Consider the following 139,940-nt stretch of genomic DNA (forward strand, 5'->3'; position numbering starts at 1 on the left):
ATATTGCTTAATACAAATGGCTAACTTTTTCTTAGTCAACAAAATATCCATTGCAAAACTGAATACATACTAACAGTGCTTTCAAAGACCAACTAAATCGAAGTTGCAGTGTTACTGAGAGCAAACCATGCTTTGTCTTCTCCTGCCTGGTCTGCTTTTTATGACATCATCAAAAACGGCACTCTTAAATGTAGTACATAAATTCCGCCACTAGATGGCAACAACTAAGCACTTCTGTAGTATAAATCTGTGAAATGTCAAAAACTGGCATGCAACAGCACACTCCCACTTAGGGTTGGTAATCAAAGGAACCATTAAAGACAGCACAGACTCTGGATCCTTCACTGTCATTCATATGGCAATGGGGCACAGCATTGTAGCAATTATTGTCACCGTGCTCATTAGAAGAACATCCCCTTTTGTAAACAGTCCTTCCTGCATCTCCAAATGGCTACCATTACAGGAAAGCTACTTTTACAATCTGAGGTGTATATCTGCAATTTTACAGCTTTGCCATGGTCAGCAGTTACTTCCTTTACTGAAATGTTTTATATATAATCAACTGCATCCATTTCTCTCTGAGATAAATTTAATTGTAGAATTACCCAATGCTTCTTCCAATACCCTTTAAAAAACCCAGTTTTTATTGTTCTAAAATCTTTCAATCAGCCCTAAACTTTGAAGGATGGTATGAACAATAATTCTTCACATCTATTTTCAACATTGATCAACAATTTTAATAGTATTGTTCACAAAATGTGTTCACGTATCACTATAAAATCTATAAAGAATAATTTTACAATCATAAGTGTCAGGATTAATTACTGAAAATATTTGATCTATTTTGAAAATGCTTCAACAATCACAGACATAATTTTTTTTTTTACCTTGATAGTTATTTAACTCAATAAAATCTACATGTAAACTTTGAAATTGCTTGCAGTTCAGGGAATTGTCCTCTTTTTTTTTTTGCTTCTTTGTAGCAGAATATATTTGTTTTTTTGTCATTTATCAACATCATCTTTGTGAGTGGATCCTTCAGAGATCCAGAAATCTTCTTCTGCATGGGAAGCAAAGGTCTACGTCTTTCAGGGTTATTCATTGATGACTATTACAAATATCTACTTTACTTTGTATTACTTCATTTGGTGTGCAGAACAGATCCCTAAGCATTTTGGAAAATATATTGCATCAAGAGGTTTTAGGAGTAAATTTACATTTTGCACTAGTAAACACAGATATCTACAAATACAGATCCCTGCAAACTTTTTTTTTGCGCATTAAGTTGTATTTCAGTCTTTATCAAATGCAGCGCAGTCAAAACGTGTCCACTGGACTGCATAGATAGATAGATAGATAGCATTTATTGTCATTGAACAGAATTCAACAAAATTTCCATTGCAGCTTCCGTGCAAAAGGTCAAATATATACAGTATAAATAAGCAAACACACAATAATAATAATAACAATATATACAACTAAATTAACTAAAGGCACTCAACCACACCAAAGAAGTAGCAGCAGGTCCAATTATGGCAAAGTACAGATAATGTGACAGTGCAAAGTGCAGAACAATATGGCTGTGTGGGGGTGGGGGATATGTATGTGTGACTGCGAGGTTATGATATGTGTGGGAGGGGGGGGCGGCAGGGAGTAATGGCTCTGACGGCTGTGGGGAAGAAACTGTTTCTCAGTCTATTTGTTGTAGTCCGTATATTCCTGTACCGCTTGCCTGATGGCAGCGGCACAAACAGTCTGTGGCCCGGGTGGCTGGAATCCATCGCTATGGATCCAGCTCTCTTCTTGACCCGGTCTGTGTAAATGGAGTCCAGGTCTGGGAGGGGGCATCCCACAATGCCTTGTGCTGTTCTCACCACCCGTGTCAGTTGTTTCCTCTCCAATGCTGTGCAGCTACCATACCACACAGTCATGTTGAGGCAGAGGATGCTCTCGATCATCGCCCTGTAAAAGTTCACGAGCAGCCGTGAGGAAAGTCCAGCCCGTCTCAGTTTCCTGAGGAAGAAGAGCCTTTGTTGTGCTTTCTTCACCAGGTGGGAGGTGTTTGTGTTCCAGGAGAGGTCAGAAGTGATGTGGAGGCCCAGGAACTTGATGTTGTCCACACGTTCCACCACTTCTCCATCTATGAGAAGGGGAGTGTGATCCGTCTTCCTGGACCTTCTGTAGTCACTACTCTGGTATTCAAACCTGGATTGGGGGTTCATCCGGGATGGGAGACCCATCCAGAGTAATCCGTAATCTAACTTGTGATGCTGTATGGTTTGTATACAGTTAAATTTTTATATTGGCATGATGGAAATTATGTTTGCTGGGGATGCATTTTGGTCTTTTCTATGGCAATGCATGATGGTTTCAGGCTAAAGGTTTTTACGGCTAGTTCCTTGTGCTGTTGAGTTTGCATCTTTTACATACTACTACAAACACACAAACATTAAGTGACCTTTTTTAACAACTGCTGCAAGATGTTTCAGTTATTTATTTTTGTCATAAACAACAGAGTTATTATTTTATATGCTTTTAAAAGCTATAACCAGCTATGACCTCCTTGGTCTTCCCTGTGTTCAGCACCAAGTTGTTGGCTGAACACCACTGAGTGAGCTGCAGAATCTCCTCTCTGTAGTGGGTCTCGTTGTTGTCTGAAATGAGACCCACTACTGTTGTGTCGTCCGCATACTTCACGACTGTGTTGGTGGGGTAGATGGCCACGCAGTCGTGTGTAAACAGGGTGAAGAGAGCTGGGCTGAGCACACAGCCCTGCGGCGTGCCTGTGTTGAGGACCAGTGGGGACGATGTTGAGCCACTTATTCTCACCACCTGAGGCCTGTTGGTGAGGAAGTCTCTGATCCAGTGGCACAGTGAAGCGGGCAGCCCCACCTCGAGTAGCTTCAGCACCAGCTTGTCTGGGATGACGGTATTAAATGCTGAGCTGAAGTCTACAAATAGCATCCTGACGTAGGTGTTGGGATGCTGCAGATGGGTCAGGGCTGTGTGCAGAGTGATGGAGACAGCATCCTCTGTTGACCGGTTCGCTCTGTAGGCGAACTGAAGGCTGTCCAGGTTTGCGGGGATGAAGTCTCTGATGTACCTCAGAAGAATCCTCTCAAAGCACTTCATGATCACCGGGGTCAGAGCGACGGGCCGGTAATCGTTCAGGCTGGTGATGGACCTCTTCTTCGGTACAGGGATGATGGTGGAAGACTTGAGACACTCAGGAACCGTGGCGAGCTGCAGGGACAGATTGAAAATGTCCAGAAACACTCCTGCCAGCTGGTCGGCGCAGGTTTTCAGCGTCTGGCCTGACACCTTGTCCGGTCCTGGAGCTTTGTGGGTGTTGATCCTCCTCAGGGTGGACGTCACCTGATGCTTCTGTAAGACGAGGGGCTGGTGCTGCTCTTCCAGTTGGGGTAGATGTACGGCTTCTCTGCTGCCCGCCGTGTCAAAGCGGGCAAAGAAACTGTTTAAGGTGTCAGGCAGGGTGGGGTCGCGGCTGGTCAGCTGAGTGCTGTGTTTGTAGTCCGTCATGGTTCTAATGCCTCTCCACATGCTTCGGGGGTTGTTGTTGATGAAATGTTCCTCAATCTGCTGTTTGTACTGGAGCTTGGCCTGCTTAATACCTTTTTTCAGTTCCGACCGGGCCCTGCTATAAGCCAACTTGTCTCCAGACCTGTAGGCAGCATCCCGGGCTTTCAGCAGGGCCCGTACTGTGCTGTCCAGCCATGGTTTCTGGTTTGGAAACACTTTTATGGTCTTAACAGGGAGGACAGCGTCGGTGCAGAACTGAACATAGGACAGAACGGACGATGAGTATTCCTCCAAGTCTGCGCCGTCCCTGAACACACTCCAGTCTGTATGCTCAAAGCAGTCCTGAAGTGCAGAGGAAGCCTCCTCAGTCCAGACCTGAACTATTCTGGTGGTCGGCTTAGTTCTGCAGGCCAGAGGCTTGTAGACAGGAATCAGCTCCACTGAGATGTGGTCAGACATGCCCAGATGTGGAGCTGCTACAGCCTTGTAGGCTCCGGGGATATTGCAGTAGACCTGGTCCAAAATGTTATTGTCTCTGGTGGGAAAATTTATGGATTTGTGGAATTTGGGAAACACAGCCTTCAGTTCCACGTGATTAAAGTCCCCCGCCACAATCACGGCCGCCTCCGGGTTGGAGTTCATCTGCACGCTGATCAGGCAGTACAGCTCCTCTAATGCTAGCTTAGCATTAGCCCTCGGTGGTATGTAGACGGCCACGATCACAATGGACGAGAGTTCTCTCACCAACTTGAAGGGTCTGCATTTCACCGCCAGATATTCCAAGTCAGGAGAGCAGAATGTTCCGACAGAGTGTGTGGCTGTACACCAGGCATTGTGTACATACAATGCCAAACCTCCGCCTCTGCCCTTACCCGAAGCTGCAGTCCGATCCGCCCGGAACAGAGCGCGCCCTGTTATCTCCACCGCTGCATCCGGGATGTTATCCTCCAGCCAGGTCTCTGTGACAACAGTCACACAGCTGTCCATCCGGCGAGAAGTAATCCGGAGTCGCATCTCGTCGATTTTGTTGACGAGGGACCTGGCATTGGCGAGGAAGAGGCTGGGGAGGGCCGGTTTATGAGGACTAGCTTGTAGCCTAGCCCGCACGCCGGCTCTCTTACCCCTCTTTTGTTTGCGCTGCCTCCTCCGTCGCCTTGGCAGCATGGGGGGAATGATCATAGTCCCAGGTGTTCGTAGCAGCTCTGGAGGAATAAAGTCCAGCTTGGTGGGTGTGTGAAGTCCAAACTGTGTTCCTATGTCCCACAGTTCTAATCTGCTGTAAGTTGTAACGGCTTCCAGTAGTGTGTTGAGCGAAGACATCAATAAAAACAAGCTAAAAAAACGAAAACACGGGAGCTCCGAGCCGCAGCGTCTACACGCGCCGCCATCTGTCGCATAGGTCAGTGTGCACCAGAAATGATAGGATATGCACTTTATATCCTATCATTTAATACATTATTATTACACCACAGACATACACAGCCTCAATCCCACACAGTGATGTCAGTTACACTTTTGACACTTTTGGTGTGGTCGGACCACTTTTTTCAGTAACCAGTAATCTAACGCGTTGCTATTTCAAATCCAGTAGTCAGACTACAGTTACTTATTTAAATCACTTTGCGTTACTATTTTCTTTTGTTATTTAATCGTATTTTCTCTACGCATCTTGTCGAGTGACCGACGTCTCTATGCGACAGAAATGTAAACAATGGAGGGAGATGCGCATTTTGTTGGTGGAAAAACTGGAACTATTTTGAGTTTCTGTGACCAAGTCCGATTAATATAAGCGGCTTTGGGATTATTTTTTTAAGTCGCTTGCAAATTTAATGAGTGGCGGGTTGCGCCTTTTTAGGCTCGTTTTTAGGCTCGTTTTTGAACGTGAAGTTGCTCATTTGGGTTTGGAAATAAGCAGAGACTCATAATAAATCCCAGAATTTGTCCGTCATTAAGGTAGTTTTAGTCAGGCTCTCCCGGTCCATCTTTTCCCGGATGATCCGTCCCGCTGTGTCTTTGTTAATGTCAAGTTAATATATTACCTCTGAATAACGTCGAGCTTCGCGTTGCGCTCCAGAAAACTGCAAACTGCAATTGAGACTAATTTGAACAGCGCAATAAACGTGAAAACAGCCACGAATAAACGTGTCCGTAGTTGCCAATAATTATAATGGCAACTTAACGCCATTATAATTATTAATATTAAGATAAGTGTCACAAATCTGTGCAGCCATCTGAGTCGTGGAGTTGCAGGAGGAGCTCTGTTCGCTGCGCTTTGACACCAAACGCAGGGCCGTAACGCACAACCTGGAGGCTGGGGGGATATATGGGAGCTTTAAAATCCTTCTTAGAGTTTTTTCAGACAACCAGGGCCGTGCAGAGAGCTTTGGAGGGGCAGGGGCTCAAAGTTGAAAAAGGACACATTGAACAATATCTTAAAACACCCTACAACATAGCAACAACCCATATTAATCAAGAATTGAATTGGATCCTACTATATCATTGCCATCATGTGGGGACAATGCAAAGCAAATATAGTCCATATTTTCCCCAACAGGTATAAAGTTCTGTTTCTGCTGCTGACAGTCCTGGAGGGGTGAGTTGATCTGAGACTGTAGCTGATAAACAGAGGAGAGAAGATCTCTGGTTATGAAGTTATGAAATAAACATTTTACTAATTAAGCCCTAATAATATCTACTTATCCTCTACAACAACTTGGCTGCAGTCTGCTTTATAGATCAAAAAAGCTCAAAGGGGTTAACTCTATATAATTTTTTGATGTTAAACCTCTAAGACCTAGAATTATAAGACTTATCATCTTATCAAGGCAAAGAAAACTCAGTAGCTACTGGTAGGGGCCTCCAGACATTCAGGGGCCCCTAGAAATGGTTTAATTGTACCACAGACCATAGATCTAAACCTGAAGCATCATTTATAGAGAATGACAATGTTATTACATTTTATTTAATGCATTCAACCGAGAAAAAACAAACTGTACATTTAGGATTTAATTAGAAAGTTTGCTTTGTAAAAGTTTAGAGAATCATCTTCATAGTTTGATTGTTGTGTTACCATGGCTACAATATGGTGTAATTTTTGTGTTTGAATTGGGTTTGTTCACAAATACATCACAGCAAACAACCAATAATCAGTGATTGATTTTAAACTCATGACAAAGGGTTTAAGGGGGGCGGGATGTTCTGTCTAAGGCCCCATATTACCTTGGGCCAGCTCTGCATGAACAGCCGCTGCGATGAGCATCTCTGGAATCTACCTGGAGAGCAGAGTCCTAACCCTAATCTACCTGGAATTTATCTGGAATCCCTATTAAATTGTGGCATGTTTGCTTTTTGCTGCGGTTCTAATTATTGCTACAGTATTTTCTGAACTCTAAATGGGCCGAATCGTCCCTTAACACTTGAAGTTCTGCAATAACTTCTATTTACAGCCGCGAACCTCCAGCCCAGATCCTGTCAGCATCGGCTTTAACCCGCCTGGTAGAAATGTTAAATAGAAGCAGAGCGAACAGTTAGCAGGTGGTACCAGGTGGTGTCGTGGCTTTGATCTGCGTTGCGACTCGTGGTGACAGTCGCAGTACCGTGTCTTATATCAGGATGTCTGATATAAAGACAGATATTCTTTATATCTGTCGGTGAGACCGATTCAGACTGCATGTAGTGAACCGGGCATTTAGCAGCCTGATTAAGTTAAAGTCAGACATTTTCTCTGCAGCCGAAGCCTTTCTGTGTTTAGAGGCGAGGCGGGTTTTGTCCCGCTATTGCAGGACAATTATGAAAATATAAATAGCAACAATTTTTCCAATCTCAACATCAGACCTACATTTTTATTCACAAACCAGTGAAAAATATTCTTGCCCATAATTTGATAGTTAGAGGACACAGATCCGCCTTCTCCTCACCATGGACCCGGAGTCTGAACAACATGGAGGCTCTGAGAGTCATTATTAGACTGAGGGCAGCCAGACTAGTTTATTTTTACTAAATTATTATATTTAGCTAAATGTTATTGCTGAGGGGCACAAACAGGCCTTCTGACATACAGATAAAAAAATTTAAAATAAAAAATTGAAAAAAAAAAAAAACTCCAAAAGGGCACTAGGGGCATCAAGGATAAAAGGGGCAGGGACTCAAGCCCCCTTCCCACCCCTTCCTCCCTCTGCACGTGCCTGCAGACAACAGTGGAAAACACAAATTAATCACGTTTTTTATTTGTACTGTTGTAACCATTAAACAATCTCCTATTCAGTTCAACCTTATAAGTGGAGACACATTGTTGATGTTGATGTTACCATTATAAAATACAGTAGCTTACAATTAAGTATTGGCAAAGATCATTGTAATTTTCACAACGTTGTTGTTAGCAGCTGCTGAAAGTAACTAAAAAAGTTACTTTTAATGTAACTTAGTTACTTTAAAAATCAAGTAGTCACTTGATCTACTTGATTGTAGTTACTTTTTCAAGGAGTAATCAGTAATCCGATTAAAGTTACTTTTTCAAAGTAACTATGCCATCACTGTTCCCACATAATATTGCTACTAACATACTTTATTTAGCACAGATTAATAAAAAGAGTGTTATTAAACTGAAATATTTTGAAGTATAGGGACTGTGGTTGGGAAATTATTATAAATTAACATCTGCTGATCATGTTATATTAAATACTTGTGAACTCTCACCAAAAGAACCTGAAAGGCTATGGGGGAATTTTTCTGCCATAATCCAAGCACACATGTTCGGTCTGAAAGCAGGACTTCATGTCTTTCTTCTCAAAATGTGTAATGATTGCACTCAAAACTTCTCCTCGTGCTCACACTTAATTTCTGCTCGGAGCTGTGTGGTCTTGTTTCAACCATTTTACAATACAAACTGGATTCATTGGAAAGAATGAAAGAAAATAAAAACATAATTTTTACGAGCAGAATTACTTGACTTTGCAGGCAGAGAAATATTTCCTATTTAGCTAAGTTGGCCTGAAATAACCACTGATTGTTATTTTCTTAGCCTAACATTTTCAAACTGTGTTTTCTAATGAGAGAGAGAGCTGAGGAGAAACCGCTGTTAGAGGGGAAGTTCATTAAAGACCAGGGGATTTTGTGAGGAAAGGTCAGTCAGGATCAGAAATGGAGCTGCTGTTCTTCAGTCTCTGTTTGCCCCGTCCATTCATCCATCTATCCATTTTCTTATATCCTTGTTCCTAGTGGGGTCAGGAGGTGCTGGTGCCTATCTCCAGCTAACGTTCCAGGTGAGAGGCGGGGTACACCATGACAGGTTGCCAGTCTGTCGCAGGGCAACACAGAAACAGACAGGACACACAACCATACACAAACACACTCACACCTAGAGAGAATTTAGAAAGACCAATTAAGACAGTCATGTTTTTGGACTGTGGGAGGAAGCCGGGCTACCTGGAGATAACCCACCATGCACAGAGAGAACATGCAAACTCAGTGCAGAAAGACCCCGGGCTGGGAATCGAACCCAGGACCTTCTTGCTGCAAGGAAACAGTGCTACCAACTGCCCCACTGTGCAACCCTAGGTTTTTAGGTTTTAGAACTGCAATTAAAAGCTTATTCAATTCACACTTTTTACGTATTTCTGTAACATTTTCTTTTAGGCCACATCTTGCCCAGCTTGCAGAAGAAGCTTGCATAAGAAGGAGCAACTGTGAACAAAGCAATACATGGTTTGGCCAATAGAACAGAAATATAAAATGATGAAACAGTTTTCTTGAACATTCATCAGAAGTCCCTTTGGGTCAACACTAAGTCATTGAAAAACATCTCATCCAAATTAAGAAGTTTTACTGAGTGTTGCTTCCTGTAACAAGAAATCAGACAGTGAAACATTAGAGGTATGAGTGGCATAAAGAATGTATATTTTCCTTTACTGTAGTACATGTTGGGTCTGATTAGCTGGGCAATCAGACCCAAAAAAGAAACATTTGTGATAAATGAGCATAATCAGTGACATGCAACATTAATAGAATAAATACATTCAGTCACAAAAGTCAAAGAAAACAATTCAAAATGAATTCTTACTGTCTCTAAATAGTGGATCAAAGGTGCTTCCCTGTGTAGCAAAACTTTATCTCTTAGTCTGATAATTAAATTAAATTAAATTAAATTTGATTAATTTTATTTGAAATGGAAAACTTTTCACCTGTATGAAAATGTAAGAACACATTGCCTTTAATCATCGCACTACACTGAGCACAACTATAACGAGAAATTACCACAAGGTATTTGAGACAAAAAGTGAGGAGAAGGGGTATAACAGTCTGGTCTAACTACAAAGTCCCCCAAATTCTTGGCCCACTTATTAGCAAAACACCTCTTAAAGCTGTGGCCTGTGGTATGGTCACTAGACAAAACGGGCCAAAGATAAACCTTAGAGGGAGGTTTAGGTACTAAAACTACATCTCTGTTCAGACTTTTAACTTCCTCATTACATTTTTTCATATCTGGCCCCCATAACCTCTATCCCAAAATCTGTCACATAGCTCTTTAGCTTGTATGTTAAAAGCTTCCTTTGTATTACAAAACCCTCTGACTCCCAGAAGCTGACTGAAAGGAAGACATTTCTTAAGACTAGATAAATAACTACTGTAATGTAAACATATAGACAACAGTCTTAAGTATATCTGATTTATTAAGAAGTGCATCTAGAAAGGAAACTGATTCTGTGCTGCAATGTAATAAAAATTTAAGGGTAGGCTCTGAAGATGGAATTTTTGTATCAAAAACAGTTCTTGTTCAACACTAATTTGGTCAAATTTAACAGGAAGCCTGTGGAGGGTATAGAGGTTTCTTTCTTGTTCAGATAATATACCAGCGCTTCTTAGTCCTCTTTTTGGGGGATGTTTGTGTATAAGTTGACAATATCCATAATGCAGAGTGCATCAGTTTCAGAAAGTTTGACGATAGATGAAATTTGTGTGAAATATGAACTGTATCTTTAACATAAAAACGAAGCTGCTGTACAATATGGGAGTTGATGTATATAGTAAAAAGTTTTGTTAGAGACTGATTACCTGCAACTATAGGACAACCAGGAACAGGTTCTACCTTAGATTTGTGCATTTTAGGCATTGTGTCAAAAACAGGCCTCACAGGGTGTTGTTGCTAAAGAAAATCATATTATCGTTTTGTGACATGGCTATCCTCAGTAGCTTTATCTAGGAAACTCTTTATTTCCTTATCCAAAAGCCAATGTAGGGTTATAACTCAATGGTCTATAGCTATCTCAAAATCTCCACTCTATGAGCATCTTTGTTTTGAATTACAGTGGCACCAACTTTGTCAGCTCTATTGTCATAAAGGTAGTTCTCATTTTGCATGGTAGCACACTACTTTCATCCTCTTGTACAAAAGCTGGACCCTGTTTTGCAAGTGTTCCAAAACAATCAGCAAACCTTGTTTTCTGATCACATTTTACCAAATTTTGTTTTACTATTTTTGTACTACTTAATATTGTGAAAGACCATTTCTGTCACTTAAAAAAATTATGTCATAATTACGAGACTCACAGTCATATGAGAGTAAAAGTACCTTGAGTCTTATTTTACAGAAAATCTCAGCAATCATATTTCACAATTGTGATTTAGAACGAAAGAAAGAAAGAAAGAAAGAAAGAAAGAGAGGAAAAACGAAAGAAAGAGGGACTCTTTATGAACTCAATGTACCACCATGCTTTGCGTGCATCCGGCCCCTCCTCTCTGGTTTAGCTGAAGTGGTGACAGTTACTGTTTTTACGCTCCAGGCTGCAGAAAACGCCTGGTTTGTACCGTGACAGAACCCAGAACTGAACCAAGTGGACCTGCTGCCGCACCGCGGTATGTAAGAGCCTGCTTATTTCATCAGCCAGGTTTTTATGAGATCAGAGTCCGTTTAATAATCTTAGAACATGTCGAGAGTAAAGGTCGAGTTTCTAGCTGATTTATTATTTGCATTTGAAGAACTGACAGCAGGATTTGTTGAACTTCCTCTGTTCCGAAGGTAAGTTCCGTCATTGATTATTCCAGCTGCAGGATCAAGTTGAACTCTTGCCAGAAATCCATTTATTTAAATCAACTAATTATTCATAGCAACTGAAAAACTCCCAACGCGACGTTGTGCGGTTCTGTTTACTGTATTTGTTCCTTTGTTCGGAAGTTATAGAAGCAACCAGAAACCAAGAGTACTGATGTTCAGACAGCGCTACTTAGAAAACAACCGCACAACCCAATAGAGGAAATCAGACTAAATGTTTTTTTTTTTTTTTACCACTTTTCTAGGCGCGTTTAATATTAAATCTATATTAAAATCCACAATTCTTCAGCAGTATTCCACCTGTATTTGAACCAATCTAAATCACTTATGAACCTGTATGTAATGAGTATTTAAATGTGTCCTTCTAAAGTCATTACAACTACTAATGTAGAAGTTCTAGCTGGAAGCCCATCAACTCCCTGTGTCTGTATGACCTGATCAAAGTCTGAGAGCTGCTGACTCAGTCTGCTGAGTTGGAGCTGGGCCTGTGCTATATTTCACTCTCCATGATAACACTGTCAGAATTATCATGTCTGGATATCACTGTGATAACATCACAACACACTTACATCATCCAAAGCGGCCATTTTTCCTTCAGTTGGTTCAGTAATGGATCTTTCATCTGCTTTTAAAACTTACCAGCAGGATAAGAGACTCATGCATGTTGACCCACATGGTAGCACACTCAGTGAACAGCTGAGTTTATTATTTCAAGCACCACAGATCTCCTGCTTGATTTCAGCAACATGTCCAGCTCCAGTGAAGGAAGGCCTTGAAAGTGGACATGTTGTCGGACATTCTCATTATTCAGAATGGAGCGGCATGTGTTTTCGGACTCCGTCAGAAAACACACAGATGGGTTCCAGCCTTGTAAACTGTGGATGTGTTTGCCTTTAGAGTCTTAGATGTGTTTAGTTTTCAATTTTAATGTATTTCATGACAGAGCTTTAAAATTTACTATGGCCCAAAGTTATGTAAAACCAGGGCTGTGCAGAGATCTTTGGAGGGGCAGGGGCTCAAAGTTAAAAAAGGGCACATTGAACAAGATCTTAAAACTCCGTACAACAACATAGCAACAACCCATATTAATTAATAATCTACTTGGATCCTACTATATCATTGCCATCATGCGGGGACAATACAAAGCAAATGTAGTCTATTTTCCCCAACAGGTATAAAGTTCTGTTTCTGCTGCTAACAGTCCTGGAGATTTGAGCTGATCTGAGATTGTAGCTGTTATACAGAGGAGAGAAGATCTCTGGTTATGAAGTTATGAAATATGCAAATTTGCTGCTATTTTACTAATTAAGCCCTAATAATATCTATTTAACCTCTACAACAACTTGGCTACAGACTGCTTTATAGATCAAAAAACCTCAAAGGGGTTAACTCTCATCTCAGAGGTTTAACATCAGTTAAACCTCTGAGATCTAGAATTATAAGACTGAGATATCAAGGCAAAGAAAACTCAGTAGCTGCTGGCAGGGGCCTCCAGACATTCAGGGGCCCTAGAAATTGTTTAATTGTAACACAGACCACAGATCCAGACCTGTAGCATTCATCTATAGAAAATGACTATGTTGTTAAATTTTATTTAATGCATCAAGCTTAGATTTTTTTTTTTATACATTTAGGATTTAATTAGGAAGTTTACAAAATCATCTTGATAGTTTGATTGTTGTGTTACCATAACTACAATATGGTGTAATCTTTGTGATTGAGTTGGATTTTTTCACAAATAATCAGTGATTGATTTTAAACTTGGCCAATAAATCTGGTCTCCCTCTCACAGACTTCACCTTATCTATATTTAAACATGTTAGTGATGCTGAGGTTCTTAGTAGGACGGGTTCCAGAGGGAGGGGGTTCTGTCTAAGGCCCCATATTACCTTGGCCTGGCCCTGGAGGAACAGCCACTGCGATCCGCATCTCTGGAATCTACCTGGAATCTACCTGGAATCCCCCGGTGGCCCATATGCCAGTCCGCTGATGCTTTGGGGACATTTTGATTCATTTCATTTTGGCATGTTTGGCTTTATGCTGCGGTTCTAATTATTGCTACAGTATTTTCGCTGATATTTATTTTGTGAACTCCAGTTGCTATGGGCCAAATCTTCCTTTAACACTTTAGGTTCTGCAATAACTTCTATTTACAGCTGCTCCCCTCCAGCCCAGATCCCGTCAACAGCAGCTTTAATGCGCCTGGTAGAAACGTTAAGGAGAAGCAGAGAACAGTCAGCAGGTGGTACCAGGGCTTTGAGGTGCATCGCGACTCGTGGTGACAGTCGCAGTATCGTGTCTTATATCAGGATGTCTGATATAAAGACAGATATTCTTTATATTTGTCGGTGAGACCGACTCAGACTGCGTGTAGTGAACCGGGATTTTAGCAGCCTGATTAAGTTAAAGTCAGACATTTTCTCTGCAGCTGAAGCATTTCTGAGTTTAGGGGCGAGGCGGGTTTTGTCCCGCTATTGCGAGGACAATTATGAAAATATAAATAGAAACAGTTTTTCTAACGTCAACATCAGACCTACGTTTTTATTTACAAACCAGTGTATGAAAAAAATATTCTTGCCCATAATTTGGTAGTTAGAGGGTCCAGATCCTCCCCCCTCCTCCTTACCATGGACCCGGAGTCTGAACAACATGGAGTCATTTTTAGACTGAGGGCAGCCAGACTAATATATTTTGCTAAATTTTTATATTTAGCTAAATATTATTGCTTAGGGGCACAAGCAGGCCTTCTGACATACAGATGAAAAAAAATAAAAAATTGGGCACTATTGGCATCAAGGAAAAATGGGGCAGGGGCTCTAGCCCCCATTGCACCCCTCCCCTCTGCACGTGCCTGTGTAAAACTATAGCTTCACTTAGCAAAAGCTATTTGAGTTACTTATATTTATTGGTAACTGGAGTAATAGTTATTGTAAAATGTTGGAGATGATCATACCTTATGAGTACAAATACTGATCAACAGGCCGAGGTCTGGGACGTGTCTGCAAGATGCATATTATGAGCCCTTCTGTTGTAATGCAGGGCTAAATTGTAAAGTTAACACTGATTAAATAAAAATGATTAAAGTAAACATTTCCAATGGAAATATCAGCAACTACATTTGCAATGCAAATGAGCACAATATTTCAACTTTTTTTTTTTTTTTCTATTGTCAAAAACACTACTTTACAATTGCGGTGTTTCCATTAAATAAGAAATACAATTAAAATCCCACGTAAATAAGTTTGTTTACATGATAAGTCATTAAAAATCATTGTGGTGACTGAAGTAAACGCTTGCATGAGATTTATTCATATTCCAGCCATGGCTCTAGAACTTCTCATCACCCATCAGAGGAGAGGTCAGCATCTTATTAAGGCTTTGTGCATTGTAGGCCAGGGCTTACAAGCTCTTTGCTGCTATATATAAACTGGAATCATCCACTCAAATTATGACATACCATGTTTTTGCAAAATGCACCAATTCCGACACTGCTAAAAAACCCACCTCTTTCTAGCATTAAAATTTTTTGTCCAAAATGTGAGTTGTTTTCAAGAGTGATGTTTCCATTAAATACATTTATTTTCACAATATATATAGTGTTGTTGTGATCTTGGGGAAGACATTTCACCCACACTGCCTGCTGGTGCTCAGTGAAATTTTTTCAATTGGTTATAATTTGACGCTGATGTGTTAAAAGATTAAATGCCAAATCTTTATAAGATGGTCAGCCTTCTTTATTTTATTTTTATCACAATTTCCTTGGAGGAATCATCATAAAATGTTGACTTTTTTTTCCTCCTAACATGCGTTTTTCTTGTGTCATTAGGTCTGTATTCTGGTAATATATCCAGGGGTGGAAATTAAAATTTTTCTCCATCCACAGTGGCTGGTAGAGAATTTTTTTATCAGCCACTCAGACATTTCACCAGCCACTGTTTGTTTTTTTCTGATACAAACCCCACCAGTACAAGCAAATTTTTAAATGGTATCAGTAGCTGTTTTCTAATTCGTCTATTTGTTTTCCCTTACTTATTACATTTTCTATTGAAATTCAAAGTTATTCTTATTACTAAAACATCTCATGTTCATTATTAATTCATCGGGCCATCATCATTCCTGTGTTATCCCAGTGTTTTTCTGACTGCCTGCTAGCTTAGTGTTGGATTCCCCCTCCTGGACTCAGACACACACTTGGCCTCCTCCCTGCATGAAACGTTCTTCCTTCATGAACATTTCCACTCCTTCTTACAGGGCAGCAGCAGCTAACCTGAACTCTTCCTCAAGCTGTCCCTGGTCACGTCTCTCATCATAATCCTCTGACGATAATGAATCCTGCAGTCATTAATTACCTCTGCCCCTTGCTCTCTGCTAGGGTGCAGCTAGCAGATCCTGTTGTGAGTGCATAGCCGGTTAGCATAGCCACCAATGGCGGCAGATAAATGATTTTCCTGTAACGATAAGTTATTTCTCTGCCTTTTGCACATTGAGCAGCATTGATTGACAGCATTAAGCGCCTCCTTCTGGCTCTGATTGGTTGTTTTTGGTCGGGAGCAGTGCATTTCTTCAGAAGGCAATAGTAGCATAGGGAGAAGGTGGAGGAAATCGATCTTTTCGCAGATTATCTTTCTCATAACATGGTGTCACCACATAGTGACAGTTTTAACAAATAAGTAAAAAAATCATTCTTTATAAAAGTTACATAGTGCAGCTTTAAACATGTGGTCCCCAACCAGCACTAGAAGTATGTTTTGTGAGTATGAATCTATGTTTTCCAACAAACTCAAGAAGAAATGCCTTTTTTTGTTGTTTTTACATTAAATTTTTAAAAACCTCAGGCAATCCGTGTATTCATGCAAAAAGTATTGGAATTTCTTTGCCTGTGCACTCACTGCATGTCACCTGATTCAACAGAGGCGCAGACTGAGAGCCGCTAGCAGCAATCACACTTTTAACAGAAGGCAATGTGACAGGAGCCAGAAGACGAATTCTGTTTGGGAAAAAAAACTTTGAAAAGTAAAATGTTTTGAACTGCAGATTTTCCAGGAGTGCGGCAAGTTACGGAATCACAGGGCTTGAAAATACCCAGAGTGGTTTTCATGGCTGTTCTACTAGAGCAACTAGCGTGCTGTTAATGGAAATAATAATGGACACCACCATCTATGGATTGATTTTAAAGTTCACTCAGTAATAGGAGCCGACAGTATCCTCACACGATCATAAAAAAACAAAAGGAGAACAGAGTTGAAAAACAATTGTATTTTATATTTGCCAAGCACCGTTCCTTTAATTTCACACCAATGGAAAGCAGCATTGGGAAACATCTTTATGTTTTCTTCTCAAAATTGAGTCAATATGTTCACACAAACAGACTATTAAAACACAGATGATTCTTCTAATGATATTCCACATATTTTTATTGTTACTGTCACCAGTTGATCTGGGTTTGTTTCCTGAAGCACCAACAGCTGTCTTTGGCTGAGGGGGAACTACAGTTAGGGAGAGCAGACTGCAGATGTCGACGGTGGTCCAATATGTGTTGTGGAGCAAGTAAATCGTGACATGCATGCAGGCCTTGGACTGAAGCCTGGTTTCAGCTCATTCTGAAGAAAAAAAAAATAATTATATATATATATATATATATATATATATATATAAACACACATGATTCCCAGATATTCAAAAGAGGTCAAATGACCTTAAACGAGTTCATTAGATAAATCTTAAATATGGAGGCCACACCCCCTCCTTCCTCTTTAATGTTTTCTATTCTGATTCAGTCAGTACAGGCGATTCAGTATTGTCATCCAGCCATGTTTTTGTCAGGAACATAACATCAATAATATGCTCAGTGATGAAGTCATTTACTAATTAACCTTTTGCTGATAATGATATTTTATTTAGCAGAGCCAGTATAAGCTTTAGACAGAGGATGAGTGTGAGGTTTGATTTCAGACTGTTGGATTGTGTATTTCGCTTATTTGTAAATTTTCTTTTAATGATCCAGACAGGTTCTGTCCTGTTTTGTAGTCCTGGGGGACCAGACGCATTCTGGGGGAAGACGGGTGTAAAGCTACTTTCTGGAACCCAGTCTCAGACCTCTGAAATGCAGAGTGGTGGATTCTCTGGGGAGGCAGAGCCAAGATGGCTTAGATCAGGGGTGTCGAACTCAATTTCACCAAGGGCCACTTCAGCATATTGGCCAACCTTAACGGGCCACATTGACGGTATAAATCAGGAATGCCCAAGTTGCAGTGCAGACTGCAACTTTTAGATGCGTCCCTGCTAAAACATACCCCAGACAAAAAGTTGACTTCCCTCATTAGCAGCAACTCAGTTCTGTAGAGGCCTATGATTGAGTCAATGATGCAGGTGTGTTAGAGAAAGAACGCATGTAAAGTTGCAGAGTGTCTGGAAAACTAGACTTGGGCAACCCTAGCATAAATGTATGAAAATGCAATGTTAAAAATAAATTAAACAACACCTCATATTGTTAAATAACTGATTTTATGTATTCAAGTTTTAAATATTACATTTGAGTTTGCATGGATGTAAAATTACTGCTCAGTTTAAAAATATGCTCAGTATTTTTAATCTGCTCAGCTAAACTTCGCTCTTTAGCTTGTTAGCTTGCCGATGTTTCAGTTTGATTCGCTGGGAAAATTAATCTTTGTCTGTTTTAAAGATAAGCAGACAAAGAATAAAAACAAGTTTTGATATTAACTCTCAACTTCATTCACAAAACTTGTTCGTTATTTATTACACAACGAACATGTATTTCACATAAGAACAAAACAATGAGGTGATGCTGCCTGTCCTTGAACACAAAGCTGATCCCTCTTCAGCCTGTCACCAACTCACACACATCCTCATTGTGTTGTGTTGTGTAAATAAACAAAACACAAGCAAAATCAATAAACTATATACATATTCCAGTATACTGAGTTTTGGTTTTACATTCATTCTGTTTTAATTTAGTTTGTTCGTGCTTACCAATGTTTTCTGGCCGGATGTCTGGCACCGTTTTCCCCTGGTCAGTTCGTCCATGTCTGGTTTTAGTTCTTGCGCTGAGGAAATCTGCAAAACGGCGTGTAGGTTTTCGTCAGTAATGCGCGATCTGTGCTTGGTCTTGTTTAAATTCATTTTTGAAAACATCTGTTCGCACAGATAGGTGCTTCCAAACATGGACAAAACACGAGCTGCATGGAGTCGAAGCTGTGGCATCAACTCAGGGGGCAGGAGACGGTAAAAGTCCTCGATTGAAACATCACGGGACTTCGCTCTTTAGCTTGTCGATGTTTCAGTTTTATTCGCTGGGAAAATTAATAATCAGCTTGAGGTGACTCTGCTGCACTCTAGTGGCGTAATGTTAGCTGGTAAGAATCGGAAGGCATTATGGGAGATGTAGTTTGTAGTCAATTCGTGCTCAAAACCTATTTTAAGTCATTCAATGGGGCTGTAAAACGGTGGTGGGGGTAGAGGGCCACATAAAATGACGTAGCGGGCCACATGTGGCCCGCGGGCCTTGAGTTTGACACATGTGGCTTAGATGAAGTAAAGTCTGCTTTGTGAGCACTAAGAAGAGAAGTACAGAGGACAACTTGTTCATTCCATCTGTAAATTTAACTCTGTCACACTGTTGCATATCAGTCTTTTGTTTTATGGTTGTTGGGAAACATGGTCCTGTAGGAAAATCACACTCCCATGTTAACTTTCTACTACTATAACTGCTGGCCAAATATTGCTCAGGGTAGCTTGATGACCTGAGCAATCCTCTTCTACAAAAAGCAAGTTATGTTACGAGTTAGCATAGCGACTAAGCAAATCTCATTGCCTTTCACTTTTATCTTTTATTCTGGGGAAGAGTTCAGTGAATCGAGGACAGACCCATTCAATAAACTAGATTATTATATTAATTTCAGGAACACACAGATGGCTGTTAGAAAACCTTTACTCTGCTAATGATTTTTGACATATAGTTAATAAAAACATGACATTTAAAATTAGAATATTAGATCAGATCAATAAACTATTTTTAAAAACAGAAATGTGGGCTTAATGAAAAGCATGTTTACTACCTGCTTAAAGGTTATTTTCAAAAGGTTCTTTTAATCTGAAAAATTTGGTACTGTAGTTGTCTTGCAATCCAAACGTTGTGGGTTTGATTCTAGCCTCCTCCTGCCACTGGTCCATGTCCCCCTAAGGCCAGGCACTTGACCCCAAGTTGCCCACTGATCTGCGTATTGGTGTAAGAATGCGCACACTTTCATGAGTGCAGCTTGGTGAATATAGCTCTTTTGTAAAGTGCTTTGAGTAGGCAGTGTGACAAGATAAGTAAAATTCAAAATCAGTCTATTCTGGGTTTTACATCCAGATTCACCGAAATTGATTTATATAGTGCTTAACAGCAAAGACTAACCAAACATTTTAATGGATTGCTTTGTGAGATCATCTGAAAAACAGTGAACAGGTAAGGCCAGGTAATGAACATCTACAGTATGTAACAAATAAGAAGCACTTAGATAAAACTGAATATAATTGTAACAAAATATCAGACATAAGAAATCAAATCAATACCTTATTATGCTTATTTTTAATATGTTTTTTTTTCTTCTTTTTTTTTTCTACAGACTCATCATGAATTTCTTTCTGGAATCAATCCAGGTCCTCTTTCTCTCTTTATGGTACAACATAGAATCTCTCATTCACCTCTTGGTTCCGAGGAAGAAAAAGAACATAGCTGGGGAGGTTGTTCTGATCACAGGCGCCGGCAGTGGAATCGGTCGCCTGATGGCTCAGGAGTTTGCGGCTCATGGTACCGTGCTGGTTCTGTGGGACATTAACCAGGAGGGCATAAAAGAAACCGCAAGATTGGCCAAAAATGGTGGAGCTAGCAGAGTCCACTGCTTCGTCTGTGATTGCAGCAACAAGAATGAAGTTTACAGAGTGGCTGATCAGGTACGTCGTAGTTTTTACACGTTTAACTGAGTAGTGTTTACATATGGACTGACCTTGGGGTAAAATGGCCTCAATTGCATCAAGAAAAAGCTGCTTTGTTAGATGTTTGTAATTAGGGAAAATTCTTTCTCACAGTAAAGTAGAATAGTGGAGCTTAGACTGTTTGGAGGCAGTAACAGTTACTGATCATCGCTGATTTCTTTCCATGATGGCATTGTGTTAAAACGCTTGCATGCCAACTGGCAAAACTCCCGTTTTATTGAAATGTTCACACCTCCTGATAGTCAACCAATCAATTCCTTGATTAGTAAACCCTAAACACTATTTGAATCTGCAATGCTGTTAATTCTTTATTTGATAAAAACTTTTAATTTTGTAGAATATGTTGTGGGATTGTGTATACTTGGAATTGAATTAAATAAGTTTTAATTTTGAAAAGATCAGGTGGTAAAACCCTACAATAGAAATGGAGTGTATCTGCTGTATGCCTGTAAGTGGCTTGGATGTGTGCTAAATTCCAGCCTGCTTGGCCCAGTCATTCTTTAGGTTCTGGGGCCAATAAGTTTGTACAAGTAAGTGTATTTTTTCTTGAAATACTTCTTTTCTCCTTGCAGGTTAAGAGAGAAGTGGGTGATGTCAGCATCTTGGTGAACAATGCCGGAATTGTGACAGGGAAGAAATTCATGGATGCTCCAGACTCTCTGATTGAAAAGACCATGGAGGTCAACGCTATGGCTCACTTCTGGGTTAGTCAAAATACTGATTTTTCAGCATTATTAAAGGGATCCATGATTAGTTGAAACAATAAACTTTATTTGAGAAATATTTATTTCACATGTAAAACAATACAGAGAAAGTGTTGTAGGCTGTTTTATAAATTTAAATAAAATGTCACTCTGCAATGCATTCTGGGTAAATTACGTTTGCTAGGTCCAACTACGCAAGCTCTGTCCAGCCACAAAGGCATTGAATAACGGCGTTAGGCCTTTTCAGTTTGAACTGGTCTGCGCTGAAATTGATGGGAATGTAGAAATCACAAGAGATAATGAAGATGAGGAGGACCAAATGGAGGAAGAGAAAGAGTTGGCAGAAGAAGCTGGGGTTTGCTGCTGCTGCCACCTTCACCACCTTGTACCGCTGGTTGGATGGTGTGATCCGGTAAATAGCTGACATTTATTGGGTAATAAAAAGTGGCAAACTGATGGAGTGAAAAATAAAATCATACGGGACTCGAATCTTCTGTACTCCGATCAGTGCAGCTGGGGGGAAATTTATTTAGTCTGCATACACATTACTAATTCAACAGCTGCAACAGACCTCCGAAGAGCTCACAAAATATCCCAAATCTCCCCAAATCACCCACTTTCAATGGTTGCTGACCCTTTTAAAGGATTTCTTATCTATTGGTGTGTATTTGGACGTGTCAATCAACGGATATCTTTCCTTCGACATAGGCAGTTTACGTGGCTCATTTCTTAGAAGAAGAAGAAGAAGAATTACTTTATTCATCCCAGCAGGGAAATTATTTTGCAGTTACAGCAATAATTTTTTTATACACAGATTAACACACACACTGCACAAACTAGAGATGTGCCCATCGATTGGCCACCAATCATAATCGGCCGATATCCATGAAAAAGTATGTGATCGGGCGTGCTGTGGTGGCCTAGGGGATAGCGCGACCCACGTTTGGAGGCCTTGAGTTCTCGAAGCAGCCGCCGCAGGTTTGATTCACGGACCCGGCGATATTTGCCGCATATCTTCCCCTTTTGCCTTCCCCCTTTCCTGTCAGCCTACTTTCATATAAGGGACACTAGAGCCCACAAAAGAGCCCCTGGAGGGGAGAAAAAAAAAGTATATGATCGCCAATCACTGGCTCTTGTTGCCAATCACCAAAAATGATCACATGTATCTCACTTTGTGTGCAGCTGATCTCCACTTTCCTTCACACTGCGCAAGCATGACGCAACAAATCCTAAGCAAATAGTGTGGACATTCAACTCTGAGCGCGAATGGGAAAGTTTACATATTACAATGGAAAAATACCTCTGGGGTGAAGCACTTCAAAATGCATGAACAGAATGAATCTAATGGCACTTAAAAAACAAGTACTTGAGGGAATATGGTTATATCAGAAAAAATAAAAACACATCCGGAGCAGCCAGACAGCAGGTAGAGCAGTGCACAACTACTAACATTCACTCGTATTAGCATCACGGTCAGAAAGCTAAGCAAATAACCTGAAAAATAATTTCAGTCTTTGAGCTGGATGACCATCGCTAATCGAAACTGGTAGTAATATTTCAGAGATGTAGCGCCGCTCAACCTCCACCTGGCAGTGAACTCTCACACCGAACGTCTGCTTAAGCTGCAGTATGTAACTAAAGCAAACAAAAACAGATTGTACATGTGTATTAAAACTTTCATAAGACAGTTAATCTCTGGGGAAAATAATTTCCTCCCTATGTTCTGCAGTATTACTCAGCTCAGTCAGAAACAGAAGTATTTGATGCAACCTGCATTTGACTTTGAATGAATGTTTCCTCTTTTTCTTGACACTATTTGTTATAGGCAGTGTTATTTGACTCATGAATAATTTAGGGTACTGAGAATCTTACTGTTAAATATTATTCTACTGATTGCAGGTTTTTCAGTTGACTTTTGACTAAATAGCTGCTCTATTGTGCCTGCAAGTATTTTGCATGTTTTATGTCTAAATTAAGTGAATTTATTGCCAGATCATTTTTCCATTTTGGTAGATCACATAGTATAATTTATACCTAAAGCGAAAAATTAACATCCAATCCAGGTGATTGGCAGTGATCGGCCCTCATGGGTGATTGGAATCAGAATCAGCAGTGAAAAACCTGATCGGGCATCCCTAGCACAAACAACATAATTATTCACCCACACATGCTCTGTGTCTGTTCCAGTCTTCGGTCCGGTAACTCCTGTTTTGGGTCTGGTCTCGGGTCCGTGGTTTCACATTTAGTACCGGCACCAGTAGCAATATCTCCATTATCATTTAAAAAAGCTTCCAGCGCTGCCTGTCTCTGATGTTTCTCCCAGCATCTTTTGATCTCTAGTTGGCGGCAGGGCTTAGGTGTGTTATGGATGAAAACTGTCGTCACGGCATTTGGTTATTGCCTGCAGGGTAACGACCTGTTAGATCCTTCATCAGTTTTGCTTGTGCAAATGACTCAAATGAAGTTATGTTCTTCCAAAAGGTTTTTCCCATTGCTCTCTTCTTTATTTTCTTCATTTGGGAGGTGATGAAGACTCACCTCACTGTTTCTGTTTTTATTTTTTGTTTTTTATTTGAAATTACAACCAACAGTGATGCCATTATCTAAATTTACACTAGTCAAATGCAATAAGATAAAAACAACTCTTGTAAAGTTAGCCTCCCTGTGTTTACTTCCAGACCAAAGACCAGACGCTAAACAGGTGTTGCCGGACCAAACGGCATTATTAACCCAGCATACATTGCACAAGTGTCAAAATGGCAACATCCAAGAGTGAAAAATATAATGAAAGATATGAAATTTTGAAATAATTGAGTTATTAAATATCACAAACAGAAATTTTAAGTTGATAGGAAAATTACATTTCTGTCTGTCTGTCTGTCTGAATGTTATAAAAGATAATTGTTATTCTTAGGATTAGTCTGATCATCTAACACTAAATCTTTTGTGAAATGTGGTAGATAATTTTTTACTTTGTAGTTTGTACATTTCCATTTTTCATGTATTATTTTTTTACTAATAACAGTTGTGCATTTTATTTTTATTTTTTCTTATTTGTTTTCCTTCTCTCAGACCTACAAGGCCTTTCTACCTGCCATGATCGCCAATAACCATGGCCATCTGGTCAGCATTGCCAGCTCTGCTGGACTCATTGGCGTAAATGGATTAGCAGGTGTGTCCTCTTTCGGTCATACAATTGACGTGATAAAGCGGGGCTGGTCCTAGGATCCGACATGTGCTTGCGCACCATGAAGCATGCGAGACTTGCTCTTTGTCACAACTGTAGGCCTGCCATGTCAGAAAGGCCCAACTTGCTCAAATATCATCTGTTCCAACACTGATTCTAGCATATCCACCCTCCATATTCCCTGGTGTGTATTCCCTTGTTAATGAGATAGCACAGCAGGGATCTGACTTCTTATTTCCTCAAACTTGAGTTTGACTTGAAGAGAATAAATCAAAGGTGAAATATTGTAAACTGAGAATCTGAGTCCAAAGTATTAAAAGACAACATTGTGTTGATGCTGTAGGTGTTGATTGTGGTGGTGGGGTAGAGGTAGAGGAGCACTTGACCAGCAAGTACAAAGTACCTTTGTTCCTCCAAGGACAGTAGTTGTCATTGGGCAACGCCTTCTCTGAAATACTTGGGCTAAAATTGTCCATAGAGTTCTTTTTTTGATAAAATGTACGACCAAAAATCTATGAATTGGGTGAATCTTGATTTAATAAAACACTACATTCACATACAGTATATACCCACTTTGCTTATTTTAAAAAGATGATAGTCAGACAAATCAATAAAAAAGCCTATTTAATAAAAATCAGTGAAAGTCAAAGATTATAGTGAGCAATAATGAAATAATTAATGATTATGAGTGATTCACCTCATACTTAACCTCTTATCTGAGTAAAGTACAATCTTGTTTTAGAATAATTCATGCCAGATTAGTAGAGCGGCTACAACTTGCCAACGAACACAATGACTGGCCTAAACAAAAATTGTGTAATATTTTGTGGACTAAAGTCCTGAAAAGACTGAATTCAAGCCACAGTACACTGTGAAGATGGTGAAGCAAGGTGGTTCAAGCATCATGATATGGGAATGATCCTTATACTACAGTGTCCTATTTTTCACATATCAGGGATCATGGATAGGTTTGAAAACACAAGAATACTGGAGGAAGTCATTTTGCCCTGGAAGGACATGCCCTTCAAATGGGTGTTTCAACAAGACATTGACCCCAAACACACCAGTAAGCGAACAAAATCAAGGTTCCAGAAAAACAAAATTCAAGTAATGTGGTCAGCACAATCATTGGACCTTAATCCCATACAAAACGCTGACATAAACATGCTATTCATGAGCAAAACCAAAAAATGCTGAATAATTGTGGAATATATTATAATTGTCCTGGGCTTCAATACCTGTTGACCGGTGCCAGAAGTTGGTTGACTACATGTACTGATGTGAAGCAGTTATCAGAATCTGTGATTATGCAACAAAACATTAGCTTATAATTCTCAGGAAAGTTAATTCTTTAAGTATTTCTTAGTTTATACATTTTTAAGTTTGTGAAGAAAGATGTCAATGATTCTGTTTTTTTAACATATTTCTTGACTTTCTGTGAAATGTTATCGTATCCAATTACATTTTCCGATTTTCTTTCTTTGAAATAGAATGTGCAGTGTCGCCAATGCATTTGTGTTCACTAAAATACAATTTATTTGAGGTTTACTTACCTTTTTAAACACACTATTACTGTGAACATAACTGTAACTACAAAACACTTTTATCGGTTATTATAAATAATGATTCAATGGTGATATTTATGGGTCTCCTCAGGGTCTGATTCTGCACCAGCTGCAGCGCTACAGATATTCCAAGGAGCATATCAAAATAAACCCACCAATTGATTCAAGTCACGGACTTTACAGCAATCCCTCATACCAAGCTTTCATGTAGCAACAGTGGAGAGAAAAACTCCCCTTTAACACGAAGAAACTTCCAGCAGAGCCAGAAGCTGACTGGGGGCAGACAGAATATACAGTCTACTTCTATTTTATTTACCTGGGCATCCAACTGAATGTAAACCTAATCTCGTTGCTAACCTAATCTAAAACTAACTAGATTAAACCCCTAAAATCAAAATTTGTTGAACTGGTATCCATTGGTATCCACAATACATTTCAAACCAGTATGCTTTATAAAGACATTTTATTTTTCTAACTATATGGCATATTATGTGCTTAATAATTTCCTGATTTTGGTAAATTAGAATGAAGAGAAATCTAAATGCTAGAACAATGTGTGATAGTGTTTGCTAAACTTTCTCATCAACTTCTTTAAATTAAGAAGTTTAAATACCCTAAAGTAACTGTCTTCAAATAATTTGAGAATATCCAGCCAACATACCATTCACCAATCAGATCCATTCTGTGTCCCATAGATAAATGTAGTAGTTTTGTTGTGAAATGTTGATGTCAATCCCAAAACAAATGCAAAAACCCTTGTGAAAACAATAACTGAACAAGCTAATAAAAGGCTATTGAAAGGTGTTGATCTGTATCTTTTCACATAACTGTATTCAGACTTTGCTCTGAATACAGTGATAAAAGAAATCATTCATTTATATTTATCATAAACATTACCACTATCTGTTTTTGAGTCATTGATACAATGAATAGCATGTCCTTAAATATTTGATGAAACTAGACTGTACTTTTGTTGACTTTTTGTGTGTGTTGATTCTTCTCTCTACAGACTATTGTGCCAGTAAGTTTGCAGCTGTAGGTTTTGCTGAGTCGGTAGGCCTGGAGCTTCTAGCAACAGGAAAAGATGGGATCAAAACCACCATTGTGTGCCCCTACTTTATCAACACTGGGATGTTTGATGGATGTCACACCAAGTAGGTCCTTCTGATTTAAAATCAGTTTGAATTAAAATCTTTAATTGTTGGTGTTTTATATGTGAACAGGGTATCGTTTGGGGCTTGGGACAAAATCCTCTGAGCACACACACTTAAAAGTTCAATTTTCCAGATATTAAATCTTTCAAGGACCTGCTCATGGCATTTAACAGAAATAATGCATAATAACACATATTTCTATATAAAATGTGCTGTCTTGCAGAAAACTGCAAAACAACTCAAATGCAGAGTACCTTTAAATATAGACTGAAAACCCACCTGCTTAGAGATGCTTTTGAAACCAGTGACGTGCGGTCAGGGGAGGCAAGTGAGGCAGAGCTTCACCTGTCATAATGGAAAAATATAATGATAAAATAATTTATATCGCTATTTTCACCCTGTGGTTTGTACTGTAAAGTATTTATTTTTCATTTAGCTTAACCAATTTTGATTATTTTTTTCTTCAAAATCGCTGTATTTTTGAATTTTCCCATTCAAATCCTTGGAAGCGCAGCTGGTGAGGCAGCAGTGAGCTGAGCCTCACTTGGGATTGCGCAACCTCTCGCTAACTGCCATTCTATGAGAGCATGTTCCTCCTGTCTGTATAATAAAATGGTTAAACATTTAATATATGAACTGATTTTCCATAATTTAGCTTATGTATATAATGTACAGTGTTATTTTCTTGTCACCAACTGTGTGTGTAACGTGTTTCCTGTGCTGAGGAGCGATCAGAAACGGCAGAGAACAGATTCGAGGTGAGGCAGGCAGTTCTCTTGCCTCATGGCAGGGGGCGCTCATAATCATAGACATTGTGACTCCACATCTGCAGAGTAAAATACAGTAACATCGAGCTAGCCATATAGTAAAAGTGCAGCGATATATTTATAGTTTTCTCCTTGTACCACAGCAATCACTTATTAAAAATTGCAAAATAAACATTCAACCTAAAACCATACTACTGCAACAGACTAAATGTTCTGCTCTTTGTGTGGAAAATATTTCAGTGTTTTTTTTTTTTAGGGGCGTTGTTGTCAGTTGCTATAGCAACGAGTCTGTGTGTAGCCTGGCCAATGCAGAGAGCGAGAAAAATGTGGTTTTGAGTTGCACTTTTTGTGCTTTGCTGTGGAGCATAGCACGAAGTTAGTAGTGCCTAATTTTCCATGTTTCATTGAGTTAACAGAATTATTCTACCGTGGCAGCGTGGCTATGGATGGTATGTAAAAGAATTGTCTTTTTGCCCTCCAGCATTGTCCACATTTGTGAAATTTCCTCATGTAAACAACAACATGCAGGTGGTCTATATTTGTATATCTGATTATGATTAAGTCAGTGCCTCACCATCTTTGCACCTCACTGCACGTCCCTGTTTGAAACATAATCAACAATCTGACACTTGACAAAATGTAATCTTTCAATTGTTGCCTATGTGTTCCATGACTTTGTATTTTTATGACTTACAGCACTTTGAAATAGGGCTGTTGTAAAAGAATACTGTAGTAATCGAGTACTAGTATTTATTATTGTTAAGATTAATCGAGTAATTAGAAGAACCCTGCAGTGTTCTATTTATCCACTCACCTGGATAAATACACCAGAAGCGCTATTCCCAGCATTTCCTTTGAAACGGTTACCACGCAGTTCCGGGAGGAGAAAAGCTGTTTGCTAATCAATTCAAGAATGCTTATTTGTCCACAAAAAATGATAAAAACACATTGTTATGTTATGTTCCAGGTTTTAGATTTATGTGGGTTATCCAACTCTTCTCTGGACAAAAACAGCTTGTTTTCTGTTATAAAAGACGTATTAAACCAAAAGTAGAACGGAACATCTTCATATCCTTTAGGAAGACACGCACTTGATTTAAACATAATCTTTACCTCGCCTTCAACCATAGGCCCATTCTGCAGGCTGATTAGTGCAGCATTGCTGCCTGCATCAGGCAACAATGCTGCAGTAATCTAGCAGCAAAATTTGACATTTTGCTGCTAGTACAGCAACAACTCATAGGTGGAACTGAGAGTGCAGCTCTCAGTTCAAATGATGATGCGGCTGGAACACAGTGCACTAAATTATAAAACATAATTTAACAAAGCTTCGAGGCAGATACATTTGTAAATCATTTGAAGAGTCGTTACATCCCTACTTTGAAATGCCTTGTTGTTGAAATGTTCTCCAAAATAAAATTTGATTTGATATTCCTCAAGCATTACTCATTGCTTCAAACTTAACTTGTTACAAACTTAGTAACTATGACTTGGACAAGCAGGCTCTGTAAACTACTGTGATTTGTAACAAAGAGTGGTTTAATTTAGGACTGAATCCTAATCCTAATGACCAAAAGATTTGTGGTGTTTTTCAGGAGCAGACTTTGGGTATTTCATGCAAAACGAGCCAAACATTTTCCCTCAAGGGAAGCTAATGGTTGCTGCGTGTGTGTATGCTCACCTTGCTCTAAATTTGATTATAAGGCCTTTAATATGATAATTTAAAATATTGAATTAAATTGTAACATTTTAGGTCAACACTCATGCCTAACTATCAAAAATGAGTAGATTAAACCAAGTTTCTGTGAACTGTGATTTTGTTGTTGATTGGTGATATTAGGCAGAGATGTGCTAAGGAAGCCTTTTAAATTTTCTATGTTAAGTAGACAAAATTGGACATGTCTTTAATTTACATGGTTCATGATTTTGTCAGCTAATGCTGACAAAAGAATCAAGATTTTATTTTAGAGGAAAATTTGTTTTAACTGCCTTATGACCAAAATTTAAACATGAGCCAAAAGGGTTTATTTTGTTTCTATGACTGTAGAAAGCTTGAAAAATGTGCAGTGAATCAGGCAGCTATTCATCCATACTGTTTGTTTTTTTATGTGCTGTAACAGGTTAAAAGGCAAAACAAATGGCAAACAACTTACAGGACAGTATTAAGAATTTATTAAAAAGTGAATGCTGTTACAAACATAATCTAAATGGACCAAAGCTTTCAGACATATTTTCCAAGCAAATGACAAACATTACAATACATATCTTGTAAATGAAATCCTTGAACTCAATGACACAACCTGTCTCATTAAATGTGAATTAGAAAAAAAAAGAATGAGTGCAGCTTTTTTAAAACAGTTTATGTGAGCAAGAGACAGCAGAAGAAAAATAAATTAGGGTAGGTTAAAATACTGGGTGACATAATCAATATGCTCATTGACAAAAGATGTCAGGACCTTCATGAAATTGTTGTGTTTTCTTAATTTCTAGTTGTAGAGCACTGTGTTTTTCAATTTATATCATAGATCAGTATTGCAAAGTATATACTATAAATTTTTACCCATGTTCGTTGAAAGATACAAAGCATTGGTGTCATAATCCAGTCTTCAAGGAGTGTTTTAAATGCCCCCTGTGTCATCTCAGCTGTTGATTAATTATGTTGCCTCTGCAGAACTTGATGACATACTGATGAAGAAATTAAATCTTTTGATCCAACTGTGTTGGATGAAGGATATGTTTAAACATTCAGGACACCCTAAAGACTTTATCTTCTTGAAAAGACCCAGATAGCAAAATATGAGTGAAGCAACATTGAAACAACATTAGGCAGAAACATTGAATCCATGTTGAAGCTTGACATTGAAATAATATTGAAAGTGGTCGGTGAATCAACGTTCGGATTTTCCAGGGGTCTCAAACTCCAGTCCTCGAGGGCCGCAGACCTACAGTTTTTAGATGTGCCACAGGTACAAAACGCTGGAATGAAATGGCTTAATTACCTCCTCCTTGTGTAGATCAGTTCTCCAGAGCCTTAATGACCTAATTATTCTATTCAGGTGTGGTGCAGCAGAGGCACATCTAAAAGTTGCAGGACTGCGGCCCTCGAGGACTGAAGTTTGAGACCCTTGATTTTAACCATAACTGACAATATATCAAAAATGATTCAACCATCATCTGAATGTGGAACTATATGTATGTTTATGTTGATTTTACATTGAATCAAAGTTAAGGAATCAATATTGATTCATGTACATTTTTTGGTCTGATAGTTCTACATCATAACATACCATTAAAAGTTTCTTCACTGGTGTTAAACACACAGTTTTGTTGGCAGATGATGGGTATTATGTTGTTCAAAATTGTCTTACTTGCATATTTGGAAAAACAAACTTAAAAATGACAGCAAGCATTAATATTAGATTTTATCTAGGACAACAGATATAAATCTGTAAACATTTTTGACTCCTTTTTGACTGTCAGAACAACAGTCTATTGTCCATGGAAGAACAGAGTCCATGAGGTTAAGCCTTGTACTGTATGAACCAGGGAAACAGTATGTGTTGGGGTAACCCACGTTTGACTCTGGTTGGTGTGACTTTGGTTCCTTGATGCCTTCCTCCCCCTCTGAAGCGTAATGAAGCCACTTCTTGAAAGTTTCACTGCAGTTCTTGTCAGTCAGCTTTGAGTCAAACTGCTGAGCAGCAGCTGAAAAACATCAAAACAAAAGTGAGGAAGGCGCCAGTTAGAAAGATGATAAACAACATTTGAAATTAAATAATTAAATAGGGTGCTGGTTATAGATGTGAGAACAAACAGAAACTGTATGGCTCCACTTGTACACTCCCAGCTAAATTAATAAGGACACGCTAATGAATATTCATGAATTATTTATCCTAATATTAGTTGGCATACACAATCACATTTACCTATCAAGCTGCAGCATAGGCACAAAACAATGTAGTTATTTTTCAATAAACACAGTTAAGATAAATGTAATATCACCAAACACAATCTTGCAGTGATTCTAATATTTGTGTAGATTCTTAGGCGTATGTATGTAGGGGTGTATGTGCTTGCGTCCATGTAAGATAAGATAAGATTTATTTGTCATTGTCATCAACAGATTACAACGAGATGTATGTATGTGTATGTAAATTATTCTTTTTACCTATATGATAACCTTAATTTTGACAGCACTAAAAAAATTAAACTAAGACATCCAAGTCTTTCTCAAAATCTCTCACTGATTCTAATATTTGTATAGATTCTTAGGCTATATATATATATATATATATATATATAGTATATACTGTATATATATATATATATAAATAAATTCCCTTCTCACCCACCGCGGGTGGTTCTTATCCTCTGAGCTCGGGTCCTCTACCAGAGGCCTGGGAGCTTGAGGATTCTGCGCAGTATCTTGGCTGTGCCAAGGACTGCACATTTCTGGACTGAGATGTCTGATGTTGTTCCTGGGATCTGTTGTAGCCATTGGTCCAGTTTGGGGGTGACTGCCCCGAGGGCCCCGATGACCACAGGCACCACTGTGGTCTTCACCTTCCAGGCCCTCTCCAGTTCCTCCCTGAGGCCCTGGTATTTCTCTAGTTTCTCGTGCTCCTTTTTCCTGATGTTGCAGTCGCTTGGTATTGCTACATCTACCACAACGGCTTTCCTCTGTTGTTTATCCACTACGACAATGTCTGGTTGGTTCGCCATTACCATTTTGTCTGTCTGGATCTGGAAGTCCCACAGGATCTTAGCTCTGGCGTTCTCCGCCACCTTTGGGGGTGTTTCCCACTTTGATCTCGGGGTTTCCAGTCCATATTCTGCACAGATGTTTCTGTACACTATGCCTGCAACTTGGTTATGTCGTTCCATGTACGCTTTCCCTGCCAGTATCTTGCACCCTGCTGTTATGTGCTGGACTGTCTCAGGGGCCTCCTTGCACAACCTACACCTTGGGTCTTGTCTGGTGTGGTAGATCTGGGCCTCTATTGCTCTGGTGTTTAGGGCCTGTTCCTGGGCGGCCAGGATGAGGGCCTCTGTGCTGTCCTTGAGTCCAGCTTTTTCCAGCCATTGGTAGGATTTACTGATATCAGCCACTTGGGTTATTTGCTGGTGGTACATCCCATGTAGGGGCTTGTCCTCCCATGATGGTATCTCTGGCACCTCAACCTCCGTTCCCTGTTGTCTGAGATATTCACTGAGCACATTGTCTGTTGAGGCTTTGTCCCTGATGTATTTATGGATCTTAGTTGTTTCGTCCTGGACTGTGGTTCTCACACTCACTAGTCCTCTGCCTCCTTCCTTGCGGCTCGTGTACAGTCTCAGGGTGCTGGATTTGGGATGGAACCCTCCATGCATTAGTAGTTGTCTAGTCTTAATATATATATATATGTATGTATATATATAGAGAGAGAGAGAGAGGGAGGGAGAGGGAGAGAGCGAGAGAGAGAGAGAGAGAGAGAGAGACTTATTCTTTTCACCTATATAATAACCTTAATTAAGTAGGTTTCAAGACCAAATTAGTTAAAAATTTTATATATCAATTGGGGGAAATTACTATAATCTACAGTATTCAATGCTTGACATTCATCACATATTAGAGCTAATTTTATTGACTTGTGATCCCAGCTTGGATTGGCTGAGGATGATTCTGAGGCTGTCTTGGAAGCTGTGTTTAGCTGTTAGTTGCTGTAATGGTGCTGATGGTGAATGGAGAGAGGTATCATTGAGTAGAACATGATGTGCATTTTGGCTTCAGCAGTCAGCTAAATTTCTCACTTGAGTAGTACTTGTTCTAACTGAATAAGTACTACTTGTTCAAAATATTGAATAAGTAGTTCAAAACATTGCTTGTTGTTTTAAACTACTTGTTTAATACATTGCAAAACATTTATGCAACATTTTGTAATGTTTCATAACAAAACTAAAGTTCAGTCTACCACTGCTTTAATTTGAGAAAGTGTTACATAAAATGTTACATAGTAGCAATATTTTTTGCTTGAATTAGACTGTGGTTGTCATCTCATTTTTCTCTTACTTTTTTTGTCGTCAACAGGTGGCCAAGACTCCTGCCAATCCTAAATGCAGAGAAGGTAGCCAAGAAGATTATTCATGCTGTCCTCACAGACCAAGTCTACCTTCTACTGCCTAAAAGCATGTATTTCATCACTGCTCTGAAGAAGTGAGTTTATGCTGTTTCCTCTTACACTAGAAGCAAACATTCTGCTCTAATTAGTCCTAGAAAGTCTAAGAAAAAACAGATCTAGAAAAATAAAGCTACAAGCAGCATCTCCCTTGCAGTTTAGTGCCACTCCGGCCTAGCAGAGATCACGGGAGCTACCGCACCTCTACCCTGTAAGCATTGTTGACACTCTCGCGCCATTCCGGCACCTATCCACTAGATGGTACACACCAATGTGTTCAGCAGTACTCCCTGATGATGCACAAAAAATCTCATGCAGATCGAATGATGTATTAGGGAGATATAGCTTCTGGAATAATCTAGGCGGCACAGTGAAGTCAGTTTCTTATTTAATCCTATATATCTGTCTGGCAAAGAGCAGCCATGTCAAATTTGATGCAAATCAGATGATGCATGTGTTAGAACCAACCATATGCAAAAGGCGAGGGATTGAAATTTGCCATTTAGCCACGCCCACATTGTTCAGCCAGCAGCGAACCAAGTGAGAGAAGGATTTACCATCATTTTGTTCTGTCATTAAACACAGGTTTAAATTGTTCTGAATTGTAGACCAAAAGCAAGAGAACCAGCAGGAAAACAGGTGACGTCTTGTTGAAAGGGGCTGGGGCTAATGTGATGTCACCAGTTGACCATGTCAATGTGATCAGTGCTGGTTGGTTATGACAGATAAAGTCTCGGGCAGCTCTGAGCTGATGTGTGGAAGTTATTTCAACTTGACATTTTATGGCAAATGCTCAGATTTGAGGTTTGGCCATGCCCACATGCTTTAATGTAGGAAAACAATTTTGATAATATTGACCTTCAGTGCCTCAGCACTGTGCTTAGTGATTTTGGAGTCAGTATGTCAAAAGCTGTGGGAGAAGTTCACTCAGGTACAAAGCAGTTAAAGACAAAATGGCAACTTTGATCCAAAATGGCCGACTTCTTGTTGGTTTTGGAGTATGGATCAGAGAGACTTTTTTTAAAAGTCCTGTCAAGATACATATGTGTAATGAATTTTAAGATTGCTGGACAAAGTATTGCTTTGGGGCTGTTTAATTTTTTCTTTAAAAATTTCTAGGGGGCGCTGTGGAGGAATTAGACCATGCCCCCCAAATATTGGAATACATTCCTGTTGGGGTTTGGACTAGGATCAATCATAGTGATTTTGGTGCGGCTCGAGTGAAATATGTGGAATTTAAAGCCAAATGTATGTCAACGGCATTATCTCTGACTTTGACATGGCCACGCCCCCCAGCAAAAACTCTTTGCACTTCAAAAGAAGTCAGACCAGTGGTCATCTTAGAAGTGTGTTTGGGTTCGTTATCATGCTGGAACACTGTCCTGTGATCCAGTTTCCAGAGGGAGGGGATTATGCTCTGCTTCAGTAGTTCACGGTACATATTGGAGTTCATGAAATGTTACTCCCCAACACCTGCTGCACTTCTGCAGTCCCAGACCATGGCATTCCCACCACCATGCTTGACTGTAGGCATCACACACTTATCTTTGTACTCCTCACCTGACGGCCGCCACACATGCTTGAGACCATTTGAACCAAACTAATTAATCTTGGTCTCATCAGACCACAGGACATGATCCCAGTAATCCATGTCCTTTGTTGACATGTCTTCAGGAAACTGTTTGCGGGATTTCTTGTGTGCAGACTTCAGAAGAGGCTTCCTTCGGGGGTGACAGCCATGCAGACCTGTCTGATGTAATGTGCAGCGTATGGTCTGAGCACTGACATGCTGACCTTCCATCTCTTCAATCTCTACAGCAATGCTAACAGAACCCCTGCACCTGTCTTTCAAAGACAGCATTTGGATGTGATGCTGAATACATGCTGTAGGCATCACACATGTTAGTCATTCTTTGGATGACTAACAGAGGTTTGTTCTGAGTGGATCCAGTTAAAAATGCTGGATAATCTTGGCCACAGTGCTGCGGCTCAGTTCTAGGGTCACCAGTCCATCGTTGGGCAATGCAGAGACAAACAGGACAAACAACGAGTCTAATATGACATTTAAAAAACAAACACTTGACAGAGAATGGCTATATCGAGGTTCACTGCAGGGAAAAAAAATGCATCTGGAGCAGCCAGACAGCAGATGGAACAACGCACAGCTACCAAAGCTTAGCTTTCTAACCGTCAGAAAGCTAAGTAAATAAACTGAAAAATAATTTAAGTCTTCGGGCTAGTGGTGGGAAAAATGCTGGTTCTACTCTCGCTGTTGGACCGCTGCTACGCGCGACCAGTAGTAATATTTCACAGACGTAGCACCATTCGACTTCCACCCATCAGTGAGCTCTCACACCAAACTTCTGCTTAATTAAAGCTGCAGCATGTAACTAAAACAAACAAAAAATATTTTACATATGTATTAAAACTTTTGCTGTCCTAACATAAGACAATAAGACAGATAATCTCTGAAAAATAATCAATCTTCTCTGCCTCCTCCTGGCATTCTGCAGAATTACTCAGCTCAGTCAGAACAACCAATCAGAGCCAGCACAAAACCGCCATGCTCTCATGAAGTTTTGATTCAGTAACTCATGATTGCTTATTTTTATGCAACCGGCATTTGACTTTGAATGCATGTTTGCTTTTTTACTTAACATTATTTGATATAGGCAGTGTTATTAGATTTATTTGACTAATATATAATTTAGACTGTCAAGAGCTTTACTGTTAAATATTATTTAACTGATTGCAGGTTTTTCAGTTGTCCTTTTGACTGAGTAGCTGTTGTATATTGCCTGCAAGTATTTTGCATGTTTTATGTCTAAATTAGGTGAATATATTGCCAGATCATTTTTCCATTTTGCCAGATAACACAGTAGGATTTATACCTAAAGCAAAAATTTAACAGTCAATCCAGGTGATCGCAGTGATCAGCCCTCATGGGTGATTGAAATCGGATTCAGCAGCAAAAAACCTGATTGGAGCATCCCTAATTGAAGTAAAAGTAATTGTAATTACTTCAATTAGTAATTGGAGATATCCACAGTTAATATTGTTGATTTTACTAGCTTATATAAGTACCAAGAAATCCGTTTGTGAGCTATTCATGTCCCTAAGAGGTACCTTGTGTGCATATAGCTCCCTCTCAAGCTGGATTCATGGCTGACACATTAAACTGCACAGGAACCATTACACTGCTTGCCCGGTTTTCGCAAAGAATGCCGATGACAAAATCTGGACGAGAACACGGTTCCACTCTCGGTTACCAACACACGTTGAGTCAGATACACTGGCATGTGGGTAAACACACTCCTTCCAGCAGACAGAGCACACAGACAAATGGTTGCAAAACCCTACAAACCAGGCAAAGGTATCTGTGTATTTTAAACATGCAGACTTTTATTTGGACGGCAGTACTTGCTCCCCTGCTAGTAGAAGTAGTAGAAGTAACAATGGTGTCCAGCCACTGAAGTTTGGGTCTTTTTTCTCATTATTTATCCACTCACATGTAAACCGTTTGGGTCGTTAAGACTTACGCAATTCACTAATGTCAATTTTCTAACAACGTCGCTGGCTTTGCAGATTAGTCTGTTCAGTCTGTTGGCATCCCCAACAGGGATGAGACAAAAGGGGTGACTTTGGCCCTCCCTGTGTACAGCATTGGTGTTTTTGACCAAGTCCAGTTTATTGTCAATGTGGAGTCCCAGTTATTTATAGTTCTCCACAATGTCCACACTGACCCCCTGGATAGTAACAGGGGTCACCAGCATCCTGGTCCTCCTCCTCAGATCCACCACCTGTTCTTTGGTCTTTGTCACATTGAGCTGCAGGTGGTTCAGCCCACACCATGTACAAAGTTGTCCACAGCAGCCCAGTATGCAACCTCATCGCCCTCACTGATGCAACCAACCACAGCTGAGTCATCTGAGAATTTCTGGAGATGACAGGTCTTAGTGCAATAGCTGAAGTCAGTTGTATAGAGGGTGAAGAGGAAGGGAGAGAGGACAGTCCCTTGTGGAGCTCCTGTGTTGCTGAAAACACTGTCTGATACATAGTGTCACAGGTGCACAAACTATGGTCTGCCATTTAGATAGTCCACAATCCAGGGAACAAGGGGAGATCCAACTGCATTGCCATCAGTTTCTCACCTAGTAGAGACGGATGGATGGTGTTGAATGCACTCGAGAAGTCAAAGAACATAATTCTCACAGTGCTTGCTGACTGGTGCAGATGACTGTATACATGGTTAAGCAGGAAGATGATGGTGTCCTCAAGTCCAAGTCTGGGCTGTTAGGCAAACTGTAAGGGATCGAAGTGTGGTTGGACCAAAAGCCAGAGATGCTAAAGGATGAGTCTCTCCAGGGTCTTCATCAAAACAAATCAAATTTTATTTGTATAGCACATTTCAGCAGCAAGGCATTTCAAAGTGCTTTACATCATATCAAACACAGAAACACAATGCAACATAAATCATAACATGACATTAAGTAAAGTTCCATCATTAAATTTGTAATTGATTACGTTTCAGATACAATCCTAAACAGGTGGGTTTTTAGTTGAGATTTAAAGGAAGTCAGTGTTTCAGCTGTTTTACAGTTTTCTGGAAGTTTGTTCCAAATTTGTGGTGCATAGATGCTGAAAGCTGCTTCTCCTCGTTTGGTTCTGGTTCTGGGGATGCAGACCAGAACTGGAAGACCTGAGAGATCTGGAAGGTTGATACAACAGCAGCAGATCTTTAATGTATTGTGGTGCGAAGCCGTTCAGTGATTTATAAACTAACAACAGGATTTTAAAGTCTGTTCTTTGAGCTACAGGGAGCCAGTGGAGGGACTTTAAAACTGGTGTTATGTGCTCTATCTTCCTGGTTTTAGTGAGAACACCAGCAGCAGCATTCTGGATCAGCTGCAGCTGTTTGATTGATTTGTTGGACAGACCTGTGAAGACGCTGTTGCAATAATCAATACGACTGAAGATAAACGCATGGATGAGTTTCTCTAGATCTGGCTGAGTCATTAGTCCTTTAATCCTGGAAATGGTTGACTTTGTAACTGTCTTTATGTGGCTCTGGAGGTTCAGGACAGAGTCCATCACTACTCCCAGGTTTCAGGCCTGATTGCTGGTTTTTAGTTGTAATAACTGAAGTTGTTAGTTTAGTCTTCTCCTTGTATGTATGGGTTTCTACATATTGTCAATCTGTTTCCTCAACTTACATGTCCTTAGGTTGTGGTAGATTCAAAATTATTCATCTGTGTTTGTGTGTAATAATCCTATATCTGTCTTTGGCAGTAGGACTAACAGGCAACCTCTCTAAGTTACCCTTCTTCTGTTTTTTACTAGTGGTTAGAAGCACCAACATACTTGTCAAAGTACTTTGGTAAAGTCAAGTAAAAGTCTAAGATTTTCCCAGCTTCACACAAATAAAATTTCTGGCTAATATTATTAAAGATAAAGATGGCTGCCAGACTGTCCATGTCCAAACAAACAAAAACAGTGAAGAGGCTCTGCCAAATGCTGGTTATGAAATTTCTCGGTTAGAAAGTTGACTTCCCCACTCATGGTAATGTTACCGGGATAGCACTTCAAAGCCACAGGCAGCTTCCCTCTTGTTTCCTCATTTCTATGAAGAGTGACTATTTCTTATTGTAAAGATTTGTGTCTCTTGAAAACACTTTGCCTGTCATATTTTTTCTTTTACATGGAAGCTATTGTATTTAGGCTTCTAACAATGTTTTGTATTCTCTTGCCTTTGTTTTCTCCCTCTTTGAATACAGTCATTGTTGTTGAGGTTTGTTAGTCATTCTAAAGCTGCTAACAAGCATTGATTTGGGAAGGAACAAACATAATTCTGACACAACAAATAATTGACGACAAATATTATTTGTAGAACCTTTTTCACATAAAAATAGCTTGTGTAAATCCTGACAAACTGCCAATTGGTTTTCGCCCTGTAACATCACATTGGACATGTGGCGTGTCTGTCTGTGTATGTACAAAAAGATAAGATTTATTTGTCATTGTCATCAACAGATTACAACGAGATTGAGATTTGCTTGACTCGAGTTAAAATGCAGGTTATGTGTATATACATAATACACAATATACATATACATACATACACAAAAAAGATAAAGAAATAAATAGTACAAAATGAGAAATAAATAGACCTCAGAAGATGGTTGCAGCGCCTGGAGGTGTCGCAACAGAATTTACATTTTTTAACAAAGTGGTGTCGAGAGCAGAAGTTCTTATGCCTTTAAATTTAATGCCATGATTGCCATCAGGTAAAAACAGTTTTTTAGGCGATTTGTCCTGGTTTTTGTTGCTCTGTATCTCTTGCCTGATGGCAGCAGCTGGAAGAGACCATGGCCAGGGTGTACACCCTAATCATAACCTAGTACAAACTATGTTTTCACATTAGCCACTAAAAAAACTAGAGTTAATGGTTCAATTTCCCTGTAGTTTGGGACATTCAAATCTGTTTTCATTTTTACAACATGCCTGTTTTTGATATCAGAAGGTTTACAGTTTTTTTTTTGTTTTTTTTTTTTGAATAACTGCTGCTCTCTGATGTGGTTACATACATATTAACCTCAGGTTAATCTGGAGCTACTTGCTGCAATCCTTTTATGGAGGATATATAAATGTGTTTATAAAGATCCTTCTTCTGGTTTATTTAGTAACTTGTTTGTCTATGTACATGCACATCTTCTAAAGAATGTCACTTTTGTTTAGTCAATACACAAAATACTTTCCTAAATGGCTTGAGGGTCATTAAAATATTTATTGGTAATTGTGAGACTGGTCTTTGTGTTTTTTTGGAGGGCGGTCACCATTGGTTTTGCAACTTTCCCATACATAATATTTTTGCCAATCTTTTTCCCATTGTCAAAGCAAGCATATCATATATCTATGAAGTAGTGAGGCCTGCAGAGTTGTTGATGCTATCTTGGGTTATGTAGGATGCATTTACTCTAAATAAAGTGTTTAGTCCACTTTAATCAAACTCCACTTTGTTTTCCTTAGACGTCCGGTTCATTTGGGGAGGTGTGAATGTGCATTCAAAATCTGATGTGAGATCTTTATTCCTTAAAGACCATGAGAAATCCTTCTACCGCTAAAATATCATGCCACTTCACTTTTTTCATGAACAAGGTAGTTGCACTCAATGTTTTCTTCAGTGGTTCTTTGTATGTGGATGTGCCATAACTTTCTCCTACTGAACTAAACTGAAGTCATCTTTGCACCTAAAGAGGAACAATCTCGACATGACTCAGCTTTAGATATTCCAGCTGGAAAAAAGAGATCAGGCCTGTAATCTGGGTGTAGGGATGAACTCTGACCTGAACCTTCAGAATCACATATAGACAGTTATAAAGTCGGCCTTCTATCAGTTGAAGAACATTTCCAGGATTAGAGGACTAATGTCCTAGTAGGATCTAGAGAAACTCATCCATGTGTTTATCTTTAGTTGCATTGATCACTGCAACAGTGTCTTCACTGCCAGGTATTCTTAACAAATCAATTAGACAGCTGCAGTTGATCCAGAACGCTGCTGCTGGGGTTCTGACTAAAACCAGGAAGATAGAGCATGTCACACCAGTGAGCACATCACACTGGTGATAGAGCACCAGTGTGATAGACTGAGGCTCTATCACCAGTCCCTCCACTGGCTCCTTGTAGCTCAAAGAATAGACTTTAAAATACTGTTGTTAGTTTATAAATCACTGAATGGCTTAGCACCACAATACATTAAAGATCTGTGGCCTCATGTTTAAAACTGTACGCAGCTTTCAGACAAAAAATTGGTGTACGGACAAATTTAGAATAGTGCGGTGCACAAAACAATTAAATGTACGAAGCCGTGTGTACGCACATACCTGTGCACTTTTTCTTTATAAGTCCCAATTTGCAGGAAACGGAGCAGAGCTGCTGGTCCGCCCTGTCACCATCCATAACTAGATATGTAAATTAGTATAAATACCCGGAAGGCTGCCACCGTGTCCCAGTAACCATGGAAACAGCTCTTGATTGCAGCATTATTAGTATTTATGATAATAACTACATATTATATTTAAAAGGTGCTTTCAGGGTACATAAGGTCACCTCACCAAAAATAAAAGTTATACATTTCAAAGACAAAATTCCAAACAGACAAAAAAGAAAATAAAGAGATCCAAGTGGAAATGCCTGTTTCTACAGCAGAGCGTTTAAAGAAAGACAGCATCCCAGAGAGTGAGGAGTGTGGACGTTTATTCTAAATAAAGAAATTTCATGCCATGTTCATTTTTATACATTCTGACTTGTGCGTAAAATATGCCGTTTACATTTTTTGTCCATATGTACGGTTATATATGAGGCCCCTGCTGTTGTTGTATCAACCTGCATCCCCAGAACCAGAACCAAACGTGGAGAAGCAGCATTCAGTCTCTATAAAGCCTCAAATCTGGAACAAACTTCCAGAAAATTGCAAAACAGGTGTTTTGTTGTGTTTGAATGCCTTTAATCTAGACAAAAAGCCCACCTGTTTAGAGTTGCTTTTGAAACATTATCAATGAAACATTAAACATTCTGATCTGTAACGATGGTACTTGACAAATTGTAATGTCATAATTGTTATACTTTGTATTTTTGTGTTTTTAGGATATAAAGCACTTTGGACTGCATTGTCTCTGAAATGTGCTACTCGAATGATTTGGTTTATTTAACGCAGTGGAGCAAGAATGCAAACCGCACAAGCAGAAAATGTAACAAATGTTGCAATTTTGGTCCCCAGTTGAACTGAGTCTACCAGACTATCAGCTGTGAAAACACACTTAGTTATCTCCTGGATGAGTCCTCAATCAGGGACTGGGAGGTCAGTTCACTGGATAGGTTCTCGTACTAATTGCTTTCATTGACTTAATTTCTTAGGTTTTTAACATTTCTGTTGGTGGGATGTTCGGATTTTTAAGATTTTGTAGGCATCTTTGATTTGATTTGCAGGTTTTGTTTAACAAATTCCTGGTTCTACAAATTTGCTATTAATTGGAGTTCAGTATGACTTTTGACTTTAAATCAAAAATGTAATTAATCACTAATGTATTCACAATGTAATTAACAGTGGCAGTTATATTTTCACAGAGCACCAAGCTGGTTTGGATAGCTTTTTTCATCTAAAACAAAAAAAAGCAATCATCAACTGAAAATGATCTTTCAATTTACTCAGGATATATTTCTGATATTGAAATTTATTTGGCCATCTGAAGCATTTGTAACCAAAAGGTAAAATTTGAAGAACTCTGTAAGGGATAAAGTACTTTTTCTTGACTGTGTATTGGGGGAAATGAATCCAGTGCTTTAACATTCACAATCTTTCAGCACTCTAATCATTTCTTTGTATTTCTTTTAACAGCATCCTGCCCATGAAGCAGGGCATTCTGCTGGGTCAGTACCTGGGAGCCTTCAATCTTATGGACACATTTAGGGGACGCTCCAAAAAGCAAGAGTGAGAGAGCTGTCAATTAGAAGAGGATTTACATGAAGGAGATATTAAAGCATTGAAGATATTAAAACATTGAAACTATGTGAAGTTTCTTCATAATTAATCTGAAAACATTTAATTGTTTAATTGTACATAGAAAATGAAAACCACTTGTGTAAAGGACTGCCTTTTAAATAAATTAATGTCCATTATTTAGCTTAACGTTTTGAGTTCCCTGAACAAAATGTCTGTTGTTACTAAAGTTATATTTCTGATTTGTTTCTGATTTAAGCACAATATTTTATATAATAATCTTGTTCTTACTGACAGTATATTATGGTTAATTTAGTTCCTTATTCTACATCTTAATATTTTTATCTTTGTGTGAACCTGCATACCCTGATCTCTTGTCACTTTGCTGCCTTTACACCTGACAAAACCTGTTGCTTCTCTGCAAGTGGAAATGCAGAGAATGGATTTATTTCTTGGAAAAGGTTGTTTGTGATGAGTGCAAACAACCTTTTTGCACTCATCAAAAAGGTTGTTTGCACAACCTTTTTGTGCAAACAACCTTTTGCACAACAAAAGATTGTTTGCATTCATCACAAAACCCAACTACCAAAGTTTTGCTGCTGTTGACAAAAAGAGAGATCAAAAAGATCTGATTTTGCATTTTAATGAGAGAAATATCAATGTATTTCAGTCCTAGTTGATAGGGAAACTGACATATGTGTTGTCATGTGGTCATTGAATGACATGCCAATAGACAAACATCAAACGACAATAATCTTAATGATCTATTATGATCTAATTTTAGGAGTGCAGAAGATGAAACTCTGAAGTGTGTAAGTGCCGATTGCAGAACGTTAATGTTAATAAAAGTGAGAAGAGATAGTCCCTCAGGATTATATATGCCATATGAAGACATGCAAATGACAGAAAATCTTTTAAAACACAAGGAAAAAGAGACACTATATGTTTTGATTTAGGGTGGAAGTAATGTACCTAAACTTTTCCATCATCTTAAAGGTCGCAATGCTAAAGATTCACTCTGACTCAGAAAAGGTGAACATGACGTTTATTCTATTAATGTGAAGAACGAGTGGTTGGGAGTCAGAGAGTTTATGCTGTGGAATAATCTCTGAACATAACCTCCTAGCCAGGGCCGTGCAGAGACGTTTGGGGGGCCAGGGGCTCAAAGTTAAAAAAGGGCACATTGAACAAGATCTTAAAACACCATACAACAACATAGCAACAACCTGTATTAATCAACAATCTAATTGGATCCTACTATATCATTGCCATCATGTGGGGACAATACAAAGCAAATGTAGTCTATTTTCCCCAACAGGTATAAAGTTCTGTTTCTGCTGCTGACAGTCCTGGGGGGCTGAGTTGATCTGAGATTGTAGCTGTTATACAGAGGAGAGAAGATCTCTGGTTATGAAGTTATGAAATAAGCAAATTTGCTGCCATTTTACTAATTAAGCCCTAATAATATCTATTTAACCTCTAGAACAACTTGGCTACAGACTGCTTTATAGATCAAAAAACCTCAAAGGGGTTAACTCTATATAACTGTTTGATGTTAACACCTCTGAGATCTAGAATTATAAGACTGAGATATCAAGGCAAAGAAAACTCAGTAGCTGCTGGCAGGGGCCTCCAGACATTCAGGGGCCCTAGAAATTGTTTAATTTTTTTTAATTTTTAACACAGACCACAGATCTAAACCTGTAGCATTCATTTATAGAGAATGACAATGTTATTACATAATTATTTAATTTTATTTAATGTATTCAGCTGAGAAAAAATTTACATTTAGGATTTAATTAGGAAGTTTGCTTTGTAAAAGTTTAAAGAATTATCTTGATAGTTTGATTGTTGTGTTACCATGGCTACAATGTAGTGTAATCTTTGTGTTTGAGTTGGGTTTGTTCACAAATACATCACAGCAAATAACCAATAATCAGTGATTGATTTTAAACTTGGCCAATAAATCTGGTCTCCCTCTCACAGATTCACCTTATCTATATTTAAACATGTTAGCAGTGTTGTATAGTAACGAAGTAAAAATACTTCACTACTTTACTTACGTATATTTTGGAGTACTTCATACTTTCCTGGAGTATGAAAATTTTTGATGACTTTCACTTTTACTTCACTATATTGCCGAACTTAATTGCGTACTTTTACTCCGATACATTTTCAATGTGTGGTTTAGTTACTCGTTACAAAAAAGCGAGAGAGAGAAACAAGTGTTTTGATCCCACCTACTGATTAGCAAGTAGCAAGTAGGCTACCGATCAAAGTCCGTAGCCTGCTTGCCTGGGCTTGTTCATCACCTCCAATAGGATACACCTTCTTCTTCTTCTTTTCTATTATGGCGGATCACAAGCAACTTTAAGGTGCATACCGCCACCTACTGTACATGAGTGTGTAGAAGCATTACTTCATATCTATTAAATTCTATTTTTTAATTTTGTATTCTTAAGATAAATAAACAATGCTTTCCTTAATTTGTGAATATCTGTTATGTTTCCTTCATTTCCTAATATACCTTTAAGATTCCATTCATGCCCCATATTTCTAACTATTCTCTTTAATTCTTCCCTTTCGAGTTCATTTGACTTACAGTTCATCAATATGTGTTCTACATTTTCTTTCTCTCCACATCTCTCACATTTATCATTATTTTTCCTCCCTATTGTATAAAGCATGTCATTTAAGTAGGTATGACCTACTCTTAATCTACTAATTATTATTTCTTCTCTTCTGTTTCTTTCATTAATGCTTTGAATTTGAACTGACTTTTGTACTTCATATAATCTTCTTCCTTTCTTATCTTCATTCCACATTTTTTGCCATTTCTTGATTTCTTTACTTTTAATTAGGATACACCTGTTTCGCTTCTCCCATTAAACACAAAGCAAGTCTCGCAATCAGTAGCAGTCACATGGAAATTCTATCTTACAAAAACTCCCCGTCCAACTTGAAGAAACACGTCGAGGTAACGTCTTATGAAATGGTTATAATCCTCCTGTTTCAGTAACTATAGCTTGGTCACTAGACACTACTGTATTGTGAAACGTTGACCATAAATGAACTTTGTTTGGCATTGTTTCAGTTCCACACGTGGTGTATTTAGCTTAGGCCTAATGTTGACTGTAGCAGGCTACCTAGACTCCTCTGTTCAAGGGGGACAGAAACCATAGCGATAGCAATTTAGACTAAATTTAACGAATATAGAAAAGGCATGCAAGTTCAAAACCAGGTTTACAGATGCCAATAAGCTGCATTTCCCTCCCAATTCTTTTTTTCTTTTGCATAATGACCAGTTGTGTGCACCACCTACTGACTGTAGCATTGACTGATTCACTGATTTGTGAAGTAGAGTAATCGTAACAGATCTTTTTCTTCATGTTGGCCGCATTTTCTGTACTATTTATTTTTCTCATTTTCAGCACTGACCTTACTTGAAGGGAAAACTTAAGGCTTACAAAAACTTTGTATTTTCTGTCCTGGAGGGTTTACTAAGAAGCTGGTTCAGTTGTAAAGCAGGTTAAGTTAACCTTGTGCTATAGGTAAAGCACCTCATTTTCTTAACTAAATGATGCCTGCAGGTATATCTATTAGCAGGTTTAATTTTGCCTGCACTTGGTTGGGTACATTATTTTAAGTGTATTTGACAAGTTTACCAAAATATAAAAAATGTCATTCAAACTGCATTTGCTTTGTTTTACTTTTTACTTGTACTTTTCATTACATTACTTGAGTACATCCATTTTTACAGTAGTTTCCATACTTAAGTACAAGAAGTTTCAGATACTTTAAGACTTTAACTCAAGTAACATTTCAGTCAGTGACTTGGACTTTCACCAAAGTCATATTTTGGAGAGGTACTTATACTTTTACTTGACTCTGAGATTTCAGTACTTTATACAACACTGCATGTTAGTGATGCTGAGGTTCTTAGTAGGACGGGTTCCGGAGGGAGGGGGTTCTGTCTAAGGCCCCATATTACCTTGGCCCGGCCCTGGAGGAACAGCTGCTGCGATCCGCATCTCTGGAATCTACCTGGAATCCCCCGGTGGCCCATATGCCAGTCCGCTGATGCTTTGGGGACATTTTGATTCATTTCATTTTGGCATGTCATGTTATATGAATGATTGTGAACTCTCACCAAAAGAACTATTTGGGTTACATGTAGAAGGTTGGAAGTTGTTTTCTACAGCTGCATCAGAACCAGACTGTCTCGCCCCTTGTTGTTAATTCTTTATCTTTGGTATAAAACTCATGTGTGTCTCTGCCTGACAGAGCTTTTCATCCAGACCTGCTTCATTACTGATTGTCCTACAAGCTCTCTGTATTGTGCACAATATATAAATAAACCTGATTGAGTGATTTCACCTGAACAGTGCTTGGAAATATTTTTTTTTCTACGACTGGGGCGAGGCGGGTTTTGTCCCGCTATTGCGAGGACAATTATGAAAATATAAATAGAAACAGTTTTTCTAACGTCAGCATCAGACCTACATTTTAAGAAAAAATATTCATGCCCATAATTTGATAGTTAGAGGGTCCAGATCTACCCCCCTCCTCCTTACCATGGACCCGGTGTCTGAACAACATGGAGGCAGAAACTGAGAGTTCTTATTAGACTGAGGGCAGCAGACTAGTTTATTTTTGCTAAATTATTATATTTAGCTAAATGGAGCCTAGGCGAAAATTCAAGCTGGGAGAAAACACACAGCTGATCCACATCATCCACTCACCACGCCCCCGCCGCAGCCAATCAGGACAGGTGCGCCTCGCCGCTCCAACCCTTCAAAAGGACATGCTACGTTGGGTCTACCTGCTCATCAGCCGCGCTTCGATCCGCCTCCTCCCCATCTCCACCTTCATCCCGACGGACACCTTCCTGGCTCCCTCTGCGCTCCTTCATCTCAAGGCTCCGCTCCACCACCAGTATTCGGACCCGGGGGAAGACTACGCTGAGCTTCGCCCGAACCGATCACCTGCCCTTGGTGATCCTCAGCTCACAAGTCTTCTGCCGGGTTCAAGCGCCAAAGAACTTTGTACTATTAAATCTTCTAACTGCTATTTTTCTCTGAGTCTATCCAGATTGAAATATTATTGCTGACGGGCACAAGCAGACCTTCTGACTTACAGATTAAAAAATAAAAAAAAGAAAATCTTTTGAAAAAGAAGAAAAAACTCAAAAAGGGCACTAATGGCATCAAGGATAAAAGGGGCAGGGGCTCAAGTCCCCGCCCCCTCTGCACGTGCCTGCTCCTACCTCAAAGACATTGCCCTTTACCAAGAACAAAATAAAGCAACAGGTTCACAAGTACATAAAATTCAACACATTCTCACTCCCGCTCTAATATGCTAATATGTGATGAATGTCAAGCATTGCCTACTGTAGATCATAGTAATTTCCCCCAATTGATATATTAAATTTTTAACTAATTTGGTCTTGAAACCTACTTAATTAAGGTTATTATATGATATATATATATATATATATATATATATATATATATATATATATATATGATAGCCTAAGAATCTATACAAATATTAGAATCAGTGAGATATTTTGAGAAAGACTTGGATGTCTTAGTTTAATTTTTTTAGTGCTGTCAAAATTAACGCGTTAATCATGCACTAATTCACATTCTTTAATCGTTTTTAGTGATTAATTGAACAGATTTCCAAACTTTTTCTACATCATCAGTTTGTAATTTCTGTCCCTGGTTCAGCTGTTTCTACAGGGGCCAATCTCCTTTTTCTTACAAAGTTTTTCTCGCTCCTGTCCATCTTCTCTCTTCCTACTCTGTGCTTCTCTGGCGCTGCAGCACAGCAAGCACTCAGACCCCAGGAAGAATCTCAAAATCATTTTACTGTTGTTGACAACACAGCATAGAGAAGCATTATTTTACATATAACTTCATGACTGAAGCAACACTCAGCTGCTGTAAACAAATAATAACATGAGCACTGATAAACACAAAAGCATCAAAGACATTAAAAACGTCACCATGTTCTGCCTTGTACTGTTGAATCCTATTTTAATGACAGCCCAAATAAAAACATTTTAAACTCATTTATTAACTAATTTCATTTCTATTCATGACTAATTCACAGCAATCCTGTGATTAATCAGATGAAAATCTTTAATTGTTGGACAACCTTTTTTTGTTGTTCCTCCATTTTTTTTACTATTGTTGTTATTTGTATTGTTTTGTTACAAGCCTTTTCTAAGCCTTGCTTTATGGGCTGTGGCCCAGAGCTCCACCCCAGACAGGATAGGTCACTTTTTAACCTGTAAAGAAAAGAAAAGAAATGGGGATGTCAGCACAATAACGCGCCTTCAGCTTTGCTCCACAGAGCCTACGGACAACAATTGAGCCCACTAAGTTCTACTGACAAATACACAATGCCCCCTGGTTTCAAACCAACAGTCAGGAAAAATAATTTCTGATACGCTCTAGGGGCATCATTTATAAAAGAGTGCGCAGTTTTCACACTAAAACTTGGCATACGGACAAATTTAAATGCTGATGTCCACCCTGAAGCCACCACGTGAAGCAGCAACCATGGCAACGTCCTTGTTTGTAGCAGTAAGAGTATTTATAATAATAATGATTATTATTATTATTATTATTATTATTATTATTATTATTATTATATATTTTATGTAAAATGTGCACAGGGCACATAAGGTCACCTCACAAAAACAAAAATAATACATTTTAAAGAAAAAAATCCAAATAAATAAATAAAGTGACTGTGCAGCAAAGCGTTCAGCCAGGATTTACAGACAGACAGAGAGTCAGAGAGTCCTTTGAGTGGGAATGTGGATGTTTATTCTAAATAATAGAATCATGTGCAGAAGTTGTATATTTACAGAATAGAGATGTTTTCTGTCCTTAAAGGTTCATTCACACAGCGGGCGGCTCGACTGAAAGATGACTGAAGTTCCACCGGTACCGGTACCACACGGCTCTTTCCTCAGAGCTCCAGGATGATCAGTTTGGGAAATCTAAACATCAATAAACCATCATCAACATTTCCCAACAGATCAATATGATCTCTGAACATACGCTCCCTCTGAATCCTTCTATTGGCGTGTCTTGATCACCTTAAAAATAATCAAACCTGTTTGGAGTTAATCTACTGATTAATCTGCTGATTAACACCAAACAGCTAATCAGCAGATCAGGAGATTTCAAAAAAGAAAACTATGTTTTCTTTTTTGGAGAGAATTAAATTACCCCATAGACCAATGTGTTACATTCTTATGAGACAAAAACTGAGGAAATGTACTATTTACATTCAAGTGAAGTTTTTACATCCTTTTATTTTTATTTTCTTTATTTTGTGCGCCTCATTTTCATCGTTTGAAGTTTGATATTGTTCACAGAAACAGTTTGATTGGCTGCAGAACATTTTCACGCCAGCGAAAAAGTGTGCGTAAATTTACACAAACTTTGACACAAAGTTAAATTTTATACATGCCCAGTTGTGCGTAAAATGTGGTGCCGCACATTTTTTGTGCGCACGCACGCTTTATACGTGAAGACAAAAATTTGTCTAGTCTGTCCACAAACAAACTTTCTTGGAAATTGGTTTGAGTTTGAGATCTACCAATTTCATGTTATTTGGAGGTCATTTAAAAATATTATTTTAGATGCTTAATTTAGGATGGCTGATATGTGATTCATTGCCTCATTGCTGATTTAATTTCCCTGTTCTTGAAGCGCAGCAAAAAATAGACATCCTACAAAAACATTGTTTGAATGAACACATTTATTTTTCTGTCATTCTGTAACAGAATCAAAAGTCATTATGAGCAACATTTACTTATTTACATAAACTAACTCACTGGCATCTTGTAGTCGTTTAAAAAGCAGATGGAAAAACAGTGGAATGATAAGAGTACAACAACAGAATTCAAGCAGTGAGGATAGTTCAAGGTTTTCAGTGCCTGGTTTTCTATTTGCCCTCAGGTGTCCTACTGTGCAAAGAATAACTCGTACAAACACAAACTGAGGAACAGAGTTTGTTCCCATGGTGGCTAATGTTCAGGAAAGACAAAAATAAGTTATCTTAGAGATTCTCACAAACCTCTTATGTGTGCTGAAGAAGAGTTTTAATTTTTCCATGTGTTTGATTCTCAAGTCAATAGCTTATAGGTCATCTAACCCTGGAGGACAAATCATTTTAGTTTTAGCAACCTAATTTTTACCATCTCTAAAATTAATCTAGGTACATTTTATGAATCTGGAGTTTATCTTTTGTGTATTACCATGCTACATTAAATTTTTCATCACTAAGAGACAAAAATAATCCAAGCTAAACCTTTTAACAAACTGAGCCCAAGTGAACATGTTCTCCAAAAAAAGAGGCAAACTACAAAATGAAATTGTGAACATGGACCTCAGCTATGGTGGGCACTTTTTAGTTGACTGAATTATGTTGACAACAGAGCAGTAAAAGAATAAACAATGTTATTTGAGAAATTCTGTGAGAATACAAGTATGAAGTTAGAACTAATAAAAGGCAGTCCTAACAAATCCTAAATTATATTTTTCACCTTCTCATAAATTCATTTATGAAAAGGCACCGATTATTCTAAACATACTTCACAGAGTATAATGTTGATTTTATAAAATTCAAACAAATTATTTTGAACAAAAAATGTAACTTACATATATGAAGTGAATTTACATTTTAACTTCTGACTGGTCCATTAATCTTAAACTGAATTACTAGAAGTGAAAAAACAGAATAAATTAGAATAGTTATTGTTTCTGCTTCTGTGGCTCCCACCACTTTGTGTACCGAAGAAAGCCTGTAGAGGGCACTGTTTTAACAAACCTCTAAATAGAAAAGTTTAAGTCGTGTTATTTTTCAAATGATTCAGAATATTTTTCTAGGAATTTTCTCTGAAACTGGTGGTTATTTATTTCTATTTGATCTTTTTTTGGAATCCAGGTTTTCAAATAACCATGATCACATGCAACACTTTTGAAGCATAGTGCAGTTGTAACAGATCCTAAAAGTCAAATAAACCTAAAAAACCAGGCACATACAAACCCCCTCATAAGGACTAAAAGAAACAACCCAAAAGGCGTATGTTTGGACCGTGTGTGAAAGCAGGACTACCCACTGGAAACTTGTGCATGCACCGAAGAGACATGCAGAAAGACGCCAGACGGGATTTAAAACCACAATCTTCTTGCTGCAAGAGAAAAGTTCCAACAACAGCATCACCATACAGCCCATTGCAAGACCAGAAGATTTGAAAACAATTCCATCAAAACCACTTTATATTGAAATACCAGGAAACAATTGATTATTGTACATTACAAGTTTGACAACTGCAGCTACAATATGCAAGAAAGATTCCACTTGAAGGTGGGGAGTGAAGCCAGTCTGCTTCGCCTTCTCGCCCAGTTAGAGAGCACAGTAAAAAGGGATGTTCGGTCTCTATGAAATGCTTATAAAAATGGGCATACTGACAGCATTTGTATGTTTCATTTACACAAGGTCACTCAGCCCTGTATTATAAGGACGTTTTGCAGAGAGTGAGAGACCATGTCATAATCATTTCATGCTTCTGTAAGAGTGAAAATTGGAGTAATGAAAATGTAAAATGTTTTGGAAATGTTTTATTTTGAAGGGTGAGGTTTTACTGTGAAAGGTCCCTCCCGTGATAAGAGTTCATTGCTGTTCCATATAATAGTATGATTCTGGTTTATGAAAATGGCTGTTTTCTTGTTGTACTAAATCAGCCCATTTTGTTTGCTATGTTTGAAGCGGGGATGCTTCTTTTGTTGTAAGGGGGGAAATAGTGTAAGAATGAAAACTGAAGTAATGAAAATGTTAAATGTTTTGGAAATGTTTTACTTTGAAGCGTAATGTTTTACTGTGAAATGTTCCCCCAGATGGGTAAAAAGGATTGAGAAGAAGTTTTGGGGGGTTCAATGAAGCTTTAAGGAAATTAAATGTTCAACATTGAGAAAGAGTTCAATTGTGTCTGTGGATTATTCTACAAAGGAGAATCACAGTATCTGGACACCCTCAAGTCTTACACTTCATAATCTTTAGTTACAGGTGAAAAAGATCCAAGTAAGAACTTTTTGGGTATGACAGCGACTCAGAGAAGAGTTTTGTCAAAAAATAAATAATTTAAGTTGTTTTAAAGGAAGTAGAGGATGTCTATAATGAAACCACAGATAAGAACAGCTGAAGGTGGAATGCAGTATCAAAAAGACACACAGAAGCCTGTGAACCTCTGCAGAAGAGGTTCACAGGCTTCTGTGAACCTCTTCTGCAGGCAGAGGGAGGAATTTCTTTCATCCTACCTCCTTGTGTGGCAGCAGTAGGAAAAAAACTGGAACAGTAAAGGTTTAGTTCCACTGGTTGGACTGTTTCTTAAGATGCATGTCCGAATCTGAAGTTGGATGTGCATTCTGGGATTTTATTACAGACACGAATGAAATAACTAAAAGACAAGAGCCAAGGTTGATTACACAATCCATAAAACAATGACAGTATAAATCTTTCTCAATACAGTCATATTCAATAAATAAGAATTGTATTTACTTTAGTAACTCAGTTCACCATGTGAAACACATTACACACTGTTTTCAAGCCTTTATTTATATTAATCATGATGATTTTCTGCTTACATGTAATGAAAACATGACATTTAAAATTAGAATATTACATTAGATCAATAAAAAACAATACAGAATTTGGGCTTAATGAAAAGTATGTTTAATATCTGCTTAAAGGTTGTTATTTTCAAAAGATTATTTTAATCTGACAAATGAGCCGCATTGTAACACATATTCTGATTTATTGAAAATGACTGTAGATTTGTTGCACTTTTAATGTCCAGGGTTGCTTATTATTGATGTTGCCTGTCAGAAATATGATGCTGGATATTCCGTTTTCAAAAGTGTGCATACAGTGATGAATACAGGAGTGATTACAGCTCCTTTTGCTTATTTTATCATAAAGACTCAGTTCTCTGTCAGTACAGGATTATACAAAAAGAGAACGATAGAAAAAGTTACAAAAATTTAAATATTCATAAAACAGAACAAAGTCATCAACCCCACATGTAGTGTATTGCTCAGATGCTTACGTCTTTAATTCACTCACCAACAGATGGGAAGACCAACTGTAGAGTTTATTACGTGATGAATGATTTTCTACATTTGTTGAATTTATGTGTTAACGTTGCATTGACAAATTCAAAAGCTAAAATGCCATCCTGCTTTTATTGTTACCTGTTATCCATTCTAAGCAAAAACTGCAGAGTAGAAAACAAGAGTGAAATTCCACTCTCTTTTTCCAAACAGACAAAATTGCATTCAAACAAAAAAAATCATGACACTCACAAATATTTTCATTTACTCAAGGCGTTGTTTTGCTTTCTTCTGAGTCTTACAAAATTAGCAGTTCATCATTGGTTGTTCTCAGTCATGTCATTGTACAGGTTTGTCTTCAAGCAATTAGAACACAAACAAAATCGGTGCTCATTAAAATTGACAGAACAGAAGTTATTTTTCTTTCTTTAAATAACATCTATGTTTGTGCTTCCACAATTTGTGCGTTCAGTGTCCTTTTGAACATGGAGGAGGTCTCAATCAGGTAACCATCCATCACTCTTAACAAAGTCATGACCATGCATTCCACAAGCTTTTGTTTCTTTTTATTTATGTGTTTTTTCTATCTCTGCTTTCAATCTATCCTTATCATTGAGCTCACATACTTGTTTCACAGGGTGGTGTCAAACTTCCATCCAAAGCAATGTGATTTTCTTGTTTTTCCCCACCCTGTCCTTGTCCTTTACCCTCCGTGTCTCCTCCTCCATCTGCCTCTCTCATAGTCACTAGCTCATTTGTGCAGTTGAGTGGGCTTGCTTTAGCTGAGCTAGAGCCAGTAGCAGCCCTTTCCATGTGATTCTTCCCCTGCTGGCTTAAGCTTGTGTGCTGCCCTTCACCTTCTAAGCTCCTGATTATGGAACTCTCCCCAACAGGGCAGGCAGACTCCTGTGACAAGGATGGAGACTGTGGTATTGTTAGCACAGACACTGTGTCAGGTGTAGCAGAACTGGGAGAAGTAGAGAACATAGAAAACACATCTTCAGAAAGTAGTTGATCAACCTTGGGTGAGCTAGTGGAGTCTTTGGTTGCTAATGGTGTCATAATTGCTGTAAGAACATCACCTTCCGATCCAATGAAGTCCACATTTAAAGTTGTAATTGTTGGAGGACTGCTATAATCATTCACTCTCTGTGGTAACAATGGCTTTTCTTCAGTTGTTGATCTTTGGGGAGTGGACACAAATTCATACAAACCCTCTTTGATTATCGTCATTGGTTGGTCACTGTCCAGGCGTTGACATGCTTCCATTGTGCTGATTTGACTTAAATCTAAGGGAGGGGGGATAGAGTGCCTCAGACTACATTGACCTTCCACAACACTTGGTAACAAAGAGCTTTTTTTGTCTTTTTCACCTGAAGAATCAACCAAACCAACAAGTTTCTCCCTATTGCCGACTTTAGGTGAAGCCGGTTGGGTTTGACTAGAGGTCAAAATATCCATGTTTATTGGCTCTTCTACACATTTGTCTTGCTGCTCCTGGGTGATTCCTGTCTTGTTGTAAGAACTGTCATGTTGCTTTGCAGTAAGGTGTCGAGGAGAAGTTTTATTCAACAGTGGTTTTCCTGCTCCAGGCGAAGCCCACTGCGTGACCTCTTGGTACGGCTGGGACTTTGCTGGGCTACTGACATCTGTATTGGAGTAATGTTTGTGGTAGCTCCAACGACTAGGGGACAGGTGGTTATCTACTGGACATTTGCTTTCCTCTTTTTTTTCTACCAGCACGTCTGTGAGTTCCATACTACGGGCAAACGCATCTTTCAAATTAATCGAAACAATGCTTCCACTTCTTTTGGCTCTTTCAAGGGCTTCTCTTCTCTTAATAGCCTTTTCTTGCCTCTTCTGTTCTCTGTAGAACTCTGAGAAGTTGTTGACAATTATGGGGATGGGAAGAGCAATGACTAGCACACCTGCTATACAGCAAAGCCCTCCTACAATTTTGCCAAGCAGGGTTTGTGGATAGATGTCGCCGTATCCAACAGTTGTCATTGTAATAGTGGCCCACCAAAAGGAGGCAGGGATGCTTGTGAATTTAGTTGCATCCTCATCCTTTTCAGCAAAGAATACTAAGCTAGAGAAGATCATAATGCCCATAGCCAAGAAAAGAATCAGCAAACCCAGCTCATTATAGCTTCTTCGCAATGTGAAACCCAAGGACTGGAGTCCTGTTGAATGCCTAGCAAGTTTAAGGATCCTCAAGATCCTCATAATACGGAAAATCTGGACAACACGGCGCACATTCTGGAACTGCAGGACACTCTTGTTAGACTCAGTTAGGCAGAGGGTCACATAATAAGGCAATATAGCCAGCAAATCTATGATATTCAGTGGTGCTTTGATGAAGTTCCATTTATTAGGTGCTGACAGCAGCCGAAGCAGGTACTCCATAGTGAACCAGGCAATGCACACTGCTTCTACATGGGCTAGATTGGGGTTATCATTGAACTGGCCGAACTCATCAACAACCTGAAGCTCTGGCAGAGTGTTGAGAGATAATGAGATGGTGGAGATGATAATAAACAGGATGGAGACCATGGCCAGGACCTGTAAGAGAAACACAGCAATGAAGAATGTTAGATGGCTTTTTAACATACATCATTTTATAGTTACCTTTATACAAAGCTGCAGATCTTTTTTATGTTTGAGCAAACCTGATATTGTAATAATAGATGTGGCATTCCTTTTTGTGAACTAACTGCGATGGATGTCTATTGCCTTTCTTTCCTTAGTTGACTTCTAATGAAATACTATTATGTAATAAAACTTTTCAAGTATTTGAGTTCTGTTTTTTTAGTGTCAGTTTTCCTAGCATTCCAGTTTATGTACCTTATGAAACATCAAATTCATTTCAAGTTATATAATGTCATGGTTTTGGAAATATTTTTGACCCACACCAACAAATCAGTTTAAAATATTTATTACAAAATATGAAATGTTCAATGTTGAAGTTCTTGGGTGATTGGACGAGGAACCAGGTAACCAGGACAGACAGCGCACTGTGAGGGCGGACAATCAGAGGTAGTTTGGAGAATCAGAGATGAACCAGATACTGCAGATGAAGAGCATAATATCCGCCAGGAAGAGGTGAGTGGGATCGAGCGAGTGGTTAAAGATTAATCCTAATGTGATCATTGTATCTCTGAGGGCTGGATGATATCTTGACAGATGATTTGCTTGATTTGATGGTCGGGAGCGCAGAGGAAGACAGAACAGGTTTGAACTCGGTTCTGCACGAACAAGGCGATTAGAAATTCAAGGCTGCCAGCTTGATTAGATTTGTCCAGGGAACTGCTGGAGATCTGTGGGTCTGACTCCAGTAAGGCGAGTGATCTGAGATGGAGTCCGAACGTTCATCTGAGAAACCACGATAGTTAACAGTCTGGCATTGGAGTGCTGGTAGATGTCTCCTCTTATGCCATGTAATAAGAGCAATAATGAGGGCACATTCCTATCCTGATCTATGGTCTGGGCAGTGACAGTACAAGATCACAGATACAAGCAGTCAAAATGAGCTTTCTCCACAGGGTGTCTAGGCTCTCCCTTAGTAATAAGGTGAGAAGCTCGGTCACCCAGTGAGGACTCAGAGTAGAGCCACTGCTGCTCCATGTCGAGAGGAGCCAGTTGAGGTGGCTCAGGCATTTGGTTAGGACGCCTCCCGGACGCCTCCCTGGTGAGGTGATCCAGGCACGTCCCACTGAGAGGAGACTCAGGAGAAGACACAGGACATGTTAGCCTGGCATTTTCCCTCCTACTCAATTTGTTCAGACTGACATTAAAATATAGCAGACGTATGCCAAATGAAATCATAATCTGTATTTCAGACACAGAATAATTCAAATTCAGATATCCTACCAACAGAATTAATATTGATGGGATGCATAAGTTTGACTGGTTGTGATCCAAATTGCACCCAATGCATTGTACCAAAATAATGCTTTCTTTAAACTGAAAGTCAAGAACAATAATTTCTCACCAGAATATTAATTTGTGACTGTACTCATGCTGTCACTAAGAGATGTTATTTGCACCTTAGAAACAGTAGATGTTTCCTGTATCAAGTTTTTTTTTTCTAAACAAGCATCATTGTTGTTTTTCTTTGGTGTTACTCATCATTTTCTATGTTAAATATACATGCCACCATCTAACTAGAAGCATGACTGTCCATGATGATGTGCATTCTGGTCTCCATGAGAACATCAACAAAGACCCTAAGTACACCCTAGTGGTTCTATGACAACTATAATGAAAGTTGTGCTACACAGACTTCACAGCCAGTAGACAGTAGATCAGACTTTCAGGTATGAATTAGATCTCAAAGGCAGTTGAATTAATACACAAATAATGATCACAAATCAGATACTATGAATAACGTCAAACAGATTTAGTGTTTTGCTCTTATAAAGTAACTACAATTATTTTGATGACATTTCCATGATTTACTGCAGTCAAGATTCTATTTATTCAGAAATATTTGAGCCAAGACAAACAGATTCGGACTCACTGTCATGATCAATCGTGTTTTATGAGACTCAACTGTTCCAACCAACTAATGGTCAAAGAATGTAATATAAAATTTTTATATTCACAATTTACAACAGTTGGGCATTTGTTCGACTAAGTATCTCCATAATAACATGAAAATACTTACAATGAAAAATTATCGGATACACATTGATTGAAGCACATGGGTACAGAATGTTTTGCTTACAGGATAAAAATAGCAAGGTGCAGATATTAAACTGAGGTTTCATTAAAGAACAGGTTCATGCATTAAACATTTACGGCAGGGCTGTCCAGATGTTTTGTCACATGGGCCAAAATCTTCAAAAAGACTTGAGGGCCAAAAAAATATTGTTTTGCCTACTCAACAATAAACTCAACAAAAAGTGTGGTTATTTAAAGACAAATAACTGATGTGGTTGCCAATATTTTCTATTGTAAAAAGATTTTTAAAACATTCTGTGATAATTTTATCCAAATAAAAATTGAATGTCTTCATCTACATTATCTACATTAATACAGGAAAGGGAGAGAGGTTCTTGCTAAAATGGTCCAACAAAATGTAGTAATAAAATAAGATTATTTATCAATGCACATTACACCTAACATGTGCACACTGTACTGTACACACTGTACTGCACTGCGTCTTGTCTAGGCTCTAAAAATAGAAGTCTTTAATGATGTAACAGTGATTTGACCATGATTTCTAAAATAAACTGCTTTAAACTGAAGGTTTTCTTAGCAAAGTAAATTGCATTTTGTCGCTGGAGGTATTGCAGAAAGCACAAACTGCGGAGAGACTGGCTGAATGGAATCACAGATAGCATTTCATTTTTTTTACCTTTTCCTAGTTGGTAAACACCACTGTTCATGTTCTTAAAAAGTAGCTTAACATAAAATTATTTTTTTTATGGTTCAACTATTAGAATAGTGTTCAAAGATGATCTACAATTATTTTATATACAACCTATGTCATGTGTTAGTCAAGTGAGCTCCAAGTCTTTCCCCTACAGCCTTTGAGAGGACACTTCAAGATAATTGTAATAGGATTTAGCGGCTAACTATAGAAAAGATAGAGAGAGGTCAGAAGTGGTTTTCGCCCAGGACAGAAAGAATCAAGCTGTAAATGACCACACTAAGAAAAGGTAGGCATCAAATGAAGCTGCAGGTCTATCCCTATCTAGAGTAATGGACACTGCTGTCTTACAGTACCATGAAAAAGCAAAACTGGGGGTTAACCTAGGGTAACCCTAACCCTAACCCTAAACTACATACATATGTAATATAAATAATATCTGATTTGTGAATTGGTGTGTTTTAAAGTGTATGACATATCAGATTTCCTAGAGGCCAGATTATTGGATGGTTATTGGAAGACTAAGAAGAAAAAGTTTTGAGTTGTTACACATTTGAACATAATCCATGTGTGATATCATGCTGGGAAAACAAATGTAGGGAAATATAGCTCTCTACAGGATGCCAGGCTGTGTGACAGAGAGACAGCTGAACATCACCAGCACTGTGTGGGGAAATCACAGGCCTTCAGGTGCCTGTGGAGCTGAATCAACATCTGGCCTGCTCAGTATCCTGCACAACCCACTGCAGCAGGATACCATTCATTGTAATTTCCAGATATTTTCTTTCCACATTAATTTTGCACATCTAATAACAAACGGAGAAAGAATTCAGTAGGGAAAGGATTCATGTTTTATGAGAAACATCTTCACATAGTAATTGCTGGCTCAGGACTCCTGTGAGCCATGCTAACGGACATGTTTGATACTAACTGGGATGCACTAAGATATATAAGTGGCAGCTCCAGGTGCTAAGGGAGGACTAGGCGTTTTATTGAGAGTGTTACGATGGATAATTTGTTCTAACTGTTCTCAACACAAACAGAGGTGCACTGAGAGCCCAGACATCTGCAATAGTCACCAATAAAATGGCTAGAGAATATGTGACATTTTGATATTAATTAAAGCATATATTGGGGTCGACAATATGACTGAAATCAAGATATATGCATTTCATATCAATCGATATTGATTATAATTTGCTGGGTTTTTAAAAAAATAAGTTGTGTTTTGCTAGGATAATATCACAACAACCACATATTAAATTAGATGAAAAAGAAAATAATAATCTGATATTTTGTTGGGGAGTAATGACTCCTTCAGGGGGAGCTAAACCACCCTCTAGCACTGCCACTGAGATTCATACATTGAACACAGCAATAATGACCAAATGTCTGTAATTTCTGAGTATGAAACCAATGAGGAAATATTTAGTTGTAGTACATTTATTCAGCATTTACTTTACTTAGAGTCATGAAGTCATGTGACTGATTGTATCAGCCAAACATGTTCAAAGATTGCCTGGGCTTACAGGGTCATTCCAGGAAACACTTTGCTTTACAGTTCACACAGCAGAATGGACCACATTTAGGGGATTTTCAATAACTGTATCAAAGGGAACACATAGTCAAAAACAACAGCCAAGAAAAGGAGAGAAGAAAGATGTAGAAAAGAGAGATAAAGCAAAAACAAGTAAAGAGCAGGCGTATCCAAGCTTGGCTACCTTGCAGCATCTTAATGGCTTAATGGCTGCCAAATGCTGTGACCTTGGCACCCAGGGCAGATTCTAAGAATTACTTGGAACATACAAGCTGCTTTAGAAGCTAGTCGGAGGAGGAAGAATTAAGGCGAAAGAACTCAAGCCTTAGATTTGGGATTCAGTATCCCTTCTCTGATGTCACCAAAAATGAAAAGATAGATAGAGTTAATCCCATTGGTTGACTTATTAGAAGTCATGTATGATCCATAATAAGGAAACAAACAGTCGGAAAATGAGGTAGATAAAGTGGCTGGACAGAGAACCCAAGTCCTAATCAATACCTAGAAGTATTTCTGGAAGAACAAGGATCCATAGGAAAGCTGCTGTTTCTGCAGATCTTGTTTCTATTTATATACCTCGTTCTGATCCATTGTTACAGGGAGGTAATTCAGACATGAATCAATCCAATGACCTCCAAATGTTCAGCAACTGTTACACTGCGTGTTCACAGTTCTATTTAAACAATGCACAGTACCCCAAGTATCACTGGACACTGTAATATTTCACAATAGTTTTAATAAATGGGGAGGAAGTGGATATGATGGGAAATAAAATTGGAAGATGGCGAAAGGTGCACAGGTCCTGATTTTAAAGAGTCCTGACTGATATGTGGTTAGAGAACTTGAGAGACTTCTCTGTCCCTGTTTCCCCTATAAACAGCTAGGTTCAATAAGATTCACAGTGCTGGCAGGCTTGGACTGAATATAATCTTTTACTTTGACCAAAGTATTTCGTCTGACTGGAAGTATTATGAATGTTTTTCCACTGAGCCACAGGTGCACTACGCTAGGGCTTGAGCAATTGTCTAGCAAATAGAAAATTGTGGGTTTGATTTCTGTTTCTTCCCCTTGGGTGAATAACTTAACCCCAAGCTTCGTGTTTGTGGCGGGGAGGGTCTGGTTTGAGTGTGAAAGTGGTTAGTATGACTAGAGAAAGATTCATTTTACATAGAAAGTACTCCTGGATCAGTGCTGCTATGTATATCTGTCGGTTGTGACAGATGGCAGCTCACATTGATTCAGGCTCAGCTTCTGCTAGAGATTTCTTCCTGTTAAAGGTGAACATTCCTTTCTGCTGTCACTAGATACATTATCAGTATGAGGAATTGCTGCAGTCTGCTGTTTTTAAATCTGACCATTAAGACTCAAAGATCAAGAGGTATTAATATAGAATTAATTATTATTTAAAATAATAATTAATTAATTTATCTTATTTATTTATGTTGTTTTTGAATCTGAATTGAATTTGATGTTTAAGATCAAGAAATTAAGAATTGCATTTTTTAATTGCTGAAATAGTACCAGCGATAATTATTTACTGTTTTTATTTTAACTCTCTAACATGGTTTGGGTTCTAAGCATCAAAGATTAGCTAAAATTAAAAATAAATAAATAACGAGTTAAACAGTTAAGCAAAAAAGGTAGCATGCATTCTGGAAACTCCTAAAGGTCTTAGAAGCTGCAGACAGAGCTGCCCTGTTTTCTTCACCTTGTGTATGATACATTTTCATGTTGATTGTTCTATAAACTACAGAACAATCTCCCTTAGTTACAGAAGCTTGCCACTAGTCAGGGTACTCATCACTATAACACAACAACCACAACTGAAAATATAGAAATCAAATAATGTGGATTACAATTTGGTGTTAGTTAAGATAAAGTTGAATACCGAAGATAAATAGCTCTTTGTAAACCTTTCACAGAATATTCTACGTATGTCTGGGACTTGGTTAAAAGTATGTTAAGGTGTTTGTATTTGAATTCCAGGGAAGGCAACATTATTATCCTCAGCTACTTAAAAAATAAGTTCACACTTGTCTTTTCCACTGCATGAAAGCTCTTGCTATCATAATCTGGATGCCTTTAGTCCTACGATATTAACTGGGAACTGTGTTAACAAGCTGTCACAACTGTTGTGTTCCATTCATTGCCACTATGACAGATACCTCCAAAGGACGGAAATAAGAATAGAAAATGACAGTGAACTGCTCTACATCTACAAGCCTCAAAATGACTATAACCAGGAGAGGAAAAGTGCTGTACCTGAATGATTAATATTCAAATTCAAAAATACTTTTGTAACCCCAAATGTTGTTGTAACTCATGAATTCAGATTCTTCAAAGAGTTATTGTAGATCTTGATGGCTGTTGGCAGGAAAGATCTCCTGTAGCAGTTTGTATTACAGCAAATCTGAAGAAACCTCTGACTGGAGATTCTCTGTTTTCTCAAGCCAGTCTCCTGAAGAGGATGGTCAGGGTTGTCCATAATTTTATTGATTTTATGAAGAATCCTTCTTTGAATCATCATCTCCAGAGGTTCCACAGTCGTCCCCAGAACAGAACCAGAACTGAACCAGAACAGAACCAGCATTCTTTATCAGCCTGTTGAGCCTTTTTGAATCCCTGGTTTCTCATGCTGCTGCCCCAACAGATGATGGCTGAAGAGATGACGCTCTCAACAACAGATAGGTATGATAGGGCCATCTCTTGTCTACAAAGCAAATGTTTTCAACCTGGAGGGTGTCCCCTGTTCCAATCTCCATTACACTAACACACTATACCTACAACCACAAACTATTCCAGCTCCTCAAAAAGCATAAGAAAGATTTCAGCAAGTTCTAACTAGTTCTAACGTCCATGTTAATAGTCAATAGGGAGAAAGGTTTAACACATGCTTTCTCAATTTGTTCAGGATCAACTCAATCTTCTTCTGAAAGCAGTACTGAAATGTGCTGACTGCCCTAAAAAATGTGAACTTACCTAAAATGAAGCCATACTGAGGAGGTATTGACAAATTGTTGTTTATTAATTTTGTTTTGTGCTTAACACAGTTCAGCATTCGGCTGTTCTCCAGTAATAATATTCAGTACATGTGTTCCAGTTGCAAAGACTCTGCCAGCTCCTTTGCTGTGTAGCCTGTACACTGTTGACCTTGTTGTCAGAAGGACAAACCATCATCTCAAGTTTTCTGGTGATATATACATATTTATTCAGAGTATAATACATAACCAAACAATAACACAATATTCACGATGTTGACCATAGAATGAAAAATCATGGATTGTTGTTTATAGTATTGATATTTACAGTTGGAGTCCTTGATTTGTGGGAGTTTCTAATGAAAAATCTATTTCTGCATCTCTAACTGGTGAAGTCCTCTCTTGTCTTACCTTAAAACTTCACCATTGAACAGATCAAACTAACATTTACTCTTCAAAAAACTGTTCATGCAAATGTTTGAGATGCTCTAGTATGGTTCTTGTAAAACCTTTATCACTCCACACTCTTGCACATACATGTTGTCCTAGGACAGAGCAGAAAAAAAGTACTTAAACATATCTATAAGTTGTCTTGCTTTACCTTCTCCTTGTTTTGGTTTTCCAGCCCTTTAAGTTTTAGCTACTGTTCTTTAGCAATAGCTGAGTCATTAAAGTTTTTTTTGTTACTGGCCTACTAGAAGATAACAAAGAATAAGGCAATTTGTGTACATAAAAGAAGTATTTACCTTGAATTGTGTGGGTGTGTGTCTGTGTCTTTGCATGTTTGTTGTAAACATTCAGTGAAGTGATCAGAGGTGGTTAGAGTAGCCAGAAAGTATACTTAGGAAAGAGTAGTGCTACTTCAAAACAACATTACTCAAGTAAAAGAAAAACACTTAAATATTTTGTCTGAAGGACCACATAACTGTGTTGTGTTGGACAGCAACATGAACAATACATGTGGGATAGTTTCATCCTAGTCAAACAGCCGTGTTAGTAATGGTGTCAACTGTATTTCCACGGCAATTTCTGTTCCTGCTGACCTTTACTCTTTGGATTGACTTATACCAACTTCTTGTAGGAAGTAGGTACATGTGAGAGACACTGAATTTATTAGTTTATTTATTTATTGTACTGTTCATGTGTATTATAGTTCAGAGGTACCCCACCCAATTTGTTTTGTTTATTATAATATGTTCATTCATTTTTCATTGTAGCTTGATAACTTAGTAACTGATATTTCCTTTATGTCATTGAATGCGACTGTTTTTGATGTGTGTTCCTGGAACGTTGGGGTGCAGTGCTCGGTTTCTGTTCTTCTGGGGAGAGTTAGGCACCGAGTATGTCAAGCTGTATTTTTGTATAAAGGTAAATAAAACCTTTTTTTTTATTCGCAAAGACAACTCAGGATGTCATCTGTGCCTGAGCCGAGCAACATACAGATGATGGACAATCATCTGTGCAAACATAACTTAGATTGGACAGGTTTTGATGCCTCACACACTATTCCATAACAGCCTTTTAGTGTTGCTCTGTAAGACATTTGAACTGCATTTAATTGTGTCTACTATCTTCTACTTTTTAGGTCAAATAAATTTAGCGAGATCTAGATTTTGAACCTAAATGTGCGAGTTTATGAAAGACAAATTTAGAGCAGTAAGTTGTTTTAACTTTTTATTAATTTTGTTAAACCTTCAAGAGTTGGATAAACTAGAGTTTTTAGGTTAGTACTTAAAAAAACTGAAAGAAGAAAAAGACAGAAATGGGAAATATTTCCCAGTGTGCTTAGCAGCGTGTTTTTGTCTCCTGTGTGGCACCGTGAATGAGATGGAAGTGTGTTACATTGATCTAACTCTTGTGTGTCATTAAAGCAAATGTTGGTTTTATTGCTACTAACAGATTGTAAAGCTTGAGAATTCACACTAAATGTTTTGGAGCAGAATTCATTGTGATGTTTAATAAAATTTATTTATCAGATCAGAAATTTTGTTCATGTAACTTGAAACAAGAATTTATATTATTCTAAAGAAAAAGGCATAGTAATTTTAACTGGATATTGTGAGTAAAACTAATAGAGCACAAATAGAGAACTGTGTGCTCTTTACAGGAGGGAATTTTTTTTCTTGCATATTATGAAAAATTTATTTCGTTTAAATTGCAACATTAAGTTAAAACTCACAAATCAAATTTAATGAACTTAACAAAACATGTTTAGACAACTTGTCCCTTGTTGTTAAATCAACTTCATGAATTTTAATTTCTGAGTTAAAACCAAAGCAATTTTCTTGTTGACTTTTTCAAGGCAGCAGGTAGACTTTCATTTTCAAGGTAAACCACCTTCAAATGTTTTATAGTGTGGAAAACACTATCCCTTAATAAAACAATGCTCCCACATCGTCTTACTAACACTGTAGAATGCAAACACTCTATAAATGAATAGCTGACAGATTTTTGGACATGATAAATAAGATTTATCAAGTCTAGAGGACCACAAAGCACTTCACACTACACATTCACACAGTGGTGGTGGTGAGCAACTGGACAGTAGCCACAGGGGCAATCTGACAGAAGCAAGGCTGCCATACACCAGCGCCACTGGTGCTGAAAAGTTCTGCTTTACAAAGACTTGAGAATAGCTGGATCAACACCACTGCAAGTTAAATGTCACATCAGTGAGCCACAAACAGTACATTACCTAAAACAGACACCAAGGGGAGATGAACTCTAAAACTGAAAGTGAAACTTTACACATAATTGTTTCCTGTTAGATTAATTTGTCTAATAATTATCAAATCTTCTATGGGGACTGATGGTCAGTCCTTTAATATGAAGAAATTGATAAAATGAGATGCTTATGTCAATGTAGTAACACAACAGCACACTTTGACTTTCACCACATTCATCTCCAGTGTAAACAGAAGTGCAACAGAAATACTTCAAAGGCATCACATGACTTGATTTTCCACCAAATGATCTTCATTTCTTTATGTTCAGAGCCAAAAAAACAGGTGCTTTTTAAACACCAGTCTATATGATAAGACAGAAAACTGTGACAGCAGCTTCAAGTATTGCTTAACTCTTAAGTTTAGAATGAGGAACTACATTTGATCAACAATGGCTCCTCGCAAAGGTATTTTACAGAACTGTCATCCATGTATGTGCAGGCTGGTTGCATGGTGAACCCATCATGCCACAACCTGAATCATCCTAAGTCTCTGGAGAGACAAGGTAATGGTGACTTCACAATCTGTTTACAAGTAAAGAAAATGCTGTTCAGTGTCACCAGAATTAGGTGTGTTTACTTCATTTTCATCCATAAAAATGGGAACTTCACCAATATTTAACAATTATAGTGCACAGCTTATCTGAATGGATTTTAGAGATCACTCAGAGTGGCTAAAAAATCCCAGCCACAGTTTTACAGCAACTTGAGCTGAACAATGGATTTGGCCTGCCAGTCACAGCATACAGTCTAATATGTTGCTTCTTAACAGGCAGGTGCATCGCTCTGCTGTGGAAGAGAGCAATGCACAGCATATGCATTTCCACTTCTGTGAAAGTATATATATATACTTTAATTGTAAAAGGGTACAATTAAAGTATTTATTCAGTTTACAGTGTGGACATGCAGGTTTTAACAAACCCTTACAGAAGAAAGCACTGACATCTTGTCAAACAATCTAGTTTTATTGAGTAAATTTTCACTTGCTTGTAAGAGTAGAAATGTTAAATAGAACAAGAGAAAACAAAACAAAAGGAAACATCCAATCTGACTAGATAATAAGTAGTATATCCAGTTCATACAATCAAGTAGACAATTGTATTAATACAAAACAATACTTCCAAGGAAAATAAATAAACAAGATTGTTTGTTTTCTGTTTCCATCTCCTATCTGTATGAAAATGCAATAGTTTATCACCAGGAACCCTGACACAAATATCTAAACGGCCCGAAATTATTTTTTTTCCCATTTGGAAAAGCTGTTATAAACTATATTATTTTCATTATCAATTTGACAAAACAACTATGAACTGCACAGTGGCACTGTTTTCTTGCAGCAGGGAGGTTCTGGGTTTGATTCCCGGCCCGGGGTCTTTCTGCATGGAGTTTGGATGCTCTTCCTGTGCATTCGCAGGTTCTCTCCAGGGACTCTGGCTTCTTCCCACAGTCCAGAAACATGACTGTCAGGTTGATTGTTCTCTAAATTTGTGCATTATTGTCTGTCCTGTCTGTCTCTGTGCTGCCCTGTGATGGACTGGTGAAAAACCAGCCCTTTGTTCTACAGTTTGCTTTACACAGAGAGCTTTGGCAGAGGGCTCTTGGCTATTAAAAATTGATTGCTTCCTGGAGTCTTGGAGTCTGTTGAAGTTCTAAATTATACTGAGTCGCTAACGTTTGGCAGTAAAGTATGTAATGCACCAGGTTGACACTATGAAGCTGACCCGAAATTGCCTGCCTGCCAGAAACAACCGTCCTCCACTGTGAAAAGAGGACCAGATGGCTTTTATTGTTAATTGAAAATTTAGAAGCATGGCCAACATGGACTGAACAGCTTCCTTCACTTCCTCCGCTGTCATTGCTAAAACTACAGGCAGGCTACAATTCTATAACAGCGCAGAAGATCAACATCATCATTCAAACTTCTCCTTCAGTTTGTTGATTGACCCGGTTGAAAATTCTAACAGAGAAAAACAAGTAAATGGGAGAAAGCCCGGACTGCCTGTGAGGAGAGATTTGAATCGGCCGGAAGAGTGTAAAAAGGCAACAGGCAGGCTAGCATCAGACTAACTGTGCTTGAATATGACGTTGAACTTTACTCTTAGTCTATTGTCAACTGCATGAGTTAAAGAAACGTGTGGTAGGTAACCCTCCAATGGGCCTAAATCTGGGCCTCTGATATGAGATGTAAGATAAAGACTTCGTAAAGACAGTTATGTATTATCAGTCAGAATGGGACCAGTTATAACAAAACTGAGCTGGAGAGAACATGGTCGACTGTTATGAAAATAACTGATCTCAGTAAACTACAGCTGTGAGCTGTAAACACTATCCACATGCCAAAGCATCAGACAAACATCCTGGTGAAGAGATGAAATAATTATAGCTGATCATTTCAGTTTTCTTCACCAGCAGGGGGATTGCGTGTGTGTGCGCATGTGGGGGTGGGCGTGTGTGTGTGTGGGGGGGGGGGTGCGGGCGTGTGCAGGCATGTGAGGGGAGGGGGGAGGGGGGGGGGGCGTGTGCAGGAGTGTGTGTGTGTGTGTACTGTTACCTTTGCAGCAACAGAGGAACTGGGTTTCTCCAGGAGATCCCAAAGCTTTTGTCTTTGGTCGGGACAACAGCCCTGCTCCTCAACGTCTCCATCCTTGTCTCTCAGCGTCTCAGCCTCCCTTCTTAGCTCTTCATTCATCTGCTCCTTCTTCTGGTGATACCGCGCCTGGCAACAGGACTCTAGGTAGATCTCATCAATTCCCCAGTAGTCTAGCTCCTGACCAAAGGACAAAGCGCACATCTCCTCCATCATGTGCAGCTTCCCTGTTCTGTAGAAGTTGAGGATGGAGGAGAAAGCCATTGGATGTCTGTCAAAGAAATATTCATTCTCATGGAGACTGTAGTCATCACAAATCTCCAGCAGTGACTCATGGGTGTTGCAGTCTCTTAATCGACCCAGACGGGTTCGAGGCAGGCGATCCAGTGTTCTCCACAGCACTTCATGACTGAGACCACCTACATTGAGGTGGACTCGCCGAGAGCGAGCTTTGGTGCGAATGATATCAATTGGCTCAGGTGGGAGCACAGGAGGCGCGGCCGGCCGGGGGGTGACTTTGGGAGCGTTGAAACTCACTCTGTCTGTCATGCTGAGACGGCTGGTTCTGTTCCTTCCTGTGAATCTGAGTCAACTCTATTGGAGCTTGTTTTGAGGCCTCACTGTTTCCAAGGGATGAGAGTGTTGGCTGGTTAGATAAGACCAACAGAGCTCACTTCTCCGTGTTCAGGCCGTTCCTCTCCTGATGAGATCCATTTCTGGAGAACAAAACAGCCCATGTGACAGAAGCTGGACGAGACATTTTAAACTCATCTCAGTTAATAAAGAGACTGTTCTCTGTTGAATCTAAAGAAAAACATGAAAGGGATCAAACATTGCTTTTGATATCACCCAGTACATTTCAGTATAGAGATACTGTGAACTCCAGCTGGTTGTTATTTTATTGTTTTTATTGTAACATATCTAAAAATATCATGAAATAATATCTACAAGGCAAGATATGTTACTAACTTTCAGCACTGTTCCATGTTTCCTTCATAGATATTTGATTCTGGCTTTGGAACCCGATAGATGTCAATGACTTATTTTATCATCTGTTCTTTTTTTTCAATCAGGGCATGATATGTTACTTATTATGAAGAGTTCAAAGGGACAAAATTAAATGAATAAACACATCATTAAATTATTTATTAAATGAACCTTGAAAAAATAAATATCTAATTTAATGTTAAGTAATTTATTTAAAAGAAATAATGTTTTAAATATGTCATTAAAACATGGAAAATTATTCAAGTCAATGCAGGTAATCCATTAAATGTGCATTTGTTCATATAATGGTTCCTGTTCCTGCAGTGTCACCATGAAATAATTTTATCTGTCAAACTCGCCCATCAAAATGAAGGGGCGGGGCTAGGGGTGGGGCTTGTACCGGATCTATTGAACTGCACTAGCTTCTGCATTCAAACTGCCCGTGGTCTAGATGACCATCCTCTGCTTTTGGACTGTGTGGTCTGTATAATCTTTCCAATGAGCTCACAGGACAGCTCATGAAAATCCTCCATGACATGGGCCGCCACTATTTTCAAAAATGATCCTGTTCAGCTATCGACATGCTCTATTATATTGCTGCCTTAATGCTGCAAGCCTGGCATTGATCAGGTCTGGATGAAGCTTGTAAAACAAAATTATTATTTTTTTTATAATACAATTACAAATACATATGAATATGGATTCAGCTTGGTTTGGGTAGGTTTTCCCTTAATATCATGATTTGAAAACTGAAGTTTATATTTATTCATACCATCTTTTTTGGCATTAACCTTTGTTTGACAACCTGAAACATTTGGTCAAAATTCTAAATCATACGAATTCTAAGTGGTATGGTATGCACGATTTTATAGTGAGCATCAATATAACCCTCCGCAACCCTCTGGGAGAACCTGATTGTGTAACATGCCACTAATCCACGGAGAAACTTAGGCTGCAACTCCCATGGCTCAGGTCTGTCTTTGTTATTTATAGCCAGTCTATCTTCTCCTGGGACACTTTGCTACGTCATAAACTAAACTGCTACGTCACCATAAAAAAATCAGTTCCGACTTCTCCTATTCACAGACAAACTACTCCTGGAAAGAAACCTGATATTTGTCTTCTTTTGTAGTAAACAAAAACGCAAGAAACGGACATTCATTAAAGGTTGATAAAATAAAATGCTGTTTATTTTCCCTTTAAATAAATAAATAAATAAATAAATAAATATAAAGAAAGAAAGACGAAAAATAAATCAGTGAAAAATGAGAAACCATGAGTTAATAGCTGAAAGCAGCAAGACGGACCAGAGACATCCACGACGTTCTTCTAATCCCTAAAACATTTCACACTTTAAGACCAACCTCGGAGTGTGTGTTCAGCCTACCTCTGCTGAGTCTTCTGACAAGCCGAACTTTTTATTTCCCAGGACAGCCCAGCTTCCAGCCGCTCCGCTCCCCTCCGGCAGCTGACCTGGGATCTTTACGTCGGGCGCTGAAAATCCACATTTCGGTGCAACGAAGAGCAGAAAACAGGGTGAAAATATGCACAGCATACAAAGGAACCGCCTGGCCCGCAACTATCGTTCCTAAGAGGACAGGATGAAGGGACACCATGAGGGCGGGGAGGGGAGGGAGCTAATTGGATTTAGCGGTTCAGCACCGAGAACAGCTCCAGATCAACAGCTTGTTTCAGCTGAACTCCAGCTCGCCTACTTACTTTACTTTCCTCTGCAAGCACTAACACCACGGAAACACAATACAAGAAGTTCGAAGTCATCCTTTAATAAAGCTACTTTTACATAAATACTTTAGTGTATTTCAAATATACTTACATTTGTGTAAGCTACTTTTACACAAAGACTTTTACACAAACCCAAATATAATTCTCAATAAATTAGAAAAAAACATCCATTTAACTTTTAGTCAGTAATTTGGTTCGAAAAGTGAAACAAACATGCCACAGATTGATCTGTATGTTTATAATTTCATCTGTTTTATTTTTATGAATTCTGCTCTGTCTTAAGCTCAGAACAAGCCAGGTTCTAGTTCTGCTTCTTCCTGTTAAAACTGAGTTTTTCCTCTTTATCGTCACGCATGCTCAGTATGAGGGGAAGCTGTAAAGTCCACAACACAACGCAAACGATTGTCTGCTGTCACTTCTGTGTTCGTCCAGGAGGAGTGAATTCTGCAAATCAATGACTCGATGCAATCTATCTAGATAGAAACATTTTAAAATACTTTCAGTAATAAACTTTGCGCTTAATGTACTGAAAGTGCCTTGAGATGACGTTTGTTGTGAAATAAACGAAATTGAAGTGATTAATTTCTCTCAGGGCTGCACAGTGGAGCAGTTGCTTTGAAACAAGAAGGTTCTGGGTTTGAACCCCAGTCAGGTCTCTTTGCATGGAGACACATGACGTTTGCATGCAGCAGTCATTGGGAGTCATCCGTGTCTATCTGCACTGATGCTGCAGATAGACACCAGCTTCATCAAGTCAGCACAACTGAATGTGGCAAATGCCTGAAAACTCATTTCTTTCTGAGGCTTCCTTCAAGTTTCATGGAAATCCTCCTTTATTCTCCCGTAGGACCTGGTACCGGCCCACACGCCAACTGCTTTAATGAGCATGGTGTCAGTGATGCACTAGTCAGAAAACTGGCCCTCAGAGAGCAGGCCGATGGGCAGAACATGAAAAATGATCAAGTCAAAATCAACAAAGACATGAGAAATGATCCCATGTTCAGCTTATTACATCTGCCCTGCTTCATTAATGATTTGAAGGTTCGCAGTGCTTTCTGTGGTTCTGTCCTTGACAAAACCACTGATGAAAGAAAACTTTTGAACCACTTTGAATAATAAACAAAACATGACTACATCATCTGTTATCGGAGATCAAATTGAAATTTTTGCTTTTACAGCAAGAAGTTGTAAAAGCCTCTTTGAAGGCATCAAATGCTTTTATGTTTTTTAGGCTGGTAGCCCTAATGAAAAAAATACTTTAGTATATTTCAAATATACTTACATTTGTGTAAGTACATTTTAAGTGTACTAAATATATACAAAGTATACTAAAAGTATGATTGTACCTGTTTTGGCATTATAACTTTAAACACTCTTAAATATAATTGTACCAAAATACACTTTTAAGAAATATATGAAATAAAAGTAAGCTTTTATTTCATATGAAAGTATATATTTTCAAAATATGTGTACACTTGCTCAAGTGTATATTTAAAAGATATTTAAAATATCTTTAAAATATCTGTCAAAGATATTTTGTGCATATTTTAAAATATATGCTCAAAACAGAATTTTTTAACATTCACTTAACGTTTACTTTAAAATTTGAAAATCGCCATAAAAAGAAGAAAAATCATGAATTCGCCATTTTTACTCGCATAATATTGCTTTAAAAGTAGAGAGGGCCTTGATAATAGTTAGTAGTTTTGGTAAATTGAAGCTGGTGACGTCCTAGTCCAAGTTAGACAGTAACACAACAGGACAAGAACCGGATGGAAATGAAATGTGGGTCACGAAAGGAACCGAAGAGACGAAGGCTGCTAACATGTTGCTAGCTGGTGGTAAGTTTGCTTAAAAATGCTAATTATCTTTGTTTAATTATAAACAGTGCAGTACATATTTAAACAAACTAACGTTGGTTTCAGAAATAGTTATTTTATCAATTTTATTGTGACTTTTATTATTACTTTAACAATCATTCAGCTTCATGTTATAACTGCATGGAGGTTCTGTTTGTTGCGACTTAATATAGTTTTCTTCCTAAAATGGTTTTAATTAAGCTCAGTATCCCAAAGAGACTTTGATATTGTGAGGCTGTTGTTATAACTCGTTCATCGTTGTTTTTATCTTCAACATATTTTTGCTGTCTAAGCAAATTAAGATGAAAGAGGAAACCAGGGATCAGGAATTAGAAAATCTAAAGACATCGTCTTCATGGTGGAAGGATTTTTATTTTTTTTACACTGAGCAGCTGGCCACATTTCTATCAACAGTAAAAACTGGTGTGTTTCCAACACTAACTGCTTAATAAACATGATTTCATTTAAAAATAATTGGACAGAATTTATTCCCCTTGTTAATCTACCATTTGTCTCTCATACATTTTATTCATTGTTAGCTTTCAGGGCTCTGTGATGGACTGGTGACCTGTCCAGGGTGAACTCTGCCTCTCATCTGATGACTGCTGGAGATGGGCTTTTAAGGTAGCTTTTAAGGTAGTTTTTCTCCCTTAAGTTCACACTTAAACCAACTTCATAGTTAATGCCAGCATCAACTGATTCTATGATATTACTGACTATTTTTTCTACTTCTAACATAAACAGGCAAATAAATCACTCAGAAATGTTTTTTCACTCCGGTCCCAATCATCATCAGTTCTGATGATGTCACATACATAGCGAGTCCACAACATCCTGAAATTGTAAGTTTGACTTTTTCCTTTGCCATTTTTCTGTACTCTGATTAATTTCTCTATTGTTTTATCCTTTTTTGTAGGTTTCTGTAAAGTGCAGTGAATGTGAATGTTCTGTTGTTGATCCTCACTGTTCATAGGAAGGAGAAATGTCAGTTTGTCTGCAGTAACACTGGAATACTGTGACGTTGTATTAAAACAATATTCTGTCCTTGGTGAAACATTTTTCACATTTCCTCTAAAGTGTATCTGTTGTTTTATTGTACTAATTTTCATAAGCATATTGTCTGTAAACTTTGAGTACATTGACAATTTGTACAATTCTGTGATAGTATATTGGCGAAGTACTCTTGATAAATGTGGGTAACACTTTATTTGACGGGGTGTGCATAGGACTAATATGATACTGTCATAATAAACATGACATAACACCTGTTAGGAAGATAGTAACAGGTGTTATGAAGTGTCATTCAGTAAATAATGACACTTTTAATGAGAAGTTGCTTTAAAAGTTGGATTAGAAGTCCATCAAAAGTGCCAATTTCGCATTATTTTGTAAATAATGGTCATAGACATTCATAAAGACTCTTTCAAGTTTATGACAGTGTCATGTCAGTCTTATGCACACCCCATCAAATAAAGTGTTACCAAAAAGATAATATATTAAAAACACAATGTTATTAGTATCACCTGGAAAGTGTGTTGTAATTGATCATTCTGTGTTCTGGTACCCTGAATGGGAAACAAACACTTTCTAACCAAAACACACCAGAGACAAAGTGAGACATTTTTTTGGTACACAAGCTTTGTTGTTCTGCTTAACTCTTTGGAGATTAAGATGCAGTAAGCACATAAGCATATCATAATGTAGCTGAAAGTACATTATGCTGTTCTAACATACATACACACAAATATATCAGGTGCTTGCTGCAAGTATTGATTTTATGAATTTTAAGTCAAATTAAAGTGTTATTTATATATTTTCCTTTCATTTTAGTCTTTAAAGTTCCAGAATTTGCACATAAAATTGTTTCTCCATCAGATGACTTTATCAGTAATGTTTTTAGATGACTATGTTTTACTTGAATAAAAATATATTAAAGTAGTGCTACTCTTACTTGAGAACCATTTCTGGATACTCTACGCACCACTGGTAAGGACAATGTTTAAAGGATGAATTTGCAGTTTTTTCACCACAATGTTTAATGGCATAATGGTCATAAAGCAGTATACAGTGCAGAGTATGTGTCAGATTCATGTGTGATTAACCACTAAAATATTTTATCTTCATAATAAATATCAAATTGCATGTCTTAGCCCTGGAGTGTTTAGTTCCTCTTCTTTTGGTTTTTCAGTCTGGGGTCGCCACAGCAGATCACCTTCCTCTGGCTCATCCTGTCCTTTGCTTTTCCAGCTTAAGATCCTGCTTCAGCATTCGGTTTCCAATGTACCGGTACCCACTATTTTTTTTTCAGAACATGTCCAAACTATCGCCACACAGCCCTGCCCTCCAGGACTAACAGCATGAGAGACAACAATGTACCCATTAGGTAAAATAAAGGTTAATTTTGCTTTGCATTGTCTGTACCTGATGACAATGTTATAACCTGATCCAATTCTGTATTGAATGAATATGGGTTTTCATTATTGAGCCTATTATTGCTGTAAGGTGTTTTGAAATCTCCTATGGGGCCCAAAGGTCTCTGCACGGCTCTGCATAGACAACATTTTAATTTCCCGTTGGGATAACATTCTTCTGAACTGAACTAAAAAACCAAAGAGACACTGACTAAAGTGGTCAACAAAAACAATAGTTAACTGAATATTAGAAATTGAAACAAATGAAAGAATTAGAAAATACAGACAAAAAAATAAATTAATTTATACAAGGTCAAAAGCCAAAGAGGTAGTAGATTCATTATTCCTGAGTTTAGCTTCGCTATGAGACCAGTAGGAGATTAGTCATATCTAATTTACTGAGGACTAACGATAAAATACAAAGAAAACAAATTACAATTTTGTAAAAACCATTAACAGAAATGTTAAAGAGCTGCTTTCTTCACCTTCTAACATCTACCTTCTGTGTATTTTTGAGTCAGTACATCAACAACAGAGAACCAACAGATGCAGAAGTACAAGTTTGTGATTAAGCCGAATGCTAACATTAACAGTGTAACATGACATAAACTAGCAGGAACAGGGGAGCCTGTTAAAAGAATTTATTAAATAAGGACAGTCCAGTTTAGTAATCAGCGTTTATTGGTTTTTAAAAGGAAGCATGGGATGAGTTTGATAATAAAGCAAAACAGAAAGAGTAACAGGAGAAGCTGACGAAGCTTAAATCACACCGGATTTAGAAAAATAGGTTTCTTTGTGCTGCTGTGATTCAACGTGGTGGTGTCAGGCCGTCTGGCTTTATTTGAGCAGCTTTGCGGTTGCCATGGAAGTCATAGAGGTCATGGTTGTAGTGATGGTGGGCACAGTAATGTCTTTGAATATGGGCTGTGTGGTACCAGAGTAGGACACTTTGTTCTCACTGAGGGTCCCAATGATCATCTGCCTCATTTCTCTGCTGGCGTCCCCGCGGACAGCCAGCAGTGCCTGGATGTGATCCTCCCTGCAGACACAAAATGGTTATATTCAGATGGTTCTTACCAGGACTGGTCTAGAGCTGGTCACTAACAGATGTAGACTGAAATGATTCCACTAGAAATGAAGGACTGGTTCCATTTTGTTCCACTCAACTGAAACAGCACTTCTTAATCTAGAATGATATTTTGATGCAGCCTGGCACAGGTAAACGTTCTACTGCTCATGTTGGACCTCACGTCAGCTTTTGACACAGTTGACCATGCTTTGCCCATGCCCAACTCCTCAGCCTATCCTGCTGGTGTTTCACGCTCTACTTTAAAATGGTAGTCCTCTTACTTGTCTGTTGGATCAACCTTCTTATACAGGCTCCATTCCTGTCCTATTGATTTTGGCATCCCACAGGCCTGTGTTCTGGAGCCATTGTCATTTCTGCTCTATTTGCTCCCTCTTAGTCAAACACTTTAATCATTTAAGGACATTTTCTATCATTGTTATGCTGATGATATCCAGTTGTAAATGTCTTTTCTTCCAAATGGAGACCATGTGATTCCCTAGTAGGTGTATGGTTCAGTAAATGGAAACCAAGGTTTGAAGCGATCACTGTTTCCCAGCTGCTGAACTGATTAGTTCCATACTTGCTAAAAAATAATGTTTTATTTATTTACAGTGTTTTAGATAGAAAAATTCAAAGATCAATAAACTGAACCTTGGATAGATGTGTGGTTGACCTATAACCTCTGTAACGGTGCTAAAATCTATCAAAACATAGATCGATGCCACAGAGATCCTTATTTTACCTGTAGTAGACGGGGCATCAGCTTGGTTTGGTGGCAGCAGTGGCAACTGTAGTTTTCTGTTTTAAGCAGCAGTAACTATACGCTATGTGTATAGTGCAGCTCTAAGCATTGCAGATGGGAAACAGGAAGAATGTGCATGTGCTGTGCCCACCTGATATCAGGGTATTTGGAGACCAGAGTGGTGACTTCCAGGAAGAGCAGAGTGGGGTCAGTCAGCTTGAAGACTTCAGCGATGGCAGTGATGGAGCCACAGAGCCGGTCTGTGTCCTCACCCTGCAGGTAGAGAGCCTGTTTAATGCTTCCTGCAGAGAACCCTCCTCAGCCACGGTTAGTGTGTGAACAGCCTGGTAATCTGCTTTATTGAAAAAGTGTTTCTGGACACACACACACCCAATCAATAATCAAAGGTAATCTTAAAATTGCATCGAGGTTTACAAAAACCCAAGGCTCACTCACTGCACGTGAAACAATAATGGGAGACAGGAAGGTCATTTTCATATCAGGACATGAAAATGGAAAGCTATCATGAAATCCAAGGGGAAACATCGCAAACTTCACAAGTCATCTCGTTGGAGGCAGTTGGAGGTTATATGTTTTGGACTAGTCCTTCAATAATAATTCTTATTGAAAAGAGGTGTCCAATGTTTAAGGAGCATTTTTTCAAACCGACGTTCCAATCCCACATTTTGCTCTTCTGGGACAAAGTAACGCATGAGGAACAATACTCGTTTCAGATGCTTCCATCCTTAGAACAGCTGTCAGGAAAGCCATTACCTATTCTATTATAGTAGATATACAGTACTCTATCAATATTCAGTATGGTTTTTTATTTATTTTTATTTTTCACTGTTGAATTTGTTTTTTTAATTTTACTTTATTGTATTTTACATTTCAAATGCTGTAATCTTTCTCAGGGAAGGAACATTTTTAACGGTTGTTTCACTTATGCACAGTACCACTTTGTTTCTGAACAGGTCACCAGCCCGTCACAGGGCAACACAGAGACAGACTGGACAAATATTCATGCACACACACACTCACACAATAAGGAGAATTTAGAGAGGCCAATCAACCTGACGGTCATGTTTCTTTGACCGGAGTCTTTCTCCATGCAGAAAGATCCCGGACCTTTTTGCTGCAAGACAACGGTGCACATTAGGTTTAATGTGTCAAAGGAAATACAAAATAGATAAATAGAAATGTAAACTAATTCGGCTTACATTAAGCAGTCTGAAATCAACTACCAAATGGAAAAAAAAATACATAAACACAAATTAAACTGTTGTGGTTCAACAGAACATTAGTTTTATAAGATGTTAAGATGTGCATTCTTAAACAAAAACATTAGAGGTAAACAAACATTATGTGCAAAACTAAGAATCTTGTTTTAATATAAAAGGAAATCTTCCTTTTAAAAATGCTCAACACCAAAATGTATGTCACATAAAATCCCTGCAAACAATAAAATCTTGTACACGCTTCCTAATGACTTGGAACTTTGTCCTAAGCTTCCAGTTAACAGGTGAGAGGTGAGCTGACACAGAGCTGAGCTCCGAGTATGGGAGCTGCAGCGGCCAAAACAACTACACTTCTGCATATTCTTACCTTATCACAGATGGATGAGAAATTCAGTTCAGTCCAGACTATAAACCAGTCTTTTTCTTTGTTTTTATGGCAGTTGGTAAACAACTATAGGAAGCATCATCACATGTCTCCAGCCATGTTTGCCTTCACCTTTACAACTTAAGTATCGCTGCATCCGTGATGATATTTATGTCATGAAATTAGCATATCACCATAAAGTTTATCTTCCTGGGCAAGTTTTTTGTACCGGTATTATTGGGAATGATATGATATGGTCCAGTCTTAAATGTAAAATTGCCTTCTTTGAGAATCAAATAAAATTGAAAAAAAGTCATTATGAGAAAATGGCTTGAGTAAAAAATAACCGCAATAAAGGTTGAAATAGTCCATGATATCTTCAAAAGAGCGAGAATTACTTTCTACATCAGAATGCAAAAGTATATATGTTTGGAAAGATTGAAAGGAAGGACTGAGGACAGAAAACACAAGAACAGATTGGGTCTAAAAGAGTTGCACTTTAATTCAAAGTGCTCTTACTGGAGGCACACTCCAGTGTTCATTTGTCTTTTTCTTTCATTTTTGCCCACCCCTTGTTTTTCTCAGTTTTGTATATGTATATAAAAACATTCTTAATGTAAAGAATTAAAACAGATCCTGGAGCAGTGAACTCACCGCTGCCAGTTTCTTGAAGAGGAACTTAAACTGCTCAGCTTCTTTGATCATCCTCTCTGCTCCCTCTTTCCTCTCATCAGCATTTTTAAAGGTGATTCGTTTCTGCATCACTGCTTTCAGGTACTCCACCACCACCCTGCGCAGGGCCTCATTGGTCATGCCCTGCACACAGCACATCCAGCAGGTCGAAGGTCATAGTACTCACAGAGCTTCTTAACAGGGACCTTACCTGGTTGGGTTATATCTGACTCATCCAATGCAAACATTTAATTTAGTACTACAGAAGACCTTCCGTGTGCAGCCTCGCCATACCTGATTGAAAGGTTTCTTGACCTTGTTGAAGTCATTGAAGTAGTCCTCCACCGTCACACAGATGGTATCCACAGCATGAGACCCTGCCAGCCACTTCCGGGTCAACAGCTCATTCAGGTGACTCTGGTTAACACAAAACCATAGTCAAAGAAGTCACATAAACTGGAAGCATCGGGATGGGAGCAGAACAAAGAAGTCAGAGAGTGTGCCACAGCAGCAGTTGTGTGAGGGAAAGGGATAGTTGGGTGAGGTGACAAAGAAACTGAGTTGTTTCTCTGCATGAAGCTTCATTAGATCCCTCTACCTCTTAATGAATAGCTTAGTCGTACAGTCAGACTAGTTCAGTTTGATGCCAGTAAGTCTTACTTCAAGGTCTAAGAAGACTTCATCCAGCAGAAACTGACAGCCTTCCTTCACAACCTCACCGAGGGTCCTCTCGATTGCAGCGTCACTATCAAAGGGATCCAAAGCTTGAGAGTACTTCCTCTTCAGACTGTTGATGGACTCCCTGAGGAACCCAGATGAAAACAATCACTGACTCTGAAAAGCCACAAGTATTCATAACCATTAAGAGTGGAGTGGGACCATAAGATCATCTCTAAACTGTGCCGATAGTATTCATTTTCACTGAATACTATCTGAGGAAGCTGTAGCCAGTGTGAAATGTGGAAATGCTCAACATAGGAAATGCAAGACTTATTTTTAAGTCTTGTAAAATCAAGAACTCTTGATTATAGCAAAGTTTCTTTGACTTTCACTTCAAGATGGAAACTGTGACTACTAAACTGTACATGAATACATGAATAACTGTACATGTGATCTTACTGGTGGAGTTTGTTATCAAGGACATATTACACAAAAAATAGGAAAACAGTGTGTGGTGAAAAGCTTGACTGGCCAGTAAAAAAATTTCTCCACCAGCCACAGTAGCTGGTGGAGAACAAAAGATTTATTTAAACCTCTGATTGTGGGGGAAAAAAACAAAACAAAACAGCAACAACAACAAAAAAACAAAACGTTTACCTCTGACCATGTCTGGATTTGTCTTTGCTTGGAATCAATCATGGTAATCTACAATAAGACTCAAAACACAGGACTGCCAAACAGGGAGAGGCCTGAACTGCTGGACTAACTTTACATAATGTAAGAGTAACTAAAAGTTACGTTTTGATGTTTAAACTGAAGTCTTACTTAAATGTCTGACAGTTGTTGACGATGGCGATCATATACTGTATGTAACACTGAGGCAGCTGTCTGTCCCGCAGGTGTTCCTCTTTATAGGCTACCACCTCCTCCCGATACCTGTATGGAACGCACATTAGCGCAATATAAATACTGCAGAAATATTTTCATACGAAGTTCAATTACGGTGTTTGAGTATTTGAAGGGAATACCTCATAAGGAAAGAATTCATCTGTTTCAGACAGAGTTTCAGAACCTGCTCCTTGAAGTCCCCATCTATCTGGGCAGCAACTTGCAGATTCTGCTCAAACATCTGGTGAAGATTTAAAGAAAGACATATAACCACCAAAAATGTGACTACTTTACTTTTTCTAAATGCCCCTTGGGTGTGTGAGTGTGTGTATGCATGGTTGCTTGTCCTGTGTTTAATTCTATGTTGCCCTGTAGAGAACTGGCGACTAGTCCAGATGTACTCTGCCCAATGACTGCTGGAGACAAAAACCTCTAAACAACTGTCGTGCCATGTTGGCCCCAATTATCTAACCCTTATCACGCTGAGGTGCCATGCCAGAAGGCTGGGCCTTGTTAGATCATTCACAATAACACCGGCAAAGAAATAGATAAAAACTTGTCTGGGAAAATAAACTTTATTGTGATATCCCAATTTTATGGTGGAACAATGTCACCCCATCATCCATGCAGATAAATTCAAGCTATAAAAGTGAAGGCAGACATGGCTGAACTGCCATAAGAAGAAGGGAGAAGGTGGTCAACTGGTTAACAGTCTGGAGTGGACTGAATTTCTCAGAATTATATCAGAATTATACCTGCGATAAGGTAAGACTATGGACCTCTTGCACCGTGATGTCACACGTGCAAGATCCCGCCCCCATCGCACTGCTGGAGGGCAAAAACGTAGACAATAGCCTCTGTAGTGTTTTGGCCACTGCAGCTCCCATACCTGCCGTTATCTTGTAACAAGGAGCCCAGCTCTGCGTTGGCTCACTTCTCCTCTCAACACAGAAAAAAAAAATTAAAATGACCCATTCAGATACGGTGAAAAACTTTCTGAAACACAAACGTCTTCCCAAAAAATAAATAAATAACTTGAAGCTTAGTGCAAGATTCAGGGCCACCGAGATGTATGAAACAGGACAAATATTTCCTGACTGTTTTGTCTGGAGGAACAAAGATATGAGGCTACTCAGAAACATTGAGAACAAGCTAGCTCTCTACAGCTAGTCAGGTCTGCTAAAACATTTGAATAACTCAATAGAAGCTGGAGTTGAAGGTGCTCATCGCTCTGTGTCCCAAACTAGCTATTGGTTTAGGAAAAATATGAAACAGCACACTCATTGCTGTTAAAGCAATGAAAACAGTGCTGCGGCAAGGATGCAAGGAGGGGCGAGTATGAAAGCTAAAAATCAAAGCACTGACAGTCATTACTTCATTGGAGAGGTCAGTGGCAGATGGACAAAATGAAAATGAACAAAGCTCCTGATCATTAGGAAGTGTGTGCAAGCTTTTGTTTGCAGGGTTTTTATGTGACATAAAATTGGTAGTTGAGCAGTTTTAAAAGTAAAAAATAAACATTATTCTTAGTTTTGCACATACTGTTTATGTTCTTTAAAAATACACCATCAGGGGGAAACACTTTTTAACATCCTGTAAAACTAATGTTCTGTTGAACCACAACTGTGTACAGTAATTGGTGTATTTAAATATTTTTATTTCCATTTAGTAACTGATTTCAGACTGGGTTTTTTAAGCCAAATTAGTTTACATTTCTAGTCATCTGTTTTATATTTTTGTTGATGCATTAAAAACATATTGTAATATTTAGTATTTATATACAAACACTTTTTTAAAGTAGTGACTTTAAAAAGGAAAGCAGAAAATGTGGAATATCGTCTGCAATATAATTTTTTTTCAACAAGACCCAACTCTACCATGACAGACGTTGGAAGTGAGGAACGGGAGTACTCAACAGTACTCTGGATTGCCTCCAGAGTATTTTTTGCCAGTACTTGGCTTCTACTTGTTCAAGTCAAGCTAGTTCATCTGTGCAGGTAGCACACCTGGCCAGGGCTCATAGACAGTTGTGTTTACAAATCTTGGAAGTAGTTGCCTCAGAAGCAGACCATCCGTTATCCCTTCTGACGTTTTTGTTGATTTGATCAAATTACAGAATTTGCTTGAATTCATGTCGCATAAATTATACCACTATATCATTAAGTGCTTCCCGTTGCACAGGAGAAGGCTTGAAAACGTACGAAAGTCTAGATGCTAACCAGTTATTTTGTACACAGTAGGTTACATGATGCAATATTTGATTACATCTTACTAATCTTACTTACTTATGACTGTTAATCTTATCTTGTAAAAAATGTTTGTTGCAAACACGGAGTCCTTACAATTGACTTTCCTCATGAAAAGGCTTATGATAAAATTATATTTGGTTTACATCCTTGTCTGTTTGGGCAGCTGGCAGCACAGCAACCTATGACCATTTTTGCAGAGAATTCAACTGTCTTTCTTTTGACCAGGTTTACAGGAGACAACACGTGTATACTTTGTTTTGACATTATGGCACAGTGGGTCATGTTTTGAAGAACGGGAGGTTACATGCATAGAGTCAATACAATAGACCTTTTGAAATAGGTGTTAAAAATATTGACCTTTTTTCATAATTTTTCTTAAATGTACTTCATACAACCTCATCCTATAACATAAGCAACAGGGCAGTCAGTCAAAGAGCAGCTTCTTAGAACTATGTTCTCTAGATGTTTTCCCAAGTTGGAGCAACATTTAGAATCTATACAGAAAAATGTATCTGTTATGGACAACAAAATAAGTTGACTGTAAATGAAATCAGGAACAGTATCAAAAGTTCTCCTCCAATGCCATGACAAACTGTGTGTTACCTGAAAGACGATGGCAGGCAGCGTGGTCTGGTAGTATCCATCTTGGTCTGCCTCAGGCTCTGTTTCTTTCAACCAGTCTTTCTTATCCGTTTCCAGGGCCTTCCGCAGCCAACCTGTTATATTAGACTGGAGAGACACACACAATCAAAGAAATATGGACATATTTAATAAAATAAAACACAACTAGTGTAACAACCACTGCTCATCTTAGAGATGTGGGCTATAAAGGAGGCAGCAGTCAAAAACGCATATTAAAATCAGTCTACAATGAACTTCAAAAGATTTTACCTTAATTTTTAAGTTTAATTTTTATGCAACAATGCACACATTGAAATTGATATAATTGTAAAAAAAAATGGGCTAAAATATGTACACCAAGGTTTTGCCACAGAAAGCTTGCTAAGCCTGGTGGTCGGGGCGCCGAGGCGGTCCAACAGTGGCTCACCATGTTTTTGTATGTTAAGTTGACTGGAAATGTAAAAAACATTGCTGGGTAATTATGTTACTGGAAGATATTGCTGACAATACTTAAACCCACAACTATAGAATCTTAAAAATAAACAAACAAAAAAAAAATACAATTAAAATAAATATCAATTATTTGCACTGCTTTTAAATCCAAATGAAGTCAGCAGTTAGCGAATCTAACAGCACAGTGTAAAGTTGATCATATTCACTACATCTCGTTGCTTGTACTTACGACAGTGCAATGACAATAAAGTTGAATTCTACTCTACTCTATTCTATTCTATTCTAACCAGCCCATGCCATAAATGAACTAAGCAGCTGCTTAAGGCCTCCCAGTCCTTCAGGGCCCCCCCAAAATGCTAACATTTTAAGACAGACTTTAACATAGCATTTTAACATTAATTTATTGAGAATGTCAATGCTGTTAAAATTTAATTGCTTCAGCATCGATAAAATTTTTTAAATCGTTTAACATTTAAATTTAAAATTTTAAGGAGATGGCAAGTTTACTTTGTAAAAGTTAAAAAAAAATCTTCAGTTAGTTTTGTTACCATAGCAACAATCTGATGCTATGAGTTTAATCTGAGTTTGAGCTCTGTTTCTTCACAAATACATCTTAGTAAACTACAATGATCACTAATTGCTTTTTAGGTTGGCCAATTAAACTAGGCCCCTTGGGCGTGCTGTGGTGGCGTAGGGGACAGCGCGACCCACGTTTGGAGGCCTTGCGTCCTCGACGCGGCCGTCGCGGAATCGTACGGCCGCGTCGGGGAGAAGAGATGCGACATTTGCCGCATGTCTTCTCCCCTCTTCTTCCCCCTTTCCTGTCAGCCTACTTTCATATAAGGGACACTAGAGCCCACAAAAGATCCCTTGGAGGGGAGAAAAAATGTAAAAAATTATAATAATAAACTAGGCCCCTCTCCCAGATTTTACTAAATCCAAGTTGAAATGCTGTTAGAGGTGCCAATGTTCTTGGCAGCAAGAGGGACCCCTAAATCAAATTCTGCTCAAGACCTCATACAACCTTGGACCGCCACTGCAGTCCAGGGTTATCCCATGATGAGCTAAATCCACTGCACTGCGCATCTCTGCTAGATACAGAAGGGCAAATGGAGAGATTTAATTTATGTGGCCGTTAACCTTCCAGCAGGGAAGGTGTATTAAGATTCTTTTTAATAATTTCTTGTCCGGACATATAAACCCAAAATAAAGTTGTCTTTAATTTAAGAAGTTATTTTTATTCCATTTGAAAAGCTCAGCTTTTTGACTCCAAATGATCAGTTTGCCTGTGAACTGGAATTGCAAACCCAGCAGAATGTCTTTTAGTGTGACAGGTGTGTGTGTGTGAAGCTTACAGTAAACGTCTTCACATATTTGCTAAGCAGGTCATCCACTACTTCCTGTGGCAGCAGCGGTTCAAGCTGATTGATGTCAAATTCTGAACACAGATCTGGATGCCCCATCATTTCCACGCTGTATAGCAAGAAGATATCCAGAGTGTAAAATGTTAAATACACATAAATAAACATAAAATAATTCATGTACATGTGTAATTGTAAGTTACTACAACAAAGCAGTAACTAGAAATGATAAGCAGAATATGGATTTGTGTTGCAAGTTTAAATGGGTTTGATTTTTTTTCTATTATTGTTTTTATTAGTGTCAGGTCTAAATACCTATTAGAGACAATTTTAAACAAACACAGGAAAGACAAGAGAGTTAGATTCTTTGTTTCTCGCGAGGACAACGGACAGAGATGTGCTTTCAGTTACAAATCTCCTACCGCTCTGAAACACATCTCCCGCTCCTCTGTTTTATTGATTTCAGAGTCCCTGTCACAGAGAGCACTGCAACTCTAAAAGGGTGGGGTCAAAGCATTTTAGTTGCAGTGCTAAGTGACAATCACTAACTAAACACATGTTATCTACAATCTAAATCCTTCTTGCTCCAGGCACGGCGTCGAATGGGACACGTTGTATAGCTTCAAAGCAACGGCTTTGTAGCACAAAGAACAAAGCAGAGTTTCCTCCAGGGTTGTAAAACTCAGCTGGGAACAACTAACACCTCTATTTCCCAGGGATTCCTTTAGGAAGGAATCAAAGTTATTTAACACACAGAAACATTACTTATACTAAGAGTAAAAGAATAAGAGCATATAAGTAAACATTATCTAAATGTAACTACAAGGCTACATAATACAACAAATATTTGATAATACTAATAATACAATTTACCCAACAATTAGGATCAAATGTTACAATCTCTTCTGTGTACAATTCAACTTCCACCTCACAGATTGAGTGTCAGACCAACATTTGCTAATCCAGGTACCCCCACCCCTCTTTTTTTTCTTTTCAATAAAAGAACAAATGTAACAACGCGAGTAGGGGCTTGTCCCAATTCTTCTTGTTTTTGGAAGAAACACAATCAAGTGTGTAAGTTTGCCAGAATCAAAACAGGGATACATTATGTAGGGCAGTGGCTTAAATATGTCAGCAGATGCCACCAAAATATTAGATTTGTTCTTTGAGTTGTGGAAGTCGGTGAAGTGTGTCCATTGACGAACACCGTACTTGGCGTCTGTTACGGTGCGCTGGCAGTACAACGGTCAGTATTTGCTGTGAATTCTGAAGGTAAGCAATGCTGACCGCCAGCTCCTCAATGTAGCCAAATGTTACTTTTAATGTCCAAGTAGTTAGTTTTGTATCGTTTTGTCTTTTTTTCTTCTTTTTTTTTTAATATATGCTGTATCTGCTAAACAAAAAAAAGAAAAGAATGATAATAATAACTGCGTTAATGAGACTTATATTGACACGCAGTATTTGCTGTGAATTCTGAAGGTGAAGCCGCTGCGCTGTCGGTTGGTCCGAATAAACGGTCTGAACCACGATCTCAACCGCCGTGTGTGTCCGATTTATGCCTCAAGTTTCCTTCCGACAACCACCATTAAAGAAAACACAACGCAGAGTCTAAGGAACAGCCAGGTGTCGTCTCACACGGACAGGGTTACATCTTTGGTGCCGTGACCCGGATCGTGGTGCTTCAAGATCACCCAGGCAACAACGCCAGCAGCCCGGTTACCCAACGGTTTCGTTCTGGTAGTTTGTTGAGTGTATGGCAATCTGAGTTAGCGTGTGAAGCTAAAGCTGCAACATATTATTTTAGTGTCACTTTTATTGCACTGTTTAAGGTAGTCAAAAAAAAAAAAAAAAAAAAAAAAATTTGTTTGTGAACTACATTTTGTTTGAAATATTTATTCTATTGTGATCATATCCTTTCTTTGTCTAGTTAGAATTTTGGGAGTGCGTTAAGATAATTTAATTATTTATTTATCTTTAATTCATAGCGAAAAAAAAAGAGTAAATAATTACATTTTGTTTGAAATATTTATTATATTGTGATTCTGTTCTGATCATTTATATAAGTTTAACTGGAATTTTGGGGAGTGATTCAAAATAACTGTGCCACACAATTATTTGTGTATTTATTTATTTATTTATTTATTCATAAACACTTAAAAAGGGGACGTACACATACAAACATACATTTTGGCAGTCTACAAAAAAAAAAGAGATCCTTGAAAATAATGAATGACTATGCTGTTACCCCAATGAGGCAGATGCCCTCTGCAGTAACATCTAGCCACCTACTTACCCCTGAACCAGTACTGAGCCACAGATTCGACTCCCCAGGGGTGCCACACACCTACCTACCTGGAGGAGGAGCAACAGCTGATGCCAGCAACCAGCCACCAGCAGCGAGGCCAGAGCCAACCAGTCAACCCACAGGACTTTATGGCCAGCAGCTACAGTACCACACCCCAGTTCCCCAGGCCAATGATGGAGGAGTAAACACACAGCACACCCCCGCAAACCCAATTCGGTCACCCTATGTGGATCAGTATACTTCTACACCTTGGACTGGCATGCATATGACTGCAGCTTCCCTACCACCTCAGGCTATGACAGGAAGTCGGATTATGCAGCAACCTGCTGCTGCAACCATCTATCCACACCCAGCAGACCTTTATCAGCCAGTGAGCCAGCACCCCGCCGGTTATGCTGGCTCTCCCACTGTGCCCCAAGCTCCATTGTATTCATCGGTCAGTGGTCGATGGGGCGTTCATTCAAACAGGCCCAACCCTCAAATTATGAATCACGCAGCTCACAACCATACAGATCCGTTCTACGGACACGGCCGGGCTGCGTACGGCGGATTCCTGCAGACCCACCAGGTGAGAAGTGTTCCTATATTTACCGGTAATGCTGATAGTAGGATGCTGGTGGAGGATTGGATTCGGGACATGCAATATCTCCTGGAAGCGATTGAGCTCCCGCCACACCTGCAATTTTCCACTGTGGTGCGTCATCTGAGTGGCGAGGCCAGGAAATTAGTCCTGAACGTACCTCTGCATAACCAAACCCCTGAGATGGCTTTTGAAGAACTGAGGGCTGAGTATGGGGACACACAGAGCTCCCTAGATCCACTGGCTGACTTCTATGAGCGGAGCCAAAGACCAGGGGAGTCTGCCTGCTCATATGCCATATCGCTGGAAGCTAATCTGAGAGCGGTAGAGGACAGTCAAAGAGGAGGCAAGCCATTTCCAGACCGGGACTGCAAACTCACCCGGCAGTTTTTAAGGGGTCTTAATGATGAGGAGGTATACATGAGGATCGCTCCACTTAAGCCCAGGTTCTTAAGCTTTCGAGAGCTGCAGGCTGAGCTCAGAGACATGACCAAAGAAACTAAACAGTTCCAGTCATTCCACAAATCAAAGCGAGCTCACACCCAGATTCAGACTGCATCTGGTAGCAGCCCAACTGTGAATGTGGAAGAGACCACCCATGTGTCAGAGTTGTCAGAGCTTACTGAACTGGTTAAAAAGTTAGCTCTTTGCCAAGCAGAGCAAATGACTAAATTGACCTACCTTGAAGCAAGAGTTACTGCTCCATTGCCTGCTCCACAAGTCCAGGCACCCATAGGGCCTCCAATCCGAGCCCAAATCTCAACTGTGACATGCCACAGATGTGGTAAACAAGGGCACATAGCCAGAGTCTGCAGGGCAGTGTTACCAGATCCCAGTAAGGTGAATGGGAACAACCCCCACCCTGCTCAGGCTTTAAACGAGTAGAGCCCGTGGTCACCGGGGCAACCACGGGAGAGCAGCCAGACCCCCAGCCACAAGACATAAAGATAACTGACGGAGGGGAGAGCACTCCACTAGTGGGCCCTAGAAACGAAGGTGAGGTGGAAATCAGTGGAATGAAGTGCAAAGCGCTCATTGACTCTGGTTCTCAGGTAACCAGTATTACCCACAGCTACTGGTGCAGCCACCCTATCCTTCAAAAACAGAAGTTACAGCCCTCTCGGATACCTATAGAAGGTGCAGCCGGTCAGAGTGTAACCCACCATGGTGTTCTACGCATTAACCTGAAAGTGTTGGAAAAAGAGTTTAAAAATGTGCCAGCTTTTGTGGTTGAGGACTCAGAATATCGCCTGTCTGTCCCTCTGTTGATAGGAACTAATGTTCTTCGGGCCTCCAGAACCCATCTGCAAGCAACTTATGGCCAACAATTTCTCCAGCATGTCAAAGAGAGCCATCCAGAATGGTACACCTCCCTCTTGGAGGTGGGTGACACAGGACATTATAATGTGGAGGACAGAGTGGGTCCGGCTGTGTATACAGGTCAAAAAATACACATCCCTGGGGGAAAAGAAATGGATTTAATGTGCAAGGTGACAGCAGGCCCACAGAGAAGGACTTATACAGCACTGATTGAGGGCCACCATTCCCTGAAGCTTCCTCAAGACCTTCTGGTTGCCAAGGTCCTTGCTAATGTGAAACGAGGACGCACCCCTGTCAGAGTGATGAACCTGTCTCAACAACCAGTCACCATCAAGCCGCACACACAACTAGCCAATGTGTCCCTAGTGGATGGTGTCATGGACTTCTCAGACAAAAAGCAGGGCCAAAGCTATGAAGGCAGCTCCAAAGACACATGTCTGAGTCTGACTCAGGTAATATCGAGTTGTTGTGTTAACCTGAGTAAAGCTGCAGTCGAGGATGAGAACCAGCGCTCCATTCTTAAAAAGCTGGTAGAGAGGAATGCTGATGTATTCTCCCAACATCCTCTAGATTATGGTCACACAAAGACAGTGCAACATGAAATTCCACTAGTGGACTCTAAGCCATTCAGGCTCCCCTATCGCAAGATTCCCCCATCACAGTGGCAAGATGTCAGGAAGATGTTGATTGAGATGGAGGTGGCAGGGGTAATAAGGCCCAGTAAGAGTCCATATGCTTCACCTGTAGTGGTGGTGACAAAAAAAGACGGCTCACTACGGTTGTGTATCGATTACCGTAAATTGAACTCCTGTAGCACAAGAGATGCATTTCCCCTGCCAAGAATAGAAGAGGCTCTGGAAGCATTGGGTCAGGCCAAGTTTTTCTCCACGCTCGACCTCACTTCAGGCTATTGGCAGGTGGAGGTGGCGGAGCAGGACAAGCACAAAACAGCATTCAGTACACCAATGGGCCTGTTTGAGGCCAACCGAATGCCTTTTGGGTTACAGAATGCTCCATCAACCTTCCAGAGACTCATGACTTGCTGTTTTGGAGACCTGAACTTCACCCAACTTTTAATATATCTGGATGACCTTATCATCTTTTCTAAAACCTTTGATGAGCATCTAAACAGACTGCAGTTGGTGTTCGATCGGCTCCGGGAACACGGTCTAAAACTTAAACCCTCTAAATGCCAGTTGATGAGAAAAGAAGTGCAGTACCTAGGCCACCTGGTATCTGCTGAGGGAATCCAGACTGACCCAGAGAAGATTCGTAGAGTCAAAGACTGGACCAGGCCAACAAACCGCAGGGAGGTACTGCAATTTCTAGGGTTTGCTGGCTACTACAGGCGCTATGTCAGTGGGTACTCTGTCCTGGCAGCTCCCTTATACCGGCTCACGGGTGGTGACCCAAGAATGAAGAAAAGAAGGGGAAAAAAAGGCCTGGCATCTGACCCACCATTCTTATGGACAGAGGAATGTGAGGAGGCATTCCTGGCCTTAAAGCACAGACTTACGACTGCGCCAGTGTTGGGATACCCGGACGACAACCTACCATTTGTGCTTCAGACAGATGCATCAGGGGAAGGACTAGGTGCTGTCCTGGTCCAGGTTCAAGATGGCATAGAGAGAGTCATAGCCTTTGCCAGCCAAGGGTTGAGTACAACAGAGGCAAGGTATCCCGCCCACAAGCTAGAGTTCCTTGCCTTAAAGTGGGCGGTAACAGACAAATTCTACGACCACCTCTATGGGCGTAAGTTCTCTGTCCAAACAGACAATAACCCCCTCAAATACATCATGAGCTCTGCAAAGTTGGATGCCACGGGGCAACGGTGGGTCTCCCGTTTGGCTGCTTTTGACTTTGATGTCCAGTACCGGAGAGGACAAAGCAATGCAAATGCTGATGCCCTGTCCCGTATGTCCAATCAAGAGGTCACAGAGACTCTGCACTCATGCCCTCTGCGGGTATGCATTAAAAAGCCCGAACAGGGTGCTGATCAGTCAATACAAGATCCAGGCAACTCTTCGAACCAGAACACAATGACCTCAGCCAACTTGGACCCAGAATCACCAGGACCTAATGAGCCATACAGAGACATAGGTATGGAGTCACTTCCCGCCATGACAAAGCAAGAGATCCGCGCAGGACAAAAGGATGATCCTGTTATTGGCCCTGTCTGGCACTACAAAAGTCGGAATGTGACACCCAGTCGGAGTGAGAGGGTCAGTGGTGGCCGACAGGTCTGTCTTCTCCTAAAAGAGTGGAAGAGGCTAGTGATCAGAGACGGTATCATGTACCGTCGCAGCCGCGATCATCAAAGAGGAGTGGTGGAACAGCTAGTGCTACCAGAGAAGCTGCGTGAGGGAGCTATAAAGGCTCTTCACAATGACTCCGGACACTTGGGTTTTGAGAGAACAGTTCAGATGTTAAAAGAGAGATTTCATTGGCCTCAGATGTTCCAGGAGATCAAGATCTGGTGTGAGCAGTGTGAGAGATGCTGCCTCAGGAAAACGCCAACATCGGGAGTCAAGGCCCCTTTGGTCAGTATTCACAGTAATGCCCCCATGGAACTAGTGTGCGTAGACTTTTTGACTTTGGAAAAGTCAAAGGGTGGAATGGAAAATGTCCTTGTGGTCACGGATCACTTCTCACGCTACGCACAGGCATATCCCACTAAAGATCAAAAGGCCAACACAGTGGCCAGGGTGCTATGGAGAAACTTCTTTTGCCGGTTTGGGCTTCCTGCTAAGTTGCACACTGACCAGGGGCGCAACTTTGAAAGTGCTGTAGTGAAGGAGCTGTGCAAATGTATGGGCATCACCAAAACCCACACAACCCCCTACCACCCACAAGGCAATGGCATCACTGAGCGGTTCAACCGGACACTCATGAATATGCTCGGGACATTAGAGCCACATCTGAAACCTCGGTGGCACGAGCACTTAGATGCAATGACACATGCATATAACTGTTCACGCCATGACTCTACCGGGTATACGCCATACTTTCTGATGTTTGGCAGACATCCTAGACTCCCAGTTGACCTCATCTTTGGGCTCCAGACTGCTAATAAACCAGGAGAATACAGTGCATATGTTCAGAGACTTCATGACTGTCTGTCACAGGCATATGCCCAAGCAAACCAGACCTCTCACCAGGCAAAAAGTCAACAGAAAAAGTACTATGACCAGAAGGCAAAGGGTCAAATTTTCAACCAAGGGGACAGAGTCTTAGTTAAAGTCTGCCATGTAGAGGGACGGCAAAAACTAGGGGACAAGTGGGAGTCGCAACCTTACATAGTGGTGAAAAAGCAACCCAACATACCTGTGTACGTGGTGCGACCAGAAAACAGCGATACTGAGAGGGTGGTCCACCAGAACCTTCTGACACAATGTATGTTCCTCCCAGTAGAGCAGGCAGAAGAGATAGTGGAGAACACAGAGGATATGACAAGACAAGCCTCTGGAGTGACCGTGCAGGGGATGGAGCACTTGGAGCCCGAAACGTTGGAGGAAATTGTGGAGGAGGTTGAAGGCGAGACAACAAATAAACAGGTTGAGCAGCCTGAAATGGAAGGAGTGAATATACCAGACAGAAAATTCAATGGATGGACGGAACATATAACAGATGGAGGTATCACTGCAGCCCCTGCACCCAGTGCTCTTAGAAGGAACATGCAGAGGAATCGACAACCCCCAAAGAGATTTTCCTGTGAGTCACAAGTAGTGGAAAGTGAAGACACTCAACAGAAGATAATAAGAGGACGGAAGCTGTGGGAGACAGCTAAAGCCAGAAAAGCAGTAAAACACTTAGGAAATTCCACTTAATGGAGTACATGCTGGCCATTACACTGACACAGCACACAGTCATGTTTTTTTATTTTTTTATTTATATGTTCATTGTTGTTTTGGGTCTAGTCTGATGACTGGGACGCCATCAAAGAAATAACGGGTAGATGTAGGGCAGTGGCTTAAATATGTCAGCAGATGCCACCAAAATATTAGATTTGTTCTTTGAGTTGTGGAAGTCGGTGAAGTGTGTCCGTTGACGAACACCGTACTTGGCGTCTGTTACGGTGCGCTGGCAGTACAACGGTCAGTATTTGCTGTGAATTCTGAAGGTAAGCAATGCTGACCGCCAGCTCCTCAATGTAGCCAAATGTTACTTTTAATGTCCAAGTAGTTAGTTTTGTATCGTTTTGTCTTTTTTTCTTCTTTTTTTTTTAATATATGCTGTATCTGCTAAACAAAAAAAAGAAAAGAATGATAATAATAACTGCGTTAATGAGACTTATATTGACACGCAGTATTTGCTGTGAATTCTGAAGGTGAAGCCGCTGCGCTGTCGGTTGGTCCGAATAAACGGTCTGAACCACGATCTCAACCGCCGTGTGTGTCCGATTTATGCCTCAAGTTTCCTTCCGACAACCACCATTAAAGAAAACACAACGCAGAGTCTAAGGAACAGCCAGGTGTCGTCTCACACGGACAGGGTTACAATTACTATATACACTGTTAGCCTTTGCTGTATTCTTTACAGTTAAATACCACAAAATGCCCAGTAAAACTACCATAAGATATCTTTACAAGTAGTTACTGTAATTTGCATTGCATTATGGGTATAGTACATAGTATTACAGTAACTTACTGTATGTTTTAAATTTGCAGTAATTTACTGTTTACACATTACAGTAGTGGTACTGTACTTATAATATACAGTAAGAATTATATTCGATTTCCAACGGTCATCATACACTGTTAGCCTTTGCTGTATTTTTTACAGTTAAATACCACAAAATGCCCAGTAAAACTACCATAAATAGGGTGACCATATTTTCAGTTGGGAAAACCAGGACACCTTGGAGCAGGGGTGGGGAGGGGGGGGGGGGGGGGGGGGGGTCTAAAAGCGGGGAAACTCTTTTGTAAATCGTCGGTAAACATACATTTGCGCTTAGGCATGTTGTTGGCGTAATGACAGCCACGCTATCTGACGCGGCTCAGGGATTACGTCACACGCAGCGCCGTGCGCAGTGCCCTACACTGTTAGCCTTTGCCCAGTAAAACTACCATAAGACATCTTTACCAGTGATGGGATTTTCGGCTCCTTTTCGAGATGCGGCTCTAATGGCTCTTCTTACTGTGGAGAGCCGGCTCTTTCGGCTCCCCATATATATTTTTGACATTATTAATTAATTAATAGCTTAAACCTAATTTTATAATATTTTGTTTCATTATTGACATTGTTAAGCACTTATGATGAGTAAAAATGCCCCATAACAATGCTATAGCAATACCGATGCGTGTGATGTCCGCGTGTGGCTGTGCAGGTTGTTTGTCGAGCCTGCACCATAGGAAATGCTGACTTTGCACAGTCTGCACTCTGCCCTGGAGCTTGATGTAGCATTAAAATGAGTCCAAATCTTGCTCCGTTTTCTGTCACTCATTTATTTTCACCTATTCAGTTCTCACACTGACTCCCCTTCTTTCTGTGCTTCTTGACGCTGAGTGAGTGTCTGTACATAAACACCTGCCGACGAACGCTATACAGCTTGGCCAATTGCCTGCCGTTTCCACAAAAAAAGTGGAGATAAACTTTTTTTTCAGTGTTTTCCCGCCACATTATTAACTGAAACTATGTGTGATTGGTCAGATGTGGAGCACACGCTTGACATGAGGGCAGTGGACCGACCGAGGGAAAAAAACTCTCCGCTGTAGCCAAGGGCGTAGGTTTGGTCTAAGTTTTGGTGGGACCTTACAACTTACTGACCAACCCCCCCGCACCGACCATTTTTGACCAGTGGGGGGGGCACCACATTGGCTTAATAACCCCTCCCCCCAACCATAACCATAACTTGATCGTACATCTTGTGTATACAACCAGATACAGTCATGCTCAGCAGATCAGTTCAAGAACACTTTAATTTTTCCTTTTCAAAATTCAGCAGCGTAACCTGGTTTGTATTCACACTAGCTTAACTTAATTTAAGACTAACACTTCAAATGCCATATTTACTGAGATAATTTCACAGTATAACTAACACCTCACCTGGAGCCCTGAAGCTCCAGCCACCTCTCCATCGTTCTGCTCTGCCCCTTGCTCTGCTGTCTGAGCATCCTATTTGAAAAAGTATTACATAATTAACAGACCTATTCTACCTCACAATCAGTGCTGACCTTACTAAACACCGGACTTTACAACAAATGCGTTGCGTGATAGATATCTAACTTATGGGTCCCCTCACTGTACTTACAGCCGAGGTAGCGAAATAACTTCTAATGTCTGTCGTCCTTTTCTTTTTTGGTGGCGACATGGTCTCGGAGACTCATAATAAATGTCAAACTCAGAAGGAGACGCGTTCACTTTCAGCACCATGGACCAAGCTTCCGTTCCGCGTGTGGCCAGCTGGCCGCCGCCTGTTGCAGCTAATCAAAGAACGTAGATCCACGTTCTGTGAGCCAATAGCGGGTCGTCATAGTTCATAACAGCGAATTTTAAAATGAATGCTACCACTGTGTAGTATATTGAAATATTAAAGTAATCAGTGTAGATTTTCGTTTATTTATTTTGTTTTTGTTAAAAAATACATTTTTTTTTTTTTAATTAATATGGCAAAAATTGGTCGGGACTATTTTATATCCCTTGAATATTGGTCGTGACATGTCACGACCGTCCATACCCAAACCTACGCCCATGGCTGTAGCACTGGCAGAAGAGCAAAACGTGCAAGGAGAGGGAGAAGGGGGGGAGAGACAGCGAGGCACCGCAGGACAAAAAAAAAACGATGTGGGGAAAAACTATGGGCTCTGGCACTTGCAGAGCACAAGCACAACGACAGGGAGGCGGAGAGACAGCGATATACTGTAGAAAAAAACCCGGCTCCCAAATAGGATCCTAAAACAACTCCTATTGTGGAGCCGGTTCCAATCGTTCACTTCAAAGAGCCGGCTCTTAGAGCCGGATCGTTCGCGACCGACACATCACTAATCTTTACAAGTAGTTACTGTAATTTGCATTGCATTATGGGTATAGTACATAGTATTACAGTAACTTACTGTATGTTTTGAAGTTGCAGTAATTTACTGTTTACACATTACAGTAGTGGTACTGTACTTATAATATACAGTAAGAATTATATTTGATTTCCAACGGTCATCATAGCTGCTTCATCGTGGTTCCCTGTTTCTGTATTTTTACTCCTTTAGTGGTTAACATATTTTTAAGGCAGAAAGAGAGCATGTACTTTTGTTTTTTTCCCACACCCTAGCTAACATTAATATGCAGTTTATCTAGCTACGTCATCAAGGGTGGCTTCGCTTCCAACCAGCTTTTTCTCTCCAAGTGCAGCTCTGTCTCCGTGCTGTGGGCTCACAATGCCTCAGCTCTTCAAGACAGGTAAAAAAACACTTCTTAGAAAACTGTTTGAAGCCAAAACCTAGTCTGGAAATGTACATTTTAGATGGAGTTAACGTAGCTTATAGCATCATGCTATAATGCTATAACTTAGCATTATAGCATGAGCTGGTTTGTGCTGGTTAGCCTGGTAACATAACGTTACCTTTACGTTACTAACTCTGGTGTATTATATAACTGGAATATTGCAACCTTATAAGTTACGTGTCTGTAAATGAGGTGAAAGAAAGGAAAATATGATGGTGTTATTTTTTGAGCTGGTTCGGAATTAACATTAGCTTAGGTGCTAATTTTACCGTTGAAGGTTTTAGCTTGACTTTTGCCGCTTAATCTTCCTCGGGCGGCTTTGGGTTGAGATGAGCTCAGTGCTGAGTGTCTGTTAGCATTGTTGTAACATCCTTTGTCGAACAATATAACCTTAACTGATAATTGATCCCCCCCCCCTTTTTTTTTTTTTTTTTTTTTACATCTAATGACTGTTCATTTGTTTAAACCATGATCTTGCAAACGTTAAAAGTGCAGATTAGCTACGTAGGTCAGCAAGGATGAATTTCTAACTTTGTTCTTTTTTTTTCTTTTCTTCAGATGATTTTTTTTTTTAACTCCCAAGCTTTTTCCCTCCAAGTTTCTGTGCAGTTCTGTCCTGCTGACTGCTAACATAGCTTCATCTCTTCAAAGGACAAGACAACAGGTAAAAAGACAGCTCTTCAAACATATTTGAAGCCACAAAATAGTCTGGAAATGTAGAGGAGCAGCTAACCTAATCTATAACTTTGAGCTTGCTACAGCTGGTTAGCCTGCAAAAGTACCATTACATCTCCAACATAGTGTATAAGAGTCTGTAAATGAGGACAAAGGTGAAAAACATTAAAGTAGTTTCTGTTATTTTTTGAGTTTGTTCAGCCACAGTGGCAGGTGGACAAAAAAAGTTAATTTCCAACCCTGGTTACATATAAGGACTGTTCACATGTTTAAACCATGCTCCTGTAAATTTAAAGTTAAGTCAGTACTAACAGGTGCAACTATGTACAGGTGTAAATTCTGCAGCATTTGTACTTCAGAATTTACAGAATTTTGTAGTCATGTGAAGAAACATCAACACACAGCTAATTATCGGTTTGCATGTGGAATAGAGCAATGTCCTGCTTCCTTCAGAACATTTTCTGCATTCAGGTCCCACATGCACAGGAGTCACCGCCATTGCAGAAGTCAGACTGAACACTTGTGGAACTGTTCTTGTGGAATGTAATGCTTTAAAAAATGCATTTAGCCCCACAAACTGTCATTCACATCCGCTGTTTCAGAGTGGTAGCAGGATGTAGGGGTAAAGTCTAGTCTAGTCTCCGGGATGAGGTTCTCAAAAACCTGTTGTAATCTGGGTGAACTGGCCCTTTAAATATAAATTACTACCAGTAATTCATATTTAAGAGAGTTTTCCTTTTATGTTTGTTAAGGAAATATGGCTATTTTTGATTGTTTAATTTAGTTAAGCTAATGCCATGTGCGTTTAAGTAGATCAACATTCCTATTTGGACAAATGACAAGCTGAGGCAAGGTAGAACATCAGAGATAAACAGTCTCCTGGCAAGGCTGTAACTTAGAGCAGCCATAAAACACTATGCTCTTGAAAGGCTTTAAATTAGTAGGCCATAAAGAATATCTTCCCCGGCTCACAGGTCAGAGGTCGGGGGTTTCCCAGGAGCTCAGAGTTGCATCTGGAGTTGATCACAACTTAGGAATCTTGGAAACACTTAGGTTTAATTTCTGATACACCTTTTAAATATTGATAGCAATAGTGTATTAGATTAAAGTATATTACCCAAGCTACAAGTACTAATCTAGTAAATGGAATGTATTTGAAAATGTACTAACTATGACAATATTGGAATCAAAAGGGAATGGTTTGAATGTTATGTTTTACAGGTTGAAAAAGACTTCTATCTCATTATTGTTTGTGATAAGGCAAAGATTCAAATCTTTGGAGAAGCTGACTGCAGAGGAGCAAGATAGGTTTTGTGAAAATAACTTATAACTTTAATAACTAAAATGACTCTTGATATTTGTCATTGAAACTCAGGGGAAGGTTTAAGTTTTTCCAAGGTAGCTCTTGGTTGGTCAAAACAGGGGTACGCCCTATTTGCATATATTAACAAAGAGAAACGCCTTCACTAGAAAAGGGAATGCTCAATAATAAGAATTCAGACAACTGCCCTGTTTTGCTTTTAAGCATCAGCTGTCTCCAAAGGCACTTGATAGCCATATTTCCTTAACATGTTTTAAAGGTAAAATTTGTCAACCTTCCTGTCGATTTGAAAATGTAGATAACCTCCTGACCATCTCATGACCTCCCACATTGTCTGTCTTATTCTTTACAGTTCAGCTTCCACAAGATGGATCCCACTGATTTTGTTTGACGAATGGAATAAAAGTTCTTCTGATGTAGGAAATGTGTTCTATGGTTTTGTTGTTTTACAGCACATTATATTGTATTGTGACATTGTTCTTTATGACATTGCGAATATGTAAATGGATTTTATTTCTACAAATCTGCTGAAAATAAATACCTGTTATTCACAGTACTTGGACTAAAATTTCTTTTATGAAATTTTTCGGTTTATGGTAAAATATTCTTATATTAAAAAAATGTAAACTTTAATTTACAGTAAAACTCTGACATTATGTTGTGAAACAAGTTTACAGTAGACCAGCTTTCCTATAAAATACAATTACAGTAAAGCAGTTATAACTGTAAAGCACACTCACAGTAAAAATTAACTGTGAAATATCATAACAGTAAAGGTACTGCAGAATGGTAATTACAGTAACTTGCTGGCAACAGTGTTGCCAGTAAGTTACTGTAAAATTACAATAAAAGGTCTAACAGTGTAACATGACAGTAATTTCATGTGACAAGACATTTAATCCATGGGGATTACTGGTTTTACAGTTTGTCCATTTTGACCAGATCCTGAAAAATTATTCCATTCAACCTTTAACAGAGAATGATAACTTCTCTAGAATGCAAATGTCCAGTACAATTTTGAAGCAGTCAACTGTAGGTGCTTTAAGTTTGAACCATTTCCTAGTGATTGTCTTTTTGCTTGCTGCCAGTAGTAACACTTTTTAATCTTTCAGAGAGCAGTTATCAAATGGAATGTCTCTTAAGTACAGGGCTTCACATTTACAGGGAATTCTCTCAGTAAAGATGTTGTATAAGTGATCTCATAACTACTCCCACTATAGTTTAATCACTGGACAACCCCAGAAAATATGACAATGACTGGCCTCAATTGTTCCACAGAGTCTCCAACAGGTGTCTCCACTGCCCTGATGTTTTTTCTGAGTTGGGGTTACAAAATATCGAACAGTGTTTTGTAACCCCAAATATTTGGCCATACAGTATAATTTGTCGAGCCTTTCCCAGCCTTCAGATGAGATGATTACATTTTATTCTTTCACCCAGCTGTTTCTTATGTAGTCTGTATCACCTTGTTTAGATGCCAGAATATAGTATAGAAACAAATTTCATGCATGAACCTGATTTCAACAAAGACAGAAAAACATTAAAAATAAAAATCTTGGTATGGCTGTTTCCTATTTGTCTTGTGTATTTTGATTAAAATATGTCCTAACCTGCAAATATCTGAAGAAGTCATCCTTTTCCAACACATTAGACACATTTCTCAAAACACTGAAATGTCCCCTTTGGGAAAAATAAAAAGTTAATGTGACAAGACATTTAATCCATGGGGATTAAATGTCTTTGGGAATCCATCCTTTAAATATCCCGTCATTCTTAGTCTTAGTTTAAATCAGGGGTCTCAAACTCGCGGCCCGCGGGCCAACTGCGGCCCTCGGGATGATAGTTTGTGGCCCCCGCCTTAATATGAAAGTTTAATGTTAGTGCGGCCCGCGAGTTTGATATAATTGGCACTTTTCAGTGTTGTGTGCAGAGCTGAACGAACTTACCAATCACAGTGGAGTATATTGCTCTCGGGGGCGGGACATCGGCTGGGCCTATTTGCATTTTTCTATTTCTATTTCCTCCGTGTTCTGGGTCCAGTCCTCCATCTTCTCCAGCCGTCACTCTACTTCATTAATTCTTGCGTTCACTTTTCTTATTTCCTCTTTGATAGTTGAAAGTTGATCTTTGTTTTCCTGGCAGAACCCTATCAGCTAACATTTCCAGGCTAGTCATTCTGCCCTTAGGTCCTACTACCTTAATAAGCTAACTTAAGTTAACTTAACTTAATAAGTTAGATGTAACTTTTCTGTCTGTATCTTTTTGTCCTCTTCTCTCTATTGTTATATTGTTGTTTGGGCTTCATTACAGTCTTACACCATTTAACTGCTTTTTGTAATGCAATATTACTAAGCTGAATGGGAATAATTCTGTAATAATTTATCCAGTTCTCGAGAGCCTTTCTACCAACCTACCATCTTTACAGTGTCCGACCAGAACCTCAAATGTTTTTGATTTTTTCAAACATGTATCGTAACCAAAGGTGTTGAGTAACAAACTAACCTCTTATAAGTGTTGAGAACCCATGTCAGCAGTGACACAATTTCATTAGCTTCCAGATCCTCCCAGGCCAGCTCTTTCACACGAGTGGACACAGCGTTGTGATAGAGGCTGAAAAATCTAGACCATAAAAACATCCAGAAATTGAACAATATATTACCATTCAGGGTTATTTCATAAGTTGTTTTTGTTTAATTTAGATTTTCTGACTTAGAGCTTTAAAAAAATCTATTGCTTCTAAATGAAAAGACTATATTGTGCATAGTGTTACAAAGAAGTAAGAATTCCAAATGCGTCACCTGTTGAAGGTGTTGTAGTGTGGGGGGAAGCACTGCACCATGAGATTTTTAACAACAATAAGGTCGTCCAGAACGTATTTCCTGGTTATTTCCAGCAGACGAACAAGCCACATTTTATCAGCCTCTCTGGTCACTGCCTGGGTGCCCTCGATGCGTGTGCTCACAGTACCCTCCAACACCTGATGAGGAGGAGAAGGTCAGATTGAGCAAAAAAGGATGGTGTATGCAAGGAAGAAGAAAAAGGTGGAATAGAAAGACTAAGACTCATTTTGATTTCCACCATTCAAAGTTTCACAAACTCATACACATTTTGACTTTGTATCTGAGTTAAAGTGTTTGTAGTTGTAGAGGTTTAGATTCTATGCCCAAACTACACCAGGTTTCTTGCATGCTCTGGTTCTCAACCCCATTGAGACTGTGCGATCCTCATATTTTTGACTATCAGTTCAGAACTAGGGTCATACATTGACAAAACTGTCACCGGCTTACATATGGTAAGAGATCTCAACAACGGGAATAAAAGAGATGTTAAAGTGGTCCAAGAAAGGACCCTTGTGGATCTCCACAGTTGAGTTTTGTTTGTCCAGATTTATAATTACGAAATGTCCAAAAGTAATCCATGTCTGCCTAAAGCACTGCATTCCAGTAAGGGACTTGGAAGTATTTGGACCTAGAAGTAGTTCTCTGAGCCTACCGTTTCAGTAATATTCTTAACTTGAAGGCTTTGAGAAGCATTCATGAGTAAATCCATTTAAGCTCCTCTGACCTGAAACATCTTGTCCTTCCAGTGTTTGGGTCGCCCAGGTGGAATGAAGCCAGTCTGTTTCTTCCGGTCAACCATCCGCCGGTCAAGCTTCTCCTCTCGCTCAATGATACGGACCACAGACACCAACATGGTAGGGTCGCGACGAACGGTTACCATGGACCTCTGCAGTACCATCCACAACTGCTTAGCAAGCTCATCTGATAGTCTTTGTACCTTGCAGAAAAATTGGAAAACATTTATAGAGTTAACACTTATAGAGTTTTTATATCTGGAAATGTTAAAGCCATCAGAACACCCAAACTGGTTTTATCAACAATAATGCAACAATAAAAAATTTTTCTTCACATAGAGACAACATCAAAACCATTTGAACTGCTTAACCCTCCTGAGATTTAATGGTAATGTGGTCTCTCTGACAGCTGACAACAGCTTCTCTCTGTAGTAGTTCTTCACTAGGTTGGCAAATATTTCTTGCAGTGTATGAGCCTATTCTTCCACGGCAAATCATTCCATCTCATCTAGGTTGCATGGTCTTTAAGCATTGTTGGGTCTCCAGTAATGATGGACTGAACAACAAGGAATGTACTGTAGATACTGGTTTAAAAACAAAAATACACTGCATTAACCTACTGAGTTTTAGGAGGAAAAGGAGTTTTACTGCATGAAAGTGTGACATGTTAACTAAAACCCATCTGCTGAAGGGCAGCTTCTTTTCACAATGGCTGTTGTATTGAAGAACACCTGTTTTTGGACCCATCAAGCAGACTGAACAAATGCCTTCTGTGCTTAATGCAGAAAGTTATTGAGTGCCTCCCTCAACATGCTCTATCTGCATCCAATTGAGTTTAGTTCAGATAGACACTGGATGATCATTCAGGAACTCTCCCTGTACCCACAGACTGTACAGCTGCTGTCTTTTGTTTCTATTCCGTTACACTTCCGAGATATTTCACAGTTTTTACTGAGTCTCAAATCCCTTTGTCATCTTTATTTTAATTAACATTTAAAATATTTACATCATCGAATCTTAGCTGCATAAACTCTGTAGTGAGTGAAACATTGTTAAGATCTCAGTTCTGTTTCTTGATACCAAAGTTGTGAATCATTTCATGTGCATCCTTGACTTCATGACATATCAAGGTGTGTATTGATCCCTCCTTACTATGAAGATTTGTGGAGGTTTGTATTGCTTTTGAGAGTGAAGCAGGATGCTTACTAAAGCTAGCAACATCTTATAATTCCACTTAGCTACGCTTACATCTTCAAAGTAGATAGAGATGAGGTTCATGTCACTGGTGTTCTTGCTGTCCATACGATACTGCTCATACATAAGGTCATCGCGAGAGCACTCCAACTCCATCAGCTTCCTGTGAGCCTGCAGCAGCTCCCCCTGCTCAGTCAGCTGCTGGGTCTCCAGCACTATCTCTGGAACTGAACCCAGAACAATAGAACAGCATACAGAACATTAACCAGATCCAAAACACTCATATTTTAGATTTAATATGACAAAACTTACCAGAGAAAATGTTTTTCAGGTTTTCCACGGCAGCAGCTAGCTGACTGTGCTGAACAACAGCATCCTTCACATCTTTTAGGTTCTCAATAGTGTTGATGCTCTGCCTCCAGTCTTTGCTCACATTAGCCAGAGAGCTCTGGATATCTTTGACATCCAGCAGGGCGGTATGCAGTTGAGTCAATCCTGTGCGAACACCATCCAGCTGAGACTGGATTGCTGCCTGAAAACCATCACAGAAAACAGAACTAGTTATTGGAACTGTTTAAGGGTGAGTCAAACCTGCCAAAACACAGCAGATTAAACCAAAAATCCGATTAAAAGAGGTTCCTGTATTTCTCACAGCTGCCATCTGCTAGTGTTTAAGCTTAAGTAAACCTGTATAGGAGGGGGTATAACTTAACAGAGACTCGGCAAGATTACTACCATTAACATGTATATGAATACTGACAAAAAAATTACTTATCAGGCTCAACAAAATGAGGAATGACACTGTTTTCCTTTTATGTTGAGAAATAAACATCTGCCTCCAAACACAATAGGTTCTCCTATTGCTAATACAGCCCTAATTCCGCAGATCTTTATCTTGCCTCCATTTCAGTCATAATTTTGCTAGAACTTCAGTGGTGTTACTGTTGTTTTGAAGGTTTTAAATGGCATAACTGAAGCTTTGATAATAAAAAAACCCCCAAACAAACAAAAAAAAAAACAATGCTGACTTTCCCTTTCCGCTAATTTCTCAAAGGCATTTGTTGTTTGTCACAGCCTTTTACATTACAAAAACTCCTAGAAAAGGTTGTGGGTGGCATCAAGTGGTTTGTTCTATGACTTTGTAGTTTTGTGTTTTTTATGTTGTAAAGTACTTTGAAATGCCTTGTTGCTTAAATGCGCTATAAAAATAAAATTTGATTTGATTTTGATTCTTAGCACATTCCGACTTGATTCTTTGAAAAATATACGTTGTTCATTTCTTGCAAAGACATTGACAGAATAATTTCTGATAATGTCTTAAAACTTATACATAAGACAAGTTAGCTGAATTAGATCCAACAAATTCAAAAAGTGGTCAAATATATCATTTTAAGATCTTCACATCATCACACTGGACATTTGACAAAAAACATCTCTATCAACCCTACACCAAATTAGTTTGGTGTGTTCCTAATTTCTTAGTAATAAAAGTTTCCAAAGTAGTAACAACATTTCCAAATATAAGAATTAACTACAGATTTAGTTTCCAAACTAGCACTAGTATATTTTAGCTACTTAAGGAAAAAACAAAATTGATAGAACTTATTATTTACAAGAATTTGACGTAAATTTACACCTAAAGTTAATCAAATGTTTGTCAGCTGTTGGTTTTTCTCAACAAGCAGTTGAGTCATTCGGGTGGGTACGCACACCCAAACTCTTAATTAGGGTGTTTTAAAAATGTGCTTTTTTATTGGTTTTAGTTTTTATTCATTTTTTTTATTTTTATTTATTTAATATCAAAGTAGGAAACACATGGTGTGGTGTATTACATTAATGAAAGGAAAAAGAGAATTAAAAAATAAAATCACAGAATAAACGAAGAAAAGAAAACAAAGTTTTGTGTTTTAAAGGATGAGTATATATTAACCATATGTGGTTCTAATTTTGTCCATATGTGCACTTGGCACCAGGACACCCTAGGCCGCAGTTCGATGATCGACTTTGTCATCGTTTCATCGGATCTGCGGCCGTATGTCTTGGACACTCGGGTGAAAAGAGGTGCGGAGCTGTCCACTGACCACTACCTGGTGGTGAGTTGGCTCCGGTGGTGGGGGCGAAAGCCGGTCAGACCTGGCAGGCCCAAACGTGTTGTGAGGGTCTGCTGGGAACGTCTGGCGGAATCCCCTGAGAGACGGAGCTTTAACTCCCATCTCCGGCAAAACTTCGAACACGACCCGGGGGAGGTGGGGGACATGGAGTCTGAGTGGACCATGTTCCGTGCCTCCATTGTCGAGGCGGCCGATCGGAGCTGTGGCCGCAAGGTTGTCGGTGCCTGTCGCGGCGGCAACCCTCGAACCCGCTGGTGGACACCTTCGGTGAGGGATGCCGTCAGGCTGAAGAAGGAGTGCTATCGGGCCTTTTTGGCCTGTGGGACTCCGGAAGCAGCTGATGGGTACCGGCGGGCGAAGCGGCATGCGGCTCGGGCGGTTGCTGAGGCAAAAACTCGGGCGTGGGAGGAGTTTGGAGAGGCCATGGAGAAAGACTTCCGTACGGCTTCGAGGCGATTCTGGTCCACCATCCGGCGTCTCAGGGGGGGGAAGCGGAATTTGGTGGCCTTAGGATCTCATCTCTGCTTTTCGCAGACGATGTGGTCCTTTTGGCTTCATCAGATCGTGATCTGCAGCTCTCGCTGGAGCGGTTCGCAGCCGAGTGTGAAGCGGCCGGGATGGGGATCAGTGCCTCCAAATCCGAGGCCATGGTCTTGAGCCGGAAAAGGGTAGAGTGCCTTCTCCGGGTCAGGGGGGGTGTCCTGCCCCAAGTGGAGGAGTTTAAGTATCTCGGGATCTTGTTCACGAATGGGGGAAGAGGGGAGCGGGAGATCGACAGGCGGATTGGCGCAGCGTCTGCTGTCAAGCGGGCGCTGTACCGGTCCGTCGTGGTGAAGAGAGAGCTGAGCCAAAAAGCGAAGCTCTCGATTTACCGGTCGATCTACGTTCCCACCCTCATCTATGGTCATGAGCTTTGGGTCATGACCGAAAGAACGAGATTGCGGATACAAGCGGCCGAAATGGGTTTTCTTCGTAGGGTGGCTGGGCTCTCCCTTAGAAATAGGGTGAGAAGCTCAGTCATCCGGGAGGGACTCAGAGTAGAGCCGCTGCTCCTTCACATCGAGAGGAGCCAGTTGAGGTGGCTTGGGCATCTGGTCAGGATGCCTCCTGGACGCCTCCCTGGTGAGGTGTTCCGGGCACGTCCCACCGGGAGGAGGCCCCGGGGAAGACCCAGGACACGCTGGAGAGACTATGTCTCTCGGCTGGCCTGGGAACGCCTCGGGATTCCCCCGGAAGAGCTGGAAGAAGTGGCCGGGGAGAGGGAAGTCTGGGCCTCCCTTCTGAAGCTGCTACCCCCGCGACCCGACCTCGGATAAGCGGAAGAAGATGGATGGATGGATGGATGGGTTCTAATTTTAAATGTCATGTAATTATGACCTGTAAGCACAGAAGAATCTTAAAGAACAGAAATAAAGGCTTTCAAACATCTATGCGAGTGTAATTATCTATAACAATGTGTTTCACTTGGTAGGTAAAAATCTTGATATCCCTGTTTCAACAGTGCATTATTGAAAAGTTCCTGAAATAAATGGACTTTTCAATAATGTCCTAATTTAATTAATGAATCTGTGCACTGAATGAAAAAATCTAAAAAAGAACAACAGAGTTGTTGTTTCTTGTTTACCTTCAAATGACTAAAATTTTTAAGTAAGGCAAAGTATTACAGTCCTGTTTACCATTATTGACACCCATGATGTTTATGCATTATGGAATATTTACTTAAGGAAATTCATCAAGTATCACATCATATATCATCACCTCAGGTTCCCGCACATACTCCTTAACAGTCAGCCTTCTGACTAACACCCTACTGTTGCCGTTATCTACCCCCAACTGTACCATGCCTGTTATTTTTAGCCTGTAAGATCTCACTTCAGCACGTCTACTTCCTTAGTTAATCATCCTTCTCCTTCCCTTTTCACCGCCTCTCTGCCTTGGAACTCACTTTTCGAGGGAAGACATCTCAAATCAACATTGCAAAATGCTCATCCAAGCTTATCACAATTCACAGCACAGTGCCTTCTGCTGGGATCTGAGAACCAAAGAACTTTAATTCATTTATGTCAACAAAACTTTTTAATTGCTGTTTTTCTCTGTGTGAATCTCAGGTTGAAATGAAGCCTAGGCATAAATTCAGAGTGGAAGACTCTTCAGCCCCAACTATATCACCCAATCACCATGTCACGTTCATCCGCCGCAGCCTATTGACATTGTTCCATACTTTGTCATAGCCAGTCATCGTTCAGTAATCTGTTTATACGGACCTTCATCAATGGCACCATCTGCTTTCCAGCCGTGCTCTACACATCTCCACCTCTTCACCACCTCTATGCTCCCGGCTCCTTCAGCCTTCCATCTTTTCTCCAACCTCCACCACCAGTGTACGGGGGAAGATGTCTCAAATAATCATCACAAAATGCTCATCCAAGCTTATCGCAATTCACAGCACAATGGCTCCAACTGAAAGAAGCTCCTGGTTTTTCCACTATTCTCTGCATGTCACCACAAGGTTTTTTCATTACAGCATTCATTTGGGCAGAGAAGTACTTTGTATGATGTGCTCAGCAGATGCACAGTTCCATTGGGTGTCTGCTAATGGCGCTAGTCTGAAGGAACTGAGTGGGGGAAATCACAGGAGAGGGCTGATCTGTGAGGTGGAAGCAAAGCTGGAGACTGCAGCTCTGAGGAGAAGCTGTGTGGAAAAGGCAGCGCTTGGTGAGAGCAAGTGTTCAGACACCCTGGAATGGTTTCCATGGGAGATTCAAAGATTTCTCAAGTAAGTAAAGTTTATTTATCAAGTACTTTTCACAGAAATGAAATCACAAAGCGCTGTACAATAAAAATCAACCTTGAAACAATACAAAACATAAAACCAAGATAAGAAACACAATAAAATCAAGAGATAAAAAACTGGGAAAATAGAAATGTTTTAGTTGCTTTTTAAAAACCTCGACAGAGTCAGAAAAACGGAGCTGCAAGGGCCAACTGCGGGGCCACCGACTGAATGGTTCGGTCCCCTTTAGTTTTTAACAGTGTTCGTGGAACAACCAGGAGATTCAGACTTAGAGAACGAAGACCACAAGCAGCAGAATATTTAGTTACAAACTGACAAAGATAATCAGGAGTGGCTATGTAATGCTCTATATGTCAGCACAAGTACTTTAAAACAAATTCTAAAATCAACTGGGAGACAATGTAGTGAATATAGAACAGGACAAATATGACAGAATTTACTGGATTTGGTGAGAAATCTGGCTGCTGCGTTCTGTATTGACTGCAACCATAAAATTGAGGTTTTATCCAGGCATTACAGTAATCCAGACGAGATGACACAAAAACATGCATGATTTTCTCTAAGTAAACTCTGGAGACCATTTGTCTAATATTAGAAATATTTCTTAATTGAAAGAAACAAATCAAAGATTTCTCAAACATGTAAGACAGAATCAAAGCAACACTACAGGTATGTTTTTGATAAGGGAATAACATAATAACGTTATATAAGCTCAGAAAAGTCTATTTTACATATTACTGCCCTTTTAAACATTTAGCAACGATTATTATTTTAAGGTAGCTTTCTATAGCTTGTTTATGGGAAATTTTGAATTGCAAGTGTGAGGCCAGACACTGCTGTTTCGCGCTCCCCTTTATGTCATCCCTAATATTTTTTTTAAATCTGGCTGAGATCAGGATTGCAGGTCAAAAAAGTTTTTTTTTTGGTAACAAGAGCCTCTCTACAAACTGTCCCTGAGCTAATCTGGAAAAAAACAACAAAAAAACATGATGTTTGGAGGTTATAAGCTAGAATGCTGTCAGTTTTGGCTTTATGTGCCTCAGCATCCACTGATGATGTTAGAAAGGGATGGATTGAGTGCTTGACTCGATATATTGTATATTAGAATAGACTGTTCACACATTTCCAATTCAGTTACAGTGCTGCTGGTTTGATGTGGTGAAGTACCTTAAGTCTGGCCTCAACCGAAGCCTTCTTCCGGGCTTCTCTCCTTCGGTACTGCTCCACTTTATCCAGCTGGTCGGACCTCTGCAGCATGCCGGCCACACGCTGCACTGCAGTCGCTACAGCCTCCCTGCTGGTCTCCTCCATGACGAATATCTGGACCTACGGAGGGAGGGTTGAAATCCCAATTTGGGAATTTTGTCACTTCCACGGGGATCGTTAATAGTTCAATCTGCTGGTAGAAAAGTTTCTTAATCATTGCAGCTACTTCCACTGAGGACACTGAGCAGACTCGGTCTATCTGGGGACTCTGGATCTGATCAGCTGACCACAGCTTTAATGGCGTCAGCAGGTCATCGCTACCAACACCAGAAGAACATTATACTGGCATGTAAGCGAAGGTGACGTAGATTCCCATAGAAAAAATAACAACAGCACAACTTGACTTTGTCAGAAAAACGATAACTGAGAACTGATAAATCAAGAAAGGTCATCTGAAGCTGCCATAGCATCGCTAAGCTAATTGGAGACACGAAATTCTTGGTGTTTCTAAGCGCTTCTCTACAGGAACCAGGAAACATTCTTACCTCAGCAAGTTACAGAAGAAAATTGGTCTTTGTCTCTACAAATAAAACAATGTTTCACAAAGAAACTGCCTTTGTTGTATTGTTGCCTCCTCTTCCTCTTCTGTTAGCTTCTTCTTCTTCTTTAGATTTTGACGGCAGCTTGCATCCATTATTGTTGCACTACTGCCATCTATTGGATCCTAATATCTATACCTCAAATTCTCATAATGATCCCAGTATTTCTTTTAAAATGAAAAATCTTCTTTTTCCCCTCAATACTATTAAACTGATGAACCACATTCTCAAATTTCAATTCCCTATTAAAACTTAATTCCGTTTTTAATAATCTTCTTTGATTTACATATTTTCTACAACTAATAAAAACATGTTCCATCGTTTCTACAGCATCACAGCAACTACATAACCAGTAAGATGTTTTCCCATCTTAAAAAGAGTTGCATTTAAAAAACTGTGACCGGTTCTTATTCTATTTATAATTATCTCCTCTCTCCTGTTTATTCCTCTAATTTTTACTACATCAACTGTATTTTGTATCCTGTATAAATGCCTTCCATTTATTTCATTGTCCCACCTAATTTTCCATATCTTCTTACTTTCTCTCCAAACTATGCTTTTGCCTTCAGATTTAGATAACTTTATTGGCATATCAATATCTTCTTTTTTAATAGCCTCCTTAGCCAACCTATCTGCTCTTTCATTACCCAAAATACCCACATGAGCAGGAGTCCAAAATAATATTAGATTTTTATTTTGTTCACAAATTCTATGATGAACAGCCATAATCTCATATAATATATTTTGATGATTATTTGTACTTCCTTTTCCAATATTTAACAATGCAGATAATGAATCACTACAAAAACTATTATTTTATTTATATTAGTATCCTCCACCCATTCTAAAGCTAATAATATAGCACATAATTCTACTGCATATATACTGAGATAATTAGATGTTCTTTTTGAAATATTAATCTTTAATTCAGAAATCACTACTGCTATACCAGTCGCTTCATTTTTGGGTTTTTTCGAACCATCAGTATAAATTTGCAAATAATCATTATATTTATTCTGTATTTGATTATAAAATTCTTGGCAGATATCTCTTATATTTCTTTCCTTAATATTTGATAATGATCTGTCTATATTAATATATTTCCATGTCCATGTAGGTCTCAAAGGCCACAATACTGTTGGACTAAATTCTTTGTTATATACATAAAATGTTTTTGCTCTGTCATCCTCAACCCACCCAAAACTATCATTTGTTCCTTTCCTCTTTCCCAACAATTTTCTAATACTTTCTTAACTGGATGATCTTCAGTATGTCCTTTTAAATGTATCCAATAATTAACCATTATCTGTTGTCTTCTGATACATAATGGCATTTCTCCTGATTCTACTTGTAAAGCACATACTGGAGTCGATTTAATTGCCCCTAAACAAATTTTCAATGCTCTAGCTTGAATAACATCTAATTTTTTAATCTAGTTTTAGCCGCTGAACCATACACCACACTCCCATAATCTATCCTTGACCGAATTAGAGACACAAACATTTTTAAGTGATTGAAAACTTGCACCCCATGTCAACCTGCTAAACACCTCATAATATTAAGAACCTTTTTACTTTTCTCCATAATATGTTCTATATGATTTTCCTAAGTTAGTTTCTTATCAAAAACAGTCAACCCTTTATAATTATTTCCCTTATGAATACAACTTTTACAACTTATATTTTTTAAGTGCCCTATTCAGTTCTGTTATTGTAAACAACATAGAATGGATCATTTGTATGTCCCATTTGCTGTAATAATTCCTTGTTCTCTAAAATGGTCTTTTCTCTTCCTATTTTCCCTTCACTAATATTTTCAGAACTATGAATTTTAACAAAATTATTTACCAACATTTTTGCCTTTTCTCTGTCAGTAGTTGCTGTTATTTCTCCATCATTTAATATTGGATATCCAGTCACTCTTTTAATCTCATTCATCCTTTTAATTGTTGCCCACACCTTAGAAATATCTGTCTCCCTCCCTACTGAATTACAAAAACTCCTCCAACAATCTGTTTTTGCATTTTTAATAATTCTTCTTACATTTGCTTGCAATTTCTTGTATTCATTCAGATTCTGGAAGTTGTGATATCTTTTTTAATAATTTGAAAGCTTTATTTTGTTTCTTGATAACCTCAGTATATTCTGATGTCCATCAGGGCACCAATCTTCTTTCCCTTGCCCCACCTTTCTTCCTCAATAGCCTGATCCTCTGTCAGCTTATGAACAACTTCTGCTGGAGTGTGTAACTGAAGATTAAGCAAGAAAAGAAAAATAATTTTCTTTTGATCAATCTGGTTTGTCTTGAAAATGTAAAGACAGATGGTTAGACACTGGTAATGCTTGTTTATCCTACAAAGGTGACTAACAAACATAAACTGGTTCATCATTATACTTTGTAAAAAACAGTAAAGCGTGTTTTAATGGTTGATTATCAAATATAATCTGTAATTTAGACTTGTATGTCTAATTCTTAATGGAGCATTTTTCTTTACTTTCCTGGTTATTCTAACTTATCTTTAAAGGTTGTGAAGATAACTTCTACTGATATTACAGATCTGATATCTTGGATATTGAGATGCTGAATATACATGTTTTGATGAATGAAACATTGTTACAACGCAAATCAGCCAATCACACCACATCAACTAATACATTTTGACATTTAGTATGAAAGTATTTTTGGTGCAAAATTATTTGTGCTGTGTGAAGCTGATGAGAAAATTCTTATACTATAGAATTGCACAAAAATCCGTGAGGGACGGTGGAGTCCTTGCTCGAAATTCCGTGAAAGAGGTGCTGGAAGCCCGTTGAAAGGCTGTTTACATTGTTTAAAACTACGTGATTGTGAGAGTGAGTGGGAATAAAAATATCAATAGGTATTTCGTTCCATATAACACAGTAGGAGTGTAACCTGTAAACCTTTTATGGATGCAAAAGCAAGAACCCCCCACTTGATGACTTTGTGTTTCTGTGTTTGATATGATGTAAAGCACTTTGAAATGCTGCTGAAATGTGCTATACAAATAAAATTTGATTTGATTTATAGGAGTTTGTAATTTTATTTTTTTAAGTCTTCCAGATAATAGTTGCACCTCTTCAAACTGTGTTCGGCAGCTCTCCCTGCTGTACAGATATACGTACTAATAGTGATAAAGAAAGTGCTCAATCACTGTATACAAGCAAAATTACAAATAAACAGACAAAAATGTACTCTAGTAAAAGTAAATGTACCACTCAAGATTTTTACTTGAGTAAAAGTACCTGCGTCTAAAAATGCTGCAGTATGTAACTTTTATAAAACGTGTACTGGCCCAAAGATCCTCTTCTCATGTCTCCTTGACCCTTTCCTTTGCTGTTGACATACAAGTCTTTGTTCCTGGCTGGGATCCAAAGACTTGTACCTAAAAACACAAACTGATTTGAAGCTTATGTCCTTACATCCTTCAATAAAATCCAGGCATAATGATTGAAAAATCTTGGTACTGAGAAATAAATTGTCTGTAGGATAATTAATCAATATTAAGTACATTAAGATGCAACAATATAGACCTCAAGTAACTGTAATGATGATTTGATATACAGTATGGCAAACTCCAGATATGATCAGTATGCAGTTAAAATGCATCATATAAGACCAACCAAAAAATGGACTTCAAATGTCAGTAGTCTACTGAACAGCAGAGATGTCCAAAGTGTGGCCCAGGGCAATTTACAGCCCCATACACTGTTTTTGTGCAGACCCCCAACTGCATTCTGAATGGCAGAAATATAACTCATCAGCACAGACAGTTGATACAGGTGGAAACAAGTTAAAATCCTTTGACAATATGGTAAGAAAGTATTTGGCTTACCACACCTTGGTTTTATTTTTAGTTAGATCATAACTAGGACTTTATTTGAAAACAAAAATTGTACCCAAATATTTATGAATTGTGTTGCTAAAAAGAATTTTCCAAGCCAATAACATAAGCTGTCAACCTCTAAATATCCATTTATTGGAGATTTTTACTTTAAGGCAGACATGCAAAACCTTGTGCTTTGATCCACATCAAGTTGCACATCTATGTCCTACAAATCTCTTTACTGCTTTATTCTGTCAATGTAGCTCACACACCATTATATACCTGCCTCAACAAACCCAATGTCCTGCAGACAAAGCAGGCAGCAGAGTTGGATAAAACCCTATTTCCATCATGGGAGAAGTGGAGGTTGTGGAATATAAATATCTCAGTGTTCATCTAGACAGACTGGAAATGCAACAGCGAAGCCATGTATAATAAGGGACAGAGCAACCTGAACTCATCGGGGAAGCTAAGATCTTTCAAGGTTTGCAGCAAGATGCTGCAAATCTTCTATAAGTCTGTTAAGAACATCATCTCATCTGTTTCAGCAGCATCAGAGCCAAGGACCTAAAAAAAAAAAAACTCAACAACCTGATAAAGAAGGTTCTGGTGACAATGATGCAAAGAATTCTTCATTTCAACTTTATTTACTTAACATACAGCAAAACACACTCAGTAGAAAGGTACAAAAACATGTTTCATTTTAAGTTTGAACAAATTGTTTTAAAAACCAACTATTGTCTTGAGGCTGGTCAGTTAATACCGTGGTTTTCTTCCACCTGCAAAAGCAAAATATTAAACAAGTCCTCGCTGTCAAATACAGACGTCAAGAAACAACTCCATGTCAAACAATACAGAGGAAAACAAGATCCTCACCTTTTGTTTTCCCTCCTCTAGAGTATCCACTATGAGCTTCCTGGTGGTTAAACTGTCGCTCTGTGGGATAAAAAACTGTTCAAAAGAATCAGGGAGCAAAACCTTCTGTCCATTTAAAGGGACATAATCCACTTAAAAAAATTTAATGTTGAACAAGTTGATAAAGAAAGCTGGTTGTGCTCTGGCTTTCCTGGAGATTAAGCTTCATAACATGAACATAATGAACACTGAGAATCCACCTAATGAGAGTGAACTAAGAGTGCAGTCCTGCTGTACAAACATAGCTCTTCTTCAAAGAATCATCTACAATGACTGAATACACCCAACAGTAAGAGTTACAACATAAGTATTTTTGATTGAACAACTGTGCTATGACTGATATTTGTAAGATTGAGGAACATATTACACCTGATGGAACCAAATGAGGTTGCATTACCTTGACCTGTCCCCCTCCATTGCCCATTCTTCTTTCTCTGCTGTCCAGTTCTGCCATCAATTGCCTTTTTTATATCTACAAGATAACACTCAAGTTTCAGTAATCAATATATTATGGATAAGTCAAAGTAAACTTTCATTACTAAATAAGAAAAGCACTACCTGAAGATTTAAAATGATCTCTTCCGTTTGTTTCAGTATTCTTCAGCTCCCCACATAAACAAAGTTGCTCATGGAATTCATCACATTGGACACCACAGTCCACCAAAGTTCCCTTTGATAGAGACACTTCAGCTACATTTTGAACTATAATCTGAACTTCATCATCTTTGATGTCCACTGCATTCTGGGAAATCAGCTGGATGGCTGATGAGGAAATTTCCTCTGCTGCAGAATCGAGGGATATTTCTTCAGAGGATGAAAGGCTTTTCTGCTGCAGCTCATTAATCAGGGTGTTCTGGTTTGGGCTTTGACCATCCTCAGGTTCAGAAGACCTATTTTCAGCCACATCCCTTTCAGTCGGAGTAGATGCGGCTTTTCTTGGAAGAGCTGAGGAAGGAGACGAGACATTCTTTTTTGAGTGAAGCAAGTTTTGACTTTGTTCTGGTTTTATAGATCCAGATACATCCCCTTTCATTTCTGTTCCTGTCTCTCTCACAGGACTATGCTCCTCTTCTTGAATACTGGAACAAAGGCAGTTTTCTGGTACTTGAACAGAGACACAGGTCAATAAGCTGTGCCCTCTCTTTTCTTCATTCATAAGGTTGTCATTTTGGTTGAAGAGTCCAACATTTTCAGCTTCCTCTGTCTCTTCATTAACTTTGCCATAACTTTGCTCCAACATGCCATTTTGTAACAGCCACTCTCTAGTAGGGACATAGGCAGGCAGAAACTCCACAGACCAAATGGATTCATTGGATTTTCTCTTCACCTGACAGCTACTAGCAGACATATGAGGTGCAACATCTGAGATCTTATGTAGATATGTCCTATTGTAATTTTCTTGCACCTCAGTTTCAGAGTTGTTGGAGGAGAAATTTTGCACATCATCTATGAAGGTTAATGAATGTCTTTCTGAAAAGCTTACTTCTACAGGCTCCTCATGTGTACTAGACTCCAGGAATGCGTCCATTGTAGAATAAGGGAGTCGAAGGCTTCTGAAGAGCACTTCACTAACTTTTGGACTTGTCATACCTTCATCAATACCAGTGCCAAGTCCTTTAACAGAACCAATGTTTGTTTCTCTGGAATTGTGGTATAAAGGTTTGTTGAGCTCAACATCATGCTGAGATGTCATCCAAATATCAGTATAGGACAGCTCCACATCTGTCGTTTTCAGCAGCGCTGTTTGTGGTGTTCCACCGCCACGGTTCATCAACATGTCAGGAACAGAGATGCGCCTTTCTTTAAGGACAGCATTGTCTTTCTGAGATGAGCTAGACACTGGAAGTAAACCATCTGGAGACCTTATCCTCATATTGAAATCCCCATCTTTAGAAAGCAAGTCAGGGATAGGCTCTTGGTCAGTATTAATTTGTGTGTCTTGCCTTGTGCTTCCAGATGATTCAACAGCAGTTGATGAAACAGGTTGTCTGTGAAAGTCTGTTATGACAGTGGTACTTGCGACGGGCTCATTCACTTGCAAGTCTTTTTCTTCTCTGCTGGGCAACTTGCAGACTACCACCTCAGTTAAGGCTTGCTTGGGGGAACGCAAGGCTGGGGAGCATGGAGAATTTGAACGACTTTCCCTCCAAGAATCTGAGCCCATGTCATACCCATGCATGCCTCTTTGTGCAGGCTCAGTTTGAACTTCAGAATTCACAGTTTTTCTTACAGGGATAAAATGATTTGGGCGAATTCTTCGCATCTGATTAGGGTTCTGATGGGATGCATCTTGAGTGTGTAACTGTGGGTGGTGCAAGCGCCTGTAGTCAACTGGTTGAACATGAGGGAGAATATATCCTGGAGCCTCCATGTAAGGGGGTTGGAGTAGTGGGGGAGGTGGTGCAATCATACCATAGCCTAGAAGATTAAAAAAGTTTGGTTTTTTTTCAGCTTTTTGAAATTTATGGGTTAGGATCATTTATGTAAATCTGAGATTAAATCTAACTTCTAAACCACACACACTTGCTAAAACAAGAACTCATTACTCACCCATGCTTGGGAAGTGAGTAGAGGGGTTATAGGAGAAGGGTATCAGCCACTGGTATTGAAGTAAAGGGGGTAGAAGTGGTGCAGGAATGTAGAAGACAGGATGGGCAAAGATGGGATGTTGGGCATGTGGGGGAAATCCCAGATCCTGAGCAGCACTTTGTGGACCTGGATCCTGCTGTGCCAATGATGCCACACCACTGCTGGGGTTCCTTCCATCAGGTTCACAATGAGCTGGAAGTGGTCTGTTAATCGCTGCCATATTCAGACTACAGAATTAGGAAAGTGGAGTTAGTTGTGCAACACTGTTCTAGCAAATTAAAAATAAATTCCATCATTCATCATATAGAGCAGGTGTCTGAAACTCCAGGCCTCGAGGGCTGCAGTCCTTAGATGTGCCACAGGTACAAAACACTGGAATGAAATGACTTAATTACCTCCTCCTTGTGTAGATCAGTTCTCCAGAGCCTTAATGACCTAATTATTCTGTTCAGGTGTGGTGCAGCTGAGGCACAGCTAAAAGCTGCAGGACTGCGGCCCTCGAGGACTGGAGTTTGAGACCCCTGATATAGAGCATCATTACATACCCAACAAGGTCTCAAAGCAAAGAAGAATACTCCTGGGAGAGAAAAAAACATTTTAAAACAACCAAGCTTGAGTGAGGTTTATACCAGCCCATTTAGCATACATAAACTGACTTCATAAGTTAGAACTTTTAGCTTCACCAAAATATTTTAATTTGTTAGACATTAAGTTTACCTGTTTAAAGTTAAATAATTCAACATAAAAGCCCTGAAATCCATCTTCCATACCAGACAAAGATATACGTATATTGTTTGGTTCATTTTGTACAGACAAATGTTGCTGCAAAGATAAACATGAACTTACAATAGTATATGAAAAAATTCCCTAAAATAGTGTTTTTCTGTGAGAATGCGGTATGATTGAAGATGAAAACTTCACACTCCGAAATAAAACCCTCCTCAGAGGTCTGACACTAATACAAGATATAAACTAAAAAAAAAAAAACAGTAATATGAACAAAGAGAAAGAATTTCTGTACCTTGCTGAAAGCCAGACAAAGTATCCACTTGCAGTGCAGCCAGTCAGTGAAACATCACAGCTGACACACCTGACAATAAGTACGGTAATCAGCCAACTCTGCAGTTATTAAGATCAGCTGAAAATGTTGAAGCCAATCAGAGGGCCGCATCACAGGGTTGCATTCTGCAATTCTAACACTAGATGGCGAGTCTAGCTAAGCTATAAATGAAAGCTTTTCTGATGAGTAGATATTAATCAGAATTATGTCAGTGGCGACGTTTTGTTGCAATGTCGAGTCATTTCCCATAGAAAAAAAGCACGTTTGTCTCATGGCCAAAAAGAAAGAAAGAAAGAAAATGTTTATCTTTGCACCTCTAAAACTTCATAAAGAAACCTTAACAGTAAATAGCTGAAGATACTATCTGACTCTATACACACGCTTTAAAGCAGGGGTCTCAAACTTCAGTCCTCGAGGGCCGCAGTCCTGCAACTTTTAGATGTGCCTCTGCTGCACCACACCTGAATAGAATAATTAGGTCATTAGCAAGGCTGGGAGAACTGATCTACACAAGCAGGAGGTAATTAAGTCATTTCATTCCAGTGTTTTGTACCTGTGGCACATCTAAAAACTGCAGGACTGCAGCCCTCGAGGCCTGGAGTTTGAGACCCCTGCTTTAAAGGAATACTTTCACTGTTTTTAATAGGTATGTCTGATGCCTGTCTTTTAATAGTGCTTACATAAAAAGGTAGACAGTGGCATGAATCACATGACAGATGGTGGAAGAACCACAGTGCTGGTTATGTTGGACCTCAGTGCGGCTTTTGACACTGCTGATCATGACATATTATTGGAACGACTGGAGAGAAGGGTAGGACTCTCCAGTCCGTCACAACTAGTTCAAATCTTAAAGAACAGGGATTTCTTTGTTTGAACAGGATACTTCTCATCGAAGCGGATAGAAGTCATGTGGTGTACCCCAATGTTCAATCCTAGGACCTCTCTTATTCAATATCTATATGTTCAGGTTATAACAGGAAATAATATTAGCTACCATAAGTATGTGGATGATACACAGCTCTATATTACAATGTCACCAGGTGACCTTTGACCCCATCCAATCACTGAACAGATGCTTAGAACAGATAAATGTGTGGATGTGCCAAAACTTTCTCCAGCTGAACAGAAACAAAACCAAAGTTCTTATATTTGAACCTAAAGAGGAACAATCTAGAGTCAATGCACAGCTTCAGTTATTACAGCTAGAAACTAGACATCAGTGATGGACTTTGACCTGAATCTGTAGAGCCACATAAAGGCAATTACAAAATGTGCTGCACAAATAAAATTTGATTTGATGTGATGATGCTTGTCAGAACAGTAATAGTCACAAGTTAGTCCTTAAGAATGTAGAAGTTTTGCCTCAGGTTTTATTTATATGTTATCCTGTAAAAGTTACGATAAAATCATATTAATCTACAGTTGGCAAGATCTGTTTTGAAAATGTCAATGTTTTCCCTCAGTAAATATATTTCTAACATTTCTATTGAGATGAAATTTAGATGAAATGTTGGTAGCAAACCTACTAACCTGCACATTAAAATAAATCAAAACAAAGTAATTAATAAATGAAATTATGTGTAATGAAGTGTAATAATTCTGTTGCCATTTGACTTACAATGGCGACATAATAAGAGAAAAACTTTGCCCAAAAACACCGAAGCACTAACTGCAGGCAAAATATCAGAAGTCACTGACTTACACCAAATATTACACCAACAATATTTATATCAAAAGGTGTGGCTCAATCTAGAGACGGGTGCTATGAATTCTGTCAGTGTTTTGAGTTACTATTGCGATGAAATAGGTGAAAAAAACAACAACAAACTCTGCTCAAAATCCCAATTCAAGTCAATGGAGTCTGGTCTTTAAAATCCTGAAAATCCACTTTTTTGAGGATTTGCTGTGCCATCATTGCTTCATCTTAAAACTGCATTCCACTTTCAGTTTGTAGAGACATCTGTGCTTTGTTGAGAAGTGAAGACAGTATCCCAATACTATTTATGTTTTTTCACAACTTGTCTCCAGGCTCAACAAAGTTTGATTTTTTCCTAAAACTAAAGAAACTAAGGAAGTGGAATATCTGCCCTGCTAGAGTGGGAGACACACTGGATTTTTAACAGCTTAAGATTTTTAACTTGCTCTCACACCTACAAACATTGCTCTATTGGCCTGATATTTATTTATAACATTGTGCCGACGGTCTGCTTCCATAAAATCTTCTCAAAATGACTCAAGGGCTCAGGGTTTTCCATCAAAGTGCTTCAGAGAGTTCTGATGTCAAAGGGAAAACTCAGACTCATGTCATTCATTTTCATTCCATCCTCAAAAATTTGAGAGGGCAGCACACATCTCTCTCCTTCATCCGTGCTTTTACTGTGATTGAGGTACTGATATGAATCTTGATACTATCAAAGAAGACAAATGGACCTCACACATGCTTCAAACAGCTTTCAGGTCGGGTCTTATGGTTCCTGAACTAGAATGAGTTGTTCAAATTGCTTTTTCACTGAAATTCATTGGACAATAGGACTTTGCTCTTTAGAGTATTCAATATTGTAACAATATTGCAGATAGCAAACTAAAGACGTTTATTAATGTGTTTACAAGCCACCTGTCATGTAAACTAATATATGAAGTAATGGAGCAGAAAAGCCAGTTATAAAATACATTAAATTAAGCTTACTATAATCTTTGACAAAATAAAACAAATGAAAGAAAACTTCCACAGACTATGTGGAATGTACATAACAAATAAATACATTTGTTATGTATCAATAACAAATCTGCGGAGTAAGACACACACACCAATGTTATGTTGGTGTGTATACGTATTGCTACAAAGTAGGACGGATCTTCGGTTGGCACAGACAGTCAGAACACTGGCATCATTAGAACGCTAGGTTCCCACCGACACGCATGCTTTGGAAGGCACCTTTTGAATTTCTTCAGAAATTTTCTAGTTTACATTTTAATTCTGGGCATATTATTTTGCTACCTGAAATTCCAGAATGTGTTTCAGCTCTTCCTTTAATCCTACTGATTATTCACTTTGGAAGATATTCAGCACTGCTATGACCTCTCACATGGCACACCTCCCTCGTTCTTGATGAGGTCCTCCTTGATTGACTCAGCTTGTGCCATTCCTGAGCATCGTTCTGATCTTGTCTCCGTCTGTGAGCCTTCTCTGTGGATAATGACAATCTTTACAAATTGAAATATTCTTCCTCAGCACATTCTGCTGGTGACAGATAATGTGTAACTGTAAGTGAAGGTGGAGCATTCTGATGCATGTTTGTGTATCATGCAAAGTGTTTGTGTTGTGATCTGTGTTGATTTGAGTTCTACTGTGTATTTATTTTGAGTTCCTGTCTCCGCGTCTCCCTGTTGTCCTGTCTTACCCCTTGATTGCTCCCTGGTGTGTCTCGTTTCCTTGATTACCCTCTGTGTATTTAACCCCACCTGTGTTCCTTGTTGGGTCCTTGTCAATGCATCCAGTCAGTGTTGTTTGTCCATTCATTGCCTACAGCTGCTACCGGTGCTGAGCCCTGGTTTTCTGCTCTGCCGTGCTGCCTGGTTGTTGGACTTTTTGTGGACTATTCTCTACAATAAGCCTTCATTTTCATTTGAACCTGGTTCTACACCGTTTGCCTCACCGCCTTCCACACCGCACTTCTTGACAGTTTGGGCTGCTGGTAGGACAATAATATGGTAAATGGCCTGAACTTGTATAGCTCTGTATGTAGTCCAGAGGACTCTATAGCACTTTATGCTACATTCAGTCATTCACACATACTGTATATTCACACACTAATAGTGGTGAGCTACTTTGTAGTCGCCTTGAGGCACACTGACTGAAGAAAGGCTGTGATTCAATTGGATCCACTGGGACCTCTGACCACCACAAGCACACAGTGAAGCGTCCTGCCCAAGGACACAATAATAGGTTGTGGGTTCAAACCAGCAAACTGAAAGTCTAAAAGTCAAAATAATAATGACTGAGACTTGAACTTAACAAAAGCAGATTTGAATCTGAAGATCTAAAATCTGTAACTGAAAAGAAAAACAGAACTGAGCTAAATTAATCTTCCTTGAATTACAGTTTTTTGTTTTTCAGATTTCAACTTTAAAACTTAAAACTTCCTGAATTGCAGATAAACTGCATTTTCAAAACTGTTTCGGTTACATAACATAAACCACTGACAGAATATTTTCACCTTAGCTTTTCCACAAGCAGCTGACATAAATCTTAAAAAAAAAAAGTTTTTCATGATACCCTCTAGTTATTTTGCATCTTCAAAGTTGACCTATAGCAGATATTAAAAATGCTTTTTACCTCTCTAAAAGCAATTTCAATGGTTCTGCACAACCATCAAACATCTTGCACATTTTTAAAATGTGTAAGCAAAAGAAAGCAAGGTTTGAAATAGGCAGCAATATGAGCTTAACATTAACTTAAATTCAAAGCTTTCCAGTTTGCATACTTTCCATTTCTGTGGCATCATTATAACCTTAAAACCTCTAACCTGTTTGTGACCAAGGTGCTGTCCTGATGGGGTATTAAGTCCAGTTCGTAGAATTTTGGAGCCTATTAAGAATTAGATTAATTTATTTTTTGCTAAATTATTAATGTTACAGATCCAAGATTATGTGAATGGTAGATCTATTGTTGTTTATTTATTTGTTTGTTTTGCTTAGCCCCTCCTCCTTGTCAGTCAGCCTCCTGCTGTGGTTGATCTGATTGTTTGGTGAAGGAGTGATGAGTGAAACAGTTTTTCTACCACAAATTAACTTTTATGTTTAAATGTTTTGCATGAAGTCAACTCAGAGAATGTTTCTGTTATTTTTATAAGTAAAGAGAACACACCTTTTAAAACCAGAAAACTCTCCGCAAGTGCTTTTTATTTTGAGTGAGTCAAAAACCTCCTCCTAAAAACTACTCAGGTATTTTTTCATATTTGGACATTTTTATGTTGCAAGAGTAGCCATAACATAAAGTTATCTAAAAACATGTGAAGATGAGACTTGGTTTGGGCTGAACACAAAAGATGGGGTGTGGGAGTGTGTGTGTATGGGGGGGGAGAAGGCGGGTGCGTGCATGTGTGTGATCTACAGCTTTATGTCTTTGCTGATAAGAGATGTCTAATCTTTTGTTTAAACTGTTAACATCTGAATCCGCTTATAGAATTTATAGATGTTGGTTTCTTTGTTCCAAAGATTTAAGGCAGTCTCTGCTAAAGCCTCTTCATCTGCATGCTTCAGTCAGAGCCTCTTGCTGCTGATATGTAGGTCAATAAATAGAGTGGAAGAGGAACATCTAAAACTCTGAAGGTAAGACAGAAATATTAAGAAAACTGATCTGGTTTTCCATATTTAAAACATCTGAAAAATGGGCTGCATAACTACTTGCAATAAAAAAACCATCTATAAATATGACCTTATACAGACAAAATTCTAGACATTAAAATTAATTTAAACTAACAAGATCAAACTGAATATTACACCTGACACATGGTCAAATTATGTCATTTCAGCAGCCACTCCCCTCTGCATGGTTTCCATGCAGACCTAATTTTCCCCATGGAAAATATTTTCAAAAACATTTGAACCACTTTCTAAAAAGATAGAAAAAAGTATCAGAGTTGTTTCTGATTCATAACACTGTCATGACACATAAACTCACCCCCAAAAAGTTGATTGAAAATTGTTGTTTGTAACTATGGAAAGATAAACTCCTTGGCAGAAATTGATGGGAGCGCTCTGAGAGACTACTATGTACTGTCACTATAAATATGCATAAATAAAATAATCTTTTTTATTGTTTTTGTTGAACAAAAGGTTAAACACAAAAATCTGAAAACATTGGCACCTCATTAGGATTTGAAATGTTAGGACATTATGTATGTCTGCTCTTGTGTGTTCATGATCATTTTTTCTGACTGTTTTGCAGAATTTTGGGGAGGCTCATCTAAGAATATTAGTTTGGGGGTATGGCCTGTTAACTGATGAGTTTGGTCTAACTAATCTAATCACACAAACAAACTAACCAATTAGCTTTTGGATTTTCTGAAATTAAAGACTTTGTTAATATACATAAATTTTGTGGAATAAGTCCAAAATATGAGATGACCAACATTAAAAATAGAACAAGGTGGAGAAAAGAAATCTTAAAGAAAGGTGTATTTTTACTAGTAAAGTGTTCCAAATGATCTGAATGTCTGTGAATGTGTTAAAGAGTGAAAAAGTCTGCTTCTTCGTGTCTGATATCAGCTGCATGCAGGTTCTTAGACTGCAGAATGATAACAGACCGTACCCACCCATCAGTGGGTTGGGTCAGCTCAACTGACATGAAGCATAGTGCTCACCTTAACTAAGGGCATTACAGCTACTGATTCACAGTTTTTAGTTTAATCTTTTCTTGTTTTCATTTGATTTATTTGGTGGCTCTTTGAAACAGGTAAATTCATCAAGTTCTGAATTCTTGATTGTTATATTACACATTCCTTAAATAAAAAAAAAAAAAGTGAAATGTTTTTGCTATGCTATTTTTTCTTATGCTGCCTTTATTGTACAGTCTCATTCTTTTTAAAAGGTTTTATTGGCTCTAGTGGCCTTTATTTGATAGTTAATTGACAGGAAGGTGGGTAATGAGAGAAGGAGAAGACATGTGGCAAAGGTCGCCAAGCCGGGAATTGAACCTGCGACAGCCGCATCGAGGAGTAAGGCCTCCATATGTGGGTTGTGTTTAACCCCTGCACCATCACAGCAACCCCAGTCTCAGTCTGGCTTTTGTATTTTTGAATTGGCTCTTTGCACCTGCCGCGCTGACGTCACAACTGCATGCGCAAATGCGGCTCTCTTTTTTCGCTTTGAGTTACCGTGACAGCTAGAAAAGACAAAGTCTTATTTCAGACGCAAATAAAACAATATTATGAACATTATTGTCTTCCTAATATAATGGGCTTTTAAGTTTTCATGGATTTCCAAGCGGTCCTGAATTAAGAAGACGGTGGCTTGTAAATATTTGTCGCTACCAGTTAAAGCTAACGCCGCACAGCAAAGTTTACAGCCTTCACTTCACTCCGGATCAACTTCTTCAGCCTAAAGAAGAAGGTAAAGGAGCCTCCTGTGTTATTTCCATGGACTCACTTCTGTATTCAGCCTGAAAGAGAGAGTTTATGGGAACTAGAGAACAGACCAGAGCCTGACAGCCGAGCAACTGATACACACTGCTGTAAACACCGTCCTGCTTCACAAGAAGCATGCAAAACTAATAAAGCGAAATAACACAGAGACCTTAAGGAACAGGACCACATTTTTCTAAAAGCAACAACTTTGAACCTGAACAGTCAGCTGAACTAGAACTCTGACACCAGAGCTGCTCTACTGTTAAGCTATGGGCTTGTTGTTCCTCAGGCTTCAGAAGCAAAAAGCCTGAACCGTAAAATCCCCGTTACTTGGTCTCTGACACTAACGACAATAAACACACGTAATATACTTGAACATAAGGTAAAAACATTGTCTGTTAATGAATGGATGAAAAATGTTTAGATACTTAAATAGAACATTTTTACAAGAAAAATGTGCTATTTTCTTGTGCTAGAAAATAGCATGTCAAAATAGACATGTCTAGCATAATGTCTTATGCTAGACATTTTTTACAAGAAAAATGTCTAGCATAAGCTAAAGCTAATGTTAGCCACAAAGTTAAAAGAAAGTAAAACTCACCTTTGTATCTGTGTATAACGAGGCGAACATCTTAAAACCTTTCTCCAGCTTATGGGCTCTTTGCACCTCAGCTTCCGTGTTCGGGGAAAAGCGGCTCAATCGTTTCCGATCTATTGAAAAAGGCTCTTTACACTCGGTGTTTTCAGGGCTTGTCCAAGGTAACAATTAATGATGAATATCGATCCGAAGCCCCAGCAAATAAATCATTCTGCTGCTTGTGGGCTCAATGTTGGCGCTCAACCGACTGGATCCAGTTAAAGGATTTTCAAAAATAAAAGATCCTCCAGACTCAATACATGAAACGGAAGTATTTCATTATTTCTTGTGCGGCCTGGGGGTTGGGGACCACTGCTATTTACAATGATCCGTCCACATTGTGGGTATAAACTGTTTCCAATTATATAAAAATTTAATGGGGGAATATGATAATAATAATACAACTTTTTTCATAATATACTTTACATGTAAATCTCAAAGTACTACAAATTTAGTGTTCAATCAATTTTATTTATAAAGCACCTTCATGCTATAAAGCAGCTCAAAGTGCTGTAAAAAAAAAAATAAAATAAAAAATCTACAAAAAAAAAAAATGAAGACCATAAAGACATCTAAAATCAGCAAAAGAATCTTAAAATCAACCCTGAGATGTACTGGGAGCCACTGCAATGAACAGGTGTGATGTGAGCCTGCCTTCTGGTCTTGATTAGCACTGGAGCAGCAGAGTTTTGTAACAGCTGAAGGCTGTGCAGTGTTTTTTAGGGAGACCAGAAAGCAGGGCATTACAATAGTCTAAACGGCTAGAAATAAAAGCATGCTTAAGAGTGTCAGTATTGACGAAAGATAGAATAGGGTGAACTCTGACTATATTTTTAGATCGCAAAATCCTGTTTTAACTATTTATTATTTATTTGTTTAATATGTGGAATAAAAGTAAGGTCAGAGTCAAGAAGAACCCCCAGGCTTCTGATTTGCTTTGAAGGTTTAAAAGACATAGTTTGTAATTTTTGAATTATAATTTCTTTCAGATCCTCTGGCCCAATGATTAAAACTTCTGTGTTGTCCTGGTTGAGCTGGAGAAAGTTCTGTAACATCCAGGTCTTTATGTCTGAAATGCAATTAAAAGCCCATGGGCAGTGATTGGCTGGGGATCGTCAGAATAACCCTGGAAGCTTATTCCATGATTCCTGGTGACTCCACCAAGTGACAAGATGTAAAAATTAAAAAGTTGGGGACCCATAATCCCCTACTTTGTAATGGTAATGAGCCTTGGAGGATGCAATAATTAGCATCATGGATCTGTGAGGAACATGCATCCATACCCACCAAAAAAGTTTTATCTGCAAGATAGGAGCTGAACCACTGAAGAACAGTACCAGGAAGGCCAACCAGATGCTGTAAACTATTTAAAAGAATCGAATGATCCACCGAATCAAAGAAACACTCAGATCCAAAAGCACAAGGACTGAGAGCTTGAATGTGAATCCAGATTACACTTCAAATAATTTACAATTTTTATTATTATTCAAATCTTTTTATTTGTTTTAAACATGTAAGAACAACAATGAAACAAACAAAAATAAAATGGCAACAGGTGCTGACAACACATATTTAGTAAGAAGGGAGGAGGAGACGAGGGAAAAAGGAGGGATGGAGGAGGGGAGGGCAGGTGGGAGGGCTATATACTCATTAGAAGTCTCTCAAAATACAAAAGAAATGGCTGCCAGGTGGCATTGTATTGTTGAATTGAGTCGTTAACTGTATGTTTCAGATGCTCAAGCTTCAGATGGAACATAAAATCTTCGATCCATTGCTTATGAGAAAGAGGAGCAGCTCTCTTCCAATTGAATAATATTAGGCGTCTTGCAAGTGGTGTAACAAATGCTGTGGCATTGTCCTGCTGAGTTGTTATTGGTGTAGTCGGAGGGACAACCCCAAATAAGGCAGTTAGAGCACTTCGATCGATATTCCTCTTACATATAAATGTAATAGTCCTAAAGATTGACTCCCAAAAGGGGAGGAGCCTGGGGCAAAGCCAGAACATATGACTGAGATCAAGAGGGCTGTGCCAACACCTAACACAAGATGAGTCTACGCCAGGACACATTCTAGATAATTTATTAGGGGACAAGTATAATCTGTGCAGCACCTTAAACTGTAGCAGGCAATGTCTAAAGGAAGAGAGAATTCTTGAAATTGCAGCCCTCCAGGCTGTATCAGTAAATAGTTCCCCTAACTCTTCTTCCTATGATTCTTTCAGATGTCTAAGTGATGGGGACGCAGTTATCTGAATTTTGCCGTATATAACTGATATTAAGCCCTTATCAGTCAGATTCATATCCAAACATTAATCAATCCACGTTATTCGAGGCAGCGTTAATGAGAAATTAGCTTTCACGTAACTATGTACTTGGAGATACCATAATTTAAAATTTTTAAAAGGGCAGTCTCTATACTGTGGTTCATCCTAAAACCAGAATGATACTTTTCTAAAGTACCAGTGTCATTTTAAAAAATATGTAATTAGAAAGAAGCAAGCTTTAATAAAATTTTACTTAAATTCTTCATATAGTTACTGGTGTATATTCGGTTACACATATTTGCATTTGGTAATATAATTATTTGTCATTTAGGCACTAAAATAAAGAAGCAACTTCTAATATACAAATGGCATATAGTCAATTAAATGGTTAATTATAACATAAGTACTCATATATTTGAAGGGTTTTTTTATATAGGAATAAAGTCTCACCAACTCACAAATGAGATTCTCAATACCGGCTTTTATTTAGCAATTTAATGAGTGGAATACAATCCTAGAAAACACTCGAGCATGGAAAAGAGCATTCTACAAAACACACACAGGCTTTTATTACCAAACAAATCTGAAATAACTCCACATACTTCATAAACAGGCAGGATATAATTATAAGTTAAAGATTAACAATATATTCAGTTATGCATTTGGTCATATTCTTCAGACCTCAGTAAATCTTAGTATAAAGATAGCCAAAGTTTCAAAGATTATATTTTTTTAAATAACAACCACACCCATGAATTTCATGGGTGAGTTTATTTATGGATTAGTTAGATATTCTAATGTTTCAAAGATTACAAATTGTTGTTAGACAAAAATGGCATTTATTCATCCTCAGAGGAAAAGAAGGCAAAACATTCTAGAGATAAAATGAAGCAGAAGGTTTAAGTTTCAAGTAGCTGCAGACAAGCAGTAAATTAAAAAGCTGTCTTTGTGTATTAATAGTTCAAAGAATGAACATGAAATGGAAAGCTATTGTATAAAGACACTTTGGAATACAGCTGTATTGAACACATCACAATTTGTCATAGTAAATATGACTTTTTAACCAGGTGTTTGTAACAATTTAAGTAATCCATATATAGAAGAAACCAAAACAAACAAGTTCAGACATTAAGTTATGTGCAGTAATAAGAGGGAAAAGTATTGAACACACAGAAAGGGAAATGGACAAAAACATGGAAATTCATCAGTGATCAGAAGACATCCTGCAAATGAATGAGCTTTTAAGTGCAAATGAATATCAGCTGGTTCAGTCAAAACTGATGGTCTATAGAAGCTAAATTGCTGAAAACAGTTCTTGTTGTTGCAGTTGCATGAAGAAAATTGCATCATTTTGTTCTCTTCCTCATGCTGTTTGCCCCCCTGGTGAACCTTTTGCCCCTTCTCTGAAAGATTGTGTGATTGGTCTGAATTTCATGAGTGTGTATATTCATTCAGGATACTGCCACACAATTTCCATGGGCCGCTGATCTAACTAATATCTGTGCAATTTAGTCGGGTATCTCAGATAGTCAGAGCATTGTTTTTTCAGTCAGAGAGAAATTGTTTGATGAGGAGGAGGAAGTACATACTGAAATATTACACTGCCCATTCTCTCAGTTGAAGCAGGAGAATGGCTCATCAACGCCTAACTTTTGTCTTTTTATTTTCTTAATGACATGGAAAAAGATTGATTTTCCAGACTGTTAAATATTATTCCCTCCTCCTCTGAACTTTTGGACTCGTAATAGTTGTCTCTCTGTTACTACGATTATAAATTACACACATGGCAAAAAAAAAAAAAAGACATCATGACGTATTCTGCAGTGGGAGGGAAGCTTGCCTCAATTTGTTTTGTGGATTATAAAAGGTCTTTGCAAAAATGAAAATCTGAAAACCACATGACTGTACATTGTCAGTCCGACTTTGGTCAAACTACGCTGGGCCCTTCAGAAAGATATAGAGTTGGCAAGTAGAATTGTTTCAGAAAACGATAAGCAATGTACTCTGTAGCCATGGCCTGTATGCAGGCTCACCACGCAAAGCTCCATTTCTGGAGTTGAAGCAAGTTTAAGCTCGTTTAATATTTGCTGAACAACATTTGGACAAGCCTGTAAAACACTGGGAGAACACAGACTAGTCAGATAAGAGCAATATTGAACTCTTTGGATGCCATAACAAACACCATATTTAAAGGACAAAATGAACTGCCCCAAAAACACCAGGCAGACAGTAAAGTTGGAGGTGGGAACATCAATATGTGGGTCTGTTTTTCTGCATATGGTACTGGCAGAATTCATGTAATTGATGGAAAGATAAATGGTAAAGTGTACACACATTATAGAGAAACGTCTGCTGCCAGATGAAAAAAGGGTGGACATTTCAGCAGGACAATGATCCCAAACATAGAAACAAGGAAGCTCTCAACCAGCTGCAGAGACAGAACATAAAACTGCTAGAATAGCCCAATTCGTTTTATATAATTACTCATAATTTAATTTCTGAACTGATTTGTTTTATTTTTTCTATGTATGGATTACATGGGTTGTTACCAACACCTAGCATTGGTAACACCAGGTGTTCCATGTCAATAGCTAAAATATGTTTACTATGAAAAATTGTGGTGTGTTCAATAATTTTCATACCTGCTGTATAACTAAGATTTACTTAAAGGAAGCACGGACTTGACGGCCCTTGAGGAGCTGTGGAGGACGGAAGTTGTCCACCATGCAGCACGCTGCCTCTCCTTCTCCAGTGAACAGGAGGTTTCGAAACTTTGCCATCTAATAGAATACAGGAACACAGAAACAGTTATGAAGTTCCTTCGACACAATATATGTTGCTTTATGTCACATCACAATAATTCCCAACAATAACCATTTTCACCCTCCCAGCATGATTCACCTACTTTGAATAATAGTCTCAAGTTCTCATACATTTTAATAGAAGCAAGTCCTTGCATGTATTGGGCTGATGAACCCATAACATATAATTTTAATAAAACATTATTTAACAGGCTGAGTATTTTGTAATGGTAAAAATTGCTTTATCAAGTCCACAGGACCCCAAAGTGCTTCACACTACATTCAGTCATTCACTGATTCACCATACATTCACACCCTGATGGTGACACGCTACTGGATAGCAGCCACAGCTGCCCTGGGCAGTCTGACAAAACCGAAGCTGCCATGCACTGGGCCATCGGCCCTGACCTCCACCAGCAGGCAAGGTGGGTGAAGTGTCTTCACCCACCTTACACAATACACAACAACAGAGTGGGGATCAAACCAGCAACCCATCAATAAAGTTATGAACTTAAAAAAAATAAAAATAAAAATAAAGTTATGAACTCTTACCACCATTGATGGCGTGTTAATGTCTTCTTTTGCTACATAAGCCTTTTTTAAACAACATTAGAAATACATTGTGTTGATTTTGTAAGCCCTTAACTGTCACAGCAAAAACATTTACATGCAGGCCTAATTTGCAATAACAGCATTATTATTATAGGGACAATCTATGTGACACTCTCAAAGCGCCACCTGGATGTCAATAAAAACCAATCATAAGTCCAATAATCCAGAGAATCAGGAAGAAAAGTTCTTGGATGAAAGTTAAAGAAAGTTGTCTGCTTTCCCTATAGTAGCAAAGGATGCTAAAAAACAATGGCCTTTTCTCTAGTCTGTATACTACAGTTAATGATTGATTACTCAGTTATCGACAGTGATGGTGGAGTTACTTTGAAAAAGTAACTTTAATCAGATTACTGATTACTCCTTGAAAAAGTAACTTAGTTAGATTACTGATTACTTGATTTGGAAAGTAACGAAGTTACATTAAAAGTAACTTTTTCAGTTGCTTTTAGCAGCTGCTAACAACAACGCTGTGCCGCCTGTGAAAATAACATTGAGCTTTGCCAATACTTAATTGCCAGTTATTTTATAATTGTTGGGTTCTGCAGGTGAGTGGTTTCTCTACATTTACAGGGTGGCAGGCTGACAGGATCCAGCTGGTGCTCATCAAGACCAATCAGCGAAGGCCTTAAATAGGAGCGGCTTCCCTGAGGCAGACGCCAGATGATTTTGCTTCAGTAGTGGTACACTCTGGCTCTCTGTGCTGCTGTTACTGTGTTTAAACTTGTTCTGATTCCTCTCTCATCTATTCCCTCCTCAGAGAACCAGCTCTGATCACCCCCTGGTGCTCAGACTACCTAATTATCCGATACTCGCTGCTCCGCTAAACCTAGCTCCAGGATACCTCCACGACCACCAGCCAGCTGCTGCCTGTCCACCCTCAGTCTCATGCTGGAACTCCTCCACCTGGAAATCCCACACTGCACCGACTGCTGGAAAACCCATGTACCCACCTCTGCTCATCCTAACTCTCAGACAGTAAGCCATCACCAGGTTACACCATCATTCCCTTCATTTGCTTCCCTGTTTAACCACTCACCTTTCCTCAGTTCCTCCTCTGGCCCAGTTCCTCCCTGCTGCTGCAGATCAACGCCTCTCTATTCTCTCCCCATTTACACTCATTATTCAATAAATCTGTTAAACTGCGCTTGGTGTCCATAGTTGTTGCTTGCCTTCGAGTCCTGGTAACCTCTCACCATGACAATAATAGTAATGTGAACAATATATCTCCACTTGGGTGTGCTGTGGTGGTGCAGGGGTTGAGCACAACGCACATATAGAGGCCTTAGTCCTCGACGCGGCTGTCGCAGGTTTTATTCCCCTGCCTGGCAACCTTTGCCGCATGTCTTCCACTTCTCTCATTACCCACTTTCCTGACAATTAACTATCAAATAAAGGCCACTAGAGCCATTATATATATATATATATATATATATATATGTTTGATGGTTATAACAGTACAAAAGAAAACTTTTGTAATTTGTCTGTGTTTTTGTGTGTTCCAGTATTGTCTGGAAAACTATAAATAGAATGTTTTACCCCCTCACCCCCCTCATCCAGGTTCTGCATAATGGCCCTGTGTTTGCTGTCAGAGCGCAGCGCACAACTTATATGTCCCGCTAAACAAATTTGTGACATTTATCTTAATATTAAGAATTATAATGACGTTTAGTTGCATAACTTTACAGACTCGTTCATTCGTGGCTGTTTTCACGTTTATTGTGCTGTTCATATTAGTCTTCCTACGTAATTCACAGGTAATATATTAAGTTGACATTAACAAAGACACAGCGGAACGGATCATCCGGGAAATGATGGACAGGGACAGTCTGATTAAAACTAACTGGATTTCAGAGAAATTCTGGGGTTTATGTCTGCTTATTTCCAAGCCCAAAAATCGCAACCCGCAACTCATTAAATCTGCAAGCGACTTTAGAAAAACACAAGCCCAAAGCTGCTTATAATAATCAGACTTGGCGAGCAAAACTCAAAATAGTTTCTATTTTTCCAGCAACAAAATGCGCATCTCCCTCTTCCCTCCATTGTTTATGTTTCTGTCGCTGGTGATACTGTTGCATAGAAACAGCGGTCGCTCCCGAAGACGTGTAGAGGAAATTAAATTAAATTACAAAAGAGAATAGTAACGCACAGTGATTTCGATAAGTAACTGTAGTCTGACTACTGGATTTGAAATAGCAACACGTTAGATTACTTGTTGCTGAAAAAAGTGGTCCGTTATGACATCACTGGTTATCGATTGATCCAGTTAATTGTTTCAGTCCTGGTTTATAGTTTTCTGTTCAATTCCAACATTAATGATCTCAGTAATGTAGTGAACAGTCATTCCTGAATAAGTTTGAAATCCATTCACCCATTATCCCACATGTTTATCCCCAGTGGGGTCATGAGGGAATCAACAGCAGTCAACGGGCGAGAGGCAGGGTCACCCTGTACAGGTCGCCAGTCCATCGCAGGGCAAAACAGAGACAAACAGGACAATCATACACATACACCCACACACACACGCCCATGCACACAAACACACCTAAGCAGGTTTTATACAAACTAATTAATCTATCACTCACTTTTCTTGGACTGTGATAGGAAGCCAGAGTACCCAGAGAGAACCCATGCATGCAGAGGGAAACATGCAAACTCCAGGAAGAAAGACTTCTTGCTGCCAGGCAACAGTGCTACCAACTGCACTACAGTGCAGTTTGAAATAAATCCCAGCAAATCCAGTGTTGATTTCACTGACTTGTGGACTATACTTATCCAGTAACAACATCAAGCTGAGAATATAACAGAGACAAACTATATGTTGACCATGCTTTTCCCCACCTGTCAGCCCAGTACATACATAATATAGATGTCTAATAAATGTTACATGAACATCACATGAATGAGAACTTTTTTTCCTCTCAAAAGAGAGCTTCAAAGCTTCAGTTTTAGATCTACAATAAGCATAATTGTTGGGTAAATTGTATTATTAGTATTATCAAATATTTGTTGTATTATGTAGCCTTGTAGTTACATTTAGATAATGTTTCTGTGTGTTCATTAATTCTGATTTCTTCCTAATCCCTCCTTGGAAGAGGGAGGTGACAGATATTCTCAGCAGGACTCCCTGTTTAATGGAAGTGTTAGTAGTTCCAAGCTGAGTTTTACAACCCTAGAGGAAACTCTGCTTTGTTCTTTGTGATACAAAGCCGTAGCTTTGAAGCTATACAACGTGTCCCATTCGACGCTGTGCTTGGAGGCTTTGAAGCTATACAACGTGTCCCATTCGACGCTGTGCTTGGAGGCTTTGAAGCTATACAACGTGTCCCTTTCGACGTCGTGTCTGGAGCAGGAAGGATTTAGATTGTAGATACCATGTGTTTAGTTTAGTGATTGTCTTGTGGCACTGCAACTAAAATGCTTTGACCCCACCCCCTAGAGTTGCAGCGCCCCGTGTGGCAGGGTTCCTAAAATCAATAAAACAGAGGAGCGGGAGATGTGTTTTCAGAGCGGTAGGAGATTTGTAACTGAAAGCACATCTCTGTCCGTTCTCCTCGCGAGAAACAAAGAATCTAACTCTCTTGTCTTTCCTATGTTTGTTTAAATTGTCTCTAATAGGTATTTAGACCTGACAATAATTTAAAATTGAAAATAAAAATCACTCTTAAGTGATTCTTTTAGCTTTTCTTTCCTTCCAGTGTTTTAAGTGGACCAAGCTACCCACCTGAGCAGGGCTGACACTTATCGGCTCCCTCAGGACAATCCAGGTGACGCTCTCCAAAAGGGGTGGGGTTGTCAAAGATCCATCATAAGTCCAATAATCCAGAGAACCAGGAAGAAGAGTTCTTGCATCAAAGTTAGAGAAAGTTGTCTGCTTTCCCTATATGTTTCACAAAGAAGAGATGGAAATGTAAAGCTGGAAAAACAAAGCTATCAGTATGAGCACATTTGAACAAAGCAAGTTCAGTTCCACCTCAGATGATTTTTGTTTGTACCTTTGTCTTAATAGAGTCCAAAGCATCCAGAACTTTCTGAAGCCGGGGGTTGGCTGCACCAATCTGAATGAAAACATCACCTTTAATGTAGTTTTCTTCAAATACAAAGTTATTGGTAGACATTTTCTCCAACACATCTCTATTGGAGATGCTGGTGGAAAGAGCACTGATTAGTTACTTTGAGGAAGATTCCAACCACAGCCAGTCCATCAGGCTTGTCAGCAGACTCCCCAAAGCTGGGATATTTAGTATTCCAGTGCACCAGGTGAAGCTAACGAGAAAAGACACATGCTGTTATCTGTAGTAGCAGGAACCTTTAAAAGTCAAGTAAACTGTGTCCACTTCATCAAGTTATTGGGTTGACATGCAGTACACTCCACACACACCTATATATATATATATATATATATATATATATATATATATACATACACACACACATACAGTACATACATATATATATAAAATAAATAAAAATAATTAAGATTAATAGGGGTGCCCAAACTTTTTCATATGACTGTATATATATATATATATATAATTTTTATTTCTAAATATTTGGGAGTTTGCAACAGCTATTTCAGTTTGATATATCTAATAACTGATGGACACGGTAATATTTCAGTATTGAATTGAGGTTTATCGTACTAACAGAAAATGTATGCATCAAAACAAAATTTGACAGGTGCAAAAATGTGGGTACCCTTATCATTTTATTGATTTGAATACTCCTAACTACTTTTCACTGACTTACTGAAACACAAAATTGGTTTGGTAACCTCATTAAGCCTTGAACTTCATAGACAAGTGTATCCAATCATGAGAAAATGTACTTAAGGTGGATAGTTGCAAGTTGTTCTCCTATTTGAATCTTCTCTGAAGAGTGGCATCATGGGCACCTCAAAACAACTCTCAAATGATCTGAAAACAAAGATTGCTCAACATAGTTGTTTAGGGGAAGGATACAAAAAGTTGTCTCAGAGATTTAAACTGTCAGTTTCCACTGTGAGGAACATAGTAAGGAAATGGAAAACCACAGGGACAGTTCTTGTTAAACCCAGAAATGGCAAGACAAGAAAAATATCAGAAAGGCAGAGAAGAAGAATGGTGAGAACAGTCAAGGACAACACACAGACCACCTCCAGAGACCTGCAGCATCATCTTGTTGCAGATGGTGTCACTGTGTATCGTTCAACAATTCAGCGCACTTTGCACAAGGAGAAGCTGTTTGGGAGAGTGATGCGACAGAAGCCTTTTCTGCAACCAAGCCACAAACAGAGTCGCTTGAGGTAAGCAAAAGCACATTTGGAGAAGCCAGCTTCATTTTGGAATAAGGTCCTGTGGACTGATGAAACAAAGATTGAGTTGTTTGGTCATTAAAAAAGGCGTTATGCATGCCAGCAAAAAAACACAGCGTTCCAAGAAAAACACTTGCTACCCACTGTAAAATCTGGTGGAGGTTCCATCATGCTTTGGGGCTGCGTGGCCAATTCTGGCACTGAAAATCTTGTTAAAGTTGAGGGTTGCATGGATTCCAGTCAATATCAACAGATTCTTGAGAATAATGTTCAAGAATCAGCTACAAAGTTGAAGTTATGCCAGGGATGGATATTTCAGCAAGACAATGATCCAAAACACGGCTCCAAATCTACTCAGGCATTCATGCAGAGGAACAATTACAATGTTCTGGAATGGCCATCCCAGTCCCCAGACATGAATATC

At 39.1% G+C, this 139,940-nt stretch overlaps 5 protein-coding genes and 1 long non-coding RNA gene across 11 annotated transcripts in view; 2 read left to right on the plus strand and 4 right to left on the minus strand.

Moving 5' to 3' along the window:
* Positions 1-11,266: 11,266 nt before the first annotated feature.
* On the plus strand, positions 11,267-44,211 carry sdr16c5a (short chain dehydrogenase/reductase family 16C, member 5a). 2 transcript variants are annotated; one of them, XM_028021365.1, is made up of 7 exons: positions 11,267-11,391; positions 20,215-20,542; positions 21,157-21,288; positions 24,361-24,460; positions 27,050-27,194; positions 34,029-34,154; positions 43,511-44,211. In XM_028021365.1, exons 2-7 carry the CDS (start codon positions 20,222-20,224, stop codon positions 43,605-43,607), a joined length of 921 nt encoding a protein of 306 aa, XP_027877166.1. In that variant the 5' UTR covers positions 11,267-11,391; positions 20,215-20,221; the 3' UTR covers positions 43,608-44,211. The 2 variants fall into 2 exon arrangements, with proteins under 2 accessions (XP_027877166.1, XP_027877165.1); XM_028021364.1 differs by lacking the exon at positions 11,267-11,391 and adding an exon at positions 11,421-11,554.
* A 10,212-nt stretch (positions 44,212-54,423) lies between these two features.
* Positions 54,424-72,497, minus strand: LOC114146016 (potassium voltage-gated channel subfamily B member 2-like). Its single transcript, XM_028019753.1, has 3 exons — positions 72,320-72,497; positions 69,910-70,661; positions 54,424-57,309 (listed from the first exon to the last, which is right to left on the minus strand). The coding sequence occupies exons 2-3, from the start codon at positions 70,492-70,494 to the stop codon at positions 55,366-55,368; spliced, it is 2,529 nt and encodes an 842-aa protein (XP_027875554.1). The 5' UTR covers positions 70,495-70,661; positions 72,320-72,497; the 3' UTR covers positions 54,424-55,365.
* Positions 72,498-77,571: 5,074 nt separating this feature from the next.
* Positions 77,572-112,464, minus strand: exoc3 (exocyst complex component 3). Of its 3 annotated transcripts, none has more exons than XM_028020854.1 (16): positions 112,325-112,463; positions 111,741-111,899; positions 105,981-106,200; positions 105,723-105,895; positions 104,465-104,677; positions 103,699-103,877; positions 103,403-103,519; positions 87,257-87,374; positions 85,431-85,556; positions 82,719-82,819; positions 82,516-82,626; positions 81,691-81,832; positions 81,325-81,447; positions 81,013-81,174; positions 78,908-79,029; positions 77,572-77,984 (listed from the first exon to the last, which is right to left on the minus strand). In XM_028020854.1, exons 2-16 carry the CDS (start codon positions 111,882-111,884, stop codon positions 77,783-77,785), a joined length of 2,253 nt encoding a protein of 750 aa, XP_027876655.1. In that variant the 5' UTR covers positions 111,885-111,899; positions 112,325-112,463; the 3' UTR covers positions 77,572-77,782. The 3 variants fall into 3 exon arrangements, with proteins under 3 accessions (XP_027876655.1, XP_027876656.1, XP_027876657.1); XM_028020855.1 differs by having other exon boundaries at positions 77,783-77,984; positions 112,394-112,452; XM_028020856.1 differs by lacking the exon at positions 77,572-77,984 and adding an exon at positions 79,798-79,891 and having other exon boundaries at positions 112,325-112,464.
* Positions 88,148-102,770, plus strand: LOC114146613 (uncharacterized). Its single transcript, XR_003595928.1, has 3 exons — positions 88,148-88,371; positions 88,594-88,595; positions 101,762-102,770. It is a non-coding gene; the product is annotated as an uncharacterized LOC114146613 (long non-coding RNA).
* A 4,380-nt stretch (positions 112,465-116,844) lies between the features above and the next one.
* LOC114146013 (uncharacterized) lies at positions 116,845-120,839 on the minus strand. The gene is made up of 7 exons (XM_028019741.1): positions 120,748-120,839; positions 120,272-120,303; positions 119,688-119,953; positions 117,696-119,555; positions 117,535-117,609; positions 117,099-117,158; positions 116,845-117,001 (listed from the first exon to the last, which is right to left on the minus strand). The coding sequence occupies exons 3-7, from the start codon at positions 119,944-119,946 to the stop codon at positions 116,979-116,981; spliced, it is 2,277 nt and encodes a 758-aa protein (XP_027875542.1). The 5' UTR covers positions 119,947-119,953; positions 120,272-120,303; positions 120,748-120,839; the 3' UTR covers positions 116,845-116,978.
* A 10,435-nt stretch (positions 120,840-131,274) lies between these two features.
* The window catches only part of cahz (carbonic anhydrase), a 12,113-nt gene continuing 3,447 nt past the window's right edge, over positions 131,275-139,940 (minus strand). For all 3 annotated transcript variants that reach the window (XM_028021049.1, XM_028021048.1, XM_028021050.1), the window contains 4 exons: positions 138,397-138,489; positions 138,219-138,281; positions 137,948-138,103; positions 131,275-133,593 (listed from right to left, as the gene is read on the minus strand). In XM_028021049.1, coding sequence (XP_027876850.1) covers positions 133,474-133,593; positions 137,948-138,103; positions 138,219-138,281; positions 138,397-138,489 — 432 coding nt within the window. In that variant the 3' untranslated portion in view covers positions 131,275-133,473. The remainder of the gene's footprint in view (positions 133,594-137,947; positions 138,104-138,218; positions 138,282-138,396; positions 138,490-139,940) is intronic.

The sequence above is a fragment of the Xiphophorus couchianus genome, chromosome 6 (assembly GCF_001444195.1).
Source record: "Xiphophorus couchianus chromosome 6, X_couchianus-1.0, whole genome shotgun sequence".
Taxonomy (NCBI): domain Eukaryota; kingdom Metazoa; phylum Chordata; class Actinopteri; order Cyprinodontiformes; family Poeciliidae; genus Xiphophorus; species Xiphophorus couchianus.

Excerpts from the sequence above, each read along its gene's own strand:
- sdr16c5a (XM_028021364.1), top strand. The coding sequence starts at position 11,463 with ATGTCGAGAGTAAAGGTCGAGTTTCTAGCTGATTTATTATTTGCATTT. Across the intron at positions 24,461-27,049 it reads TGGCGTAAATGGATTAGCAG|ACTATTGTGCCAGTAAGTTT; the intron begins GTGTGTCCTCTT and ends TTCTCTCTACAG. Across the intron at positions 34,155-43,510 it reads TTCATCACTGCTCTGAAGAA|CATCCTGCCCATGAAGCAGG; the intron begins GTGAGTTTATGC and ends TTCTTTTAACAG.
- LOC114146016 (XM_028019753.1), bottom strand. The coding sequence starts at position 70,494 with ATGACAGACAGAGTGAGTTTCAACGCTCCCAAAGTCACCCCCCGGCCG. Across the intron at positions 57,310-69,909 it reads GTTCCTCTGTTGCTGCAAAG|GTCCTGGCCATGGTCTCCAT; the intron begins GTAACAGTACAC and ends TTTCTCTTACAG.
- exoc3 (XM_028020854.1), bottom strand. The coding sequence starts at position 111,884 with ATGGAGGAGACCAGCAGGGAGGCTGTAGCGACTGCAGTGCAGCGTGTG. Across the intron at positions 103,878-104,464 it reads GGAAGGACAAGATGTTTCAG|GTGTTGGAGGGTACTGTGAG; the intron begins GTCAGAGGAGCT and ends CCTCCTCATCAG. Across the intron at positions 81,175-81,324 it reads TCAAGAAACCTTTCAATCAG|GGCATGACCAATGAGGCCCT; the intron begins GTATGGCGAGGC and ends TGCTGTGTGCAG.
- LOC114146013 (XM_028019741.1), bottom strand. The coding sequence starts at position 119,946 with ATGGCAGCGATTAACAGACCACTTCCAGCTCATTGTGAACCTGATGGA. Across the intron at positions 117,159-117,534 it reads ATGGAGGGGGACAGGTCAAG|AGCGACAGTTTAACCACCAG; the intron begins GTAATGCAACCT and ends TTTATCCCACAG. Across the intron at positions 117,002-117,098 it reads TAGAGGAGGGAAAACAAAAG|GTGGAAGAAAACCACGGTAT; the intron begins GTGAGGATCTTG and ends TTGCTTTTGCAG.